The sequence below is a fragment of the Eutrema salsugineum genome, unplaced genomic scaffold (genome assembly GCF_000478725.1).
Source record: "Eutrema salsugineum unplaced genomic scaffold, Eutsalg1_0 scaffold_9, whole genome shotgun sequence".
Lineage (NCBI taxonomy): Eukaryota > Viridiplantae > Streptophyta > Magnoliopsida > Brassicales > Brassicaceae > Eutrema > Eutrema salsugineum.
In genome coordinates this window covers 3227112-3355722 of record NW_006256342.1, presented here as the reverse complement: position 1 = coordinate 3355722, position 128611 = coordinate 3227112, and the positions used below count along the sequence as shown (strand labels likewise).

General features: G+C 37.4%; 36 protein-coding genes across 51 annotated transcripts in view; 16 read left to right on the top strand and 20 right to left on the bottom strand.

Annotated features, from left to right (window-relative positions):
- The window catches only part of LOC18008973 (polyadenylate-binding protein 3), a gene marked incomplete at its 5' end in the record, with an annotated part of 3687 nt that extends 3027 nt beyond the window's left edge, over positions 1-660 (bottom strand). The window contains 3 exons of the mRNA XM_024150160.1: positions 57-174; positions 267-334; positions 616-660. Of these exons, the coding sequence (XP_024005928.1) occupies positions 57-174; positions 267-334; positions 616-660 (231 nt within the window). The remainder of the gene's footprint in view (positions 1-56; positions 175-266; positions 335-615) is intronic.
- A 1001-nt stretch (positions 661-1661) lies between these two features.
- LOC18009252 (5'-nucleotidase SurE) lies at positions 1662-4440 on the bottom strand. The gene is made up of 10 exons (XM_006390549.2): positions 3886-4440; positions 3679-3773; positions 3429-3496; positions 3291-3334; positions 3131-3208; positions 2896-3049; positions 2574-2726; positions 2339-2446; positions 2190-2255; positions 1662-2002 (listed from the first exon to the last, which is right to left on the bottom strand). The coding sequence occupies exons 1-10, from the start codon at positions 4185-4187 to the stop codon at positions 1904-1906; spliced, it is 1167 nt and encodes a 388-aa protein (XP_006390611.1). The 5' UTR covers positions 4188-4440; the 3' UTR covers positions 1662-1903.
- A 3347-nt stretch (positions 4441-7787) lies between these two features.
- On the top strand, positions 7788-9827 carry LOC18009140 (toll/interleukin-1 receptor-like protein). 3 transcript variants are annotated; one of them, XM_006390548.2, is made up of 2 exons: positions 7788-8359; positions 8996-9827. In XM_006390548.2, exons 1-2 carry the CDS (start codon positions 7806-7808, stop codon positions 9756-9758), a joined length of 1317 nt encoding a protein of 438 aa, XP_006390610.1. In that variant the 5' UTR covers positions 7788-7805; the 3' UTR covers positions 9759-9827. The 3 variants fall into 3 exon arrangements, with proteins under 3 accessions (XP_006390610.1, XP_024009410.1, XP_024009405.1); XM_024153642.1 differs by having other exon boundaries at positions 9001-9099; XM_024153637.1 differs by lacking the exon at positions 8996-9827 and adding an exon at positions 8665-8989.
- Positions 9828-14700: 4873 nt separating this feature from the next.
- Positions 14701-20722, top strand: LOC18009438 (TMV resistance protein N). The gene is given in 4 exon segments (XM_024152859.1): positions 14701-15290; positions 15468-15651; positions 15653-16319; positions 20341-20722. Coding segments are annotated over 4 exon segments (1323 nt in total). The 5' UTR covers positions 14701-14823; the 3' UTR covers positions 20346-20722.
- Positions 20723-20766: 44 nt separating this feature from the next.
- Positions 20767-25638, top strand: LOC18009053 (protein ROOT HAIR DEFECTIVE 3 homolog 1). The gene is made up of 22 exons (XM_024150159.1): positions 20767-20770; positions 21058-21231; positions 21351-21417; positions 21497-21599; positions 21702-21772; positions 21878-21941; positions 22034-22099; positions 22184-22231; positions 22316-22378; positions 22464-22520; positions 22613-22771; positions 22834-22902; positions 23003-23094; positions 23215-23293; positions 23453-23743; positions 23825-24087; positions 24189-24285; positions 24368-24529; positions 24613-24717; positions 24798-24892; positions 24976-25072; positions 25222-25638. The coding sequence occupies exons 1-22, from the start codon at positions 20767-20769 to the stop codon at positions 25414-25416; spliced, it is 2421 nt and encodes an 806-aa protein (XP_024005927.1). The 3' UTR covers positions 25417-25638.
- Positions 25639-27319: 1681 nt separating this feature from the next.
- LOC18009428 (protein HOTHEAD) lies at positions 27320-30508 on the top strand. The gene is made up of 6 exons (XM_006390545.2): positions 27320-27484; positions 27928-28312; positions 28659-28969; positions 29084-29469; positions 29553-30121; positions 30210-30508. The coding sequence occupies exons 1-6, from the start codon at positions 27388-27390 to the stop codon at positions 30262-30264; spliced, it is 1803 nt and encodes a 600-aa protein (XP_006390607.1). The 5' UTR covers positions 27320-27387; the 3' UTR covers positions 30265-30508.
- A 250-nt stretch (positions 30509-30758) lies between these two features.
- On the bottom strand, positions 30759-31363 carry LOC18009437 (LOB domain-containing protein 7). The gene has a single exon (XM_006390544.2). It carries the CDS (start codon positions 31361-31363, stop codon positions 30794-30796), a length of 570 nt encoding a protein of 189 aa, XP_006390606.1. The 3' UTR covers positions 30759-30793.
- A 510-nt stretch (positions 31364-31873) lies between these two features.
- Positions 31874-37136, bottom strand: LOC18009341 (beta-galactosidase 17). 5 transcript variants are annotated; one of them, XM_024155417.1, is made up of 20 exons: positions 36895-37136; positions 36604-36751; positions 36207-36311; positions 35871-36066; positions 35680-35768; positions 35325-35405; positions 34969-35063; positions 34596-34666; positions 34404-34494; positions 34217-34334; positions 34036-34131; positions 33904-33952; positions 33635-33822; positions 33475-33546; positions 33187-33339; positions 32999-33049; positions 32639-32780; positions 32333-32478; positions 32184-32249; positions 31874-32111 (listed from the first exon to the last, which is right to left on the bottom strand). In XM_024155417.1, the coding sequence occupies exons 3-20, from the start codon at positions 36309-36311 to the stop codon at positions 32004-32006; spliced, it is 1917 nt and encodes a 638-aa protein (XP_024011185.1). In that variant the 5' UTR covers positions 36604-36751; positions 36895-37136; the 3' UTR covers positions 31874-32003. The 5 variants fall into 5 exon arrangements, with proteins under 5 accessions (XP_024011185.1, XP_024011189.1, XP_006390605.1 ...); XM_024155421.1 differs by having other exon boundaries at positions 35871-36079; positions 36604-37136; XM_006390543.2 differs by having other exon boundaries at positions 36604-37136.
- Positions 37137-38540: 1404 nt separating this feature from the next.
- On the top strand, positions 38541-39167 carry LOC18009051 (abscisic acid receptor PYL3). The gene has a single exon (XM_006390542.1). It carries the CDS (start codon positions 38541-38543, stop codon positions 39165-39167), a length of 627 nt encoding a protein of 208 aa, XP_006390604.1.
- An 877-nt stretch (positions 39168-40044) lies between these two features.
- On the bottom strand, positions 40045-41805 carry LOC18009435 (inorganic pyrophosphatase 1). Its single transcript, XM_006390541.2, has 4 exons — positions 41543-41805; positions 41250-41371; positions 40916-41126; positions 40045-40721 (listed from the first exon to the last, which is right to left on the bottom strand). The coding sequence occupies exons 1-4, from the start codon at positions 41726-41728 to the stop codon at positions 40329-40331; spliced, it is 912 nt and encodes a 303-aa protein (XP_006390603.1). The 5' UTR covers positions 41729-41805; the 3' UTR covers positions 40045-40328.
- A 3318-nt stretch (positions 41806-45123) lies between these two features.
- LOC18009430 (anoctamin-like protein At1g73020) lies at positions 45124-49257 on the bottom strand. 2 transcript variants are annotated; one of them, XM_024156632.1, is made up of 16 exons: positions 49148-49240; positions 48729-49059; positions 48308-48377; positions 48099-48214; positions 47842-47968; positions 47650-47750; positions 47471-47562; positions 47273-47377; positions 46900-47169; positions 46670-46802; positions 46468-46581; positions 46278-46345; positions 46079-46209; positions 45906-45988; positions 45724-45831; positions 45124-45624 (listed from the first exon to the last, which is right to left on the bottom strand). In XM_024156632.1, the coding sequence occupies exons 2-16, from the start codon at positions 48900-48902 to the stop codon at positions 45316-45318; spliced, it is 2001 nt and encodes a 666-aa protein (XP_024012400.1). In that variant the 5' UTR covers positions 48903-49059; positions 49148-49240; the 3' UTR covers positions 45124-45315. The 2 variants fall into 2 exon arrangements, with proteins under 2 accessions (XP_024012400.1, XP_006390602.1); XM_006390540.2 differs by having other exon boundaries at positions 48729-49257.
- A 317-nt stretch (positions 49258-49574) lies between these two features.
- Positions 49575-50978, top strand: LOC18009431 (ESCRT-related protein CHMP1B). Its single transcript, XM_006390539.2, has 2 exons — positions 49575-50066; positions 50495-50978. The coding sequence occupies exons 1-2, from the start codon at positions 49742-49744 to the stop codon at positions 50779-50781; spliced, it is 612 nt and encodes a 203-aa protein (XP_006390601.1). The 5' UTR covers positions 49575-49741; the 3' UTR covers positions 50782-50978.
- A 52-nt stretch (positions 50979-51030) lies between these two features.
- On the bottom strand, positions 51031-52361 carry LOC18008969 (jacalin-related lectin 19). Its single transcript, XM_006390538.2, has 2 exons — positions 51549-52361; positions 51031-51462 (listed from the first exon to the last, which is right to left on the bottom strand). The coding sequence occupies exons 1-2, from the start codon at positions 51768-51770 to the stop codon at positions 51154-51156; spliced, it is 531 nt and encodes a 176-aa protein (XP_006390600.1). The 5' UTR covers positions 51771-52361; the 3' UTR covers positions 51031-51153.
- Positions 52362-52539: 178 nt separating this feature from the next.
- On the bottom strand, positions 52540-54096 carry LOC18009429 ((R)-mandelonitrile lyase-like). The gene is made up of 2 exons (XM_024150158.1): positions 52669-54096; positions 52540-52585 (listed from the first exon to the last, which is right to left on the bottom strand). Exons 1-2 carry the CDS (start codon positions 54006-54008, stop codon positions 52540-52542), a joined length of 1386 nt encoding a protein of 461 aa, XP_024005926.1. The 5' UTR covers positions 54009-54096.
- Positions 54097-55013: 917 nt separating this feature from the next.
- LOC18009340 (protein LOW PSII ACCUMULATION 3, chloroplastic) lies at positions 55014-57550 on the top strand. The gene is made up of 12 exons (XM_006390536.2): positions 55014-55323; positions 55418-55448; positions 55561-55653; positions 55738-55800; positions 55911-56022; positions 56132-56217; positions 56353-56411; positions 56500-56602; positions 56699-56759; positions 56974-57056; positions 57144-57224; positions 57314-57550. Exons 1-12 carry the CDS (start codon positions 55079-55081, stop codon positions 57371-57373), a joined length of 1077 nt encoding a protein of 358 aa, XP_006390598.1. The 5' UTR covers positions 55014-55078; the 3' UTR covers positions 57374-57550.
- A 399-nt stretch (positions 57551-57949) lies between these two features.
- Positions 57950-59752, top strand: LOC18009052 (leucine-rich repeat receptor-like protein kinase PEPR1). Its single transcript, XM_024155810.1, is given in 2 exon segments — positions 57950-58379; positions 58381-59752. Coding segments are annotated over 2 exon segments (1794 nt in total). The 5' UTR covers positions 57950-57957.
- Positions 59753-60708: 956 nt separating this feature from the next.
- LOC18009427 (leucine-rich repeat receptor-like protein kinase PEPR1) lies at positions 60709-64547 on the top strand. The gene is made up of 2 exons (XM_006390534.2): positions 60709-63853; positions 63983-64547. Exons 1-2 carry the CDS (start codon positions 60868-60870, stop codon positions 64351-64353), a joined length of 3357 nt encoding a protein of 1118 aa, XP_006390596.1. The 5' UTR covers positions 60709-60867; the 3' UTR covers positions 64354-64547.
- Positions 64548-64560: 13 nt separating this feature from the next.
- Positions 64561-67560, top strand: LOC18009420. The gene is made up of 8 exons (XM_006390533.2): positions 64561-64702; positions 65126-65321; positions 65652-65714; positions 65877-66013; positions 66145-66182; positions 66276-66321; positions 66609-66773; positions 67192-67560. The coding sequence occupies exons 1-8, from the start codon at positions 64585-64587 to the stop codon at positions 67347-67349; spliced, it is 921 nt and encodes a 306-aa protein (XP_006390595.1). The 5' UTR covers positions 64561-64584; the 3' UTR covers positions 67350-67560.
- A 494-nt stretch (positions 67561-68054) lies between these two features.
- On the top strand, positions 68055-71455 carry LOC18009426 (histone-lysine N-methyltransferase, H3 lysine-9 specific SUVH3). 4 transcript variants are annotated; one of them, XM_024154767.1, is made up of 4 exons: positions 68055-68190; positions 68747-68833; positions 68941-71088; positions 71190-71455. In XM_024154767.1, exon 3 carries the CDS (start codon positions 68943-68945, stop codon positions 71076-71078), a length of 2136 nt encoding a protein of 711 aa, XP_024010535.1. In that variant the 5' UTR covers positions 68055-68190; positions 68747-68833; positions 68941-68942; the 3' UTR covers positions 71079-71088; positions 71190-71455. The 4 variants fall into 4 exon arrangements, with proteins under 4 accessions (XP_024010535.1, XP_006390593.1, XP_024010496.1 ...); XM_006390531.2 differs by having other exon boundaries at positions 68935-71088; XM_024154728.1 differs by having other exon boundaries at positions 68932-71088.
- Positions 71367-74132, bottom strand: LOC18009425 (ribulose bisphosphate carboxylase/oxygenase activase, chloroplastic). The gene is made up of 12 exons (XM_024154777.1): positions 73673-74132; positions 73436-73521; positions 73307-73316; positions 73055-73117; positions 72849-72962; positions 72651-72712; positions 72506-72560; positions 72212-72413; positions 72011-72117; positions 71878-71933; positions 71703-71795; positions 71367-71581 (listed from the first exon to the last, which is right to left on the bottom strand). Exons 1-12 carry the CDS (start codon positions 74013-74015, stop codon positions 71474-71476), a joined length of 1299 nt encoding a protein of 432 aa, XP_024010545.1. The 5' UTR covers positions 74016-74132; the 3' UTR covers positions 71367-71473.
- Positions 74133-74454: 322 nt separating this feature from the next.
- LOC18008893 lies at positions 74455-75175 on the bottom strand. Its single transcript, XM_006390530.2, has 2 exons — positions 75017-75175; positions 74455-74889 (listed from the first exon to the last, which is right to left on the bottom strand). The coding sequence occupies exons 1-2, from the start codon at positions 75073-75075 to the stop codon at positions 74619-74621; spliced, it is 330 nt and encodes a 109-aa protein (XP_006390592.1). The 5' UTR covers positions 75076-75175; the 3' UTR covers positions 74455-74618.
- A 467-nt stretch (positions 75176-75642) lies between these two features.
- On the top strand, positions 75643-77614 carry LOC18009049. 2 transcript variants are annotated; one of them, XM_006390529.2, is made up of 5 exons: positions 75643-75706; positions 76024-76124; positions 76211-76868; positions 77014-77168; positions 77273-77614. In XM_006390529.2, exons 2-5 carry the CDS (start codon positions 76032-76034, stop codon positions 77459-77461), a joined length of 1095 nt encoding a protein of 364 aa, XP_006390591.1. In that variant the 5' UTR covers positions 75643-75706; positions 76024-76031; the 3' UTR covers positions 77462-77614. The 2 variants fall into 2 exon arrangements, with proteins under 2 accessions (XP_006390591.1, XP_024012385.1); XM_024156617.1 differs by lacking the exon at positions 75643-75706 and having other exon boundaries at positions 75755-76124.
- Positions 77615-77705: 91 nt separating this feature from the next.
- LOC18009248 (protein trichome birefringence-like 31) lies at positions 77706-79355 on the bottom strand. Its single transcript, XM_006390528.2, has 5 exons — positions 78930-79355; positions 78671-78842; positions 78391-78590; positions 78171-78317; positions 77706-78072 (listed from the first exon to the last, which is right to left on the bottom strand). The coding sequence occupies exons 1-5, from the start codon at positions 79292-79294 to the stop codon at positions 77715-77717; spliced, it is 1242 nt and encodes a 413-aa protein (XP_006390590.1). The 5' UTR covers positions 79295-79355; the 3' UTR covers positions 77706-77714.
- Positions 79356-79653: 298 nt separating this feature from the next.
- Positions 79654-81851, bottom strand: LOC18009423 (transcription factor GTE3, chloroplastic). The gene is made up of 4 exons (XM_006390527.2): positions 80347-81851; positions 80202-80247; positions 80012-80104; positions 79654-79923 (listed from the first exon to the last, which is right to left on the bottom strand). The coding sequence occupies exons 1-4, from the start codon at positions 81616-81618 to the stop codon at positions 79877-79879; spliced, it is 1458 nt and encodes a 485-aa protein (XP_006390589.1). The 5' UTR covers positions 81619-81851; the 3' UTR covers positions 79654-79876.
- A 345-nt stretch (positions 81852-82196) lies between these two features.
- On the top strand, positions 82197-83681 carry LOC18008921. Its single transcript, XM_006390526.1, has one exon. It carries the CDS (start codon positions 82197-82199, stop codon positions 83679-83681), a length of 1485 nt encoding a protein of 494 aa, XP_006390588.1.
- A 1054-nt stretch (positions 83682-84735) lies between these two features.
- Positions 84736-84969, bottom strand: LOC18009135 (CLAVATA3/ESR (CLE)-related protein 1). The gene has a single exon (XM_006390525.1). The coding sequence runs from the start codon at positions 84967-84969 to the stop codon at positions 84736-84738; it is 234 nt and encodes a 77-aa protein (XP_006390587.1).
- Positions 84970-87713: 2744 nt separating this feature from the next.
- Positions 87714-90898, bottom strand: LOC18009338 (uncharacterized protein ycf45). 3 transcript variants are annotated; one of them, XM_006390524.2, is made up of 9 exons: positions 90442-90898; positions 90131-90345; positions 89896-90046; positions 89618-89809; positions 89057-89219; positions 88678-88913; positions 88379-88555; positions 88173-88295; positions 87714-88091 (listed from the first exon to the last, which is right to left on the bottom strand). In XM_006390524.2, exons 1-9 carry the CDS (start codon positions 90862-90864, stop codon positions 87780-87782), a joined length of 1992 nt encoding a protein of 663 aa, XP_006390586.1. In that variant the 5' UTR covers positions 90865-90898; the 3' UTR covers positions 87714-87779. The 3 variants fall into 3 exon arrangements, with proteins under 3 accessions (XP_006390586.1, XP_024007901.1, XP_024007905.1); XM_024152133.1 differs by having other exon boundaries at positions 90438-90883; XM_024152137.1 differs by having other exon boundaries at positions 89896-90064; positions 90156-90345; positions 90438-90883.
- Positions 90899-90987: 89 nt separating this feature from the next.
- On the bottom strand, positions 90988-92314 carry LOC18009246 (anaphase-promoting complex subunit 13). The gene is made up of 4 exons (XM_006390523.2): positions 92257-92314; positions 91676-91768; positions 91526-91579; positions 90988-91196 (listed from the first exon to the last, which is right to left on the bottom strand). The coding sequence occupies exons 2-4, from the start codon at positions 91749-91751 to the stop codon at positions 91135-91137; spliced, it is 192 nt and encodes a 63-aa protein (XP_006390585.1). The 5' UTR covers positions 91752-91768; positions 92257-92314; the 3' UTR covers positions 90988-91134.
- Positions 92315-92376: 62 nt separating this feature from the next.
- On the top strand, positions 92377-95910 carry LOC18009421 (eukaryotic translation initiation factor 2A). Its single transcript, XM_006390521.2, has 14 exons — positions 92377-92488; positions 92798-92845; positions 92928-93282; positions 93388-93574; positions 93745-93979; positions 94050-94118; positions 94233-94334; positions 94449-94489; positions 94620-94753; positions 94975-95038; positions 95115-95211; positions 95318-95421; positions 95535-95557; positions 95638-95910. Exons 2-14 carry the CDS (start codon positions 92815-92817, stop codon positions 95735-95737), a joined length of 1542 nt encoding a protein of 513 aa, XP_006390583.1. The 5' UTR covers positions 92377-92488; positions 92798-92814; the 3' UTR covers positions 95738-95910.
- Positions 95911-96195: 285 nt separating this feature from the next.
- On the top strand, positions 96196-97620 carry LOC18009242 (aquaporin TIP3-1). The gene is made up of 3 exons (XM_006390520.2): positions 96196-96515; positions 96611-96876; positions 97085-97620. The coding sequence occupies exons 1-3, from the start codon at positions 96374-96376 to the stop codon at positions 97472-97474; spliced, it is 798 nt and encodes a 265-aa protein (XP_006390582.1). The 5' UTR covers positions 96196-96373; the 3' UTR covers positions 97475-97620.
- On the bottom strand, positions 97580-101122 carry LOC18009047 (testis-expressed protein 2). The gene is made up of 7 exons (XM_006390519.2): positions 100772-101122; positions 100235-100470; positions 99495-100143; positions 99007-99379; positions 98790-98884; positions 98417-98611; positions 97580-98344 (listed from the first exon to the last, which is right to left on the bottom strand). Exons 1-7 carry the CDS (start codon positions 100973-100975, stop codon positions 97757-97759), a joined length of 2340 nt encoding a protein of 779 aa, XP_006390581.1. The 5' UTR covers positions 100976-101122; the 3' UTR covers positions 97580-97756.
- A 1906-nt stretch (positions 101123-103028) lies between these two features.
- Positions 103029-106125, bottom strand: LOC18009337. Of its 3 annotated transcripts, none has more exons than XM_006390518.2 (6): positions 105493-106125; positions 104564-104748; positions 104179-104413; positions 103995-104080; positions 103772-103863; positions 103029-103674 (listed from the first exon to the last, which is right to left on the bottom strand). In XM_006390518.2, the coding sequence occupies exons 1-6, from the start codon at positions 105586-105588 to the stop codon at positions 103415-103417; spliced, it is 954 nt and encodes a 317-aa protein (XP_006390580.1). In that variant the 5' UTR covers positions 105589-106125; the 3' UTR covers positions 103029-103414. The 3 variants fall into 3 exon arrangements, with proteins under 3 accessions (XP_006390580.1, XP_024007875.1, XP_024007878.1); XM_024152107.1 differs by having other exon boundaries at positions 104564-104745; XM_024152110.1 differs by having other exon boundaries at positions 104564-104742.
- A 12701-nt stretch (positions 106126-118826) lies between these two features.
- LOC18009418 (organic cation/carnitine transporter 1) lies at positions 118827-120970 on the top strand. The gene is made up of 2 exons (XM_006390515.2): positions 118827-119338; positions 119646-120970. Exons 1-2 carry the CDS (start codon positions 118894-118896, stop codon positions 120812-120814), a joined length of 1614 nt encoding a protein of 537 aa, XP_006390577.1. The 5' UTR covers positions 118827-118893; the 3' UTR covers positions 120815-120970.
- A 22-nt stretch (positions 120971-120992) lies between these two features.
- On the bottom strand, positions 120993-122631 carry LOC18009310 (nascent polypeptide-associated complex subunit beta). The gene is made up of 6 exons (XM_006390517.2): positions 122478-122631; positions 121980-122047; positions 121743-121891; positions 121589-121645; positions 121459-121497; positions 120993-121379 (listed from the first exon to the last, which is right to left on the bottom strand). Exons 2-6 carry the CDS (start codon positions 122045-122047, stop codon positions 121189-121191), a joined length of 504 nt encoding a protein of 167 aa, XP_006390579.1. The 5' UTR covers positions 122478-122631; the 3' UTR covers positions 120993-121188.
- Positions 122632-122869: 238 nt separating this feature from the next.
- Positions 122870-125538, bottom strand: LOC18009045. The gene is made up of 4 exons (XM_006390514.2): positions 124985-125538; positions 124638-124862; positions 123616-123993; positions 122870-123529 (listed from the first exon to the last, which is right to left on the bottom strand). The coding sequence occupies exons 1-4, from the start codon at positions 125474-125476 to the stop codon at positions 123065-123067; spliced, it is 1560 nt and encodes a 519-aa protein (XP_006390576.1). The 5' UTR covers positions 125477-125538; the 3' UTR covers positions 122870-123064.
- A 565-nt stretch (positions 125539-126103) lies between these two features.
- On the bottom strand, positions 126104-127632 carry LOC18008965 (GDP-L-fucose synthase 1). The gene is made up of 2 exons (XM_006390512.2): positions 127493-127632; positions 126104-127280 (listed from the first exon to the last, which is right to left on the bottom strand). The coding sequence occupies exons 1-2, from the start codon at positions 127512-127514 to the stop codon at positions 126316-126318; spliced, it is 987 nt and encodes a 328-aa protein (XP_006390574.1). The 5' UTR covers positions 127515-127632; the 3' UTR covers positions 126104-126315.
- Positions 127633-128611: the final 979 nt, after the last annotated feature.

Below are 128611 nucleotides of genomic sequence, written 5' to 3'. Positions count from 1 at the left end.
AAATGATTTCTTAAAAATACTTATTTCATCATCATTACTATAAAACTATCACTCACCTTCTTTGCTTGGCTAGCAGAAGCAAACTCAACAAAGCCAGAGCAATTCTGAATCCGCTCGCGGTTTACAGGAAGTCGAACACGAACAACTTCTCCAACATCTTTGAAGAAATCGATGCTGTAAAAAATGGAAGGATATAAAACATCAGCCATGAAAAGCTTTTGCTCCGAGAACCAAAGTGGAAATTTAAGGTGCCTTTTGCTACTTACAGATCTGATACTTTAGTTTGGGGAGAGAGATGGCGAACAAAGAGCGTCTTTTTTCTTACGGCAGCTACCTGAATTTAGCAGTAAAGTGTGTTAGCACGACTCTTAAAATTTCAAAAAAAAAAAAACAGAGTGGATTCATTCCCCAATTATAAGTCATCTTTCGATTTTTGTGGCAACAGTTGTGATACTAAACCCTATCAGAGCCTAACATAATTTGAAGATAATAAAAAGAGGTACCTAAACAAAATCGGCAAGTCCTCATCTGTTTCATAAACTTGTACAATATATGCAAAATATCTCTAAGTATCTAACAAAAAAGTAGAACATGTAAGTTTCCAAAAAATCATACCTTCAGTGAGCTTATTGAATTAGCCTGATCAGACTTTGTCACCAAAAATCATACCTCGGATTTTTTCCTCAGAATCGGTTCGGTCACCAAATCATCTTCCGGCTTTCGCTTACCCAATAAACTAGCTTTGTCGGACATGGAGAAGACGAAAACAGCTAGCGACGGTTTATTTTGCCGGGAAGAGTTGAGAGCAGCAAACAAACTTGTATAAATAACCCTTAGAGATCCACCTTGTGAAAAAAGAAAAAGTATCTGGACCTTTTTGGGCTGGGCTTTTATTAGTTGGGTACACAAAATAATAGTATCTAGCTACATTGGAGCTTGTGATTACGTACCTTCCAAGGCATCAAAGAGAATTGATCCGGGGAGACAGATCGGACAAGTCGCGAAACAGCACGAGATGAGACAAAAAGGTCAAATCGTGGAGGATTGCTACGAAGTTCATCAGCTTTTTTAGGTCATTAGCATTCAAACAGAGAGACGATCATGCTGGTTTCTGCATATCGAGCTATTAATGTTTTTTTCGACCCTGAAATATTTAGTGGCTTTGTTGTGTGGTAGAGGTCAGCTTAGGGAAAGACTAAGCGTAGTCTTTAGATTCGTTTGGTTAAATGTACAAAGTGTAGATTTTCGATACTATGAAAGTGATTTTATTTCTGTTATCTATACATATACCTGTATTTCGCTACATTGATGTTGTTCAGCAGTCGATAAGGCTAACAGGAAAGTGTTTGGCTGTCATTGGAGGATTGAGATCGATCGAGAAGATAAAATCTGTGACAGTATGCTTGCCGGAGATATTATGTAAACAAAAAATCTGTGCAATGACATGATTCAATATTACACCTTTCTTCATCTTTGAGAGAGAGCAACGTTATAATTGAAATCTCAGTACCTCCCTCCAAGAGACAATCTGACGAGACCCTTTATAACGATGAAACAGGCAAAACTTCAAAGGTGGTCCATATGGACTATGTATTGGCTGAAGCAATCGTACCAGGCAGGACAATCGGGCAAAAAAAATATAATTCTTCTAAATCAAGAGGTATGCAAAACAAAATAATATAATTACCAAGGTAAGCGTTCCCAAATAGCTACTGACAAACAAACAAATGAAACAATCCAACAAAAACAACCCACGAGACTTGTTAGGGGATCGAATAAATAAATTTAAAAAAAAAAAAGGGGTTAAAGGACAACAAGACCACAAGAACAAACAAATGCAGACCAGAATTGTTGGAGAGTTTTTGCCAAATCATGTAACATAATTTACAGTGAAAGACCTTTTTCATTGATCAGCGTTAAGGGCTTTGGAGATCCATTCTGATGCTGCGGCTTGAATTTCCGAATCCTTTTTTGGACATAGAGGCAGCGGAGTCACAGAAACCTGTCATATATAGAAATGGTAGTTTAGAATCCAGATACACTTTCCTTACGAAACATCTGCAAAATTCAAAAATTTAACCAGACAAGCTCTGTATTTATACGGCTGAAGGGTTGATTATTTGATAATGAAAAGAAAAAATAATACTGGACAAAATGATACAGAAAAGAGCATGATCTTGCCGACTTACAAAACCATCTTCTAGAGCCTTGACATCCAAATCTTCATCCGTAAGTTCTTGTTCTTTAGTCACAAACTGCACATAAACATAGTCAGAATCTCAAACAAATGTTACATACTAAATATCCAAAGGGTTTAAGGGCTAAAATTCTTATCTACCTCTAGACGGAAGTATTTCTTAACACGGCTATCAGTTTTACCAGCAACACCAACCGATTCAATCTCAACAATACTCTTCTTCTGTGTGGTAAATCGGCGAGCCGCCCCCTGAGATTGCCAGATATCTTAAGTCTCAGTATCTAATTAACTAAGCTTTGACCTTCTCAACCAACAACTAATATGGAAATAACAAAGTTAAGGGTATAAAACTTTTGAATAGGAGGAGTTCACTCACAGCAGCTGAAGCATCTCTGCCAAGCTGGGCAAGCTGAGCTCCTAGACTTTGTTGGTTGGACATGAAATTCCCAGCACCAGGGTGACGGTTAGCTGAAACAGCTTGCCAACAAGGACTCTGCCTCCACACACTTTGTTTTGTTACCTTGAAACCCTATTCATATGTACACAAAACGTCAACTCCCGTAAATCATTGACCAGGGAGGCTCTGATTTCACAACATTAAAGAATACCATTGCAAAGCATAAATCATGTTCTTACTTCTTAGCATAAAAAATTTGAAACAAAAATTAGCTTCTGAGACGAGTGTTAGAAATATAAACCTTGTTTGATGAGGGTGATGTGGGAATTTCTATGTTGAGAGAGCAGTCTTTAGGGAAAACTCCTTTCTCAATGTCTCTGATTGTTGCGTTTATCAAAGGTAAACAGACACCAACAGCATCCTTGAAGTCACTTTCTTGGCTTTCATCTTTCTTCCTATAATTGATACGAAGTTTTTTATGGCCAACACGACCACATATGAAGCAGCACGCATTCGCATTCTCATGATATACTCACCAGTTCAATGATATTGACAAAGAGGGTACTCCAGAAATCAAGGCTTCCCTGGCTCCAGCAACTGCACCTGAATAGAACCTGGAGGATTCTCACATCAGGAAACACAGAGCAGACGGGAAGACAAGGAATAGCTAGTTTTATACAAGACAAAAGCACTTACATTTGATGCCCACAGCTTGATCCCTGATTGATTCCACTAATTACCTGAAGAACATAAGCAAGGACAGAGATGCATACATTATAACTTGCCAAAATCTCCTACTGTCAAATGATGAGATCACCAAAATTAGGTGCTAACCAATATTGGTTTGGACCAAGCAAAGAGCGCCCCTGATAATCCTAACGAGATGCAGTCCACAGGAGTCCCTGAGACAAAAGTATAATCTCAAAGCCTTTGACCAGAAACGGCACTCATACGATATACATTAAGACACGAAACTGGCGAAAAAGGTCTACACTTTTCAAACAACTTAAAAATCAATGGATCTTGTTTTAACAAAGACTCCAACTTTCACTGTATTAATAATCATTCAATCAAATCCGCGTACCTGAAACTTCAAAGGCTGTGGCACCGTTGATATTAGTGGAACTTGCAGCAATGGTTTCTCCTGGAGTCGTAGAATGAGCAGCCGCTGATTTATCCCTGCACATTCCAAATCACAGGCCTTGTGGGTCACCATAAGTTGGGAAATTTAACAAATCTTTCAAAACATCGCAAGTAGTAGGATTCGTAATCTAAAGGGGGAAAACCACACGTTTGAGGAGCACAGACATAGACATTGTAGAGCCCTTCGCGAACCAAAGCCTCGACGAGAGAGACGAGCCCAGGCGAATCAATCCCATCGCCATTCGTGACTAAAACGATGGGTTTTGAGTCATCGATCTCCTTCTCTGCGGCCGAAACATCGACGGAATCAGAAGTAGACGGAGCCTCCTCCGCCGATCCATCGCTCACAGTTCCTTCCTCGCTCCCTCCTCTTCTTTTCGAAAGCACATCCTGGAGATTCGAGACAAGCGCGGCTGATAAGCCGTTGTTCTTCGCGGAAGTCGAGGTCATATTAGACAAAGAGAGAAGAAGAAGAAGAAACGCAGATGATGTGGGTCTGTGTTGAAGGAATCAAAACCCTAGCGAGAAGGGGAAGACGAAGAAGAAAATTGGACACAGAGAGCGGGTCTTACGGAGTTGTCGTGGAGAGAGAGAGAGGAAAGAGAGATGCTTTAATTGGTAGAGAGAGAAAGCTTGAGAAAGAGATTACTTGTGAACTGTAACAATTGGTTTTCCGCTTAGATAGAGAAGAAGAAGAACAGTGACGCGCAATTTTTCCAACCAAAAATATTTTAATTTAATATTTATTACCATACAGTTGAAATAGTTTTTCTTCTTTTAAAAAAAAAAATTCTTCAAATATTGAGGATATGAAGTATGAACGATACAATTTGGGATAGTTTTTTTCTCTTTGTTTTTTTTTTTTGGATGAAATGGGATTTTTTTCTGAGTAAAGGTATTCCAAAACTTTAATCATGCATAAAGACACTTAAACCTTGAAATTTTAAACATATTATTACATTGTTTTCTTCTTACTAGGGTCAAAAGGATGAAACATGTTAGAAATGGTCCACATCTAATAATTATTCAGTTATCAGATGTCATAAGATGAATTATTACATACATTTAAAGTTACAGGAAACAAGTAATTTGAACCGACAGCATTATAGTACCTTGTTGGATGACTATTAAAACTGTTAATTGTTGCTAGATCATATGCTAGTGAAATATTATTTTTATTTTTGTATAGTTTAGGCTACACTATGTCTTTAATGCTTTGGTGCTGAAGTGGGTACAGACTACAAAAAAATAAAATTTTATAGCTGAAGAAAAACAAATTAGTATTTCTAAATTTGTCTATATGGTAGCTTATTCCTATTCGTTAGTTAGGGTTACAATACATACTACTAATGATTAACGAAAACTGATTATGAATGCCAATGGCAAAATATTGTAGGGTCTCAAAGTCAACAAGCGATTGGAAAATATCAATACGAGGGTGTTGACGTATTTGTTATAATTGTCTTCTTACTAATCATAAAATGTCAAAGGTTAGCTAGCCCCTTAATCTTGATAATTGAAATGGTGTGATCGTCACGTCGTGATGATTATTCGAATTACTATATCAATTTTACATTCATAAATTCAGAGGAAAACATGAATTGTTGTAAAGTATAACGAATTGATACTTTTTTTTTCTTATCCATTGTCCGCTAGCTAATTCAAAAACTTTATACTTTCTCCAAGTTTTGGGCTCTCTTTTTGCCTTTAATCTTTAGATCTTTTAAGTTTTAACAGTTGGCTACGAACATTTAGACAACTTTACAGATATAGAATAATAGAATGAAAATCTGTAATTGCTAAATAATCAGAATTCAAATTAAAGAGTTGAGAATGGGCCGTTTGTTATCATTCATTTGTGGATGAACTCTTGATTCGTTTTCTAATTTATGCATTGCTAAGATTAGTGTTGGGCCTAATTAACTAGTTGACCGAACACATCATCTGATATTACTAAACTTAAGAAGGCCTATACGGACTGCAAAGATTATAGTTTGAACCAATTCTTTTTTTTTTTTTTTGTTAAATAACTTTGAACAAATCTTTTTACAAAATTAAATAAGAAAAATCACATGGACAGTTTAGATTTTTACCGAATTTTCAAACTGAAAAATTCAGATTAATGTTGTTTAGCCTTTGACTCTTTCGTCTCAAATATTGTCAGAGCTCTGACTTTATTTCTTAGTTAGGAAAACAAAATACCACGACGTACAAGAACAAACAAACTTAATTTGAAAAAAAAAAACTTTATTTGACTTTATTGAGTAAAAAACAAAATACCGTAGCAGTACTGCCGACGAATCTATGACTCGGCAAAGTATGGTAGCATACGTTACTTACGAACTCAATGACTGCACAATATCGTATAGAATATGTTAGAAATTTTCAACAAAGATTATATTCGTTCAAAAAGAGCTTATAGATTAATCCCAAGGTAAGATATATATATATATATATCATATATGTATCCAGATCTTCAGTATCTGTGACGTTGCATGTGTTACACAGAAATAAATTATTATTTGGAATATATGATTGAGACATCCTATGGACAACAAACAAAACAATTCCAAGATTTCTGTAAAAAAATAAACTATGTTTCAACTTTAGGATGGCTATTATATTGCTGTTTACACGTAAACATGTCTCTAAAGGTAGAACAATTCTCTGGCGATTAAGTATAACTTGGTTTTAACTTTTTAAGCGTCAATTTCACGGTGTCTAGTAGGACGTACGGTATCGCAAAAACCATGGAACTATAATGGACACTTATTTTATTTTATTTTTGGTTGATTTATGTCTTATTGTAATAGCCCAAATCATATACAATAGTATCTATTGTTTTTAAGTTTCCATGAAATGTTTAAGCATGCATACACCACGGAAATCTAAGCTCATCTTCTTGTTACCTAATTAAAGTAGCTAAAACTCAGAGTGGGCGGCTGGACTAAGTTTATGATAAACATTAAATCTAGATAGGAGATCATAGTTTCAGTATGAAATTTATTAATTTATTAGAAGTTGAATTATTTGAACAAATTAATTCACTTATAACAATATATAAACGATCACCAGATCTCAAATTTCCTCAAACATAAAAATATTTTACCCCATTATTTGGTCATCTATAAACGCCTTAAATTATAAAAAAACTCGAAGTTTTATAAATATCGAGGTGTAACTTTAGTTTCAGATTAGGATGTCTCTATTTAATGAAAAAAACTGTCACTAGATCTTTACATTTGTCAGCAAAATAATAATATAGAAAAATAAATTCAAACAAAATAATATCAAAGATATATCTAACACATTAGTTAATTTAATCATTTTGTCTAAACATAAATTACAATCCGCGCAAAGCACGGTTTCAATCCTAGTTAATTAAACTATTCACATCAAATGTGAACTTAACGAATAAAATGAAAATATTATTTTTAAGTTTATCCCATTTGGATTTTTAATGATAATTTCATTACCGTTATAGTATTTTTCCTTCTTCCTATAAATCAAATTTGTTACTCTTTTTTTTGGTACACTTGCCAAATGCTCTTTAACTGAAAGGTGAAATGTCCCAATAGAGAGAAAAGGAAAAAAATAATCATGAACACGAGTTAGTCGATATTAGTTACCAATATATATATATATATAGATATATATCCAATGATAATGTTATTAAGTTTCCAAGAAAAGTTGTGAAGCAGTATACACCACAGAAAGAAAACTAAACTCAACTCACAGGGCGGCTGCACCAAAATTATGATGAAATTTATTTAAAAGATTGAAACTGACAAGCCGTACGTATTTTTATAATTAAATATATTGATTTCTTACAATTCGAATTATTTAACCCCAAAAAATGATCATACTGAAGAAAATGGAGGTTTTCATAATAAATTCTACACTAGTAAAAAAAAGGAGCATCCGTCTAATGGCTTATAGAATGTTTCTTCGAAATTTAATGGTAATTTCCGTTACCGTTAGCTAACTGTGTCTCCTCCTCCATAAATAACTCCTTTCGGGTACACTACAAATGCTCCCAAACTCAGAAGTCCCATTAAAAAAAAAAAAATGAACACGATCTTAAAAAAATTATCGTGCTTTAAGAGTAAAGTTAAATCGTTGCGACTATTCGAATCCAGGTCATCACTATCTTCTTCGTCTTCTTCCTCTTTCACCCCCAAGAGATTCGACGTCTTTCTAAGCTTCAGAGGCGCAGATACTCGCAAGAACTTCGTCAGTTTCCTCTACAAGGAGTTAGAGGCGAAAGGGATTCGAACTTTCAAAGACGACAAGGAACTTGTGAGAGGCCGTCTGATCTCGCCGGAGCTCCTTCAAGCCATCAAAGAGTCGAGAATCGCCGTCGTGGTGGTCTCTGCGAACTACCCAGGTTCCAACTGGTGTCTCGAGGAGCTCAGGGCGATTCTGAAGCTCGAGGCAAAGGGTTTGCTCACCGTGATGCCGATTTTCTACGAGGTGGAGCCTTCTCACGTGGGGAAACAGATCGGAGAAGTCGCGAAGCAGTTCAAGAAGCACGAGAAGAGACAAAGCAGAGAGAAGGTCAAATCTTGGAGGGCTGCGTTGGCCAGATTGGCTAATCTCTCCGGCGAGTGCTCAAAGAATTGGTAAAAATTCTCCATAACTTTTTGTTTCTATGATTGATAGACTCAGTCGTCTTGTTGATCAAACTGGGTTCGAGAATCTGATGTCGAATCTGTCGAATCGTTTATCAAGTTTCGATCTTTGTCTCTGTTTTCCTCTGTAGCAAAGATGACTCGAAGCTAGCAAAATCTCCATAGCTGTTTGTTTCTATGATTTATATATGAGTCGATCTTGTTGTTCATTCAATTGGGTTTGAGAATTTCATGTGGAATCTGTTGAATCGTTTATCAAGTTTCGATCTTTGTCTCTGTTTTTTTTTCCTCTGTAGCGAAGATGACTCGAAGCTAGTAAAATCTCTATAAGTGTTTGCTTCTATGATTTATGAATCAATCTTCTTGTTCATTCAATTGGGTTTGAGAATTTCATGTGGAATCTGTTGAATCGTTTATCAAGTTTCGATCTTTGTCTCTGTTTTTTTTTTTCCTCTGTAGCGAAGATGACTCGAAGCTAGTAAAATCTCTATAACTGTTTGCTTCTATGATTTATGAGTCAATCTTGTTGTTCATTCAATTGGGTTTGAGAATTTCATGTGGAATCTGTTGAATCGTTTCTCAAGTTTCGATCTTTGTCTCTGTATTTTGGTTATTTTTCCTCTGTAGCGAAGATGACGCGAAGCTGGTCGACGACTTTACAGAGAAAATATCAAACATGTTGTTCTCAGCAACACCAGTCAATGGTAAGAACCTAATTGGTATCGAAGGGCACATGAAGGAACTGTATCCAAGACTGGATCTAACTTCAAACGAACATGTTCGAGTAATCGGGATCTGGGGAAGAGGAAGCGGAGGCAGATCAGCACTCGCTCGACACGTTTACGAAAACATCTCGCATCACTTCGAAGCCCATTGCTTTCTCGAAGACGTGAGAAGGGTTTCACTACATTGCCGCAAATCTCATCTGCAAGAAGAGCTTATTTCCAAGATGAAAGGAGAAGGCTTGAACACAAAGAGCTCTCACAGGTGTCTTAACGCGATCAAAGCAAGGCTCAGGAACAAGAAGATTCTGCTTGTGGCCAACGATGTGGACAAGATCGAACAGTTAGACGCACTTGCAGAGGAGTTTAGCTGGTTTGGTCCAGGGAGCAGAATCATCATAACCACACAAGACAGGCAATTGCTTATTTCCTCGGTAGTGAAGGATGTCTACGAAGTCGAGCTCTTGAGATGCTACGAAGTTCGTCAGCTCTGTAGGTCAGAAGCATTCAAACAGAAAGACGATCCTGTTGGTTTCGAGCAGCCTACATATCGAGCCATGAATCTTCCTGGTATTAATGTTTTCGTGACCCTCAAATATTTGGTGGCTTTGTTGTGTGGTAGAGGTCAGCTCAGGGAAAGGCTAAGTGAAGTCTTTCGATTCGTTTGATTACAAAGCAAAGCCTTAATAGATACAAAGTGCAGTAGATTTAAGTCAAATAACTTGATTTTTTTATTTTTTTGAATAAATTGTTTAGATTTCATTCAGGAAGATTAACTTGATGTGTTTGTTTGTTCCTTTTAGTCTTAATAATGTTAGGCCCTTTTTTGGATCTGGATTCACCAGTTGTATACTTGTATGTAACTTTGATCTTCCTGATAAGCAATAAAGAATACACCATTTTTTTAAAAAATTGCCTGTTTTGGTTTGTTGATGTTTCGACATATATATGTCCAGCAAATTAATACAGGTGACATTATAGTTCCTAACATTTCAAAGTTCGATCTTTTTTTTGTCAACTTCAAAGTTCGAATCTAAAGGTCTAAAACAGAGAAGAAAAGCATTTTTGCTTTGACACGATGATCCACTGCGACTAAAACTGGTCAACCATTTAAAAGCTGATCTGAGATATATAGTGACAAATTTCTCGGTTTCTCCCAGAAGTCATAATGGAGAATTCTCTTCTCACTCTCTCATCCGCTTGTCTGGTTTGTGCTCTTTGTGTGTGTGTGTGTCGTTATCAACTTGAGAAGATATTAATCTCAGAGTATATGTAAAATTACTTGGTGGAAATTTTGGAAAAAAGCTGAATAAACCCGATACAAACCGAATCGAAAAAAATAAACTGAACAACCTAATGGGCAGATAAATTGTAACTTCAGTCCAAATTCGATAATATTTCTTCGAAACGAATTTCCAAACCAAAACCGATAGAATATCTAGTCCCATTTGCTACATCTACTCGTAATATAAACCGTTTATCTCAACCCGAATTGAAGAGGTGTGGTATTAGTTATACTTATCCGTCACAGTACCATCAACATGCTCATTTTCAATCATTTGATTATTTATCTCATGGATCTTCTTGGAAAAGAAAAGGAATTAGACATCATTACAAAATAAATATCTGCATGTAATCTATTTGTCTATCACGTCAAATCTCTTATGCATTATCTCTCTTTTTTGGAAAAAATATTATTAAATAATTTATTTTGTTACTTCTCTACACCTTCGTTTCTCTACACTACTTTCTTCATTTTATTCAAAACTGTTAATTTATTATTTGGAAAAACTATTATCTCAACAAGCTAATTCCTGTTGCTTTTGTCTTATTTGCGCACAAAATGAATGTAAAGTCGTACCACGCGCTGCTGCGGAAAAAAAAAAGGAAAAAACTATATGCATGTGACATGCAGCATGCCAACATGTCTTGTAATTATGAATATAACTATTTCAGGGTAGATGAAGAAAACAATGTAAAATAATACCCAAACTCAGGGTTGGAGATGCTAAGTCCTAACTAAAAGATAACAATGTTTCATAGGAATACACTACATAACCCTAATTTTTTCATAAATTAGTAAATGACACTGGACTTCTTTTCAAATGAATAAGTTTTTGGGTGGCTACCAACTAACCATCAAATCAGTAAATCATATATCTACTAGACTACTACAACAACTACCCTCCCGAAGTTAAATGTCTTTCTACAAAAATTTGGTTCGAAGGAACATATATTATATAAAGACTCAGTTGAGTCTCACAAACTTGACACATCAGCACTCCTTTGAATGACACATCAATTTATTTATTTATTATTTAAAAACTTTAGTGAAACTCTAATTAATTTAAGCTAATCACTTTTACGTTCATTTTTCTGTGCACTGATTTATTTACCATCATGGACCTCATGGCTTTTTGACTCCTATTTTTGATGCTTCCTATTCTTAATGATGCTTCAAACGTTGTCTTAAATATTGGTCACTCATGTTTCAACGCATAAAAAATATTCAGCAATATAGAGGAGAAGACATGGAAAGAAGTAAATATTACCTAAGATTTTCTAATAAATTTCTAATCTACAGCTTTCACGTTGTAACTTATGCAAATTTCTATATAAAAGCTTACTAAAGTGAATGTTGTTCACAAATCCACGGTCTAAGATTTATTTCTTGGTCATGGGCATAGACATCTACATTAATACCATCGTTTGTGTTCATTTAAAGGAAAAGAAGAATTTTGCTTTTAAAAAGAAGATTTTGTATGATGGTTTCGAGAATTCTGTGAAGAGTAAATAGCAAGACAAAGCTATAATAATAATTTCTAAAGTAATAATAATTCGGCGACAAAGCTATAATAATAATTTATAAAAACCTTGTTTTAAGTTAAGCTGGTGTAAGTTATCTATTCTATTTATTTTTGTTTTAGAAAAAAATTTAAGGGAGAAAAATAATACTCTGAAAGACCTATTACATCCATTAGTAAATTTTTTAATATCTATGTTTTTACAAAAAATGATAAAAATCTCGTCTCAATGAATTATAATTAAAAAAATCTTTGTGGAGAAAAGATAAATATAATTTATATCATTTTATGTGCATGAAATGTAGCTTGTTTTATCTCCATCAGATCTTGGAGTTGGAGTATTGGTTCTCCCAAGTACTGCAGTAAAAAGCCACTGGAGCGGCAAAAGCCAAATCCGATGGTGAAAATGGAGTAAGATGTATTTGGTTAGCTTTTACGATAGCTGGTCATGCTTATCTAAAGTTCCAAACTCTACCTGTAATGCAAAAGATAATATATAGTATAAAAAATCACAGATTTTCATGCTATATTCATTTCCTAACTTTTCTAATTTTAGTGGAGATTGTGACGGTTTTGCCAATGAGAATATGAAAATTTTATGGAATAAAGTTATCCATTTATTTTGAGAATATACCTCTTAGGTTCCTAATCATAATATTTAGTATTTGCTGGATTCTCATATCTTTGTTTATGATATTCAAGATAATTTTTCACGTTTAATTGAAGACAACGTTTCTTAGTAGAGAAAATTTCTGATAAGATTTCATAAAACCAAAGAAAAAGTCGAGAAAAAAACTAATTAAAACAAAATCACTTTAACAAAACAAGTTAACAACTAATCTCTCTAAACATATATATGGCCAGTCCAAAAAAACCAAAAATCTAAATTTTTTTTCTAGGTCCAGCTTGATCGTCTTATGACTTTCAGTTAAAGTTTACTTTGAGTTTCTGTTTGCTTGTCCAATTTTACTGCTCTCAACTATTTGAGAGTTTTTAACTTAGTCTGAACAATAAATTTTACAATCCAAATTTTTACAGCTACAATTATAATTAAATGCTAATCACCATACAATAGTGAGTAACACAAAATTGTAGCAGCAAGAGATTGTTTCAAATGTCGTTAGTAATGGTATCCAATTTGAATTTTTGCACTCTCAAATCAAAGAAATAACGATGGCTTTAACTTCCCATAATTATTGTTGTACAGTTTAGATAGGGTTTTTAATGAAATCGTTAGCCGACAAAAAAAAAAAAATTTCCCATAATAAAAACATGAGGCTATAGAGACTAACTTGGGGGTGTTGTCCTGCAAATACTAGTCTTATATATAAAAAAAACCAACTTTCTCCAATTAAGTGACACATCAATGGGGATGACATGTGTCGCTTTTTATAATTTAAAGTTACAATTTTTCAGAAAAAATAATAAATTACTAATTTTTAATATCAAGTTTTAAAACACTCAAAGAAAATGAACAGTTTTTTCATTAATTGATTGATATTGATTGATATTTATTTTATTTTTATATAATTATCATTTATTTAATGATATTGTATTTTAAATTGATTTCTAAAATTATTTTTTTGAAAATTTTTAAAATTATTCATAATAACATACTAACACACATAACAAATAATAATTTTATATATATTTTTATTATATTGCATTTTAAATTGATTTCTAAAATTATTTTCTTTTTTGAATAAATTTTCTAAAATTATTTATAATAACATATTAACACACATAACAAATAATAATTATATTTGTTTTTATATTTATGATATTGTATTTTAAATTAATTTCTAAAATTATTTTTTATATAAAATTTCTAAGATTGTTTATAATAACATACCAATACATAACAACAAATAATGATTATATTTGATTTTATATCAAATTTGATTAGTTAAAAAGAAAAACCTGCACGTTATGTGCGGGTAGTCACCTAGTTTGTATCTAAAAGACGACAAAGAGTTGGAGAGGACTTGCCGGAGCTCGTACATGCCATTGAGGACTCAGAATTTGTTGTCGTTATGATATCTGTGAATTACTCAGAGTCGACTTGCTGCTAAACAAACTTAAACTAAAAACTCTCTTCATATAAAAATGCAGATTTAAAACATTCTCACACGATATTTAGTAAAAAGAATTGTGCAAATAAATATGGAATAGAACTTAGGTCTAAAATTAACATAAAGTTAATTATTTATACAATGTTAGAAATGTCCCGAATCAACCATCGAGTTAAAAAGTCGATTATTTATTTGTCTTCCAACTCCATTGATACTTCTAATAAGCTTACATGTCTACGCCATACCGTCTTGTTCCTTTTTTTTTTTTGGCTCTATGGCTCTTTTTTGGCTGCTCTTCACATCTTGATTGGTTTTTATCACCGGGTTCTACTAGGATCTCCTCCAAACTCACTTTTTTACCCTTATTTTTTCGGATTGGTTTTAAATTACCTAAAAAGTAAAAATGTGAAAAACTATTCTAAATGATTTTTAAGGAGCGTGAAATCATATGAAAATGAGCCATAAATGATGCAAATCCCATGAATCACATAACACTAATTAAATAACATATTGCAAAAAAAAGGTAGTTCAATGTGCATACAACGTAATTTAAAAAATGGAAAATATATACACAGCAGTACACTTCACTTAATTTGTTAAACATAAAGTCCTGCCGTTTCGCAAACTTACAATTTTTACAATTAAATAAGTAATTAATCCATGGATTATCAACTAAATCACATGATGAATAGAGAAAATGCAAGGAAATCAACATTTGTCAAGTAAGAGCGAGTCTCTGTTAAATTCCTCCCGCGGCCGGCGGTGGCCGGCTACACGAACATGGCCTGTTCGCTTATCCATAAATCCCCCCCCCTGAGCCCTGAGCTATATTCTCTTACTCGTAGAGTATCAATCAGATGTCTACTTTTGCAACTACCCTCCACAAGTTCCATGTCTTTCTCAGTTTCAGGGGACTCGACACTCGCCGCAACTTCATCAGTTTTCTCTACAGAGAACTGATTCGAAGGCACATTCGAACCTTCAAAGACGACAAGGAGTTGGAGACTGGCCGGAGGATTTCGTCTGAGCTCATACGCGCCATCGAGGAGTCGAAATTCGCCGTCGTTGTGATCTCTGCGAATTACGCAGCGTCGACTTGGTGCCTCGAAGAACTCGTCAAGATTATGGATTTCGCAAACAAGGGCTCGCTCACCGTGATGCCAATCTTCTACGGCGTGGATCCGTGTCATGTGAGGTGGCAGATCGGAGAAGTCGCCGAACAGTTTAAGAAGCACGAAGCGAGGCAAGATCACGAGAAATTGCTTTCATGGAGGCAAGCTTTGACCAATTTGGCCAGTATCTCCGGCCTTTGTTCGTTGAAATGGTAAAAGTCCGTAACTTGGTGATGGGATGTCTTTGTTTTACTTCAAAGGTCGCATTTTTATTAGTGTAGATTCGATTTCAATCGTTTTTTCTGTGATGGGATGTCTTTGTTTTACTTCAAAGGTCGAATTTTTATTAATGTAGATTCGATTTCAATCGTTTTTTTCTGTGTCTCTAGGGAAGATGACTCGAAGCTGGTCGACAAAATTACTGAGAGAATATCAATGTCGATTGATACAACAACAACTACAAGCAATGGAAGTAACATAGAGGGGATTGATGCACACATGAAAGCCCTTTCACGGTTACTGGATTTGAATTCGAAGAAAAGTGTGAGAGTGATTGGGATATGGACAAGAGGAGGCCAAAGGCAGATCGGCTCTCGCTAAATTCGTTTATCAGAAAATTTGTCAACACTTCGAAAGCCATTGTTTCCTGGAGAACGTGAAAAGGATTAGTCACATGTCGTATCTACAAGAAGAGCTTCGGGTAAAGGTTCAAGGAAAATGCTTGAGTAAATCAAGGCTCAAGAACCAAAAGGTTCTGCTTGTGGCAGACGACGTCAGTGAAATTGAACAGTTGGATGCTCTTGCAGAGGATTTCAACTGTTTTGGTCCGGGAAGTATAGTTATCATCACTACACGAGACAAGCAGCTGCTTAGTTCCTACGGCATAGAGCTTTTGTACGAAGTAGGGTCTCTGAGATTCCAGGAAGTTCGCCAGGAAGTTCGCGAAGCAGGGTCTCTGAGATTCCAGGAAGTTCGCCAGGAAGTTCGCGAAGTAGGGTCTCTGAGATTCCAGGAAGTTCGCCAGGAAGTTCGCGAGAGATTCCAGGAAGTTCGCCAGGAAGTTCGCGAAGTAGGGTCTCTGAGATTCCAGGAAGTTCGCCAGGAAGTTCGCAAAGAAGTTCGTACTATCTTAAGACAATATGCCTTCAAGGATAAAGACATTTCTGCTGCGTGCGAGTCGGTTATGTGTAGGGAAACGAATTTTGCCATGGAATGGTTAGGTTGTCTACGTGTTAGATCTGGTTGAATCAAATGCTGCAATGCCATAAAACGCTAAAGAATGTGCCCATTTGTCATCGCCACATTATTTAATTTCTTTTTGATTTTGTTTTAATACAGAAAATCATAGAAATTCCTTCATTCTCCTTATAAATCTCTAAAATTACAACTTAACCACAATTCTACCCACCCAAACCCAATAACCTATGAATATCCACCCATCCAACTCACTTAAATATTTTTATTTATCCCAAATAATTAAATATTACACCATAATTTCTTAATCTTCATCAACTAAATCGTGTTCTTATTCTCTTTCGTTCGTTGCAGTCTGATAGCTCTCTCCAAAATCTGGTTGAATCTTCTCTCTTCATATTAGGGAGATCAGTCACTCCATATCAACTTCCGTAAACTTTCTTCCTCTCTCAAAACTTTCGTTATCATCACGGTGAGCTTTTTCATGTCCTGAATCCTCTTTTTTTTTCTTTCTTGGAAATATTTAAGTTTGTATAGCTTCGGTTGATGAATCATCTACCTGTTATGAGCTCTTCAGTTTTTTTTTGTTGGTGTTGGGTTTTCATTAAAGTCGAATTCCGACGGAATCATCGACACAACTCTGTTTTTTTTTCAACATTAAAAATCACATTTCGTGGTTTGTGGCGGCTCTTAGAAATTATACGACCCATGATTATGTGCTTTATGACTGCTCTTACTTCAATTCAGCAATTGTGAAATTGGTTTTGTTTGCTTCACTCAATTTGCTTTGATTTTGTGTCGCATGACAACGATAATGGCAAATGATTCGTTTACTTTGTTGGATCATTTGGGATGCGAGAGAGCTCAGTAATTGGACTCTATGGTTAACTTTGTTTGGCCAAATTGTTCTAGCGCAATGGTTTTGTTATAAAGATACTTTATTTCTTCCAACCGTCGGCAATGGAGGGAGCAGTCGCAGGAACGAAGATGGCTCTTGCAGCTTTCGAGTACCTAAACTTTGAGGAACCTCCTCCGGTCTGGGGATCTCGCAGCGTTGATTCTTCGAGAAGCTCAACCAAATCGGCGAGAAACTAACGGGACTACTTCTCACATTCTTCCTTTTTTACTTGAATCCAATTTAGTTTTATTGGATGGTACTCGGGATACTTGCGTTTCACGGGGTTTCATAAATTGGAATCATAAGCGATTTTTGAATGTAGGATTCAGCTTTTACAATGTATAGTTGTGCTTTAGGATGTTTATTGTTGTCGTTTTGCTCTTGCAGTCAAGTTTACATGGCTAAAAGATCAAAACTGGTGAAAATGGTGGCTCTGAAGAAGATCCGCATGGACAATAAAAGAGAAGTGGTATTTGTTTCTTTATCGTTATACCCACCGTGAGTTTTGTCATGCTTATTATGTTACAGCAAGCTTAGAACAGATGAGAGTTTTTGTTTCCAATAGGAATTGACAAATTGTAAGTTCTGTCTCTTAAAAGGTTGGGATATGGATGACTGAGGAAAGCCATGTTGGTGAAGAAGAAAATCTTTTATATTCTGTATCTTATCATTGCTGGTTCAGAAGAAGAAGATTTGGGAATCAGCATTTCGATTCTTAAAGAGCATTTGATGTGGATAACTTATGGTCTTAGTCACTTTGTAAAGTTTAGGAAATGCTAACATTTCTTGATTTATTTGTTTTGACATTGTAATGAAACAAAAGTTTTTTTTTGAAGATTAATAAGGTTTTTACGAAATTTATCTTTATTCATCAATTTTGTTCATATCTTATTTATTCAAATACAAGATTACTAAAACGAAAGAAAAAACTATAATGATATGGTGTAATTATCTCGTTTAGTTTAATGTACAACTAAGCAGTTAATTATAAATAATACTTTAAGTACAATTGACAAAATGGAACATGTACTTTAAGTACAACTGAGTACAACTGACAAAATGGAAGATGTGCGTCATCCATTTTGTACATAGTTGTACTCTAAGAGTCGGGTTGTACAAAATTCTTAATAGTTGTACTTTTGTGAATTTATTATTTTTGCAGTTGTCCCTTGATATAGATTATTACTTTGTAGTTGTCCATATAATTTTTGAATATTAAGTAGCATTTATGATGTTTTCATATTACAAATTGTGCAAAATCATATATTTCGCCTCTTTTGCATCATAAAATGGTTAATATTAACAAAGTCTTCCTTATACTATAAGATATGTTTGATGGAAAAACAAGAATATGTATTAAAAAAATTATAAATATCTGATTTTTCATAACTTGTAATATGAGAACCTCGTAAATGCTATTTAATGCTCAAAAATTATGTGGACAATTACGATATAATAATCTATATCAAGGTACTATTGCAAAAACGTTAAAAATCGCTAGAGTACAACTATTAAGAATTTAGTACAATTGGACTATTAGGGTACAAATATATATAAAACGGCGCACATGTTCCATTTTGTCGGCGCATATTTTGACATTTGCGTCATCCATTTTGTACATAGTTGTACTCTAAGAGTCGGGTTGTACAAAATTCTTAATAGTTGTACTTTTGCAATTTTAGCATTTTTGCAGTTATCCCTTGATATAGATTATTATTTTGTAGTTGTCCATATGATTTTTGAATATTAAGTAGCATTTACAATGTTTTCATATTACAAATTGTGCAAAATCATATATTTTGCCTCTTTTGCATCATAAAGTGGTTAATATTAACAAAGTCTTCCTTATAGTATAAGGTATGTTTGATGGGAAAACAAGAATATGTATTAAGAAAATTATAAATATCTGATTTTTCATAACTTGTAATATGAGAACTTCGTAAATGCTATTTAATGGTCAAAAATTATGTGGACAATTACGATATAATAATCTATATCAAAGTACAACTGCAAAAACGTTAAAAATCGCTAAAGTACAACTATTAAGAATTTAGTACAACTGGAGTCTTAGGGTACAACTATATACAAAATTGACAGCGCATATGTTCCATTTTGTCGGCGCACATGTCAAAATGTGCATAGTTGTACCTTACGAGTCCAGTTGTACAAAATTTTTAATAATTGTACTTTTGCGATTTTAGCATTTTTGCAGTTATCTTTTAGTATAGATTATTATTTTGTAGTAGTCCATATGATTTTTGAATATTAAGTAGCATCTACGATGTTTTGATATTACAAGTTGTGCAAAATCATAAATTTTGCCTCTTTTGCATCATAAAATGATTAACATTAAAAAAATCTTTCTTGCACTATCACGTATGTTTGATAAGAAAACTAGAATATGTATTAAGAAAATTATAAATATCTGATTTATCATAATTTTGTAATATGAGAACCTCCTAAATGCTATTTAATGGTCGAAAATTATGTGGACAATTACAACATAATAATTTAAATTAAAGTACAACTGCAAAAATGCCATTTGTATTAATTGTACTATATCACTTAGTTGTACCATTTGTATCAGTTGTCCTATATCATTTAATTGTACCATTTATACCAATTGTCTTATCATTTCAGATTTGATGGATTCGAGTTCTAATTCTAATTTACCTAAGATTCACTACGATTCAAGAACTACACCGACAAATTAACAATACAACAACCTAATTGTCCCATTAAACTTGGTTATCAATCCAATTTGCATATCAAAATAAGCAATTTTTGCAAATTAAATTTCTAAATTGTGAAAACCCTAAATCTTCAAAAATAATTTACTCAGTTTTGAAGCTTCAATAAAGGCAGATGATAGAGGAGTTAAGAATTAAAAATCGATTGTAGAAGAGGTGGAAGAGACAGAGGTGCAGGTCCACCATATTGAATTTCGTTTTCAAGATGACCAAACCAAATGATAGGGAAGAGAAGAAGATGAGACGGGAACATTTAATAAAATAAATAGAAATTAGAAAATCAGAAAATAATAAATAATTCAGTTCAATTTCATTAAGGTTAAAATCGACATTACACAATTATTTATGGCACTAGATTTATTTATGGCAGGGTAGATTATTTTTTTTAGTTTATGGCATTTTAGCCTTGCGCTCGATCTGGTTAGGTGGAGTGTTAGTATCAATTCATAAAGCTAAATACCTTTTCATGTATGACTAAACTTAGTAAGATGTGGCTTAGAAATAGGAATGTTTTGTCTATTTTTGGAGTGTGTTGGTGGTGTATAGAAGAATTATTATTCTTTATTGGATTAAGTGATATACAAATTCCTTTTCAAGATTGGCTTTTGATGTTTTTCCATGTGCCCAACAGATTTGTAGTGGGGATCTAAAGTTCCAAACTTTCATTCCTTGATTTCACTGTTTTCAAGGAAAAAGAATAAAGAAAAAATAGCTCCAAGTTCGAACCTGAAATGACTTACATGAAAAAATAGAGAAAGGGAAGCTTTTGAAGAGGAAAATCCTCAAGGCGTGAAAGCTCTGATCTTTTGTGTCTGACTGACACTTTCTGTCTGAGAAAGACCAACAATGGGTACTATTTCTATCTCTGAAATTGTCAGATTTATGATTTATTCAATGATTACTTATTCTTGGTTGGTTTTTAGCCTTTTTCGTGTCTAGCAAATGGAAATTTCTTCGTTGTTTTATCAACAAATCATCTTGTAGATCCATGTTCTCTTAAGAGAGAATGTCTTCGCTATCGGTTTCAGAAAGGGCTCTGCATGTGTAGATAATGTTTAAGATCGAGTTGTTGCTCTCGTTCCATCAGAAAGTTGTTTGATTCGACTGTCAAATTGAGGATCCATTGATTTTGACGAGCTACATATTTCATATTGGATGCAGATAAGAGCGAGGGATGTTGTTCTGTACAGCTTATTGACGGAGATGGTATATTCAATGTCTCTGGCATCGATCATTTCATTAAAGAGGTGAAACTTGGAGAGTGTGGCCTCTCTTATGCTGTTGTTTCCATTATGGGTCCTCAAAGCAGCGGTACACATTCTTCTAGCAAGGAGAGAGTTTTGTAGTTTTCAGAATTTTATGGAATAACGTTTAATAGTGATCTGATTGAGAGTTGCTAGTTAATTTAGAGAACATTTGTGGTTTGACAGGGAAGAGCACACTATTGAATCATTTGTTTGGAACAAACTTCATGGAGATGGATGCATTTAAGGGAAGGTTTGATATCATTTGATAGTATTTTGCTTTTGACTTCCGTGTAAAAAAGCTTGTTGCCTGATTAGGAACTTTTCTATAGGTCTCAGACCACGAAAGGTATCTGGCTTGCAAGATGCGCCGGTATAGAGCCTTGCACCCTTGTAATGGACTTGGAAGGCACCGATGGAAGGGAGCGAGGAGAGGTTACTTTTTGTCTCCTTACCATTTTGGTTTACTGTGTGACATTGATTGAATTGCTTTTACATAAGGTTTCATTAAATTGTGTTCTTTTTTTTTTCCACCAGGATGATACTGCATTCGAGAAACAGAGTGCTCTTTTCGCTCTTGCTATCTCAGATATCGTCTTGATCAACATGTAAGATTGTAGTAGAAACTTTCTAGTATATCAACTTGCACAGAGCTTTCAGTTTTGTTGAAAAGAAGTGTTTCATTACCTATGCTCAATGGTTGTGTTTTTTAGGTGGTGTCACGATATCGGCCGTGAACAAGCTGCTAATAAACCTCTCTTGAAAACTGTCTTCCAGGTATTAGTCTGTGATGCTCAGAAAGTTAAAACTATTTATGTATATATATAATTTGTAGTCTTGGTTTAAATTTTCGGAGTTGTCTTTGACAGGTTATGATGCGACTGTTTAGTCCACGTAAAACAACAATGCTGTTTGTAATACGAGACAAAACCCGGGTACACTCTCTTCTTCGTTTTCTTTGTCACTTCTGCAGATTGGTATATACAATGTTTTAATTTTGATATGGTTTTGGTTTGTAGACACCCTTGGAAAATTTAGAGCCTGTCTTAAGAGAAGATATTCAGAAGGTGAAGAGAAGTAACTTTTAGCTAACTCTAAATTGATATTCAAAGAAAGGTAACTTCTCACCAGTTTTTTCTGTGTCGTGGCAGATATGGGATTCTGTTCCAAAACCTGAAGCACACAAGGAAACTCCTCTAAGTGACTTCTTCAATGTATGTAGTGCTATAGCTAGAACTATTAGCAAAAATGGTTGCCACGTTTCAGAAATGTCATGCTGCTTCTCACCTTGATGGTTAGGTTGAAGTTGTCGCTCTTTCCAGTTACGAGGAGAAGGAAGAACAGTTTAAAGAGCAGGTGTGTAAGTGTGAGGCCAAGCTTTTTAGAGATGAGTATTCCAAAAATGGCATGTTTTTTATACACATATTCATTTTTGGTTTGCAACTTAGGTTGCTAGTTTGCGACAACGGTTCATGCATTCTATTGCACCGGGTGGTCTTGCTGGAGACAGAAGAGGAGTGATTCCAGCCTCAGGTTTTGCATTTAGTGCAGATCAAATTTGGAGAGTCATCAAAGAGAACAAGGATCTTGACCTTCCTGCCCACAAGGTAGCTTATAGTGATAGCTTTAGAATTTGTTTATACTCCCTCTGAGCTCATTCGTCTTGAAGGTCATGGTAGCCACAGTGCGATGCGAAGAAATTGCAAATGAGAAGTTTTCGCATTTCATTACAAATGAGGTAATGTTTCTGCAAATCTTTACTTTCAGTCTTGTTCATTGTTTGAAGCGTCTTTGTGAGTCCCATTGTCACTAACTAACCTTTTTGTTTTCTTTTGCAGGACTGGCGCCAACTGGATGAGGAGGTGCAGGCTGGTCCAGTTTCTGGTTTTGGAAAGAGGCTTACTTCCATTATTAAATCTTGCTTATCAGAGTAAGCACATCAATTTTTTAATCAAGCTTCTCACACAGTATAGTTAATGGATTCTATTGTTTCTTAAATCTTCCTTGCGGTTCTGTTTATATTTGATCTTGATGGTTCTTATTTTATTAGATATGATGGGGAAGCTACATTTTTCGATGAAGGTGTCAGATCTTCGAAGAGGCATCAGCTTGAAGAAAAGCTTCTCCAAGTAATAAATATGACAATCTTAGATCTCTTGAGCATGTTGTTAAAGCCATATGCAGATGTGTTAGTTAAGACAAAATGATTTTCTAGAGAATCTTACTTGTCTCTGTCACGCTCGAAGATCGATACTATATGCTTTCCTCACATTTGTTTTACCTTACAGCTTGTGAATCCAGCGTTTCAAGATGTACTGGGACATATAAGATGGGGAATGCTTGAAAAGTTTAAGGCTTCTTTTGATAAAGCTTTAGAGATTGGTGAAGGGTTTTCTTCAGCTTCCAGTGCTTGGTTCAAGTCTTGCATGACCCAGTTCGATGAAGAGTGTGCAGGTGCCATCATTGAACAAGCCAATTGGGACACAACTAAAGTAAGGGACAAGCTAGTCCGTGACATCGAGGCTCACATTTCCTCTGTTCGGACTTCCAAGTTATCTGAGCTTACGAGTCAATACGAGGTAACAGAATAAATACAGAAATCTTGGGAAAATCAAGTGTTTTTTTTTTTTTTTTTTACTGATTTAGCCTCTAATTTGCAGTCAAAGCTTCATGAAGCATTGTCAGAACCGGTGGAAGCTCTGCTGGAAGGAGCGAGTGATGAAACATGGACAACAGTAAAAAAGCTTCATCGGCGTGAAACTGAATCTGCTGTTTCTGGACTCAGTAGTGCATTAGCTGGTTTTGACATGGAAGAAGAAATAAGAGACAAAATGGTGAAGAGCCTACAGGATTATTCAAGAGGTGTCATAGAATCTAAGGCCAAGGAAGAAGCTGGAAGGGTTTTGATGCGTATGAAGGAAAGGTACATAGCCAACCTTCTTTCTGTGCTCAGTGATCTTTCAAAACCAGTTTTAAACAACAACAACAACAACAACAAACTTTAATTCTGATTTTTCCTTTCAGGTTTGCTACAATCTTCAGCCATGATTCTGATTCAATGCCACGTGTTTGGACCGGAAAGGAAGATCTTCGAGCAATTACCAAATCAGCTCGATCTGCTGTACGATACGTTATTCCTCTTTACGTTTTGTTTATAAGACTTGAGAAAGTCTTTAACATCTTTGTATGGTTTCTTGTTTCAGTCCTTGAAGTTGCTCTCAGTAATGGCTGTAATCCGATTGGGCGATGAACCTGATAACATCGAGAAGACACTAACTGTTGCTTTGTTGGATTCAACAAAGAATGAAACTTCTAAAAAGAGCATTACAACGTCTGATCCACTGGCTTCAAGCACTTGGGATGAGGTGTGTATGACTCTGCTTCACTGTGCTTTAATTTCAATTGATTCTTGATCTAACAGCTATGGATGGTCTTGTTACTTTCTTAGGTTCCATCATCAAGAACGCTTATCACACCAGTCCAGTGTAAATCTATATGGAGACAGTTCAAGACAGAAACAGAGTATACAGTTACTCAAGCCATATCTGCACAGGCATGATTACTTGACTCATAATTAAACTCTTTATTTTGCTTATGAATGTTGATCATTTTCAAGTGTTTATACTAATACAGGAGGCGAATAGGCGTGGTGGTAACTGGTTACCTCCTCCATGGGCAATTCTTGCATTGATCGTGCTAGGATTTAACGAGTTCATGGCTCTTCTAAGGTCCATTAAACCTATTATTGCTTGCTTCGTAAGGAATGTTGATATGTAAATTCTGAAAGTCTCTTTCCTTTTCAACGTAACAGAAACCCTCTCTATCTCGGTGTCATATTTGTCGGTTTCCTTCTCGTGAAAGCACTATGGACGCAATTGGATATCCCTGGTGAATTCCGCAATGGTGCAGTAAGTGTTTTTACCAATCTTCTCAAACTCCAATGAAGTAGTAGTAGCTTCTTTTTTATGAATCATGGACTTGATCAAGATTCAAGATTCGAGAATTTCTTGATAAATGATACTTATGATATTACACTACCTATGGATGGTTTCTTCAGCTTCCGGGACTCATATCGATATCCGCAAAGTTTGTTCCCACGGTCATGAACCTTCTCAAGAAACTTGCCGCGGAAGGCCAAGCTCCTCCCGCAGCTAATCCAGAGAACCGTCGTTCGAGCACCAACAACACTTCTTCAAATGCTTCCTCGTCAGAGAATCTACCAGAGCACAAAAGTGCCTCAAAGACGGATTAAGAGGAGCGTAGACAAAGAATCTTCTTTACTCTTAAAAGGTTTGATCTCCAATACTTAGTGTTTTTACTTGTTCACTTTGCGCAAAACGCTGCGTTTTTAGGACCTTTTTGCTTTTGGTTTAGAACTTTTCTTTATACAACACAAGTGAGTGACTTTAAAAGCGTGGTGGCATTATTTGAATCGGTTGATTATTTTTCTCTGATGTCAAAAAACAAATCAATAAATTGCAAGACTATAAATATACATGTACGATTCTCAATAACTAGTTTCGTGAAAGTTCAAAAGCATGGGATAAGATAACAACCCCATGAAAAGAGAGCAGAAATTAATCGTTACATTAACTGCTGAGTAGTAAAGTTTTGTAACCATTTTTAAAAATATTGAATTTATACTCAGAATCCAACTCATGGATTGGTGTGTGTATTTATTATCATCATTTCTTTGCATATCCACCGCCAATAACTCTCTGAAATATACACCTCAAATCACCAGAAGATTAAAAGATGAATATATCTTATCAGAAATGTCCAAAAAAACATTGTGGGCTACTGGGTTATTATGTGTTGTATATTATATGAGATTAACTTTCTCTCCCAAGAAACATTCGTTAGTAAATTCGACAGCAAATTATAAATGTGGTGGGTACATCAAATTACAGTGTATGTAGTAATAGTTGTGACTGGTTTAAAGTCAGAGAGAAAATCTCATGAGATCTATATGACCACCGTCCGTGATGCGAGAGACATTTATAATCAAGAGTCGTACTCTTAATTTGAGATTAAAATCAGGTCTTGATTCTTTTAAATAAATTGGCAACTAATTAATCCAAGGTGATAATTTGTAAGTAACACATGATCACATTCTCAACCAAATAATACGGAAGGTACTGTTTTGGTTAGGTGAAGATAATCAATAAACTCAGTTGCCGAAAACATGACATTTGTTAGTAACTCACAGTTATGATCATATTTACGGTAATAGATCTACTACTTAATAAAACTACTTGCCAAAAACATGGCTCTGTATATTGTTGTTTTTGCTTTTGGTTAGGTGGAGATGATTAATTGATACACTTTGAATCTGTGAAGTCTTGATCCAACGGCTATCAGACCTTCTACTTCAACCGTTTCACATCGCCATTAATGACATAGACAAGCTGTACAACTCTCCTTTTATCTTTAAATTGTCTTCTCTTATGGTATACACTGATACTACACAATTACACATTATACTATTACTAATAAATTATTTCTTACAACTGGTCCCAGAAGTCAAAACAGAATCGTGGGACAAGAAAGAGAGTTATTAAATATTAATCACCACGGTAAAAAGGAGAAAGCAACCCTGTTAAGCCTAATTAGTTGATAAGAACGAAAATGTATTTTGATAATAATGACTATTTTAATAAGCAGTGATGTACAGTACTTATCATAAATCTCAGTTGTACGAAACAATTCTGTAACAATAAGTCAATAAGTCTAATTTGATTTTGTACCAATAAGTCTATTATGAGAAACAAAAGCAAGAAAACAATAAGTTACTGGCTAGTAAATTTTGTATTAGGTGACTATTTACAATTAAATGGGGAAAGTTAAATCAGTAAGATTATGCAATTGTCCTTTTCATTTGCTATTTTCGACAAAAATGGGACACACCCAAGATCATATCATCATTTCATTGTAGACCACCAACATCTATTTATTAACTTGTTTTTTTTTACTATATAATTTTTTTACTGAATGTTGTCTAACTAAAAATTCGATGTATATCTGCACAAGTAATTCGTATAAATAGTTACATATTGTGTAACAATATATAGAGACACATGTAGGTGTAATTAATATAGTGGCTATGTTGGATCCTAAGTGTTATTTATAGGAGAAGAAACACACAAAACAAGACCATTCATGAAAAGCCACATAAGAAGTTGAAGCAGAAGCAAAAGAAAAAATAAACATAAAAAAAGGCTGTATGTTTTGGTTTCTGCAGTCTCCAATGGCTCTCAAGCTCTTTCTCTTTGCTCTTCTTCTCTGTCTCCCATCTTCTCTCTCCTCCACTGCTTCTAAAGGTTACCTCTCTATCTCTCTCATTACAAAGTTTAACGTCTGTTTATCCTCTTAGTGTTGTGTTTGAAGTAAACTGTTTTCTCTCTCTCTGTTAGCTAAATTGTTGATGAATCTATGTAGTTGTGGAGCTCTGTTTTTCAAAATCAGTTTATTCCCGAACTTGTTCACAGACTTAGACCTACATTATACATACCTATATGTACGTATATATATATATAATCACTTTATCATAACTCTGTTTCTTGATTCATCATGACCGAATCTGGAATGATCAGGACACTAACAGTACAGTATTTTTTTTACGCTTCACTGTTCCGTTTGTTGTTAGTTATGTTCTGCTAACGACATAAATGGTGCAATTACTTCTACCAACTATCCATAAATTGTTTTTGTTTATTTTAATAACTAACCGGATTAGAGAATAAAAAAAATTATTTTTTTATAGGTAAAGAGCAGAAGTTTAATCCTTACAGATACACATTTATCGATAAAGCCAGCTCATTCGCATCATCTTCCTCGTCTTCTTTTTCATCCAACGGTCGAGACTCTTCCTACGACTACATAGTCATCGGAGGTGGAACCGCAGGCTGTCCTCTCGCCGCAACGCTATCGCGGAATTTCAGCGTTCTTGTTCTAGAGAGAGGTGGCGTTCCGTTTACAAACGCAAACGTCTCTTTCCTCAGGAATTTCCACATCGGACTTGCTGACACCTCAGCTTCCTCCGCGTCGCAGGCGTTTGTTTCCACTGACGGCGTTTATAACGCTCGTGCTCGTGTTCTCGGCGGCGGTTCCTGTATTAACGCCGGTTTCTACTCCAGAGCCGATGCTGCGTAAGTAATTAATTACAGTACAATTTTTTTTATAAAACAGAAGAAATTAAGATTGTGAAAATTGAAATAGATCTTGTTGTTTATAAAGAAATCATAATTGGTACACCCTCGTGTCGTAATTGGTAAGTGTTACATTTATGAAAACGCACCGATCGAGAATGTTGTGTAATAATGGGCCATGGCCCATGGGGATTACGACCACGTCTTTTATTTAATTATTTTCTAATTAATTTACTAGTACTACTACATTTGTTCTTCAATTAAATCTGCAACATGACGACAAAAAAAAAAAAAAAAAATCTGCAACATAAGTGTTGTAAATTGATGATGATTACGATTGGTTCAGGTTCGTGAAGCGAGCAGGATGGGATCCGAAGCTGGTGAAGGAGTCGTATCCATGGGTGGAGCGAGAAATCGTTCATCAGCCGAAGCTGACGCTATGGCAAAAAGCTCTGAGAGACAGTCTTCTCGAGGTTGGAGTCAGACCTTTCAATGGCTTCACTTACGATCACGTCTCCGGCACCAAAATCGGCGGCACAATCTTCGATAGATTCGGCCGTCGTCACACGGCGGCGGAACTTCTCGCTTACGCTAACCCTCAAAAGCTCAGAGTCTTGATCTACGCCACCGTGCAAAAGATCGTCTTTGACACATCTGGTACTGATAATTTGATTTATGGATTGTGTGCCTTCCATGTGTTCGACGAAATTCCTGTTTGAGGTTTATAGATAATCGAGAAGCTGACTTGTTAGTGTTTTTTGTTGGATGCAGGAGCAAGGCCTAAAGTAACAGGAGTGATATTCAAAGACGAGAAAGGTAATCAACACCAAGCTCTACTCTCGAATCGTAAGGGAAGTGAAGTGATCTTGTCTAGTGGAGCTATTGGGTCACCGCAAATGCTAATGTTAAGTGGAATTGGACCTAAGAGAGAGCTTCAGAGACTCAAGATTCCTTTGGTTCTAGAGAACGAGCATGTTGGCAAAGGAATGGCTGATAATCCGATGAACACGATCTTGGTGCCTTCTAAGCAGCCTATAGAGCAGTCACTTATCCAGACTGTTGGAATCACAAAGATGGGCGTGTATGTTGAAGCCAGCACTGGCTTTGGCCAATCCCCTGAGAGCATTCATACTCGCTATGGGATTATGTCGGACAAGGTAACATAAACTACATGACTTTGATCTTGTTAGTGTCTTTGTATGAGAATGTGGGTTTGACTGGTCTTTGATTATTTCTGCAGAATGAATTGTTTTCCACCATTCCTGCAAAGCAGAGAAGACCAGAAGCAACCCGAGGTCACATCTCAAGAAACAAATACCAACTTCACGAAGCATTCAATGGAAGTTTCATCTTGGAGAAACTAGCTTACCCGATCTCTAGAGGGCATTTGAGCTTGGTCAACACAAATGTAGATGACAACCCTTCAGTCACCTTCAACTACTTCAGCCACCCGGTGGATCTTCAACGCTGTGTTGAAGCCATTCGCTTGGTTTCAAAAGTGGTGACGTCTAAGCGCTTCCTAAACTACACGCAGTGCGATAAGCAAAACGTCCACAAGATGCTTAGCTTAAGCGTCAAGGCAAATATCAATCTAAGACCAAAGCAAGTGAATGATACCAGATCAATGGCTCAGTTCTGCAAAGACACTGTTGTCACAATCTGGCACTATCATGGTGGTTGTCTTGTGGGTAAAGTTGTGAGCCCTGACCGCAAAGTTCTCGGTGTCAACAGGCTCAGAGTTATTGATGGCTCAACATTTGACGAGTCTCCAGGAACCAACCCCCAAGCTACGGTCATGATGATGGGAAGGTAAAATCAAAATAAATACCAACATAATGAATCAGAGTCGCTTTTTGATTTCAGTGTATATAAACAAAAGAATTGTCAATCTTTGCAGATACATGGGAGTCAAGATTCTTCGGGAGAGACTTGGAAACAAGGCAGGTGTTTAGTTTACAGATTCGTAGATTGCAGCATAACTCGTACTAGGTATAAGGTAAACAAATCCATAGCAGAAAAATTCTGTTGTGGAATTGCGATGGATAATATCTCTCTCCATGTTTCTGTGTCTGGTTATTTTGATATTCGATTCATTGAAATATAGGATTGTCTAATGAACTGTGTAATCCTATTTTGGGCAATCGGCAATGTTTGGTTGTGTGAAAAGTTAATTATGATTTCTGTTTAAATAATATCTTGCATTTCTTGCGTGAGACACACAATGGTGACAAATTCTCAAACTAAAGTTAAATTATAATTTACAAACGATCCTTTCGTTAATCTATCCTAATAAACGAAAAAAAACAAACGTGTGAACACAAACAAGTATTGCTTGTACAGTGTAGATATTACGAGGACGATGTATTAATGCTTTGTTACCTTTGAACATTCTGAGAAACTATAGCAAAGTTAGCAAGTAATCATGAAAACCTAAACCTGAGCCTGAACTAAAAAAACACATCAGAAACACCTAAAAGGGACTTAAATGACCTGAGACGGCATGAGTATCTGGCTCAAGAATTGATCCGGATTAGAGATTACTTCCTTCTCAAGCTTTACCTTGCTGGTTTCATAACCATCTGCATTAACGTATTCTTCTCCTTGTTCCAATAGATCTCCATAAGAATAGCAGCCAAAGGAAAGCTCTTGACTTTGACTTTGCATTGGCATTTGCTGTGGGTGAGCTAGAGAACGATACAAAGCGACTTCCTGACGAATTGAGTTAAGCTCAGTCTCATAATACGAGATCCTGCGCCTAAGATCAGACATGATCTTGTAAACCCCACCAACTGGATCTAGGGCACGAGCATTAGCGTGGAGAATAAGGTTTTGCATAGCGATGTCGCGTTCAGATTCTTGGATTCCTTTGAGCATCTTTGTGATGTTGCTTATTCCAAACAGTCTATGAGCGTTTAGAAACTGCTTATAGCGATCTTGTGGGAAATAAGGAGCAAGGAGACAGTTTTTCGTGCATTTTTTTCTTTGGAATTTGCAGGCAGCGCAAGCAGTGGCGGAAGAGGATGAGCCACCGTGGAGTTTGCTTAAGGACATTAGAGTTTTGTGTCTGGCGAGATATGATGGGTAGGGTTTCGAAGGGGCTTCCTTGATTTTCTCCCGAAGAGAAGGATAGAAAGAGATGATCGAGGAGAGAGTTATTCGGGAGAGATGAGTTGTGGATAGAGAAGTTTTCGGAGACAGTTTATGATGAAAGAGAGAATAAATTTTGTTGTTTTTGTTTGTTAAATAGAGTACTAACAATAGCTATTTTCTGATACTTCTGATTTAAAAAAAACGTTTACGTATATTCAGTAATTATCTGTTAGGAGTTTTAATTTGATCATATTTTAGTTTTAGCCTTTTACTGTAGTTGCTTTTATAATTCTTTTTGTGTTTTACTTTTTGGTTGGATTTTTCTGTTTGGTCTAAATAAATAAAAGTGACGTATGTATTACCAAATCTTTGATTAAATATTTATTGATAACATCTAATATTATTATTACAATTTATCTAATTAATTATTTATGCATAAATTAGTTTATTTATACATCGGTTGCATTGTTAGCGATTTGTCTTTGTTCTTCAAGATTGTTAGCGATTTTACAATCTTTATTACAACCAATATTTAACCAATCAAACTTTTGTGATTTTATTAATTTTCAAGTTTTACAGCTCTATTGTTTATTTATTTTGGTCACCTTACATGATTAACTTTAGAATCATTTGAACGGCATGTGAAGTCTTCCCGATCCACTGCTTCCAGCAAAAGGTCGAGATATGGCGACTCCAGCTCGAAAATCACCTGCAATGAGGAATATTTAGAGTCCTTTGATTTCCAAATAAGAAAATGGTTTTATTCAACTTGTAGACATACCACAGAATTTTGGCCAGGCTTAAGGAGAGGCGCAGGGACGTAGAGGTTGCATTGTGGTCCAACAGACTGCAACAAAAATAAGAAACATACGTGTAAGAGAAACTCTAAGATACACTGTACATCGGTTAAGCATTAGGACAGAGCTTTACCGGCCAATATCTTCCGATGTTGAATTTATTGACAAAAGCAACTCCTTTACCCCAACCATTGAATGATAGATATGTATCTTTGATTTCTTCTACACTGTTAATAGAGAACTCGCCAGCAAACAGAGCTGGTTCCTTTTGACTAACATCTACAGGTATCGGTGAAAGAAGCAATTAGTTTCATTCATGTCCTTACTTTCACAAAGAAGAAAAAGCAGTCTTTGGAGATTGTTGTAGAAGACCGGAAATTCCATCACCAACATTCCAAACTTAACCAAGGATATGCTAATAAAAACATAGAGCACTGACCATTAAACTTCTGACTTCTCTTTTTGGTATTTTGTATCTCGAAACTGAGATTTGGCATTTGATTCAAGTTGTGAAAAGGAATTGGTATCATCTTCCATCCATGGAGGATTTGACCATCTAGATAAACGGAAGACAGAATACCCTGAACAGTGTTACAAAATAAACCTTTTAGACGAGCTACCTCGATAATGAATGCATAAGGCTCCCATGAATTCCAATATTTTTAGACATTAAATATCACATTCACTTTGGTATAGATAGTACCTTTGAAGAACTAAAGAGAAAAAAATGTATTAGGTAAAATGATCTTGAAAAGTTTATGAGATACGTGGGAATTACTTTCTGTTAAATGAGACTTACCTTCTCATCAAAGATATATGGCCCGTAATTTACACGACCCATGTTTTCAACCTATAAGAAACAAGAGCAAAGTAATGGCCCAAATAAGAATGTGCATAACAAAATTTATGAATCTACACCACCAACTAGAGGTAAAAAAACAGCTGAGAAATATAAAATCTTATCAGAGGATTCAAGAATTCTCTTACCAGAATAGATAAGCTAGTGTTAGAGGTACATCCAATAGTTGGAATAGTGACAGGGTGGTTGTTCCATCTCTCAGTTGTGCCAATGTATCTCAGTACTCCCACATCAACATCTTGGGAAAGGCATGAAACAAACACTTGAGCTCTGTCATGTACCTGCAACTCATCATATGTTAGAAAATGACCCTTCTGTTGTCTCCCGGATTCTATCTCTACCGTGAATAGAAAAAAGAAATATACATTTACATATTGCCGTTGGATTTCAGATGGAAAAGAAACAAGGGTTTATACCTTGGGTATTCTTAGTATATTCCCACTCTTTTTTGCGACGTATGAAGATTCATATAAAAGAAATCCGAACATCTGGGAGCAAGACAATAAAAAAATCAGTTGATACAAAGTACAATAATATTAAAACCATTTCATGGTGAGTTGAGAAATGCTTACAAACCTGTCCAGAAGATTCCATTGAAATTGGGTTGGCAGAGGTGATCACATCTGCAACATCTGTCATACTAACTAAATCAAACAGAGATGCTGTCATCTGCATCTTGATCGAGCCATATGCTTTCCGTTTTTTATTGGAGGGGATAATGGAGTGTGGTTCAGGATTGTACTTCATAATCACTCTCTGGAGAGCTGCAAGAAATAGCACAAAGTCTAACAAAGAAACTAAGGCAAGACTGCAAAATTGATACAAGCAATCATATAAGATCAAACCTTGGAATTTTGGATTATCTATGTCACCAGACTCTTTAATGGGAGCATCCTGAAATAAGAAAAAGAAACAAAAGCTACTTTGGAATCTAGTAAGGATCTACAATAGCAGGTAATGACCTGACATTGCCGTACATAATCGTAGGATGTCAGATCTGGTTTGTAGTCAGATTCTTCAGAGCCAGTATTTGCTCCACTGTAGAAACCAAAATTTGTTCCTCCGTGCACCATCTAAACATCACATACACAAGCCTCACTATTATCCATTAATCCCTATCTGGTAAACCTTGATAAATGAAGAGTTTTATACACATACATAAAGCACAGCAGAACCATTTCGAGACAGTATTTTTTCAAGAGAAGCTGCCGTAAATTCGGCATCTGTCTTTGCAATCTTCTCACCCCAATGCGTGAGCCAACCAGTATAGAACTCCCTATTAAAAAAACAGCTCAATAGATTTATATGACAAAACTGTACATAGCCGGGAGCACAAGAGACTTACGAGGAAAGTGGAGCTGATCTTCCTGGAGCATTAAACTTCTTTTGCAATTCGAATATTGGCCAAGGGTCATCACCGGTAGTGAAATCAACAGCTATCAGAGAGAAGAACTTGCTTGTCATTGTTATATATCAAAGTAAGAACAAAGACTCAGTTTACTATGAATCGTGGATGCAGAGGAAGCATATACTTCACCTGAGTAAACATCATCTAAGGGCACAGTTCCTTTCTCAAGAGTTTCTCTTGTACCTCCATCTGTTGTGTACCTGAAGATCATTATGGGCAACATGAATTATTGATAATTAAGCAAAGAAACGGCTAGTTCGGTGACTCAGTTTGGAAACTAAATACAATATATTTTCACAGGACAACAGTTTTAAGGTACAGGACAAAACACTAGTAAATAACACCGTCGACAAATGAAAGTAAAAAAATAGAGATACAACTCTTAAGAGATAGTTAAGGAGTTGGGCACATAAAAAAATTCAAAATAGAAAGTAACAGATAACATAGTTCACTGGATTATTATAGATACTGAAGAAATTCTAAGAGAGAAACCAAGTCGTACACAATAATGTCATCCCCCAGGTATCCCCTTGCCATACTAACTAGATTACGAAGATAAGCTTTGTCATTTCCGTATGAGCCATATTCATTTTCAATCTGCAAAAAAAAATAACCTACGTTTAGTACATAAGCATGCAGGGATTCAGACTCGAGCTTCACACGGGTAAGTGTATTAGGACTAAGGAAATTATACACAAAAGAAATCTTTTTAAAAAGATCTTAAAAAAAAAAAAAAAAAACTTGGTCAGACTCTTCATTATTGAAGCCGACAGGTTTAATATTTTGCAATTATCCAGTGATCACTAGAATACCAAATCAAATAAGTGATATAGTGGAACATCTATTTCGATCATGTACCTGAACCATTATAACAGGACCCCCGTTGCTGTAAAGCAGGGGTAATACCTTTGGAAACAAAACATCCCACCATCTTTCAACCTGTAATATGTTTTGCCAGGAATAACTCTAGTTTTAATTATAACGCATAATCAGAAGAAAAAAAAACACTACATCAATTATTGTCCATTTCCGCAAATATAATTGAGAATTCAGCCTAAAGCATCACAGATAATTTGCAAACGAAAACTTACAGAAGCAAATACAAAACTACCAGCGGATGCATGTATCTTTGTTTATTATTGCACACTGCAGGCTGATTAGCAGCAACTGCAATTTCTAATCTACTACTTGCTTCATTTAACTGGTAACTTACCAACTTAAGATATGCAGGATCTGATGTCCTTAATTTGAGAGGTGGTTGCACAGCGAGTAACCATGCAGGAAAACCCCCAAAATCCCATTCTGTGACGGAGACCGGAACATATATCAGAATTTGTTTCACATGATGTGGTAAGAACATTAGAATCAACTCATAAGAATCACAACAGAAAATTCAACACGGACCTCCACAGATATAAGGTCCAGCACGCAGCATAACCAGGAAATCTAGTTTCTGACACAGCTTGATAAAGGACACAACGTCAGAAATACCCTCAAAGACCATCTCCCCAGGCTTTGGTTCGTGCAGATTCCAAGGAACATACATTTGTATAGTATTCAGACCTAAAGCCTTGGCTCTCAGGAGCCTATCTTCCCAGTACTGCATCCATAATCTGGCATTAATCCATCAATCTAGTACATTATAAACATCACAATCACCTACATAAGAGACTGTGTAAGATGCAACATAACGAGATTACTTTCCAAAAATAAACCAGTTATTCGGAGAGAGGACAATACCTCAGGAAGAACCCGGAAGTAGTGCAAATCACCACCAATGATTTGAAAAGGATTCTCATCTTTCCAGAACATGTCATCTCTTATATAAAAAATCCGAGATATCATCTGCAACTTTTAAAAACGAAAGTTGACAACTTGTACATGAAACGAGAACCATATAACATAATTGCTTCGTAATTTTTAGGAATGCATCCACTCCAGCAGTGGGAAGCAACCAAAATTCGATTTTTTGTCTCATTGCTATAAGATCGGATACGAAGCACACAAGAGTTACACAAACTCCTGAAAGTAACCATCCCCACTTCCACATTGATTTCGGTTCCGAATTAAACCAAGCAGAATAGCAAAGCTAAAGAGAAAACATCAAGAAGCAATAAGTGGAAAGAGTCATGCTTACCTTATCGTCCCGAGGAAAGGCAGTAGGAAGAAACTGAGGAGATGACAGTGAAGGAAGAAAACCGAAGACAGGAACAGAGATTCCGACAGCTACAAGAACCAGGAACAACACGCGAGCAAGATGATGTCTTCCCGTTGATGGCCTTCTTCTGCAAACGTAGACTTGGTCTAACATTTTTCCCAAAATGCACTTTCTGCTTCGTTCTCTCGAATTCGTGCCGGATTAAGGCCGGTTTTGACAACTCTTAATCCGGAGAGACGGCCAGACAGATCAAAATTAATTTAAAAGTACCTCTGCTACACAGCAAGGATCCTCACAACAGTTGAAGTATGCCCATCGGTTTCCTAACTTGATGTTCCTAAAAGAGCCAGATTTGAAAAGGACAATCTATCTGGAATTGTAACAGAAGATCGCTGTTTGGTCTTGTCGGTGTAGGGATAAGCATGATCGGAGTATAAACAAAGCCCTAATTTCTCTCATTCGACTATAAGTTTTTCAAATTGGTTTAAGAAGCTATCGTGCCGACCATTCAATTTGCCGGTACACTGAGCCGCGACGGCCGGAAGAGTAAACGGCAATATAAATCAAAATCAAGATGACATGTCAGATACTTTACTCTCACGTGCACATCACGTGCCGATGACAGGATAGATTATAAAAAAGTCAAATAAAAATTTGGAAACAACATGCTAAAAGCGTCTCAAAGTGTGTGGATTTTTATAGATTGGACATGGGCTCAACTCAAGTTACTCGATCAACTCCAATTTTCATTTTTCTTTTTACACTTAGAAAATGAAAGAAGAAACAAAAATTATAAAGTTGTAAATTTTTTCTTTTCAAAAATAGAATTTGAGAAAACGTAGGTTTCCACCGATCGGTCAAATTTTATTTTATGAAAGGGATTAGAGATTAATTTACTCCATAAGATAAACTAATTAATATATACACGCAATTTATTTGTGGCATAAACTTTTTTTTGTGGCATAAACTGATGTTTCATTATCACAATCTATGCAATCAAGCTAGTAGTTTATATTCATATATTGTCGTTGTTTCATCACCATGATTTAAATATGGTAATATGCTTGTTTGAGTCGCTACAAGTATATGCTAGCTAGTGGTTACATTTTTAACAAAATATGTATTCAATAATACAAAATCATTCAACAATACAAAACTTGATTATTAAAGTTGTCAATATCAGGAGAATTTTAGTCTGTTAAATATAATGAGAAACTTGCACAACCCATTAATGGCCATATTAATTTAGGGCAAACACATATTACACAGTAATTTATGCTATTTTTGGAACTTTATACTTATTGTGTTAGGTTTGGAAGATAAACTACTTTTATGCTATTATAGATGTTTCTTTTAGAGAATTATTCCAATTTGCATCGTTGTTTACACATCAACTAGCAATTTAAAAAAAAAAAAAACTAAAGATAATCTCCTGATTCATATTCATAACATTGGGATATAGCCGACTACACATTAGATTTTTGTAAAATAGAAAAGTAGAAATCAGAAACAACACTATATCTACATTGAACCTAATCGGGGCATCCATCTTTCTTCTACGTCTTATCATATTAAATCTAATTAACAAAATTAGAATCCATTAAATGGATCATTTTGTTCTCACCCCAAAAACCTGATGATATGCAGCTCCTGAAGGATCCAGTGAGTCATATAATAATGAGATTTGATGTCACGTTCACACTTCATACACCGATTTTATACAAAGCCAATGCCAAAAGCAATTTAGTGCAACCCAACTCCATTAGTCAAAACACATATATCAACCTCTCACTTTTCCATTATAATATACAGTTATATAATAAAATAACATATTATATATCTATATATATACGTATGTCAAGAGAATCAGTCCTACCTTCATAAATAATTTTCTTCACAAAGCACTCACAAAAACAATGAACCCTAATCTTGCTCCAATCCACGCTTCATCAATACAATCATCATCATCATCAATATCATCAACACCATACGGACTAACAAAGGAAGAATTCTCAACACTAGATCCCATCATCCGTACACACCACACGTTCCCAAGATCGCCAAACACGTGCGCGTCCCTCATAGTACACCGCGTAGACGCACCAGCACGTGCCATATGGAGATTCGTCCGCGACTTCGCAAATCCAAACAAATACAAACACTTCATCAAAAGCTGCACCATCAGAGGTAACGGTAAAGAGATTAGCGTCGGGACGATAAGGGAAGTTAGCGTGGTGTCTGGTCTTCCAGCGTCAACAAGCGTTGAGATACTCGAAGCCCTAGACGAAGAGAAACGAATCTTGAGTTTTCGTGTTCTTGGAGGAGAACACCGGTTAAGAAATTACCGGTCGGTTACATCGGTTAACGAGTTCGTCGTCTTGGACAAGGATAAGGTCAAGAGAGTGTACAGTGTGGTGTTGGAGTCGTACATTGTTGATATACCAAAAGGTAACACGGAGGAAGATACGAGGATGTTTGTGGATACTGTCGTTAAATCAAATCTACAAAATCTCGCCGCCGTTTCCACGGCTTCTCCGACCTGAATGTTTTTTTTTTTTGTGTTGAAAATGTCTTGTGTGTATATGCTTGATAGTGGGCCATAAATGGACTGGTCAATTGTTCAGTTGTGTGTATTGTGAGGTGTGTATATATAAAAACATGGGCCGAAGTGGGCTGAGTAATCCACTTAACGAAAGCCCCAAAAAGTTCCGACCCAACAGCTATTTTACTATTTTGTTTTCGGTGGATGTCCTCCAACTATATATTATGGCAATGAAGTGATTACTAATTTTTTTTCAAAATTTTCCTTTTTCATTTAAGTCTCACTAACCGAAAATACTTTGTTAAATGGAAAATTTCGTGCTTGGGTTTCTCTTAATCGTGAAATTTGGAAGTCAGTTAAGTTAGACGGATGTTTTGTTGATATTTTTTTTTACAATATAAGTTCAGATTTGATACAAAGTACTTCTGATGAATATTAAAAGAATATAATAAACTCACTTCGGCTATGGGAAATATAAAAGAATCGATGTAAAAATTATGTAAAAAGTAGAAAAAGTTTGATAGGGCCCAGAAATTTGGTAGCATCTGCTTTGGCATTTGTCAGAAAATGTTTTGAACCAAGAGAAGGAATATACACTTATCGTAATGGCAACAGCATGACGAATATTCGTGTCAAATGATTCTAAATTTCGAAGTACGATTCTCTATTTAGAAATTTGGGACCGCATGGCTCACGTAGAATCTATTAAAATATTTAAATTTTGGAATATAGGGGAAAATTAATTGTTATGATAAATTTATCCCGACTAGTGTGTAACTTTATTTTCAAAGGTAAGACGACAAAAGTGAACACGTGATGAATGACAGATTTCCGTATAATCAAATCGTAGTTTTGCGTTACCAATGAAAATCATCTCGAGACAGTAACTTATGTTATTCATTATAACATTAATTAATATGCGGTAATAAAAATCGAAAATTATATATCAACCAACTAGTCAAGAGAGTACTATTGTTAAAACAAAAATCACACACACACGCACACACAATCTTACTGCAATTCCATCGTCACATCATAATTAGGATAAATTCCAGTCTTTCTGGAATACGACGAATTAATTAAGCAGAAGAAGAAGAGGAAGAAGAAGAAGAGACCAACGGTTTATCTTCTCCTTCCTGTCCACTACTGCATATTAAAACATCTAGCTAGACTGAGAAACTTGAAGAGCACGAGGCAATATTGGATCATGATGAACATTAATCCCAACAGAGATCGTCTGCATCTTGCAATTACTCTCCGCACTAGTACTCAACATGTTCTTCTCCTTCTCTTCCTCCAATCTAATCTCCTCGATGATTCCCATTAATACCTTCTCCAAGGATTCACCATCGGTCCATTCTCTAATCGCTCCTTTAATCAGCATAGGATTCTGACTAATCAGATCCCAAACCGGGAAATTCTTACGTGGCATCACGTAATCTCCAGCTTTTAGTTTTAAACTCGGACAGTAATCACCAGCTCCATCTCCTAAATAGATCATCTTCTTCTTCCCTTCTTTAGCTAGAGATTCTTGAATTCTCTCAATGATTAAACCCTAAAGATAATCATTAAAATATGGTTTAATATTTAGACATGACCAAAATGGGACCCATAGAGATGACATGTTTTGACTGATTTGGTCAAATACATGACCAAAACACTGTTTTTTTTATGATTTTATGTCACAGTATTCTTTTTTGGATTAATCATAACCAATTAGGAGAAAGAATATACTAAAAATAGATTTACCTTGCACATGTTAGGAGGGCAAGTGGAATGAGAGCAACCATGAGAGGATTTAGTGAAATCGTGGTAAGGAGAAATTCTCAATGTGTCTTCATGTTCATCGACAAATCCAGGGTTCGAGTTGATCTCAGAGAAGAATTCAGTAATCCCGAGATGCTCAACGATGGTCTCGATGAAGAACATGTTCGCGTCGCTCACTATCCTAAGCTCACACCTGTCAAACCGAAACCGTACATGTCGGATCAGAAACGGTGGGTTTTTGTCTAACATTAGACATAATTTTAATAATATTATTAGTAGCTGACAAAATTGATTGTTAAAAATGAAAGAAAATTACCCTAAATCATGTGCAGCTTTGATGGCAGGGACGACACGTGGATGGATTGGGATTGTTCTTAGAACTTGTTTGATCTCCTCAATGGTTTTGCCTTGATCATGAAGCTCCTTCATCATACGATCCTGTTATGTAAGAAAACAAATATTCGAATTAATTCAAGATGATATATGAACAAAGTTGCAAGATAATCTCGTAATTTCAGGGTAACAAGTTTTCTTGGTTTTGTTATTAAAATATCGAAATAAAAAAAAAAGGAAAATGAGAAACAGAGGAGAGAGAATGTAAGAACAAACCATGAGTGTGTTCCAAGGCATCGTGGGGAGAAGTTGATTGAACAAATCAGTGAAGCCAAGTTCATCGATTACCCAATTGTCGCTATCAACGTCGACGATGGTCTTGTCGAAGTCGAAGACAACGACAATGTTGTTGTTGTTGTTACTATTGGTATTGTTGTTACTATTGGTATTGTTGTAAGCCATGACTCAGAATTTTTTTTCAGAGAAAATCTGAAGAAATTAGTGTTTTAGATTGATGGGTTTCTTGAGTTCGTTGGTTTGTGGATGGTGGAGAAGAGAAATGCGGTTTGGTATTTATACAAAAAAAGAAATGGGGATGAGAGGATTTTATCTGAGATGCCAATGGAATATTACCTCAAGGTGAAAAAAAATAAGAAGAAGAAGAATGAAAAAATTGAATTAGAATCTCTTTTGATTGCGTTTTGAACCGTTGGATTTGATTGTATGGTGATCCAACGGTGATGAGAGCAATGGCTTGATTTTATTGGGGTTTTGATTTGCCTTTTTAGAAGTTTCCTGGTGGAATTTCATAAAGATGAGGGAGAGGTAACGCGGGAATCAGAGAAGAATATTCGGAAACCTAAATATATCCTTCAAATGAACTTTAAGGAAACAAATCAAGAAGATGATGTTACAAAAAATTAAATAAATAAAGAGAAATAAATAATTTAAAAAGATAAATTTTCTTAACAGGGATTTTAGAAGGTAAAATTTTGTAACGCATAGAGTCGTGTTAAAAGCCACAATTAAGTTTAATTCTATTATTTACCTTAATGATTTTGAGATTGATTTTTAATGTAGAGTGTTTTTTGAGATTCTTTTAGATTATAACAGTAAACATAGTTTATCGAGTTTATATACATTAACCCAAGTTAAAAAAAAAAATACACCCTGAAATTGTGGTATTTTATCATTTTTTCCTTATTTTTAATTAAAGAATACATAGGAAGTGGATAGGAAGGCACTTGCAAAGGATTAAGAACCAGAGAGGGAATCGTGAGGGACAAAGATTAACCAGAAAAAAGGATATCCTAATTAGAAAGCAGCCTCCCTCGGTGGCTACAGCTTTCATGGTATTCATATTTTGATTTCTTCGTTATCAACAATCATTTTTCTATTTAATTATACTTTACGAAAAACCGACGAGCAAATTTTACCAAAAAGAGTCAGACGGGACACCTCCTAAGACTTGAATATTAGTTATATAGTTTTAGGAGCAAATTTTTTGACTCATCTCCAATACACACACATTGATTATGAATAAAAAGGATCTGAAATGTATTTGAATACTTATTAAGCATCTGCATTTCGGAAATACTCATACATTTTTTCTTTCTTTTTATGCGTTTTCGGAAGTAAAGAAAAAATAACTGCAAAGGTTTGATAAAAGCCCGTTGGAAATCTAATCGTACATCATTAAAAAAAGGTTGTATATAAAACAAAAGTAGTGCATGTCAATTATCAACAAATGTTGTAGAATAAAATAATAATAAAAAAAATAAATACCTAAAGTTGGATCCGTGACACTACAGCAATGGCAAACGCAGAAGCTGCCACCAAATAAGATCTCCTAGAAACACGTTGCCTTGTGCTTTGTGATTTACAAGACGCGTCGGCGTTTCCAACTTAATTCAAACACAACAACATTCGCATCTACTATGAGTATACAAAGTAAACCAACACAAATAACCATACTTTATTTTATTTATTTAGGTAAATAATTTAGTGCAGTGGTAAAAGTTCCCTAAATGAAGAGTCCAGATAGTTGACGTTGTGACCAAACAATCCTTTGTATTTTGGTCATAGTAGTTTTATTTTTGTTAACCTCATAGGCTCATACTTCCTTGAACAATATGTTACTACTTTTTTTCTCCCAAATCTATTATCACATGAATAAAATCGTATCACCTTTGATGGTATTTTTTTTTTTCAAAATCTACATGTGTCACAGTGTCAGTGTCACCCATCCCAATTATTTACAAGACGTATTTTCGAAAGGAAAAAAACATGGTTATTTACCTAATTTGTTAAAACTTAAAAGTAATAACCTAATGGTGTCTTAGCATAAAAAATACAAAGAATAAGTATATTTTACCCTGTCTGCCTTTGATATTCGGGAAGTAGTGCCTTGCGATTTCAAGGTTCCTTTTACATGAGATCAGTATGTCCACATGCATACACACTTATTCCATAACCTAACAAGTAACGACACTAGCGTTATAAACCCTTGTTACAAAAAAACAACACTAACGTTATTCGAGAATCAGCATCACCATATAAACTTGTGAAATTCCTTGTGTCCTTTGACTAATAACTAATAAGAACTATAGAAAAAGATGAAGATATAAAGTTTGATAGATATTCTCATTTTAGTGCGATTTTTTTTTTGGTTAAAGTAAGTGCGATTCTCATGTGCGATCCGTATGAATAAGCGTTACTGGCTGATTTGTGAATTTTAATCTTCAACGAAATTTTACTTAAAAGAACGAGAAAATGATTGTCTTGATTAATTAAATAATGGTGATCCAAATAATTGAAAAGTTGATTTGATTATTATTTTTAAACAAGTTTTATGAGTTTTCTCAAAACGCTTGCAATCATTTTCGATCATTTGTAGATGCTTTCAATAGAAAATAACTCAGTTTTTTATAGACCTTAAAAAATTAGTCTCGGTTTTAATCTGGTATTCTCCAATTATATATATAAAAAAAAACGTGTCTTCAATCGTCTTGTCCAAACATTTTAAAAAGTGTTCATAAGATTCGTCATTTTTCTGTTTGTGACATGTCATGCGTGTCCCATGAAAACCGGAATCCCACTTTAAATTCCCAAGAATTGTACAGTCCAATAATCTAGGTCTGTAATAATAATTAATATAATATAGTAATATACTCCTAGTTACATTTACGTACACGACATTTGAGGTGTGTGCTGTGGTGAGCTTAGATTAACTTCTTTTGTTTGAGAAAGAACTTAAAGAGTAGTAATTTAGTGGATACGAGCTCCTTCACAATTTTTTGAAATCCTTTATAAAGATAAAATTTGCGGTATTTAGTATTTCGATGGTAATGTCTAAAAAGAAAGCGTACAATGTACATATATAAATATTTTTTTTATTACATATCATACATTTTAATATAAAACATAGATACATGTCTAATTTATAGCGTCATAAATAGAACCGAGTTGGAACTACAATAAAACATCATTAGAAATAAAAGTACAAAAAAACATCTGATCATTTGGTCATCTGATTAGGTGAAAAAATATCTGTAACCTTACCATTTTTAAAAAGAAATTTCCACTAATTCAAAAGGGGAAGCTGACAACAGCAAAAACATCTTTAAATGAAAAGAAAATATCATATCTTTGACTCAAAAAGAGAAAATTATTGCTCTAATAATTTCATCTTTATGAGACTTCATCATAAATGAGAAAATTTCCTAATTACTCATGCAACTAATGGCATTCATGGAGTACAAATAATGTTAGTACATAAAAGACATGGTTCCTAAAAGAGATGTTCAAAGTTATAGAAACTACAGGAAGAACATTTGAAACATCTCTTCTTTTTTTCTCTATAACATATATTAAAAATGGTTTCTTCATAGTTCAACATGTTACAGGCAAAATAGGAGATAGACATGTCTATGCAAGTCTTCAAGATATCACACATTATGTATAAAAATGACGCAACAAAAGATCAAACAGTCACACGCACACACAAGAAAACCTTTGGCGTTCTTCATTCTTGGATTCTGTTTTTCTGGTCAAAATTGCTTCGACTCTTGTTGTTGTTCTCGTTCAGGTTTTGTCATGGAGGCAAATTCACCAGAAATGCTTCTCAAGAGCTGTTTACAGTACATGTCTTGTGCTTGGGTCACATTCTTCACACGATTAGCTCTAACCCAAGCAGGCTCTTCAGGGACTAGACGAGAGAGTCCAAATTTCAGAAGCAAGAGTATATGTTCCATGATGAGAATCGCAGCGAGTCCCGGTTCAATCTTCCATTTGCCTTCTTGATCGTATAAGCATACCAAGAGCACCGAGTTTGTACATATGGACGTTACTACTAGAAACTGAAACACACAAGAAAGAAATCATTCAGTGCAGCGAGATTAAAACCGCAGTATACGATCAAAATATGTAAATATTGTATTTCATGCTATCCAAGTCACCTGCCATATGTTTAACCACGCCCCAATTGTTGCTGCAGCACGAGGAAGAGGTCTTCGCAGCGTGACCAGTAGCTTTAAAGCATTTGTTCTTATTTCCATTATATTGCTCTGTATACGACAAATATTCATAAAACAAAGTTCCAAAAAGCTAAAGATGAAACTGACAAAATGTTAACTGTTACCACTGCGGCAAGGGCAAATGCAAGGGGGAAGGCACACGCAAACATCATGATCATTCCAAACTGCAAGGCCAGCTCGAGGGAATCTGAAAAAGCAAACATAAATTAGCTGAGACATATGCAAGCTACTTTCAAACATAAATTAACCAAGATCATTGACTTCATAAATTAAGTACCATCAAAAAGTCCATCTTCAAGTTCTACACCAATGCTTGCTGAATATGCAGGCTTGAAATATTCCTTCTCAACTCTTGAGGCGATTTGTATCTTCCCTGTAGATGGTCCACCTTCATTTTTCTTCTTCTTCCTGGAAAAAGAAAAGCAATTTTGATATTGCTCAGTTCTGGCACGGCTTGCATGAAATAAAGGGCGTACCTAGCTCTAAATTTTCTGTAGCTGTACTTAAGGTAAGGCAAAGAACCATCCATCAAGGTCCAGAAAACCTGCAGAAAGTCGAGTTTCAAACATATGTTGGTATCAACATATTCGAAGTATATAACCAAAAAAGGAAAAAAGAATACATTCTCAAAGTAGAGTATCCAATGAAGCGGCATCTTGTTTTTACCTGTGATATTATTAACCGTTGGAGCAATACTTGACGAAGTGTCATGAAGTTGCGGTGTAACAGAACGTGGTAGAAGATCCCAATGTATGTCTGCATAAAATAGAGCCCAAAAACCTGCAATGTCGAAGTTTTCCATAACAATGTTTAGAAACGAGGAACAATGAGTACTCGAAAAGGACTCTGTAAAAAATGTTGTCCTGACTTTGTAAATTAAGCTGTTAGCTCGATATTCCACACTCTCGTTGATTTCTCGGTTTATCAGCTTGACAGATACTTTGCCTCCCAACCTCGTGAGGTACTGAATGATTAGAAGGTAGATAGCTGTCAATATAAACCTGTAACCATCATAGAGAAATTATCATGGTTCTAACAAAATTGCTAACACATGGGACTGGAAAAGGTTGTAAAGGAAAATAATGAGTAAGCTCTCACTTGATTATATCGGATGAGATCATCTCGTAGATATGAGCATACGCCAGCTCAAATGGAAGTTGGAGGCAGATAATGCTAAGGATAATGAAAACATCATTCCTAAACCTCTTGCGATAAGCAAACCATTCATATCTTTGATATGCTTCCTTCTCTGTGGAAATCTTATTTCCGAGATTCTTTATAAGTTCCTTTGGAAACGGAAGGGAACTCCATTCCATTCCAAGAAATCTATATCCTTGACTGGGGCCAACTAAATAATTTATCTGCCATCTAAGAAAACAAAATCAGTTGGTAAAGAATCAACGCAAATGAGTAAACACAAAATAAATCTGAATTGTTGCATAACTGAGCATCAGTGTTTGGGGAAGCCTACCTAGCTAACAAGGCTGCATTTTTACGTTTCCAGAACTGAAGAAACAAGGTAGCCCAGAGTATTGTGCTGATAAAGAAACTTGGGAGAACAAGAAACTGCAAGGCTCTGACCAAAAAAAATTGCAAAAACTGAATGATGGATGCACCGGGATATCTATTAATGTTTACTTTAAGAGCTTGTATATTATTAAATACTTACCCGAAATCAACCATCTGCACCATAAACCCAAGAAAGGCTGGAAATATTAACCATTGCGTATACATTCCCAAGAACGAAAAGTAGACTCCAATCTGTGATTTTTCTGAGGTATTGAGTTCCATACCAAAAGATTTTTGCTACAGCATGTATATCAAGTTTAGATTTATCTATGTGTCTACCTTTGCGCCAAAGTAAGAGTAGATCTGATCAATTGGTTGGTTTGTGAAGTTCCACCAATTTAATGCCCAAGTTTGGAGAAGTTCCTTCCTCTTTAATTCATCTACAAACACATGTTTTGTGTGAGAATTATAAACCACTGTAGAGTCTAGACTGCCTGTAACACAAAAGATATACTAATAAAAATAGCTTACCATGAAGAGGAAACATTTGTTTAATGATGCCCTCTGATTCTAATGTACGAACTAATGATTCTCCTGCCGCCCAACAAAGCTCTCTGCCGTCAAATTTCAGTGTAACGTCGCATCCATCACAGTTTACCTGTATTTCAAGAGTTCATATGATGAGTCATGAAACAAGAACACTATAAAATGACACATTCAAGTAATAGAAAACATGTAATCAGGGGAGAATTATAACAATAAAGACGAGTTGGAGAGACGGTACTTACGATTCCATAAAGAAGATGTTGATAGCACCGAAACCGTTCAAACCAGCTGAATAGCGTTCCATCAGGTTGCCGGATGAAAGCCTCAGATCCTTGCATCTCAAAGGGCAGATCAATTCCTGAAATGAGAGAGATAACCATCAAAACATTCAAACCTGTGAAGATCTGCAATGCTGCTACCTAAGCTAAAAATACAATGAAACAATATCTACCAAGACGAGTAGGCTTTCGTATATGAAGTTCTGCTGCTGCATTCCCCAAGGTCTCCAAAGGAGCTGCTACCTGAAGAAATACTTGAATTGTAGTTATCTCAAACGTTACTCTCCTGGTAGCAAAACAGCCTACAAAGTATTCTACTGAATTACAGCAAAATAGGTCACTAATCTGGTGAATCCTAGATACCATTAGACATAATTAGCAAGTTTATAAAAAAAAAATTGTTTTTCTCTTCGAAATTCGCTCTTCAGGGTACACTCACTAACTTCCAGACCAACACTATTGAATGAAAAAGGAAGAATTGAGGAACTACCCAGGGAAAAAAATCAATCTAGAGACTTCACAGTTGAGAAAACCCTATGTGAGTGATCTGATTTTACTGGTAAATTTGAAAAATGGCAAAAAAAAAAGACCGACCTTGAGAAACTCATCTGCGAGACCAACGACTCTATCAACAACCATCCCTCTCTTCTTTAGTTCAGTCACCAAAACCTCAACACAGTTTCCTTCTTCTTCTTCTTCCCGAACCCTCTTAGGAACCACCATTGCAACTTCGTGAACGATTCGCTCCTCCCCATTGCTCCCATTCATTGCCAAAACCGAATCACACAATAAAGATAACTCCTTTTTTAGGATCTGACTCCAACGCCCAAATGGGTATTCGCCAAAGTTACACCTTTTTTTGCACTTTTTTTCTTTTCTTTTCCTCTGGAACTACTTTTTCCCTGTAAATTTAATTTTCCGGTTTCTGGGCCATAAAAGGGGATCAGGGTTTAAGTCGGAAACACAGCAAAATCAAGGATACGAAATTTTTATGAAAGTATCGAATGTTTTACACATCTCTCGTTTTTCCTCGCGATTTCCTTGGGGTTTGGCTCGGCTACTTGAATCTTGCGTCAATTCAAAAAACGTTTCTGGAAAAAGGAAGAGAAAAAGTTGGGTTTGAAATTAGATTGAATTTTGAAAAGACATGCAAAATTTCCTAAAGAAGCTCGTTATGAGTTGGCACGCAGACGATGAGTGATCCATCGTGGCAAGAGTGACACATCGGACGGTGCTGAGTCATTATTGACACGTGTGCCTCTTTTTCTTTTTTTTTTGCTCGTGTGACTGCCGTTTATCATGTAGATAATGGATACAATATTAACCGGGAACGACCGACAGTTATAAACAGCGGTTCAGATTGAACCGGTCAAGTCCGATTTGAATTAGGAAATACCGAAGTTGACTTCAACTTTATCTTTACTTAATTAGCTTCCGTCCTTCTTTCTCCTCCTTCTGTCTCTCTTCTTCTCTACCAAAGAAAAAGTAAAATTAACGCGTCGAGAATTTTTCCCAAATTTGTAAAAACCCTAATTCTCTGATTCGGGGATCTTCTACCGATAGATCGTTAATTGAATACCAGAGGATCTGTAGAGGAATCGATCAACATGGGTAACACAGATAAGCTGATGAATCAGATATTTGACCTGAAATTTACGTCCAAGTCTCTGCAAAGGCAGTCAAGGAAGTGCGAGAAGGAGGAGAAGGCAGAGAAACTCAAGGTTAAGAAGGCGATCGAGAAGGGGAACATGGATGGTGCTCGGATCTACGCCGAGAACGCCATTCGTAAGCGTAGCGAGCAGATGAACTACCTCCGTCTCGCTTCTCGTCTCGATGCTGTTGTTGCTCGCCTCGACACGCAGGCCAAGATGACCACCATCACCAAATCAATGACCAACATCGTCAAATCCCTTGAATCTTCACTTGCCACAGGTATTTCATCAACATTCACTGCCGCTGAATTATCCAAAGTTTTTGTCTTCCATCAGTTTATGCTGTTCATAGGTTTAGTATATTGCATAGACGATACGTTTTTCTCATGATGGTTGTAGTAATACTGTTCTACCGATGATTAATATGGGTTTGGTTTTATGAAATTGACGCTGAATTAGACATCACCACCATGGTTAGTGGCGTATTAGTTCACAGAAGGCAATTTAAACTTGAAGGATGCTTCTGAATAGATACGAAGATTTTGTTCTTATGGAAACTCATAAAGGGTTCATCTTTTTGTCCCGTCTGTGATAAATCGTTGTGCTTCTTCTTATATGCAACTCTGTGATATAGAACGCCAGTATAATTTGATTCATTACGTTTTATACAAGTTGAGGTTCGTATCTGTTTTCTGTTTCTCTTAACAGGCAATCTACAGAAGATGTCAGAGACAATGGACTCATTCGAGAAGCAGTTTGTGAACATGGAGGTCCAAGCTGAGTTCATGGAGAACGCTATGGCGGGTTCAACTTCATTGTCCACTCCAGAAGGCGAAGTCAACAGCCTGATGCAGCAGGTAGCAGATGACTATGGTCTTGAAGTCTCTGTGGGACTACCTCAGCCTGCTGGTCATGCCATCCCAACTAAGACAGAGGAGAAAGTCGATGAGGACGATTTGTCCAGGAGGCTTGCAGAGCTCAAGGCCAGAGGATAAATGAGCTAACCAACGACCGTGCTTGGACTATCGACCACTTTGCACAAGATCGTTATCGAAATATTGCTGCTATTATCCGTAAACACGGTCCTATTTGTGTATATTGCTCACTTTGGAACATGCTTTGTTTATAACATCATATAAAAACCTTCGTGTGTTTAGCTTTCTACCATTTAAATGATATGCTTTCCCTTTGAGCTTGTGTGCATTAACAAGTTTCTTTTTGAGTCTAAAACCAAAAAAAAGGTTCTTTTTGAGTCACTTTTGGTTTCATTGACTAAGTATCATACATCTAACAAGGAACATCCTTATTAGTAGAGTCTAACATTACAGTTTAATGCAGAAATGTTATATTCTATGCAAAAGACTTTCTCATGCTACAATTCTTGTGAGCCACTGAATCTTCTTTCGAAGCTTGTGAATCATCTTTGTTGATTTAGGGCGTGATAGATGGAAGCCGATGGAGTCAAGGTACCAGCCGCTCCTACCGTTGATGCCAACAATGCGCCCTCCATTGACTGAGAAAGTGAAGGGTGTTCCTTGTTCAACTCCATAAGGTCCATACACTTGTTTATTGCTCTTGAAGGTAATTGATCTGATCACAGGAGAGCCACTGTGAACCACTGGCCAGTAGTAACCACTCACACCAATTAGATACTCATCTGGGTATTGCAGCTTTATCTGCAGAAATTTGGTTCATGTAAGAGAACCCAAACTCTAAGAGATGAAGGTAGAGAAACATAATCCAAAATGAGAAAGGAACATACCTCTGATGTTTTGTTGCCTCCCTGACCTCCATGCTTTTCTGATCTTACAGGTTTCCCATTCTTATCGTAGACCACAGAGATGGAGTCAATGCATTGATCATATACGAGTTTGATCTCGCGGACACCATGATAGATCCCGTCATCCCAATCGGTTCCTCCATTTCCTCCCCAGGGTCCTACGAACACAGTCAGATTCTTATCACCCTGTTGTAGTTGATCCATGTGTCCGTCCTGCTCTTTAATTGACAGCTAAACACGATGCAAGAGAAAGTGCTAGGAAACCCAAGTCTTGCAACAAAGGAAGCTGCTATTAATCTGATACCATCTATGAAGAATCAAACTTCTTCTTTGCTATTCAAACAGGTTGCGGTTTGATACAGAACAAGAGTTGAGTATTTAGCTTTTGCAACAACGCATATAAAAAGAGGGCAAAACGATGAAGAGACAGGACAGCATCATGGGAAGGTATTGGATTCCAAGACAGCACTATATGAGGATAATAGGTCTGCGTGTGGTTGTCTTATCTTCCTTTACAGAAGGAACTAGGAGATTCCAGAAAACTTCAAGGAGAAAAAGATTGACATGGAACAAATTCCAAAAGTGTTCATCATAGTGACAAAAAGAAGAGAAGAAGTATATCGCCACTTGTTCTCACATTACCAAGGTGTAAATTTGCTCTTGTATGTATTTATGCATATATGAACATATCCTTAGCTTTCTGACACAGTAAGTTTTGAAAATTTACTATAATGGCTACTCTGAGAAAGAACAAGCGGTTGATCATTACATCTCAGTCCTGCTGTTTACATGAACATAGACGAAATCCTATTCTCTATCATTACTACTTGACTTATCTAGAGGAGTCCAATGAAAGAATAAAGAAATCAACAGAGTAACTGTAGAAGCACCTGATAGAGAACTACAGGTGAACATACAGCAAAAGAATCAGTAAAAGCTAATCCAGAAAATGCGAAAGAGCCCATCTGCGGAATCATTTGTATCTCATTCTCTCTCTCAGCATCTGCAGCCCCATGTACCTGCAATTATAGTCATATGGAAACGTGTTTTTAGTCTGACCAAAACGCACTGGTCAAGCATCAAAGGTAAAAATTTTGATTACCTTCCCAGCATCATCAAGGTAGCTTGGGGATTAGTCCCAGGAGATATATTGAAGGTTGATCCATCCACGATTCTGAGAGAATCGATACCAATGACTTTGAGGTCAGAGTTCACAACTTTTCCCACAACGCAGCCTCCATGGTAGTGCCAGATTGTGCTCACAGTTCGTCTGCAGAATTCTGCCATCACCAGATCATTTGATTGGTCCACAGGTAATGGAACTCCAACGAACCTGAACCTACGGCTCCCAAACCATTCCCTGAACATGAAGTCCTGCATAGCTCGGCTCCTGAGAATTTCTCCAATCTTCCTAGTCCCATTAACACATCTCTCTAGATCCTGTGGATCACTAAAGTAGTTGAACCTGACAATTGGGTTTATCCTCACATCCGTTGAGGCCAACCTTAGTGAACCAGTAGACACTGGACCTAGGATCTTTTCCATAATAGTTGTCACAGGGACGTACAAAGGAGAAGCTGGAGCTCTGATGAAAACAGAATGTATAGGCGACGCAAAAGGAATCACATTGGAAGCAGCCTCCAGAAAAGCCCCTTCCTCAGTAATTCCCACGACTTGTATCAGTGAGCTCTCCATTGGAACCGGAGGAACAATGGAGATACCGTTCCTCGGGTTATCATACACAAAGTCTCCCACATGAGGCTGGTCAAGAGCCACTGGGATTCCCCAAGTGGAAAGATAACTCCTTGTACCAATTCCACTAAGAAGCAGCAACTGTGGGCTACCGAGTGAACCAGCAGATAGAATCACCTCTCCTCTGTCTCGGATCAGCGCGTGATGGTATCGTCCCAGCTGATCACGGTAAACCACTCCAATTGCAGAGACATTGGAACCCGAGTCACTTGGAGATGAAGCCAGCAAAACTCTCTCCACAGTTGCGTACACTGCAACTCTAATGTTGGAACTTCTTGAATATCTGAGAAGATCTGCAGAGCTATGCCTCCTCCCAGCACGATCGAACGTAGAACCTCCGATCTTAGTCCCCACTTTATGCTCCAAAGTGAAGCCATTAAACGGATGGACACCAACCTCAAGCAACGCGTCCCTAATCGCAGATTGCCAAGTCCTGAGCTGAGGTCTAAACACAATAGCTCTCTCCACCCACTCATACGACTGATTCACAGTAGTCAGATCCCAATTGAGACCCGAATTCTCAAAGAACTGTTTATCAGCTCGGCTGTAGAATCCGGCATTGATTGCGCTGCTTCCTCCAAGAACACGGCCTCTGGCGTTAGGGACTCCTTCCTCAGAGATGAAGGACTGAGCCGGCGAGTCGAAGTTGTTGACGTCGGTAAGAGTGGTTAAGAAACCGTCGTGTGACATCACGTGAGGTCTATTGTACGGAACGCCGCCGCGTTCGAGCAGAAGAACCCGGAAAGATTGCGACAGTGTGGCGGCTAGTGGGCATCCCGCCGTTCCTCCTCCGACGATTATGTAATCGTAGTAATCCTCCGACGCAAAATCAGTTGCGTTCGTCACGAATCGCATGAAATTGGGCGCTGCAAACGAGATTCTAACAGTGAGAACAGCGACGTAACAATGTAATCTCTAAAAGAAATTAGGGATTGAGCGCAATTTGGGTCTTTTTCGGAATGGTTATGGCTTTCTTGCAAATACTCATAAGCGAATCAGGGAAGAATCGAAAGTATCAGCTAATTTCCTCGATTTACTACAGATTCCAGTGTCTAATTACATGTATTTTCAATATAATCAACGAAAACCTCAACAATGGTGGCTAAAGATTTCAAAGTTCAAGCATAACCAGAGATTCTCCTGAATTTTCTTGGGAAACTTACGTCGATTAGCGCGTGGCCTTGCATTAGACTGAGAAACTGCTCCAAGAAGAAGAAGCACCACGAAAACCGTGTACAGAAGATAACAATCCATCCGTTTACTCATTTTCGCTCTTCGTCCGAAGATCTTCTCCGAGCAGAAAGAAAATTAAATTTTCCCGGGAAAGAGAGAATTTTCTCAGTTAAAAGGAGAAACGGAGTGGAAGAAGTTATAAAAAAAAAAGACTCGACGCTTGTTATCTGTTATGGAGTGTTCCTCAGCTCTCGAACTCATCAGTGTATATACGATATAAAAACACTCATAGCCATCGATGACAATTAGATCAAGTAGATATCGACGGCTCTCAAGAGAAGCAATCATGAACCCAACCGCAGCGGATAATAACAGAATTTCACGGCCGTTAGCAACAGTTTCAAGCTTTCAAAACGTCGACGTTATGCCGGTTCGATGAGCTCTAATCAATATCCGGTTCAATCCGGTTATAAAAGATAACAAGATTTAACCACGTGTCATGAAGCTGTGCGGATTAGACTGTAGCGTTTAGCTAGTGTTATCACTGACATTTTAACCGTCAAAACACAGAGAGAGATAGAGCAAAAATGGCGATGGCGATGGCGATGTTACCTGCGCTCTTCTCTTCTCCCTCGATTCTGGCCAGCAGAATCAGATGCGGAGCCACCGCAAACAGTGGCGGGGCACTCTCATCTGCTTCTCCTGACTCCGACCCTAGGAGAGGTGTCTCCGTTTATAAGCCCAAGTCCTACGAGGTTTTGGTCTCTGACGCTGCCAATTCTCTTGCGTTCGCTCTTCAGGAATCCAAATCTCGTTTGGAAATCGATTTCCCGTAATTATTTCTTCTTCTTTCATCTGAATTGTACAAATTTGTGTTATCGGCTCCTCGTGATAATGGTGCCTTTTGCTCTTCTGTTCTTCTGTAGGCCTTTGCCCAGTAGCATTTCGTCATACAAGGTTTTTTTTTTTTCATGTCATCGTTGAGATTTTTCGTGTTCTGAATTTTTGATGTTGTGGCTTCGTTTTAGCTTATCTGTGGTATTGTATTGGACTTGCAAACGTTGTCTAGGGCTCTTCGGACGATTTTATTGATGCCAACATACAATTGGCCTTGTCTGTTGTCCGGAAACTTCAGGAGAAAATAGAGACCAGAGCTTGCATTGTAATCTATCTCCCTCATTAGTTTATTTATTAGCCATCCTTCTTATATGTTTCTTCTGACCTGTGTACATCGAACATGCTTCAGGTTTTTCCTGACAAGCCCGAAAAGCGCAGAGCTTCGCAACTCTTCAAAGCGGCGTTTGATTCGGTACTAATGGAACTTCCCGTTTGCTGCATTTTGCATATGTTAGGATTTAACATCTGAGAATTGAACACTTGATGGTTAACAACGATTTGATTTCTTGTGTTTCTCATCAGATTGATGGCATAAGTATCGGTTCTCTAGATGATATACCTGGTACTTCTGTCACCAATTTCTTCAGGTCCATAAGGAGTACCCTGGACTTTGATTTTGAAGATGAAAACGAAGGTTTAACTAAAACTTCGATTCTTTCATCTAAATTTCCTTTCCCAAGGATTTTTGCTTTTCTAAACAGATGGATTATTGCATTTATCATGAAGATTATATGTTCCTACAGGTAGTTGGGAACCCAAGGAGCCACCGACCCTTTATATGTTTATCAATTGCAGCACTCGAGAACTCTCTGTTATAGAGAAGTTTGTGGTATTGCAATCCTTTTATCCTTTCTTATCTTAACATGGAACTTGGTTTACATACGTCACTGACTATAGTCATTTTGGACTTTTTCTTTGTAGCTTGTTAATTATAGCAAACTGTATTGTTTGGGTATACTTGCAGGAAAGCTTTGCCAGTTCAACCCCAGCTCTTCTCTTTAATCTTGAGCTAGATACCTTACGGTATTGCTTCTATCGAGACCTCAATTTCATGATTTACTTAATCTCTCTCGGCTTCCTCACTTCTGGTAACAGCTGATTTTTAGTGCAGTGCTGACCTAGGGCTACTTGGCTTTCCCCCTAAAGATCTGCACTACCGGTTTCTTTCTCAATTTATTCCCGTCTTCTATATCCGAATCAGAGAGTATTCTAAGGTAATTGCCAATTATGATGATAATATCTTGCGGATCTCTCTTGACTGCTAGCATAAATGAAGCAGCATAATAGCTGTTTGTGTTTTCTTGGCTAAGACAGTGGCAGTGGCACCATATGTGTTGAACTACAACGGAGCACTTTTTCGACAATATCCTGGTAAGTGCTTAAATGTTCTTTCCCGGGACTAAAAGTATACAGTGGCACCATGTGTATTGAACCTGTCCGTCTTGTGACATCTTTGAACTATGAACACGATGTGATGCTTGTCTCAGTCTCTCTATCAGATATGCAGAACCATTCTCAATACCAGTTACCTGAACTAAGGGAACACTGTCTCTTTCCATGTCTAATACATAAAAAACTAATGCAGGGCCATGGCAGGTGATGCTTAAGCAATCTGATGGTTCATTTGCGTGTGTTGCAGAAAGCGCAACTCGTTTCACCCTGGGTGAAGTATGTGCAGTAATCATTTGTGTTTAGTCGTTTTAACCTAACCTCTGAAAAGAAGTAACGAGCTCTGATCGATGTTGATGCAAACAGACCAAGGAAGAGCTGTTGCAGGTTCTAGGACTACAAGAAGAGAAAGGAAGCTCACTCGAGTTCCTGCGCAGGGGCTACAAGGTTCTTGCACATTGGTCTAGATTCTGTTTGTCTGTTTCTTTTATGTTCACAGCGTAGCTTAAAGTGGTCTGAAACTGATGATGTTGCAGGCCGCAACTTGGTGGGAAGAGGATGTGGAACTTGAGTTATCATCTAATTGGCGTAGCTGAATGATGACCAAGTCATGGATTCACAGTTTTTAGTAAGTTCGATAAGTCTCTCAAGATTTAAGGTATTTACACTTGTATATGTGCAACATTGGTAGAGAGAGTTTGAGAGATGTAAATGAGAACGGTAAACGATAGTTTGAAAATGTTTTTATATAATATTCAGTCTAAATTATGATACGGTCTGCCCCACCCGCTTGTTTAATTCTTCAACACTATCGTAAACCATAAATAGTCAGAGGAAATTACAAAAATAAACTATTTTAGGAATACTTCTCTCCTTAATTAGAGATATACGATGATTATCTCTTTCCCAACTAATCAGTTTCTCTTGATAACTATCTATTCTTTGACGATGAACGTTGATTGCTCTTCTTCATCGAAAGGTATCCAAAACCCAAACCTAACATTTATTTGTTTCTTCTAATAATGGCGCCAATCTGATGGGTTAACCTTTAGCGAATACCCTTCAATCAAGTTGTATCCTTTTTCCCTCTTTCTCTCTCCTTTTTACGTCATTTTTGGTGAGTGCTTCATAATTATTAGAGCTTGATACTGGGCATGTTTCTTGGTCTTTTAAGTCTCAGATGAAGAATCTTGGGTTGTTCGAAACTCTCCTGTTTTCCTGTCTTTTTGTTTCGGCTAGGTTAGTTACGGTTTCGTGTCTAAACTCAGATGGGTTAACTTTACTCTCACTTAGGAAGCATTTGGGAAAAGTGCCACCAGAATTAAGTTCAACATGGAAGATAAACGCATCTGAAGCTACCCCGTGTAACTGGTTTGGTATCAGCTGTGATGATTCCAAGAAGGTTACGTCTGTCAACTTCACCGGCTCAGGGGTTTCAGGTCAATTGGGTCCTGAAATTGGGCAGCTCAAAAGCTTAGAAATTTTGGATATGAGTTCAAACAATCTCTCTGGGATTATACCTTCCACTTTAGGAAGCTGTAGCTCACTCGTGTATATTGATTTGTCTGAAAATGGATTCTCTGGTAAGATCCCAGATACTCTCTACCTTGAAGAGCTTGGCCGATCTGTATCTTTACAGCAACTTCCTCTCCGGCGAATTACCTAAATCCTTGTTTCGAATTCCAGCCTTGAATTATCTGCACGTTGAGCATAACAACCTGACCGGTTTAATTCCTCAAAATGTTGGTGAGGCTAAAGAGCTTCTGGATCTGCGTTTGTTTGACAATCAGTTTTCTGGTACAATCCCTGAGTCAATTGGAAACTGCAGTAAGCTGGAGATTCTGTATCTGCACAGGAACATATTGGTTGGTTCATTGCCTGAAAGTCTCAATCTTCTGGAGAATCTCACTGACCTGTTTGTTGCTAACAACAGCCTCAGAGGAACAGTTCGGTTTGGTTCAACCAAATGCAGGAATTTGGTGACTTTAGATTTGTCATACAATCAATTCCAAGGCGGTGTCCCTCCTGAATTGGGCAATTGCAGTAGCCTCGACGCTTTAGTCATTGTGAAAAGCAACTTGTCAGGTAAAATCCCTTCATCATTGGGTATGTTAAAGAATCTTACAATTCTTAACCTTTCCGAGAATCGTCTCTCTGAAAGTATTCCCCCGGAAATCGGAGACTGCACCAACTTAAACACATTGAAGCTGAACAATAACCAGCTCGGAGGTGGGATACCGAGCACGTTAGGTAAGCTAAAGAAGCTAGAAAGCCTGGAGCTTTTTGAAAACCAGTTTTCTGGTGAGATACCTATTGAGGTATGGAAAATTCAGAGTCCTACGCAGTTGCTAGTTTATCAAAACAAATTCACAGGAAAACTACCTTTGGAAATAACCGAGCTCAAGAATCTAAAGATCGTTACGCTCTTCAACAACAGCTTTAGGGGAGTAATACCACCTGGTTTGGGTCTGAACAGCAACTTAGAGATTGTTGATTTCATTAGTAACAATTTTACGGGAGAGATACCACCAAATCTCTGCCATGGAAAGAAACTGACAGTGTTTAACTTAGGATCAAATCGACTTCACGGTAAAATACCGACATCTGTTGGTCAGTGCAAGACTCTAAGCAGATTCATACTTAGAGAAAACAACCTTTCAGGTCTTCTTCCTGAGTTTTCACACAATCCTGATCTTTCGTTTCTCGATCTCAATAGCAACAGCTTCGAAGGACCGATCCCTCGTAGCCTCGGAAGCTGTAGGAATCTCACGACAATCAATCTGTCTCGAAACAAACTCAGTGGACAGATACCTCAAGAACTTGGGAATCTACAAAAGCTTAGTCACTTGAATCTTGGGATTAACTTATTAAACGGTTCGGTTCCTTCAAAGTTTAGTAATTGGAAAGAGTTGACCACTTTGGTTCTCTCCGGAAACCGGTTTTCAGGAGTCGTTCCGCCGGACCGCCGTTCTTAGAGTTAAAGAAAACAACCATTTCTCGGAACTATTAAACTAGGCGAAAATCAGACTTAAGTTTTCCATTACATAAACATAATGAAAAAGTATAATGTACTGATTGTAACATCAATATATTTAACATCTTGACAAAAATAATCAAAATATTTTAGCGTTTAAAATTCACAAGATGAAATGTGTTTTTTGTTAAATCGTTGTAAATCTTGTATTCAATATATAAGCAGCTATATAGTAGAATTATGTATATACAAATATAATGCATATATAGTTGATAACACAACATACATAATTCAATTTACTTGTAAGATGATTAAGTCATTGCTTTCATAGTTTTCCTCTACCTTATTCCACGGTGTTACCAGTCAAATTGTTGTGCTCTAGTTAAGTAAGGTTTAGCTGCTTTTTTTGGATGGCAGTTTAGTTGTTCTTATCAATTAACAAATCGAATCTTATAATCTTATACACGTAATATATCATATTTAAGTCTTGATAATGACACGATTCGCACGACGATATCGTTTGCAAACAATTATTTAATTGGGATAATGGACTTAAACCTGCCCTAGCTCCTCCACTACGTCACCATCCACCAACGAAGCTGCAAATGGACAAAAGAATTAAATTGATTAATGAAATGTTTGTGTGAATACGTTTCTCTCTTTTTGTTAACGTTTTCTTACTAATAATTAAATTAATCTGTTGAAGTGGCATAGCCTTCTTACTTTCTTTGGCTGATGTAAAACGACATCGCTGAAAAATATCCAAATTGATTCACGTTTCTCAAAGAGAATAAAAGAATAAGAGAAGACTGCTTTCTAGAACACGTGTGTCTGAAAAGGGAAAATAAGAAGAGTGAATAAGAAACGGCGTGCCAAAGAAAACGCGTTGAAAGTTTGGTTCACAATCGCTGATTAATACCGATTACCGACCAAACTTATCGTCATAGAAAAACGGAAAGAATCAGATCAACTATCACTTGTCACCCATCAATCAAGTTCTGTGTCTTTTTATAAACTCCTTTTCCTCTCTCATGCGAGCTTCACTTTACTGAGACGAGAGCTTCAAATTTCAATCTTGATTGAGACTTTTTCATGTTTCTTGATTCTTAATCCCAGATGAAGAATCTCGGGTTGTTCGAAATTCTTTTGCTTTTCTGGCTCTTTGTCTCCACCCATATAGTTTCTGTTTCATGTCTAAACTCAGATGGCTTAACTCTACTCTCGCTCCTGAAGCATTTGGACAAAGTACCAAAAGAAGTAACTTCGACATGGAAGATAAACGCATCTGAAGCCACTCCATGTAAATGGTTCGGTATCACTTGTGACGAATCTAATAATGTTGCGTCTCTCAACTTCACTCGCTCTAGGGTTTCAGGCCAATTGGGTCCTGAAATCGGGGAGCTCAAAAGCTTGCAGATTTTGGATCTGAGTACCAACAATTTCTCGGGAACTATACCTTCCAGTTTAGGAAACTGCACTGAACTCGTTTATCTGGATTTGTCTGAAAACGAGTTTTCTGGTAAGATTCCAGACACACTCGGTAACTTGAAGAGCTTGATGGATCTCTATCTTTACATAAACTACCTCACTGGTGAGTTACCTGAATCCTTGTTTCGAATTCCGGGGTTGCAGACTTTACATGTTGAGTATAACAACCTAACCGGTCCGATTCCTCAAAGTATTGGTGAGTCTAAGGAAATGTTGGACCTTCGTATGTTTGAGAATCAGTTTTCTGGTAACATCCCTGAGTCGATTGGGAACTGCAGTAAGCTGGAGATTCTATATCTGCACAAGAACAAGTTATCTGGTTCGTTGCCTGAAACTTTCAACATGATGGAGAATCTCATTGACCTGTTTCTTGGTAACAACAGCCTAAGTGGGCCAATTCGTCTCGGTTCAACAAATTGCAAGAAGTTGTCGACTATAGATCTGTCCTACAATCAATTCGAAGGTGGTGTTCCTCCTGAATTGGGGAACTGTAGTAACCTTGACGTTCTAGTCATTGTGAGTGGTAACTTATCAGGTACGATCCCTTCATCGTTAGGTATGTTGAAGAAGCTTAAGATTATTAATCTCTCCGAGAATCGTCTCTCTGGGAGTATCCCTGCAGAGCTTGGGAACTGTAGTAGCTTGAGCTTGTTGAAGCTCAACAATAACCAGCTTGGAGGCGTGATACCAAGTACATTGGGAAAGCTCAAGAAGCTAGAAAGTCTTGAGCTTTTTGAGAACCGGTTTTCTGGCGAGATTCCTGTTGAGATATGGAAGATACATAGTCTTGCGCAGTTGCTAGTTTACCAAAACAATCTCACAGGGGAGCTACCTGTGGAAATGACCGAGCTGAAGCGTTTAAAGATCGTTACGCTCTTCAACAACAGCTTTTATGGAGAGATACCATCAGGTTTAGGTGTGAACAGCAGCCTAGAAGAAGTGGATTTTATTGGTAATAAACTTACAGGAGAGATACCGCCGAATCTATGCCATGGAAAGAAGTTGACAGTGCTCAATTTGGGTTCTAATCGGCTTCATGGTAAGATACCGACTTCTATTGGTCACTGTAAGACCATCAAGAGATTCATCCTCAGAGAAAACAACCTCTCAGGTCTTCTTCCTGAGTTTTCTCAGGATCATAGCCTTTCATTTCTCGATTTCAACAGCAACAACTTCCAAGGACAAATCCCGCGTAGCCTCGGAAGCTCTAGGAATCTCTCGAGCATCAACTTGTCTCGAAACAAGCTCACGGGGCATATACCTCCAGAACTTGGGAAACTACAGAATCTTGGATACCTGAATCTTTCACATAATCTTCTTGAAGGCTCTCTACCATCTCAGCTGTCTAACTGCGTGAGCATAGAGCGTTTTGATGTTGGTTTCAACTCGTTAAACGATTCGATTCCTTCAAACTTTAGTGCCTGGAAAGGCTTGGCCACTTTAGTTCTCAGTGAAAACCGGTTTTCAGGAGGCATTCCCTTGTTCTTGCCTGAGCTTGTAAAGCTCTCAGATCTGCAGATTGCTCGGAATGCTTTTGGTGGTGAGATTCCTTCGTCGCTTGGTTCGTTGCAGAATCTGATCTATGGTTTGGACCTGAGTGGAAACGGATTAACAGGCGAGATTCCAGCCAAGTTAGGAGATCTTGACAGACTAACACGACTCAACATATCCAACAACAAGCTTACAGGCTCTTTATCAGTTCTTGAAGATCTTAAATCATTGCTTCACGCTGATGTCTCCAACAATCAGTTCAATGGTCCAATACCGGGAAGCTTAAAGGATCAGTTGATCTCTGATCCGTCGTCGTTTTCAGGAAATCCCAACCTCTGCATTCCACATTCCTTCCCTGTTATCAACAATAGCCGCAGCGACTTCACTTACTGCGACGATCAATCAAGAAACGGAAAAAGTGGCCTAAGCACCTGGAAAATCGCGCTTATAGCGGTCTTATCCTCTTTACTCGTCTTGGTTTTGGTTCTTGGTCTTGTTTTCATTTGCCTGCGTCGTCGAAGAGGAGCTCCACAGAAAGAAGCCTATGTCTTCACCGAGGAAGGCCCATCTTTGTTGCTGAACAAAGTTCTTGCAGCAACAGACAATCTAAACGAAAAATACATCATCGGAAGAGGAGCTCACGGGATTGTTTACAGAGCATCTATGGGCTCAGGCGATGTCTACGCCGTGAAGAGACTCGTCTTCGCGTCTCACATCCGAGCAAACCAGAGTATGATGAGGGAGATAGACACAATAGGGAAAGTCAGGCACAGGAACTTGATTAAGTTAGAAGGGTTTTGGCTGAGGAAAGAAGACGGCTTGATGCTGTATAGATACATGCCAAAAGGAAGCCTTTACGACGTTCTTCACGGTGTTAGCTCGAAAGATAATGAGCTAGACTGGTCTGCAAGGTACAACGTCGCGCTTGGTGTCGCTCACGGACTTGCCTATCTACACTATGACTGTCATCCTCCGATTGTTCACCGTGACATTAAACCGGAAAACGTACTCATGGACTCGGATTTGGAGCCTCACATTGGAGATTTCGGTTTAGCTCGCCTTCTCGATGGCTCAACGGTCTCAACTGCCACTGTTACTGGCACCACCGGTTACATCGCACCAGGTAATCTATTATCTCATTATACATAATCATAAATCCGGTTTAGAGTCTAACCGAGTTAGTTACCGGTTAATGATACTGTTACTAAACTCTGTTTTTTCTGCTATCTAATTTTACGATGAAACTGTGCAGAAAACGCTTTCAAAACCGTGAGGGGAAGAGAATCTGATGTTTATAGTTACGGAGTTGTGTTGCTTGAGCTAGTTACGAGGAAGAGAGCAGTGGACAAATCGTTCCCGGACAGTATGGATATAGTAAGCTGGGTGAGATCTGTCTTGAGCAGCAGCAGCAACAACAATGTTGATGACATGATAACGACTATCGTCGATCCGATTCTCGTGGACGAGCTTCTGGATTCGAATCTTAGGGAACAGGTGATTCAGGTGACGGAACTGGCACTGAGTTGCACGGAGAAAGATCCGGCGAGGAGACCGACGATGAGAGATGTGGTCAAAGTGTTGTGCGATGCGAAAGGTCTTGTAAGAGATGATTCAGTTCGCTAGTACAGAGCACAAGGAAGTGCGGCGGGATGTTATTACTTATGTAGTGTGTGTGTGTGTGTTTTGTTTCAAGTTTTTAACTAGAAGTAATGTAACTCAGCCCATAATGTAAATATGGGCCTAACTAAGGCCCAACTATGATGGCCCTCTATTTGAAATTCCGCAAGTCGACTCGTATATGATAAAATCAATTTTAAGTAAATTGTTCGATAATTTTTTTTTTTCTTGCCGGAGATGAAGATAGGGGCGGTTCAGCAGAGTTGGCTTGTACGGACACCGGTGCTTCCTCCGGCGGTTCGTTGCTCTATCCGCCGGAATGTAAAGCCGCAGCTCGGGTTTCCTCGCTCGAAGAGTGAGCAAAGTTCTTCTCTTTCACTTAAAGTGTTTTTTTTTTTTTTCCTTGGAAAGCATTCTGTACACACTTCTAGTAACTTGGTCGATATCAAATTGAGGTGACTGTGGTAATGAGTTTCGGTAACATGAAGTTCAATGAAATGGGTTTCGTCATTGAGAAATACAAGGATTAAAAAAGAATGATAAACAGAAGTAGAATAGATAAACCAGAAGATCAAGTTCTTTACATTGTTTCTTCATATTAAATTCAAGAATTCTGTTTCTTGTTTTGATGAATCAGAAAATGGCTGCCGACCCATTGATTGGTTTTGCTTAACTTCTTCGTAGTTTCCTTGTGTATTTCATGTTGCTGGGCCTTGTTTTGGCTTCTAAAGAGAAAAGAAAAGAGATTTATTTAATCAAAATTATTTGGAGATTTCAGGGTTGTCTCGTGGTGTGGTTCTGGCGGTTCATGGAGGGAGAGGGTATGAGTCTCCATGGGATGAAAAACCCTATGAAACTCTTTCCACTGGTAAAAGAGTTTACGTTGATGAATCTGATGTTGTAACGTTTCTTGATCCCCCCAAGGAGTTGATTCCATTGGACCCTACTTCATATAACCCAGCTGCTTATCTCTGGTTAGTCTGCTTTTGGTTGATTGAGTTGCAGCACTGATTCAGTCTTAAGCATTAGGCTAGCACATTTATAGTAGTCATAACACCAGTGATAGCTATACTATCCATATATTTTCTTGGTGACTAAATTTAGCATTGTCTCGGATTAGCTCTCCAATTGGTGTGCTATTTAGTTACCTGTTGATGATTGATGTTGTATATCTCAAAGCAAGAAGATAAAGTGACACCATCAACTAGAGTTATACACCTCTAATCATGCATTCACCTGTTAGATTTCATCTGGCATCTCATGAGACAATAAGATAACTATTAAATAGAGTTCAGACTGTACAGGAAAAAGATTGAAGATATCCCCGAAGAGAGGCGCCACCGTCTGCTGCATTTGTTAGAGCCAAGGTCATTCTTGCTGAACTCTTATCGATATTTAGCTTTCTGAGTCATGTGGTTGTCATACGTCTCTTGGAGGATTCATATGCCAATTCTTCTGATGACACTGGACATGGAATGAGCACTTAGTGCATGTTTTTGGCATGGTTTTCATGAGAGTTATGTATGCAGGCTTATATCAAGAGCGTGGGAAATAGCAAGCGCTCGTTATGAAGATCCAAAGTTAGCTAAGATGACTGCATCCAAGTTGTTCTCTTCTGGAGATGCGGGGATTTCACTTGAATACTTCAACTGCCGAACAAGTCAGGGTAATCCATTTTAGGTCCGATTTCCTTCAAATAAAAACGAATTTTTACGTCAACTATGATCTATGTATGGTTTTGTATGTTGATGTTTTTGTTCTTGACAGCTTCTAAGATATTCTTCTCTTATTGTTTAGGTCCACTGATCATATCTTGGATCAATTCATTTAGGATGGTAAGTCGGACTGAAATCACTTCCATGCGTATTTCATTCAGCAGCATCTATCCTTCGTTACTTTCTTGACATAGTTTATATGTTCCTTGGTAGGCTGTGTTTTGCTCCAACAATGGCCAAATCTATGGGCGTGTATGTGGTGAGTCCTGATCCAATTAATGTTTTCCTCAAAATAAACACGTGCTCATTTTCCCATTTGCAGTTGCTGGGAGTTTAATTCCAACATTTAAGGCATATCTAATTTGATGTGGAACAATATGCTGATGTAGAACTCTATCTAACAATGGACATATCTAGCATAAGCTTATCTTGTGTGCATCTTTAAAAGCCTTTTCGCAATTGGCGACTGAACATGAGTGACTGTCATGTTAATACTTCTTCTGCAATATATATTTAACAGATATCTCTAGAAATGCAATCATGCAGGTGGACCGATAGTTTCAACCCTTGCGGATTCTTTCAGTCCTCTATACTTTGAGGTCAGAGAAGCTATGGAAGTTATGGCCACAGAAGAACCGTGCGACATAGCATGCAATTTTGGTGATGGGCTTCTTGCTATTGAAGATTACCCGAAAGGCTTCCCTCCACCAGGTAAGATTCAGTGCTTAGATTAGCCATTTCCACTTTCCTCGCAGCTACACACTACATTAGTCTTCACTTACATTACGCTACACAGAAACTTAAATCCAATGATTCACACACCTTAAGTTAGTTAAGCAAATAGTTCCCCATGAGCGGCATTACGATATATAGCTATGACCATATTGACAACTTTGAGCATTTGATTAGGAATCCCTATATAATAAACCCAGCATTGTCTATCGAAAGATTCGTCAGCTTGGAAATGACAATCCATCCATTTCCTCCAACTCTGAGCATCTTTTAGTAAACAAGACGAGAAATGTAATCATAGATGACTCTCTTACTCACATCTCAGGTTTGAGAATAGCATAGACAAGAATGTCTCTAAACTCAGAGCTTCATCTTATTCTTTCACTTGATGTTGCAGCAAAGCATCCATACCCATTCAACGACAGCGTTGTCATATACATACGACACATAGGTCCTGGTGTATGCGTAGGACAAGCATGGCAAGAAGGGAAAGAACTGCAACAAGTTCCTCAGAGATTATGCTCCGACATTCTAATGGTCAAACAATACAACTGAATCAGGCTTTAGTTAAATTAGATTGCAAGCTTTTCAGATTAGCTTGAAGAGCTTTTTGTTAACTTGTATTCGAAGTTTTTAACTACTAGTTTTAAAACCTTCGGATTAGTGTATTAAGATGAACAAGCAAGGTTGTTTGAAAGTGCTAAACCTATTTTCCATTTTACATTATGCCTGATTTGGCAAATATATGTTGTTAGGTTCTGATATTCTTTTAAGACAAGAAACAAAACAAAAACAAAAAAAGAAAAGAAAAAAAAAAGGATAAAGAGAGTATATCCTTCGTTACTACATGACTATTCAATCTTCTTACATCAAATACAAATTCGAGTAGTGGATCCGAATTTGGAGCAAAATTAATAGATATGTTCTTAATATATATGTTGTGAAAATTAAAATAGTATCTTTTGAATTATTTTTCGATTCTGGTGCATCTGTCATTGGTGGAACAAAAATGGCAACAGTAACAGCACGAAAAACAAAAGAAAGGAAAATGTAAGGATAGGTTGTACCGTTGTAAAAAAATATTTTACTTTCACTTTTTTCAAGCCCATCTGAATTTTATTTGGACGGTAGCGATGACGCACACGCGAATCTAACGGACCGAGTTCTCTGTAAGACCAACGTCTTTTGCTAATTTCATCTGAGCGTGCAATAGTGTCAAAATCTAAAATGCTTTAAGGCGTCTGTTCACGTTGCCACTTGCTTTTTTTCACTCTTTCTCGTCAGAATTCGTCGTCTCTGTTCTTGCATCCTCCTCAGTTTTCTCTCTCTCTCTCTCTCATTCTTTTTTTTTTTTTTAAGTCGGAGCCCTAATTTCTAATTCTCTCGTCTTGGCCAGGTTGGTGACGACAATCTGATTTCTTCTTGTTTTTCTTTCCTCTTTGAAATCTGGAATATGCATAAATGAATGTTTCACTGTAGATATAGTTTTGATTTAGCCGGTGAATCTGAAATAGTATTTTCTAATGCTCGATTAAGGGTTCGTCTAGTTGCGGCATCCTGCTTTAGATTTTCGAATCTTGAGTAAAAAGTAGGGATCTTGATGTAAAAAAGAAAGGAAGATCCTTTTCATTTTTATCTTGATTTCCCTAGGCAAGAAAGATCTAGTGGTGTTTATAAAAGCTGTTTGGCTTTGTACATTTTGAGAGAAAATGAGTATGAGCAACAGAAACAAGCTGCTATGCATTTTTTTTTTTTTTTTTTGACATCAGCTGCTATGCATTTAGGTTTTATGGAATGGCTCTTTTATGTAGCAAAGTTTGCATTTTGTGGTTCACAATAGCAAAGTTTGTATTTTGGGTATGGATGTTCAAATAGTTTAATTAAAGCTCATGAATGGAAAAGACTGCTTTTGCATTTTTCTTATAATATTCTTTCTACTTTAAATACCGCAGAGAACAACCCACAAGGTCACTAGGCAAGGTGTGTCCGAGGGGGCTATGCAGTTGTGATATTTATTTTATTTGACAGCTTTGGAATAGGTTTGTGGGAGAAAACGCAGTAGTCTCAGATCTTTCACGCTAATCTAAACTTGTTTAATGCTGATCTTAATCTAAGTGTTGGTACTTTTTCTGGCCAGGAGTTTTAGCAATGGAAGGAGTTCCAGGGGTCAATACTGTTCCAAATCCAAACCATTATGACAAGTCAATAGTGCTAGATGTAAAACCGCTGCGAAGTTTGAGACCTATTTTTCCAAATGGTAATCAAGGTCCACCATTTGTTGGAGGTCCACCTTTTGGCTCTTCTTCTTCTGAGTATTCTCCTTTCTTTCCGTTTGGAGGACAACAGCCAACGCAAGATACTCCAGATCTCAATCAAACCCAGCACACGCCTCCTCCATCATTTGTTCCACCTCTTCAATCATATAGAACACCTACTGCATCAAATGGCCCCAGCAGCTCCAGTGGAACTAAAAGAGGAGTTGGTCGTCCTAAGAAAACTAGTGGTGTCAATACACCTCCTCCATCATTTGTTCCACCTCTTCGATCATATGGAACACCTACTGTATCAAATGACCCCAGCAGCTCCAGTGGAACTAAAAGAAAAGTTGGTCGTCCTAAGGGAAGTACTGGTGCGAAGAAAAAACAGGAGAAGTCTGTGCCCAAAGAGCCTAATTTGGATGTTCAGGTAGTGAAAAGATTCAGTGCAGATTTTGACAGCGGGATCAGTGTAGCAGAGCGAGAAGATGGAAATGAGGAGTTAGTAAGCAGCGTGTTGATGCGTTTTGATGCAGTTAGGAGGCGGCTCAGCCAAGTAGAGTATGCAAAGGCCGCGACTTCGAAAGCAGCAGGTACTTTGATGAGCAATGGGGTGCGGACAAACATGAAGAAGAGAGTTGGGACAGTTCCTGGAATTGAGGTTGGGGATATCTTCTTTTCTCGGATAGAGATGTGTTTAGTGGGTCTTCACATGCAGACTATGGCTGGCATTGACTATATAACAAGTAAGGTCGGGGCAGATGAAGAGCCTTTAGCTACTAGCATTGTTTCATCTGGACGTTATGATGGTGAAGCCCAGGATCCTGAGTCTTTAATTTATAGTGGACAAGGCGGCAATGCAGACAAGAACGGACAAGCATCTGATCAGAAACTTGAAAGGGGTAATCTGGCATTAGAGAAAAGCTTGAGGAAGGGCAATGGAGTAAGAGTCATACGAGGGGAAGAGGATCCAGCTAGTAAAACAGGAAAGATCTATATTTATGATGGACTCTATTCTATCTCAGAGTCATGGGTGGAGAAAGGGAAATCCGGTTGCAACACATTTAAATATAAATTGGTGAGACTACCTGGTCAGCCACCTGCTTTTGGCGCCTGGAAATCTGTTAAGAAGTGGGAGCAAGGTTTGACTACAAGAACAGGCCTTATCCTTCCAGATCTCACTTCAGGAGCTGAAAGTAAACCTGTTTCGCTTGTGAATGACGTTGATGAGGAGAAGGGACCTGCTTACTTTACCTACATCTCCTCTCTAAAATACTCGGAAACGTTTAAACTAACTCAGACCACAATTGGTTGTTCTTGTCATGGCTCATGTGCACCGGGAGATCTTAACTGCTCTTGCGTCCGAAGAAATGGCGGTGATCTCCCTTACCTTAATGGGACTATGCTTGTTTCTCGGAGGCCAATGATATATGAATGTGGCCCAACTTGTCCATGTCATGCCAATTGCAAAAACAAGGTGATTCAGACAGGACTGAAAGCTCGCCTGGAAGTGTTTAAGACAGCCAATCGTGGTTGGGGTTTACGTTCGTGGGATCCCATCCGAGCTGGTTCTTTCATATGTGAATATGCTGGTGAGGTCAAAGACAAAGGGAAGTTTAGAGCGGACCAAGAAGACGATGAGTTTGTCTTCGACACATCGCGTGTTTATAACACATTTAAGTGGAATTATGAGCCTGCATTAGTAGATGAAGACCCTTCAGATGAAGTCCCCGAGGAGTTTAATCTCCCATCACCACTCTTGATCAGTGCCAAGAATTTCGGAAATGTAGCTCGGTTCATGAACCACAGTTGCTCTCCCAACGTTCTGTGGCAGCCAGTTATTTGTGAAGGAAACGGTGAATCGGTTGTCCACATTGCTTTCTTTGCCATTCGTCACATTTCTCCATTGGCAGAATTGACATATGACTATGGGGTCTCCCCTACATCCGAGGCTAGCATTGGGAGCTTTATACATGGAAAGAGGAAATGTCTCTGTGGATCTGTGAAATGTCGTGGTTCATTCGGATAATCTGAGACCTGTAAGTACTTGATTTCCACTTGTCTAAAAGCATTTTTGTCGTTGTACTTAGAGATATAATATAATTACACAATCCGTCTGAAACCATTTCTGTTGTCACAGGGAAGAAGATCTCAACGTGTGTAGCAAAGTAGAAAGGGGTGGCTTTTGTTGTGCCCTTAGTTCTTCTTCTTAAATAGTTGCTGTTTTTGAAAACTGTGTATGCATTTGCATGTTCTGTGGCGATGCATACACATCTAACGTGTTTTGTATTGGCTTTAGGTTCCATGCGCTCATGAATTGGTAAAAATAAACTCTATAGAGCGATTCAGTTATGTTTTAAAGCTTTTTGTAACCAGTCGACTTTAATAATGAGAAGAAATAAAAAAATCGATGTTTGTTTGGTATTAATCGTCTATGTTCTTCATGTACTCCTTGGAAAGCTTTGTTTCGTTGATGAGTTTTTGTTCCTTAATGAGTGAGTATCCTGATTCCAGCAATGCTTCCACCGTTTGCTGTTCATACCATTATCACCATCATGAAACAAACCCTTCATATGATCCCAATTGGAACAGAAGCTTGAAAATTTTGTAAGAGTAAGAGAGTGATCACTGTGAAGCCTGAAATGGCATTTACCTCAGGGGGAATAAATTGAGGAACCTCTTCGGTCTTTTTACACCTGAGAAGAGTTTTCCCTAGAGTCTCTATTCCTCCAGCATCATCTACCCACTGTTACAACAAAGAGATTAGCCATTTCAATACAGAGATCCTCTCTGTAACAATTAGTTGTTCATGGCTGAAGTTAAGTTACCTTGAGGATAGATCTATCGTATGTACGTGACCTCAGAGCTCCATAGAAGTCAAGTGCTGCAATAAATAATGAAGGAGTAAGGAAGCTTCACACTGCACCTTCGTATTCATCATCGAGATAGTAGATATATTACCTTGATTTGGAAACTTATCAACAATGCTAACAACATCTTTCCGCGATATCCCATCTTTCTCATACATTCTACTAACAATGTTAACTATATCTTCACGAGTTGGCTGCCTGTTTTTAAACAACACACTCCAAGCTTTTTGTCAGAATCAGGAAAGATCCCATATTTGCAGGAAAATGAACTGTAATCTGTGTGTGTTATTACCAGTAGAACTTCTCCATTCTTCCTTCACGGATCAGTGGAGCATAGAGCCTGGAGAAATCGTTCCCTGTGACAATGAGAGGAACTCTGTTTACAATGTCAGCTTCTCTCCAGTCTTGTCCCACACTTACCCTTGTAGGATTATCCGCAAGATTCATCAGAGTACCGACAACTATCTGGTTGTTCACAGTCATTTGTGTTTCCCCTAAACAGAGAGCAATAAACTCAATTAAGAAGATCATCTCTGCGGAATAAAAGCAACATAGCTTAAAGCTATCTGGAATTAAGACTTTTTACCAAATCTACCAAGGCCAGCATCAATATCATTGATCATGAGAACACTCATCTTCCCCTGCATTACAGGTCATCATCACAGTTCAAGCCAAACCCATATAGATAAATAGGTGTAGCAAGACTGAGAATGGTAAGAAAAGCTTCTAACTTGATTCTGAATGACTTGTGAGGCTGTTCGATAGCGGTCACGTATGAGTTTTCCCGGTTCCCCTGATACGGAATACTAGAAAGATGAGAACTTTCGATACCACGATTGTCACTGAAAGCAACCAGATTCTAGGACATGGTTTACTACATAGACCTTAGACCTGACGATATAGGAGTAAACAAAGTTGGAGAAAATTACCAGCTCTATCGGATTCCAACTCTCCTGCAGACATTATAACCGGTTCAACTCCCATGGTTTTGAAAATAAGTTCGGTCTGAAACGTTTTGCCCTGTCCTTTACCGCCCCAGATACCTAGAGAGATGGAAAATAACGGCAATGTTCAAGTGACGGTAGCGAGATTTCAATCACGGGATCAAAACGGAGAAGCATGAGGCATTCAGTACCTAAGATCAATGGGATTTTTATATTTAGAGAACTAGCAAGGTAGTTCTTCACAATGTGGACTGCTGCAGGAGGCAATCGAAAATCGACATGTTAAGGTAAACTGAAAGGAAGAAAGAAACATCACAAATGAAATCAAGATATCAAAAGTTCCAGACTTTTAAGCACTCAAATATGAACCCTATAATCCAACTTCTAGTTACCGATGTGTATATTCATTAATCTTCACCAAGGGATAGTTCAAGAAAACATACCAACTTTATCCTGTCAAAGAAAAGAAAAAAGAAGAATTAACATAGTAAGCAACTTGGTAGCAAACATTTCTGAAATTCATCAAACCCATTGGCTCATTGGCTACACTGATGCAGATAGACAACATTTACCATGAACGTTGGGGCAATGTAATAATCTCCTTGAAGATGTTCGAAGGACCTCGTCGCCTTCTGACGATAATCAAACACAATATCAGCTGCAAATCATCAGATATACAACTTCTGTTAACACTCCTTATCAGAGACAGCACCAACATCAAGCCATAATATTTGAGTTATTTGGACATAACCGAAATTCCAAAAAAAAAGTGGGCTTTTTTTTTCCAGAAATAAGAAACGAGACTTAACAATCTTTTCCAAGGAAATCTCCGATGAATACGTCATCGATCATGCCGGCTCGTGCTCCGACGGCTATGTTAACGTTATCTGACTCCGCTCCAAGCCTATAGAGATAGTCCTTCCCTTCCGAATCTTTTACTTCCCACGACGATTGCTCCGACAACTTCCTCGGCTTCGCGCCACCGTCGTTAGCTCCTTTGCTGCCGTCATCTGCGGCCGAGATAGACGAGGGCTTGGAGCAAGCGATGGAAAAGGGTTTTCTAAGTGAGGTTAAAGTGCTGTTGAATGTGGAAGAGGATGAAGACTGTTGTGGAGGAAACTTGAAACGCAAAGATATGTTCGCAATCGCCATTAAAACTCTCAAATCACAACACAATTAAAACTTCTTCCGTTACAAAACAAAAGTTGAATTTTTCTAAAACTTTAACATTTTAAAAATATTTTATTTTCTCACCAAGATAGGATTTTGAAGAAGAAGAGCCATTTGTTCAAAAAGGAAAAAAAAAATGCCATTCTTGTTTCTTGTCTGATAGTAGCTAAATCTGTGGTTCTTGAAGACAAAGACTAGTTTCGGTCCCACGTTCAATCTTCTCTTTGTTACTACTTGCAGACTTCCAATTAGTCATGATGAGATTAATTTTTTTCATTGGGATTGAGTAAAAGCTTAACACGTAACAAAGCGTTATTTAGTTAGGCCATTGAAAGGTAATTAGCAAACAAATCGATGAAAACATCAGTTACTTTGCTACATGCATGAATTGGTACTTAACTCATTTCATTTATCTACCATCACCATCATTATTCATCATCATCATCGATTATATTACCATACATATTACAACTTAATTACACACATATGTATCAGAAGACACAGAAAATTAAAGTTTTTTGCCCCCTTACAACAATAATTAGACGAACACAGAGAGAACGAACAATAGAGCTTCTTTTGCCATCATCAAGAGAACCAATTAACGAGCTCGTCCACGTGGCTGCCAGCTGGAGGAGGTGGCACATCTTGCATCACTTTCTCTTGCCCCTTTGGATAGTATATTCCCGTGCCTTCATGTGGGACCCAACTATTCGCTGACGACGACGTCTCTCCGGCGACGGAGAAACCTCTCATCGTCTTCATCTCCTCTCCGGCGCCTCCAGAGTCTGTCTTCGCCGTCTCCCTCACTATGTCGTGCGAAGCACTCTTCTTGTGGATCGATTTCCTAAGCATCGGCCTATACATATATATGTTTGTAAAAATTGCATGTGTAAATATAACAAAATAATCATAACTCTACGATCTTGCATGCATAAAATATTATCTGCATCAGCATTATCAATATGGCATGCAAATAGACTTACTTGACGAACATGGTGTTCATCGTTTGTGCACCACGAGACGAGAATGTGGAAGTCGCCATGTCTATCTCTATGATCTCTTACACTGTGTATATATGAGTAATCAGATACAGTTATATTTTTATACAATATGAGATGGTTGCATTTATATGCACACATCATCTAATGGGAATGGAATTTAACCAAAAAAAAATATAAATATTTTGGAGTGGGACTATATAAAGTGGGATATATAATCTGTAGTCACATTTCCCAATGTAGATTATCGCCAGAGCCATGCCTCTCATTGGTCATCTCCTCCACGTGGGATGATCCACGTCTTCTAATTTTGGATTTTTCCTCTAGAAGCATTGTACACATACGTATGCGTACACATATATAGTTTTGTTCACTTGCGGCGTGCGTGATTCATGACCCGTTTTGAGCACTCAAGTTATATTGGGCTTGAAATTAAAAGCCCATTTAAAATACTCAACAGAATCCACATGTATTGACTTTACTAAAGTAAGCCCATGCATGTATGACCGAAATATTGATATCCACTTGAATTAGGAAAACAAATAAATCTTAAACCCACCCTTAAAAAAAGTCATATATATAGCTATTATTTATTGTTGTGTGATGATTCTATTCAGATTTTTCTCCTTCGTTCGTCCTATGATATTTTGTAGTCTCCTCCTTAACTTTTCTCTGGTAATTCTTTTCTCTCTTTTCTCCGTTCTCTCGTCGATGCTTTACTTTGAATTCTGAAAGTCTCGTTTTTTTTTTTTTTTATGTAATTCGATTCGTGTATGAGTTTCTCTCTTTTTTAGCGATCTTCGTGCTTTGGTCACCGATTCGAGAGAGTAGTCTTTTCTTTTTCTGAAATTTTCATCTTTTCCGAGACAATAGCTAATTTTCTAAAGTCAGGGTTTTTGAGCTGTTTCTAAGTTTTTTTTGCTGTTTCTAAGTTGGGACTTAACTGAGATGATGTTGTGGCCTAATCAAAGTGTTTGTGCAAAATTGTGTAGAGTTAACCATGGGTCCAGAATCCAAAGGAAGATCATGGTTTGGTAAAATCTACAACAAGCTTGAAACGATACTTGTGGAGGTGGACACTTTTACTTCACAGGTACTCCTCTCTAGAATTTCATTGCTGATTATTATATAATGTTATAGAGTTGAGAGATTGAGTGATGGTTTATTATATTTGGCCAGAACACACATTGTCTGAAATCAAGTGATCCTTCAGGATGGGAATCTGTAAGATGTGAACCAGAGGAAGTCGCGGAGGAGGACAAATCTTCTGTAACTTCTGATCTGCAGAAGCAACATGAACGCGTTGCTCTACCGAGTTGCAAAAGCCCTTTTGATCCACCTTCACATCAGAACTTTGATATTTCAGGATATGTTCGCGTTGAGGAACGAGTTGAAGAGGATATTTTGAAGGAGACTTTATCAGCCTCCTCGTTGCCTGATGGAGATATAGTACTCTCTGGAGCTCCATTGCCAAAAGAGTGCTGTGATGGTAATCTAACATCTCTTGGTGATGATGAAGAACCAATAACTACCGATCTTGAAGAGTCTCAGATCACTAAAAACACTTTAACTCCTCAGCATAATTCTGCTGGAGACCGTTTGGTTTATCCGGGCGAGGAAAGTATAGAAGAAGAAGTTAGAGTGGAATCGTGGACAGATTCCAAAGAACCTCAATCTACTCAAAGTTCTGTGGAAAGTTTTGTGAGTGTAGTAGAATATGATGATGATGATGACGCCTTTCTAGCTGCGCTTGGTTCAGATCTAAGTCTTATCGCCACAAGAATTCCGGATGTACCTGTTCAATATACTGTGGCAAGCATGAGATCCTCTGATGAGGGTTGGTGCTTCACTTACTCTTTTCTCTAGCTATTTACTTCTACTCTTTCCTGCTTGTGCTTGAAGTAGACCCTTTAATTTGCCTCGTAACGTGTTTTTTCTTTCTTTCCTTTAACATGTGAAACACTTTTTTGTTATTTCTCTAGGTAATCTAGATGATTTGTTTAATGGAAAATCTGATATTGCTTCACTGGATACCGATGCATTCTACGACGTGGCATTGCGAGAAGACCCTTCATCTGTTGACGACAGTGCACTCTATGCACTGCGTGTTAGGACCAAGAAACTCAGATCATTCAAGGTTCCTTGCTTCCTCCCTCTTTCTCTTACATATGTCTGTTGTGATAAATTCAGATCATTCAAGGTTCCAATTGCATAACTTTACGTTTTTTCTATCATCAACAGAGAAAGATCGTTGATGCTTTAACTACGAAAAGAAGAAGAGAGAAGGAGTATGAGCAGCTTGCAATTTGGTTCGGAGATGCAGATATGGGTTCTGATCTGGTCAAGGAAGACTCTGAACATAAGGAAGCCATAGACTCCAAAAGCTCACATGTACTTGAACCAGAAGATTCCCGGTGGGAGCTATTGTGACATTAATGCTCTCGGTCATATAGTTAAAATCCGGCCTGTGTATTATCCTGAGTGAGACTTTTATTGCTTTATTAAAGACATAGCAAACGAGCTGGTCTGCTCTGAGATGCAAAGGTTTTTTGACAACGAATTAATACCAAAAAAATTATCCTATCTTTGCTTGCTTTCTTATCTGCTCAAAAAGAAAACCTGTCTAAAAACCATTGATGGTAAAACTTCATATTCTTGAGCTATGACAGTCCCAGGGAAAGGATCAGAAGGAATTCCGATGACTGCGTAGCAAATATGCGTAGAGAATCTCATTCCACGTATCAGGAATACCTGGCAAACACCAGTGGATGCAGTCTCCATAGTTTTTCGGATCAGCTCTCTGTTCCTTAGTCAAGAGCTTCCCTCTCCGTTCTCCATACACACTCGTATGTCCATCTTTCCTATATTCTGACAGTTGCGTAATGTTTAGGAACGTGACATGTTCTCCAACTTTGCTTAGAATATCTCCAACTATCTTCATGATTTCTTGATTTGACCCTGTGCCCCAGTATGACCGTTGGTCTATTGGGTATAACTCATTATAACAGGTTCCATCGCTCCCTGGATTCCACTCCCAGCTCCTGCCAAAGATTACACGCCAAAATCACTAACTGAAAACTATCTATTATCTGTCTAGCTTTTTGAAGTCTTTTATGTTTTGTTTTCTGATGGGACATACCAGAGATGTGTTGGAGACATACTCGTGAAGAAAACTCTTTGCTTAACGGGATTGATCTTCGTCACTAACCACTTGGCCCATGTTTCTAACGCCATTCTATAAGCAGTCGTCACATTATACTCTTTGACTTCCCTGGCATCTCCAAACCTGCATAGACAAATTTTTGTTATCAAAGAGAATGCAAGCAACTTCGATTTTGGTTATCTGTTATATAGCTTACGTTGCATTGATCTTAGGTTGATGCATCCACCATACATAGCTCTCAAAGACTAGAACATCGACACCTTCCCAACTCTTGCTATGTTTTTCAATGGCGTCGAGGTTAACCAACCTTTTGTGTACTGTATGATTAGTTGCATGATCCGAAACTGATTCCACGATGAAAGGTGCCCAGTAATACTCGATCGATACATTGTATTCCTGATCAAATTGCATACACATTTTTATATAAGAAACCATCTTTGCCTCTTTTTACTAGGTATATGTGTGTTTTGACGTACCTCAGCTTTGAAGATCTTCATAGGAGGAATCCTATGAAAAGACTTCTTGTTGTCAGGTATTACTGATTGCACCATACAGACCATTGACTCGAACGTGCTTCTCTGCACTGAGTCTCCTATGAACATCACTCTTTTGTCTCTCAACACGTCCAACAGTTTCAGAGCATCGAACCTGAAACATCACAAGAGATTATCTTAAGTCACTAGTCAAGTTTGGATCTGAGAGCATGATCAACACGTGCTTTTTTTCCTTTCTTACCTGGGCAAGTCGCATGAGTTCGGTTTCCATCTCCAATTCTGATAATAAGAATCAGGTCGTCCGTTTCGTTGACATGTTGTTTGTTTGACCAAATACGGACAACTCTTCTCTGTATAAAGAGGGTAAGAGACATTGTCCCAAACCCATTGTCCTTCAAAGACATTGCAGCTCTCATCAAGCTGATCCTCTTTGGTAACAAACACTGAGTCTTTCTGTCTGAAACCATAGAGTTGTAATATCCGACTCTCGTTGCTCTTGAGTTCATCAAGGATCCATCTTGTGGATCCTAAAACTAGAAGACTAACAAGCACAAGTTGGAAGATGGACTTAACAATCCGGGAATCTGCAGAAGTTTGTATCGACATTTGAAACAGAGTCGACAGAAGAATCAGCTCGTTTAGAACTTCTTCTTCTTCTGGCTGTTGAGCTCATGAATCTATGCTGTTTCTGAAAGAATCGAATATCTTCAGATACAAGCATCAACAAATGACTTTGTTCGATGTAACCACCAGTTGGTGAAATTTCTACATTAGGTAGCATGTCTTTTTTTTTTTTTTTGTTAATTGGTCTAAAGTAGCGATATGATAAGGTATTCGTCTATAAAAGACTATAAAAGACCAATTATTCGTCTACAAAGTATTCTTCGATCTGGCCCAGCAAGACTGGTCACTGGAGAAAATCCAGTAATGGCGTAGTTATGAACAACATATAACACAAAAAACAATTAAGAAGAAACAAGCCTGTTCGATTGATGACAAGCCCGAACCAAAACACTTAACATGTTCACTTTTCTGTACAGTTAACAAGAACTCTAATACAGAAACAATCTGATGGGGGAGCAGCTGGAAAAAAAAAGGCAACCTAGCTTTGCTATTGAAAGAGATGCACTAATTTTGAAATCGACAACACGATGGTTCCACCTATGCTAAATAGTTTCACAATCTTGGTTAATTACCAATATCAGATCCATGCCCTGAGCTGTCACTGTCAGAATCTGCATAAGGAAAGAGGAATGTGAGTAAACTGGTTTGGAAATGTGATACTAATAAGAAAGAAGAAGGTAGACAAGTTTGAACATCTACCACTAGAACACGAGCCTGAACCACTACTAGAACTGTTAGAACTACTTGATCCACCAGCATTTACTTCTTGTCGAACAGGAGATGCCACATGACCTAAAATGGGAAAACAAGATTAAAGAAGAGTTATTGCAGTGGGGCGAAAAGACTAATATAGTAGAAGTTGATACAATCTTATAAACTAAAATCTCACCTAATTCTGTAGCTTTTGGCGATCCAGGGCCAGTTACTAGAGTGTTCTGTGAACACAAAAGAAGCAACATGATGTTATTAGAGCCTATACCAGTGAATACGGAAAAAGCAAGAGAAGTGAATAACAATTAGTGATTTCCTCTCACCGGTTCATGGACACTATTGTGAACCGATTCCGCATCTCTTTCTGAGTCCATTCCCTGATCCTCTTTTCTCTTGTTCGAGCTATCTTTATACTCGGTCACGAATCTGTAAAGCTCCCAAAGCGTTTCGAGATCAAGACTATCAATATCTAACTCAATCTCATCGTCTTGTTGAGCGAGTTCCGGATTCCTCTTCTTTATAATCTGAACAACTGCCTCTAGCTTGTCGAAAGGTAAATCCTGAAGGTCTTCACTAAGTCTCCGCTTCTCGTCAAACGTTAAGTCCCTATTTCCAGATGCCTCTTTGTCGTCAGGCTTCTCAGGGGAAACAGTTAGAAGTGCAGGTTCCACTGGGTTTGTCATAGATTCTGCTCTCTCCAAAGTTCTATTTTCAACTACTGTAGGAGGAGGAGGAGGAGGAGGAGGAGACGGGGAAGGTGTAGGAGCTCGTAATGGTAATGGCTCTACATAATGAGTGTTTGTTGATACAGGAGGACGGAAATCGATATCTCTGGCGGCTGGCTGTTGCCTTCTATTGAGAAGCTCATACTGTGTTTCAAGTGGAGGCCATTTCTCTTCAAACAAGTTCAACAGAAACTCAGCCATACGATGCACATCATGCCCCACAGGATTATACAACATTGCATTGTTAAAAGTAAGTCTCACGTCGTCAGCAAAATCCAAGGGTGACTTATACCAACTCTGACTCAGCCTAGTCTTCACTGTACCCAAATCCATAGGCTTCTTAACAATAGTGTGATAATCATGTAAACCAAGCCTAGTTGCATCCACCGGCGTATTGAAAACCCATCCAAACTTATGCTTCATCAATTTCGTAAGCAAATTGTTGCAGTTCTTCAAAACCTGAACAGTACCTTTATCAGCAGCTCCGTGTCCGCTCTTCTTACCACCGTTTGCTGTTTTGAGCTTCTTGTTGGGCACTGGCGTCACCGCAAGCCCAAGCCCAAAATCTCCGGCGATGTTGTGACCTCGTGGTTCGAACCGCTTGATCAAGCTCCTAACTTCGTCAAGCTCAGCCATTAGTTTCCGCTTCAAGTTCCTGACTTCAAGCTTCGAAATTGAGCTCAGACTTATCTTCATCATCTGATGATTTTCCTCAGACCCAATCGAGTTCGAAGGAGACACGAGCGGAATCGGCTTCTCCTGTCTCGCCGCCATCGTGGGCTTCGATCGTTTTTGGCTTTTGTTGCCACTGTCGCTCCATTTATGCTTCGCCTTCGATACTCCATCACCGGCTATAGCACCAGACGCCATTCCCTCGTTGACAATTTCTCTGAACGGGAAATTTAGGGGTTTTCTGCGTTTTTTCACGGATAGTGCCAATATTGGGGATTCGAAACAAGGAATCGAAGATCGGTGAGATAGACAGAAAGGGGTTAGGATCCGTGGTTCATGAACATTGGCTCGGATTGCAACAACGAAACCCTAGGAAGCAATTGTGAGTCGCAGCGTCGCGAGGATAGGCGTAGATACACGCGCTTTTGGCACACGCGCCTAAAGAATCCGAGAAATTAGGGGAATAACAACACATGTGTAAAGTGTGACTGGGTAATAACGCCTACGTGTCCCGAACTAAATACCAAACCGGAACTAACCAGGACGAAAAATTCACATGGGCGTCCACGGTTTAGTCACAAACCCCAGTTAATGCAAAGAGATTTTGACTTTAATTGAATGTGGAAAACATATAAAATTAGCTAAGCCATGTGCAATTCCATTGAGAATCGAACTGTTAAAAAGAAATTTGAGAAAGATCCGAATTTCAAGCAAAGAATCATCTTGAATAGTTGCAATAAAAGTTCACAAAAATCGAATAAACGAAAACAAAAGAAATGGCCTTCAAGAATCATTCTTCAAGAATAGTTCCATCTTCTTCTTCTTCTGTTTCAACTTCACTTCCATTCAGATTCACAACAATCATTACATTAGCACTCATATTCTGTTCTTCTTACTACATCTTCTTCTCACAGTTCGACTACTCTCCGGTGACTTCTTCGCTGGAAAATCCCCCGTTCGTCGGAGATCTTCGAGACCTAACATTCCCTTGGAACAAACTTTCTCTCGGACCAATCTCCGAGAAGCTAAAACTCGCCGTCTTCTGCAAGTCATGGCCCGTTGGTTCGATTCCGGGAGGAATGGAGCGTCACGCATACACTCTCTACACATCTCTCGCCTCAAGAGGCCACGAAGTTCACGTCTTCACGGTTTCTTCCGACAAAAGTAACCATGAAAACATACAAGAGTATTACAACAAAGGAGATCTACACATCTACTTTGCTCCAAACAAAAACGGCGTGCTTAACCAAACACAGGCTTTCGAGATCTTCCAAAGAATCAACGGTGTAGATGATCATCCCTTTGACTATGTTCACACTGAGAGTGTTTCTCTGCCTCATTGGCGAATCAAAATGGTGCCTAAAGGTGACGTGGCTGTGACGTGGCATGGAATCTGGTACGAGATAATACATTCCAAGCTTTTTCAAGAGCTTTATTACTCGAATGAGCATCCTAGCTCTGATCTTGAACAAATGATGCCTAGACTCGTCAACGAAATCAGATTCTTCTCGAGCTATAAACACCACATTTGCATAAGCAACAGTGCGCGTGAGGTTCTTGTTAACATCTATCAGCTTCCTAAGAGAAACGTTCACGTTATAGTCAACGGCGTTGACCAGAACAAGTTTGTGTATTCCCCTGAATCTGGAGCTAGATTCAGGGCCAAACACGGTGTTCCTGATGGTAATGGGACAGTTATTGTGATGGGTGTCTCTGGACGTTTGGTGAGAGACAAAGGACATCCACTTCTCTACGAAGCGTTTGCTTTGATCGCTAAAACGCACCCGCAAGTGTATCTACTTGTGGCTGGATCTGGTCCTTGGGGGAGAAGATACGCGGAATTAGGTGAAAACGTTAGGGTTTTAGGATCTTTAGAGCCAGAAGAGCTCTCTGGATTCTATAACGCATTAGATGTGTTTGTGAATCCAACGTTGAGACCACAAGGGCTTGACTTGACGATCATTGAGGCAATGCATTGTGGGAAACCGGTGGTGGCGCCTAATTATCCGAGCATTGTTGGGACAGTGGTTGTGGATGAGCGTTTTGGGTACACGTTTTCTCCGAACGTGAGATCTCTTGTTGAGACGTTGGATTCTGTTGTAAGAGATGGGTCTAGCGTTTTGGAGATAAAAGGAAAAGCTTGTAAGGGATACGCTCTTTCGATGTTTACAGCGACACAAATGGCTTCGGCTTATGAGAGATTCTTTATGTGTATGAAGAATGATAGGTATTGTAAGTACCCTCTTCCTATAGATAATTGATTTTTTTTTTCATAGACTTTGTAAGTTGATTTGAATCGTTTATTTTGTAACAATTTACTTGATCTCTTGCAACACACAGTTACTTGATGATATCTTCATTTACACACATACACACAACTTGTAATTTTTGGTGGATCTAGTATAATTTTTTTGTTTTTTTTTTGTTTGTTTTAATCTAGTAAAGAAATTCGTTAGTGAGAAGATTGAGAAGACTCCTTCCCAATTAACAGAAATATTTCATAAGCAAAGAAGTTAGTTTTGTCCATCTATTTGAAACAATTTATGAAATACTATTATGATAAAGAGTAGAAAACAAAACATTAATAAGTTCACATTGGATATAATGTGTGCATACTCCATTTCTCATCTTTTTGATCAATATACAGAAATATTTCACAATTCTTCTTCTTCTCTCTATATCACAACTCTTCTTCACTCTAGATCGTAATTTAAAACATGGGTTCTTTAGAGAGCATTTAAAGGTTTCGGTAATTGTAGGAGGAGAAATTTAGAGACGCGCGTTGACTTCCAACTTAAAATAAGTTTAATTTCCTTAAAACCAGATCTGTTTTCCCCTGTAATTTTTTTTTATTTAACTTCAATCACTATCTCTCTTTTATATACGCTTTATCGGTGGACGACGATGAAGAGAAAGAGTCCATAAATAACATATACTTTCCAAGAATAATTTTATATCGTATATCTACACGAGCCATTAGAGGATAGATTAAACTTAACTTTGTCTCCCTTATCTTACTATTTCTTTCCCCTTTCTTGTTGTATATACTTTATATGCAAACTTCCTCTCTAGTCTCTACTAGACTATACTATATATCTAACAGAATGTATAAGGTACGTAAAGCATGCACAATTCATAAATGTGTAACGAACCGATACATCAATTTATTATTGGTTACGCTTACACCGAATGAACAAACAACGCTAATCAAATACAAAACGGATCGATATGTTTTCTTCTAAACCGGTTCTCGATCAAGAAAAGAAAAAATATAAATCCCTCAAATTTAAATCTACGAGAGGAGCACTCAGCCACTCAGTGATGACGAGGATCGGGACCTCCAGGACTAAGTCTCATGGACTCATTAAAGCCTCTTTCCATTAGCTTTTCCATGTGAGCTTTCAACACTTTCTCTGCTTCTCTCATCATACGCCCTCGTCTGATTCCGTCTGCGTTTGCAAACCGCTGCTGCAGCGGCCGCGTTGCTGATGACCGCGACAATGAAACGCAGATCAGGAACAAACACAGCCAGAAATTCAACTTAGCCATCGGTTATTTGCTAATAAATGATTCGAATATGAGTGTTAGAATGGTATGCTGTAGCCTGTATGGTGTGTGCGCTTTTATGTTTTATCACATGCTTGAGACATTTATATAGAGAATGTCATTGGGATCATGAATTGCACACTGATATGATAATTTTGTTTTTTTTTTGCTATATATTATAAAATAAATAAGGCGGTCGTAAAATCCAATTTAGAATCGACGAGTTTCCAACTTCTGCAGAGTGCTCGTTCGAGAGCATAATTAAGCACTTCCAAATACATATAGATATATTCTTTTTTTGTCAACATATATTGATATAAAATTTATTAAAGTAAGCTATTGATATTAATAATAAATTTTATATCATTATATGTTGACAAAAATATATAATGATAACAATTAACAAAACTTTTTTGAATAATGGGAATGATTTGTAGTGACATTGCAAATTTATTTATAGTATAAACCCAAAAAAGTAAAATTTTAAGGAAAAAAGTGAAAATCCGTAGATGACATGTGTTAAAGTGCATTTGAATGATAAACCATCTAAACCAGTTCATAATATAAAAAGGTAAACATTGGGGGACAAATGTGAATGGGCTCAATTTTTTAAAATTGTCGTACCGAAGAGTCAATGAAAGCCACGTGGCAGATTTTTGCCGCCTTTTTTTTGTTGGCCTTTCGATTAGTTGACCAAATGAGTTAACTAACATAAATCCGAAGTAAAAGATGTGAGTAAATGTCTTTAGATTGAATTTTGATTCTATGACTGAAAATAACAGACTTTATAAAATAACAAAAAAAAAAAAAGATATTATTACCAGTGGCGGAGTCAGAATTTTTTTTAACCAAAATCTAGGAAAGCATTAAACATGAAATTAATGGGTCAATCAAAAAATTTCCAACCAATTTTTTTAAAGATAATATGCATTAGTAAGTTTAAGTTGTATTTTTTGTAATTTGATCTGGGTCAATTGACCACCCACAACTCCATGTAGCTCTGTCACTGGTTATTACTAACAAGCAAAAGCAACTCTGAATCTCTCTATAATCCGTGCATGTATTGGTTATAGATGATTGTATACGAACTTAGAGAATATTCATGAGTGAGGTCCAAATCAGTAATGGTTCTTCCTTAGTTGTTCTTTTTGTAAATTAATGAGAGTAGGACAAAGCTATTCTATTATTTACTTTGCTTAATAACAAGTTGAAGACTCTTCTATGATTAAAAGAATTCGTTAAATGATTTTGGATTTTGTGGATACAAGCGGTGCACTTAATTTTATAGAGTAAGCGAAGCACCAATTAGAAGCTGAAAGAAAAAGGTGAATGAAACACTAACTTCAACTATGTTAGCTGACAACACCTAATCTCTTGAGATCACGAAGGATTTATAGAAGAAGAAAATATGTCAGATTGGATACGAGAATCTTAAATCGTATAGTTGAGAAACGATTTATATAGATGTTAGATTTGATACTCAAGATCTTCTTGTACTCACATTACAAAACTACAAAATGGTTATGGAACTACGATGAACAGATAAAACGATGGTAGTCTTACGGTTGTTTTTTTAGGGTCAATATATATATGTTTTACTTGGTTATTATAGAATATGTAAGATTCCAATGAAATGAGTGGAACTAAAAAACTTTTTTTTTCTATATACGTTCGTGGAACATTTTAATTAGAATTCTACATTTTTTCTTCAATAACGACACCACTATGTTACATGTTTTGATATTATTTTAATTATAAATTGTTTGAAACAATTTGAAACACTTTACCAGTTGGATCGGATGGATACCACGCTTTTTTTTTAATAATAAAAATCCACTTTACCACATTACTCAAAGTCTTTTCTTTCTTCCTATACGTATATTATATTTACCAAAATACTTATAAGCAGCTTTACATATGAGTTATGGTTGATAAACTCATAACAAACACATAAATACAAAAGTAACGTGGAGCTAAGAAAATAACCAATAACACATATAAATATAAAAATCTGCGTGTAATACAGCTGCTCAACTAGTAAATCAATTAAAGAAACGAAATTTTAATCAGGCTTAATAAAAGTAAAGTAGAGTCGGTCCTCTCAGATGATTAAAGGTTATTAAGGTTTAACTAACTACCTCCCACAGTGGTCCTTACTCCGCTGGTCGGCACCTTCTTGCATAAGCTAACGCACTTTATAACTCAACTTATTCTATCCAACTTTTTCTCCCATTCAACTCCCATATTTGTATATGTATATATATATATATATATATATAAATTATGATATTTTTATACTTTGTCTTCTGTATATCAATTATATTTTCAGTTAAATAACAACCATGGGATTAAACTGAGTCACGACCGCTGCATTGGGGATAAACTAAAGAATTTTGTAATGACGGTTAGATATGTATAGAGGCACTCACAAGTCACACAACACTTTATTACCACTTTTTTCTTTTCTTTTACTTTATTTTCAAAAAAGAATTGTTACAATCAATGTGCTAATCTATAATAAAGTCAAACTTTTTTGAAGAAAATAATCTTCTTACAGTCAGACTATTTATACAAGACGAGTATCAAGAAGACGGAAAGAAAAAAAAAAATAGTTGGACTCACGTTGCGATTAGTGACAACTCGTTGTGTTATACCAAGTTTATTCAAAGGTAGTAAACGTTAAGTTTAAGACTCTCGACTCTACTAAGTACTAACGTTTCGAGATTAGTATAAGAAACAGTTATCAATTTTTTTAAGAAATATTTTTGTCATTCACAAAAGAGTATCTACAAGAATGTTATGAACAGATAAAACTAGTCAGGCAGTAGAGGTAACCTGTCGATGCCATAGGGTGAACCATTAAATTCGCCGGAGGCAAAACCAAACTCGTCAAGCTCTCCTACGTTCTCTTCTTCGGCCTCTCCTTCTTCTTCATCTTCATCGTCGTCCGTGCCATAAGGGAGGATCCGTAGATACACCTCAGCTCCTCTCCATTGTCTTTCTGATCGTAAATTGTACTTCTTGACTAGCTTTCCTTGAAGAGACACGATCTTTGTTGGCCTTGGGAGTAGATCGACTGGTTCCTTTTCTGGTATCACTATCCGCTCTATCGCTAATCTCGCTTCCTGCATATAAACGAATCGGTTCGAAACAATGTTGAATTGTGGTTACTATCAAAACAAATTTTTACTCGCTCTTTAGGTTACCTCTAAAGCGTCCATTTTTTCAGATAGTTTTGGACGATCTTCTGATCCAAACTCTCCGAGTCCATCTTCGTAATCGGTTAGTAGCGCCCGTATTGCCTTGGCTACTTGAATACCTGAAATAGTCTGCAAGAAGGAGAGTTTTTTTTTGGGTAAAGAAGCTGGCATTTGATAACTTGAAGAACAAGAGAGTCTTAGTTTTTTTTTACCTTTGTTACATAAACAGGTATACCGTGAGATGTGGCTAATGATTTAATCCGAGGATTCTTCCTGATCTTGGATTGCAATGCAAGTAACGCTTCTGCTTCGCTAATGTTGTCGGTTATCTCAACTGCAGTTTCCATCTCCAGTTGTTTGATTGCCTGAAGGACAGTTGATTCTGAAATCTGTGTGAGGGAAATTGACGAATCAGTGTATGGTATATGGAAATAATAAACCAAGAAATCATAAGACCATTGGTAACATCAAAATGAATAGGAGAATCTGCAAATTTCATTCTAATCTTTACCCCATAGACATATAGATACATCGGTGTCTCCTGCTCTGAAGATTCTACTTCACTAATCTCCTTAGTTGGAAGGACTTCAGAGATAGCTTCCTCCTTGTTGAGCTGTTTAACATCTAACCTTTCCTCTTCATGTTTCTTATCCAAAGTCATCACGTCGATGAGAGTTTCCTTCTTCTCCACAATCACTTCCACTCCATGAGATTTTATTTTACGGATTTCAACGTTTGGTAAGCGACCTTTTAACCAACAGACGAGACAAAAGAAGAAGATAAACTGAAACCAGAATCTTAAAGTTGTTGTATACAGAATACTTTATGCAGTTATTGTATATGTTTTTTGATTCTATTGATAGTTCCAACTCAATAAGACAAGAGTCTACCTGCGAGGATAGCATCAACAGTTGCTTCAAGACTACGATGAACACGAACTTCAGTCTTTGAAACTATCTCTGCACCACAGCTAAATGTTGGAGGACCTTTTCTTTCAAGGACAGTCTTCGGGCCACCTCTTCTGGTCGCTTCCTCATCTCCAAGAGTTACACTCTGCCAAAGATGTCCATTAGTATGTCTGAAATAGTAACCTCCTAAAGAATACATTTTTACAATGCTGTACAACTATTCAACAGAAAAAGAACTGATTCCCAGTAATTGACCATTTGAGCTAATACAACATGATATCATTCTATTCAAATCTTCTGTGCAGTTCCTGTGCCCCATCTCTTGGTTAGCAGACATATCGAGCTGCAAGAGATCCACGAGAACAGGAAATATCATCTCCTTACTAATTTCTGGATAACACGTGCAGTGTCAGATTGGCATAAGTTTAGGCGGAAATGACCATTGGTAAGAGAATCTCATAAAAATGTCAAATAGAATCTCCCTACGAATATCTATGAATTCAGTCTCGCGGTTTGATGCTACGTAAACACATCATGTCTAACCTGTACACCTCCAACGAGGAGGTCTAATGAAGGGTTCTTAATCAAATTCTCTATGGTTGCTCCATGAGCCGTGGCAACTAACTGGATTCCACGCTCTGCTATAGTGCTTGCAGCAATGGCTTCAAGTTTAGTTCCAATCTCATCAATCACAATCACTTGGGGCATGTGGTTTTCTACTGCTTCTATCAGTACCTGAAGGTAAAGCAAATTGAGAAATACATAATAAAACAACATCTCTTGTGTACTTATTTAAACAAAGGTTGAAGCTATCTAATAACCTTGTGTTGTATGTCAGAGTTAGGGACTTGCATCCGCCTAGCATTACCAATGCCTGGATGAGGTATATCACCATCACCACCTATCTCATTGGAAGTGTCAACAATCATAACTCTCTTCTCATAGTCATTCCCAAGCATTCGTGCTACCTCCCTGAATTAGCAATGGTGGCTACATATCAAACGAGAATTGTTCATTGGCCAAGGCTGATCTATTGTAGAAGAAGCGAACACAAACCTAATCATTGTAGTTTTTCCCACACCTGGTGGACCAATAAGCAACAAAGAGTTCCCATCTTGAACGAGATCACGCAGCAAATTGGCGCTTCCTCTAACAGATCGACCAACACGGCAAGTTAAGCCAATAATTTCCCCCTTTCGATTCCTTATGGCACTAATCCGGTGCAACGTCCGGCTGATTCCTGCTCGATTGTCATTAGTGAACTCTCCGACCTGAGAAGTTCACGGTGTTATCAAGCTGCTAAATATATATTGATGGAAGAATTCAGCGGAGAAGAACAAAAGAAGAAAAGAAAAACACTCACCAACCTGAGAGACAGCGAATTCCAGATCCTTAACCCTAACGGCGTCTTCGGAGATAACAAAATCGCCAGAAGGGAATCGCGCCAGAGGCTTACGACCTAAATCCAAAACTACCTCTATGAGTTCACTAATATTAGGGTGCTCCTCCAGTGTCCGTCGTATCTCCTCCGGTACAAGCGCCAATAGACGGCCTAATTCGTCATCGAAGTTGTCCTCGTCTTCCAATTCCGGAACTGCGACTGGAGACGAAGAGGCCGAAATAGCAACTACTCCAGGTGAAGAAGACGAAGAGGAAGAGGACGAGGACCAATTAGAAACGAGTTGGTGAGCAAACAGTAGGGACGGTCGACATCTGAGCTTGAGGATTCCTCGTTCATGGCTCAAGAGCGTTAATGGAGGAACATGATTACTCAGTGATAAGCTCAGCATATTCCTCGCCTGAATCGTCTTTTTTTTTTTTTCTGGTTCCAGAAATTTAAATATGAATGTCTGCCAACCACGTGGACGAATCATCATAGGACACGTCAGCAAAGAGGTCACATTTCGGACTTCATGATCAACAATAGGCAAATTTATTCCATCCAACAAAAAGAAAAGCAAGAGAGTTTTAATTATAGATAGAAGTGAAGCAATGATTGTCTTCATACAAAGCTACAAGGCTAGAAGTTTTATAAAAGCTTCAACTCTACTTGGAGGCTTTTACTGTGTATCCAGTGCAAGGTCACGCCAAGTTTCTCCATCTGCTTGCTGAGTTTCCTGATCTGAAACAATGGCGATGCAAGAGATCATTTAGTCACAGGAAAATAATTTCTTTGGAACTGGAAGAGCGAGTATTTTAGAAGCTCAAACTCAAACTTTCTCTGAAACAAAGCTCTCAGTGTGTCACACAAAACATATATGTGTCTGCATTGATTCCTCATGAAATTTCTTCGAGATCTCAACATGTGTGTTTAATATCATGCATCACATATATGCATCACCATTATGAATTCAAGCTAGCACTTTTAAGAGACGGCTATGTTCCAAAGACTTGGAGCTATCGAATCAAAAAGCCATGTAATAAAGCAAGCAAACAAACAAATGAACATACTGGTTTCTTCAGTATCATCAGTCCTAACAGCAAGCACTGGAGGCAATGGGAGATCTGCAAACAATAAACACAACGAATGATCTGATGAAATGGGATTTTGGGGAAATACAGGGGTTCTTGAAGTGTGATATGGAAGGTAGAAATGGTTACCATCATCAGGCAGAGTGTCCCTCATCCACTCCTCGTCCACAATGTCTATAAGCATACCAAGACTTACTTCTGCCATTTGAATCCCTCAGGTTACTATGAAAACCATTCAAAATCAAATGATAAGTAACAACAAAGACATATATTATAACGGGGAAGAAAATTGGATTGTTGAAGTACACAGTAACTTGTTGGTTCTGCGAGAGAACTTAAGACATTTCCTAAGAAAGGATCCAATTCAATTGCTTCCGTTGTTCAATAGCCAAAAAATTGAACAGAATTGGGACTTTTTGATATCCCATTGTTATTTTTTGAAGATGTAACTGTATCTAATTGAGAGAATATTGTTCATAACATTTGCATGAATTTTTGAAACAATCTACAGATAGTTTCGTCGGAGATAGAAAAAGATTAGGGTTCTATCGATGAAATTCGTCTAGCAGGTGGTGAGAAATCTAGGAAAGAGAACCCGGTATGAAATTATAACCAAAATTCAAAGCTAATCTTTGAAGAAACACATGATTCTCTATAGAAAAAGACCTTACTTGAACTGAATTAGTCAAAAAAGTTGCAAGAGGATTCACCTGGATGAGACGATGGAACGAGAAAATCCAGAGAAAAGCAGCAGAGCACACTGTTATTGAATTTTGAGTTTTTATTATTTTTTTATATACTTTTAGTAATATGAGTTACCTTCTAGTTTAGCCAGAGGTTTCTAAAGCCTTTCGCTTTAGGGTATCTCATTACACGGTTCAGAGCTAAGCCGGCCACAACAGCGACCGACTTCTCTGCCCGCCGATTGCCGTATCGTTTCAGGTGCCTTCTTCTTCTTCCTCTTCAATTTCAGATTTTCAACTGGAGATGTAGTTTGATCAAAAGTTGGGTACTTTTAATGATGCCAAAATGAATTTTCTTCGATCCAGTAAAGTAATTTAGTGATTTTCGTTTCCTCTGACGCGATTCATGTGTACCTAGTCTGCAAACAGAGTTTAAATTAAATTGATGACGAGGGTTTCAGTAGGAATTTAAGAGCTTTTTGTTGACTTCAGTTTGTAAATTGATATAATCGTCTAACCAGTGTACTAATTCTGAGATTTTTTTCTATTTCATTGATGCATTGATCAGGTGTCTCAAGTAAAGCAATGAGTTCTTCACCGTCGTTGGAGATTCTAGGTAGATATCTCTGAAACTCCATTTTTGTATATTCTGGTGTTATGTTATATTTCTCTTTCTCTAAAGTCACCTTTTTTTGCAGTTAGAGAAGCTGAAGGTTTCTCTGTGTGGAATGGCCCTCCATTCAGCAATGGTCAACCCAGTCTCAAGCTTGAACGAGTTTCATGCTCCAACACGAAGTTCAGCTTAGATGGATCGAAGTTTATGGCAATGAAACCAGATGGAATCATCAGTATCTATGATTCCACTAGCTTGAGAGAAGTGAGGTCATTCACAATAGCAAATGTTACGGCTGCTGAGCTATCTCCGTGCGGGACTTATCTGCAGACCTTTCAGAAACCCTCTACTCCGCAGGAGAAGAACGTCTCTCTTTGGAATACTGAGACAGGAGATCTAGCACACGGTCATTACCAAAAATCCATTACTAAAACTACATGGTAAGCTGGTCTTAGTGCTTAGTTATGTTGTGCGTGGAAATAGATAGTCTTTGTGCTTATTACACTGCTTTTATGATACGGAATATTTCTGTGGTTGCTGTGTAGGCCATCAATTCGCTTCTGTCCTGATGAATCTTCCGCGTGCCGTTTAGCTACAAATGATGTCCAATTCTTTGACCCGAAAGATTTCTCAAAAGGAATAACATCTCGGATCAGAGTTCCTGGCGTAGCGGCATTTGAGCTTTCTAAAACCCCAGCTTCCCATGTTGCTGTGTTTGTTCCAGAAGTAAAGGTGCTTTTTCATTGCTTGGGCTATCATAGTCTGTGTTACTTAATAGTAAAACACACAACTTTTCCATGATCTGTTAATTTTGTTTTCATTTTATAAGCTGCCACCGTCATTTGTGTAATTGTTTCTTCTATGGATAAGCTATTCTGACATCTTGATACCTACATGTATAGGGGAGTCCAGGCAGTGTCCAGATATTTGAATGTGGGAAAGATTCACAGAGTCAGCCACTTGCTCGACGTAGCTTCTTCCGATGTTCCTCTGTGCAGTTTAGTTGGAATCATGGTTCCACTGGACTCTTAGTGGTTGTACAATCAGATGTTGACAAGACCAACCAAAGTTATTATGGGGAAACAAAGCTACACTACCTTACAGTAGATGGCACACACGAAGGCCTAGTTCCATTACGTACGTCCTAAGCTTTTATGTATTCGCTCTTGTGATTTTTGAAAGTACTGACTCTTTGGTGCTTTGACAGGTAAAGAAGGACCAGTTCATGATGTTCAGTGGTCCTTCTCGGGTTCAGAGTTTGCCGTTGTATATGGCTGTATCCTTTTTCAACTCTGTTATGACGACTTATCTGTATGAGTTTATTCGCATCTATATGTTGCTTCTGGTAATTGTTTCTTTAAATTTTGTTTTTCCTTAAGTGTGACTTCAGTTATGCCTGCTTGTGTGACAATCTTTGACAAGAAGTGCAAACCCTTGATGGAACTTGGCGAAGGTCCTTATAACACTCTTCGCTGGAACCCTAAAGGGAGACGTATGATTCTCTAGTCCATCCCTGTTCTCTTTTGTCTTCTCGTTTTTGTTTCTTTCTTAAATAGAAGCTTTGAGTTCATACATGCATTTTTAACTTTGACTTGATGTTCCACAGTTTTATGTGTGGCTGGATTCGGTAACTTACCTGGTGATATGGTAAATGACAATCCACCTTGTGTTCTTCGCAATTTTCGTTTTCCGGTTAACAATTAGTCAGCATTTACATTATACTATCGAAATGATCATCTCTAAATGGTTACTCCGTTGAAATAATTATGAATCACAGGCGTTTTGGGATATTGCCAACAAGAAGCAGCTAGGAAGTAACAAAGCCGAGTGGTCTGTAACAAGTGAATGGTCTCCAGATGGGCTTTATTTCCTGACTGCCTCAACAGCACCAAGACGTCAAATAGACAACGGGTATGTTAAAACTTCTTGCCACATTGTTATGATTCTGTTTGGTATCTGATTCTGTTTTAGTTATGATTCACCAAGCTGCTAAAGCGGTGAAATGAGGCAGCAACAAGCCACTACCTTGGATCCTTTTATCCTACTTTTTTTCTTTTGTAGCTAAATAGAATTGCGATTTCTCATCAATTTTGGACTGTTTGTAATATATGTCGTCTTTCTTTTGACTGAAGGCTTAAAATATTCAACTACGACGGAAAACGTTATTTCAAGAAGAATTTTGAGAGGCTGTACCAGGTTTGTCTCTTTAACAGCTTTGAAAAGGATAATTACAAATTGTCTTACTGATGTGCCATGTTTGTTTTACGGACAGGCTGAATGGAAACCAGAGTCTCCAGACAGGTTCGGTGAGATCAGTGAACTTATCAAGTCAGTTGAATCATTGAAACTCGAAGCGGGCAAATCGCAAGGTCTGGCTGAATCTCATGTTACAACACTTGAAACCTGTGTCTGATAGTGACAAAGCCTTGTAAACTTATCGTGTTCATAATAAACTCTTCTACTTATCCATCTTAGGACAAGGATCAACTCAGAAGAAAGCTGTTGCTCCTACCACTATACAAAAACCCGCTGCATATCGACCTCCGCATGCTAAGCACGCAGCTGCCATTCAAGCCGAGGTACTCTTAATAACTTCTATGATATCACACTGATACTAAACATCGATGTGCTCTGGTCTTCGACTTGGTTCTATGAGAACGTCTCTGATAGTTTCATGATTTGTTAATTGCAGTTGCTCGGAGGAAACCCAGAAGGGTAAGTCTCTATCTTGCAATACGTACATACTTCTTGATAATATCATTCTTGCGTTGATGGATGATCTGATGTTAATACAGAGAGATGAGCAAGGCCGCTCTTAGAAACAAGAAGAAGAGGGAGAAGAAGAAAGCGGCCGCGGCCGAGGCTGCTGCAGCTTCTGGGGCTAACAACGCCTGATTGTATTAAGTCACAATCCCAGATGCTATCAAATTGAATGGAGATTACAGTTTTGAGATTATCAGATTGGTAATAAAGATTCTATAGAAGTGGCAGAAACCGTTATGTAAACCGCTATTTTTTTGTTCAAAAGGTTTTTGATATCAATACATATAGCCAACGGTCATGTTTTTCATATAGTGTGATAGTAAAACTCCGATTAATCTGCGTTAAACCACATAATCTTGTCTGTTTTCCCAACTCTAGAAAATTCCTTCTTGTTTACATACATGGCACACATGCATGCATAGACAACACAACACATACACGCACATAAACACGTACGCGACGACATGTAATTTATATATCTCGAACCTTTTAAGGTTGGTCCAAAAACTTACCAAGAAGAGATAAGGAGACAGAGGGAATTAATGATAAAAACGAACACGAATTCTTAAGAAAACGAAGATTGAAGTCACGGTTAAGTAAAATGCATGCAAATTAAAGCTACGTGTCCATCTCAAGACACTCAAGTCTCACATCTGTCCCTCTTTACTTCGACTTCGCTTATTTTTGGCTTCTTTTAAAACTCTCTCTGTCTTCCCACTTCTATCTTTCTTCTCAAGCATCCATTTCAATTCGGAGTGTTTGATTATAATGGCAACATCAGCTCGTAGAGCGTACGGTTTCGGTAGAGCCGACGAGGCTACACACCCTGACTCCATTAGAGCAACTCTAGCTGAGTTCCTCTCCACTTTTGTCTTCGTCTTCGCAGCTGAAGGCTCTATCCTCTCTCTCGGTTCGCACACGCACCGTTCTGGTTCTATCTTGAATATGTGATGATGTATATGACTTGTGAGTTGCGTTTACATTTTTCTTCTGTGTGTTTCTTAGATAAGTTGTATTGGGATCACGCGGCTCATGCGGGAACAAACACACCAGGAGGACTGGTACTAGTCGCGTTAGCTCATGCGTTTGCTCTGTTCGCTGCTGTTTCAGCAGCCATCAATGTCTCTGGTGGACACGTTAATCCGGCAGTCACTTTTGGTGCTCTTATAGGAGGCAGACTCTCTGCGATCCGTGCCATCTACTACTGGATAGCTCAGCTTCTAGGAGCCATCCTCGCTTGTCTCTTGTTGAGGCTCTCAACAAACGGCTTGGTAACACTAATCAACATCATAAATATATAGATGCGAGCTAGTGTTTTGGATTGGGATCTTTTAGGTATCTTACATCTGAAATAAGAAGGGAACTAGCTAGAATTATATATAAGAGACATGAGTCTCAACAAGCCATTGACAACTAGTTTTGATTGAATGGAAGTCTATTTCAGTGAATAACGACTTACAAGAGTTTGTGTTCATGCAGAGACCAGTGGGTTTCCGTCTAGCATCAGGTGTTGGAGCGGTTAACGGACTCGTGTTAGAGATCATTTTAACATTTGGCTTAGTCTACGTTGTCTACTCGACTTTGATTGATCCAAAACGTGGAAGCCTTGGGATTATAGCGCCGCTTGCGATCGGACTCATAGTTGGAGCAAACACGTTAGTGGGTGGACCGTTCTCTGGTGCATCCATGAATCCAGCTAGAGCCTTTGGCCCAGCATTGGTTGGATGGAGATGGCATGACCATTGGATCTATTGGGTTGGACCATTCATCGGTGGTGCTCTAGCCGCCCTTATATATGAGTATATGGTCATACCTAGTGAGCCTCCTACGCACCACACCCACCAGCCATTGGCTCCTGAAGATTACTAGATGGGTCTTTCTTCATGTCACTGGTTCTGATCTTGTTCTGTCTCAATCTCTTTGTTTGTATGAAATCACTTTGCATAAAATCACTTTTTTCGATGCAACTCTTTGTTTGTAATAACAATAATAAATAATAAAGAAATATTTCGTAATGAGTTCTTTTGATATTTTTACCAAACATATGAACACAGGTAACAATCTCCTAATCTGATTCTCCATATCAGCTTTTTTGTGTCTGAAACCTGGAAAAAAAAGAAACTAAATTTTCTTGATCTATACCCTTGAGTGTCAAGGTCCTCTCATCTTTTCAACAATCTGTCTACTTCTTTCCTCCACGTGACGCTTCTTCTCTTCAAACTTCTCTCCAACTTTCTTCCTAAAATCAAACATCCTCTCTTTTGTTCCCATTTTCTTTCCCTTCGAATTCGAATCATCCTCTTCACTTGAAACAATCGACCTGGACGATGATGACTGAACACTATCCGGAATAATCTCCCCACGATTGCCTCCTCGTGCTATCGTCTCCTGCTTTTCGCTGCTTTCCAGCAGCGGAGTCTTGAGTTCTTCCAAGGATTGCTCACTCTCTACTATAAAAGCTTCGGAATTAGCTGCTGATGGTGCAGCCACAGGTTCATTCTCAATTCTTGGCTTCTCGGGAACGTTGGCAAGTTTCTGCAATTGTTCAGAATTCGGGGGCTTGTCAACTTTAGATTTCGCTTCTGCGGCTTCGAAGCTGTCGTGATCACTAGTCAAGTCTTGATTCAGCCAAATGAATGGAGCGACTTTGCGTTGGACCCAATCATCCTTTTCAGCTATCATCCAAGGAATGGTTACGCTTTCGCAGTTCGGGAGCACCATGACCTCTCGTATCCCCGTCTGCAGAGAATGAGTCTGTGTCTTATATCTAGTTCAAATTCACTAACAAACAAAAGCAGGGCAAGTGTTTACCTTAAACCGGTTGATCAAGAACGTAGCAACCTGGCTGTTTGAGATTTTGTGTTCACCAACAGATGAGACAAGGGCGAATTCAATATCGGGATTGCTTGTGAAGCCAAACCATAGTTGATCAGATGGAGGCGGCTTCATGTGTACACGCAGTGTCCCTCGAAGCGAAGTAACTCCTATTGACAAACTAATTGAAACCTGCAGTTTACAAACAGAGACAATTCAAGATACAACAAGAGCTATGAAAAAGGAGCACCCTTTCAGAGCTATTAATCACACCAGATCCGAAATAGTGAAGCTTAAACACTGGAGACCAAAGAACGCGTCAAGCAACGAAAACTGTCTTGTAGACATAACAGAAGAACGAAGAATTAACCTGGGAAACTTGCTCAACGATGTTCTTCAGAATAGACTTCCACTTGGATCCATTGTTCGAACCTGATTTTGTGCTTTTTGATCCCTTAGATTCATCTGCGTCAAATAAAAAAATGTAGTTTATCATCCTTGCCTCCTTGGTATAAATGCTTCTACGCAGCATGCAAGATCACATAATTAGATGAATACACAAACCATCAGCAGAATACCGTACTGACCAGCTTTATCGCTTCCTCCAGTTTTCACATCTTGTGCATCAACAGTTCCTCCTGGCTGGGGGTCAGTTAATTGCTTTTCAAAATCCGCAAGACCTTCAAGTAGATCTGGAGGAACATCCCCAGCAGAATTTGGCTGCAATTTTCCTTCAGCTATGCCTTTCTGCAGATCTTCCTCTCTGGCATCAACCCGAGTTTCAACTTCAAGTCCCGCACCGCCACTGTATTCAATATCTAATTCGAACGCCCACACACCATTCATCTGCAATGGAAGAATCCTTATACCATGTATATAAGGTGGGAGATTTCCAATGTTTACATCACAGCAGATTAAATCGCCTATGTAGCTGGGAAGTCTCATGTTGGACACCACCCGCTGTTCAACCAAAAAAAAAGGTTAGATTTATTATTAAAAAAAAAAGGGGTTAGATTAAAGCATAAACGCAACCAAATCCTGATTCAGTGAAAGCTTTCATATTCATAGAACAGACCTGGATTCGTTCCTGCACTTGATTCTTTATCCCTGTGTTCTGTTTGACATCAAAAAACAGCCTAGAAATTAGTAAGTTCCACGCCAATGTTCCTTCATCAGCAAAAAACTTGTCTTCTGAGTCTACATCCGAAACATGACTGCCATGGCTCCAAGTACGTGAGAAAACTTGCACATCGGTTTCCTCAGGGATGTTATCTCTCATCATTCTTGCTGGTGTGCTCCTTCCAGAGCTACCGGTAGACTGTGAATCTTGGTAAGGACGGGTTGAAGTCTTCTTGTCTTCACGGTTCGAAGGGGCCGTATTCACTTTAGTTGAATACTTTTTTGAAAACTTCTTCCAGAGTGAACGAACTTTTGATGAGGGACCATCCGTTTTAAGCCCCTTGTCCAATGACTCAAAACTAAACTCAGCTGATGGTTTCATAAACGAAGGATATGCAACATTAAGGGAAGACATGTAGTTTCGAAAATCGTCTTTCAATTTGGTGAGCCAGATAGACCTTTCCTGATCCATGCAAGCAGCAAGACGAAGTGCTTTACACCATGACTCCTTCTCCCAAGAAGTCTCGAGATAGATGTAAAACACCCGGTTTCCCTTGTACAACTCTGAAGTTTTGCTCTCTACTTGGATAGGAAATCTTTTAGCCCTAAGAAAAGATTAAAACAAATGGGTAAGAAGAAACTCAACGACAATTTTCGAAAACGGATTAGTGAAATTAACCTTAAAAGATCAAGTACCATTTCCTTGTCGGGAGTTCAGACCCTGAAACAGCATCAACCGAGCAACCTTTCAAAGTAATAATAGTCTGAGTGTTATTTGTCTCTGATAAGATCAGCTTATGGTCTTTGATGCGAGCAAATTTCCTAACTGGATGTACATCCAAGAGGTCTTTCTTCTTTTTTTGCTCTTTTGGTAGCTTTTCCTTCATCCATTCCTTTAAACTTTCATCCAACTCCAAAACCCAAATCACTCCCTAAGATATAGATCAAATGAATGATATCAAAAAGCTTTGATCACAGAGATCTAGAAATGAAGAAACTGATCAGGATTACCACCAAAGCAAAGACACATTTCTTCAGTGGAAGCTCGATTAAACAACGAAATCAAAAATTAGGGATTCTCTACTTCAACGTAAGATACTCAATCCTCGAAACTAGACAACAATTGACGGGTTTCGTAGAGGTTTCCAATGCAGGAAACACAATGTTCACTAAGGAACTAGCGAGAAAGCAGAAAACCTTTAAACAAAACCCAGGAGGCATAAGATCGATCACCTGTTTGTTGAGACTGAGAGCACTGGACTGGGGAGGATCAAACTCCGTGAGTGCTGGATCAGAACCCGTACTCGATTCCTGGCGATTTCTCTTCCGATTCAATCGATTCAGAAGATACAAAAACCCCGCTAATTCCGCCGTCACGATGGTAAGAATCCCCAGCAAAAATCCGGTAACGAAGACGAAAATCGCAAAGGAAACCATCTCCGGGAAGCCAACAAGTTTATCGATTTCCAGTTATCGGAGAAGATTTCTTGCCAAGGAATCAAGAAGAGAAGAAGACGCGTAACGGTGTGTAGTTCATGGTCACTTGAGAAACGAGGAGAGAAAGGAAAAGTGAACCAATCGGATAATTGATAGATACTCGCAATTCCAGCCAAATATTTTGATTTTTTTTAATTAAAAAAACACCACTATTAAATGAGTATATCCTGCTTAGAAAGGAAAAGAAAAGAAAAGAAAAATTAAAATCCTGTTTGAGAAAATTTTGACCCAACTGGAAAAAAATCATATTTCAAATATATATATTTAGGTGAAGTAGAGAATTTTTTGTTTACTGATTTCAGTTTTAGGTTTTTTTTTGGGTCAGAGTTTCAGTTTTATTTATTTTACAAAAAATTAGTATTGATTTTCAGATTTATTTTATGTTTTTTTGTCGTCAGAATTAGTTTATGTTATTTATTTTAATTGGGCAATAGTTTAGTTTTTGCTACCTATAATATATGAAAATCTACATAGAGGGTGTTATTCAATCATGAATTTGAAATGAATTTTCTATGTTTTATAATCTTCTAGATTTAAAAATTGATATCAGTTTGATGGATTCATTTGTTTAGATTCTAAAATCTCTGCAATATACACTGGATTTTGATTCTAATAATTTACTCATAAAACTCTATTAGAATTGATTTGAAATGACTTAATGTACAAAAATTTAAAAATTATTTAGTTTTGAATAACACTGGATTTTAATGAAAGATTTGAAATCTTTATTGAATAACACCAAACTTTAAAACCTTTTAAATATGATTTACAAAAGAACCAATAACACTTGATTTTAAAACATTATTTAGAATCATTAGTTGAATAATAGTGGATTGTGGTTGGATTTAAATTCTATTAAAAACCATGATTGAATAACACCCCCATAAACTCATTTGAAATCTTTTAACATAAAAATTTCACATTTGTTTTACATGAAAATTCTAAATAAAAAGGTAAAGAGAATAAAATGGAAAAAGCATGTCACTTTGAAGGAGATTGCGTCATGGAAATCATTTTATGCAATCCGTCTGAATATTTTGACAAGTGATTCGATGTTTTTAAAAGTTTTAAACACTCTCTCATTCAAGCTTCCTCCTCTATATGAATGAGAGAGATGAATTTAACACTGTCACTAAAGGAACACATGTATCATGCATACAAATCCACCCTAAACCTGAAAAAAGTTCTGTATCTTTCTAAGATTCGTCACATAAACATCTAATTTTCATCTCATTAACTGACTGAGACAGAGTATTTACGCATGCTACCGAACTAACTATACTACTGATATACATAATCAAAAACATAAGGGTTTGAAATGTATTTTTAAATAGATGGCTACAGATACGACACCAATCAAAACTAAAGTCATCAACAAAATAACATAACCACTTTGTTGGTACCAAAAACATATTTCTATAATTTATATATTATTTACCACTAAGAAATGCTCTACATCCATAGGGACAAATCCATATCATGAGAATCCTTTTTAAAAAATAACAGTCATACAAATTTATATCATTATACAAGAAATCAGAGGCTATCTCAAATTTTGTTTAAGAGTAAACACTTTTTTACCGGTTTTTCAACAATAATATATCACCGACTATTTATGGCCAGTCTATTAGCAGACTTAAACCAAACAACTTCTCTTATAATATTGGACTCTCTAGGTAACTTTGTTGAACTAGAAAGTTTGACTGTTTCGGTCTGATCTATGTCTTTGAAGTTCCAATTTGACTCAAGTCTTCATTCGTTGAAGAATAAGTCAGAATATATCAATTCTTGAATCAAGTTCAATTAGCTGATGAGAGCACGTAGAAAAAAAGTATCCAAATAATGTAACTACACATGGGAAAGAACAAAAAAATCATCATCGCACATTGAACACTAATTAAAAAATCTAGAAAACAAACAAAAGCACATATCAAATCTACCAAAAAGTGTATTCTTCTTCCTCTCTTACCGACATACAAGAAAGACAGATTTTTTATATATTTGGAAAGAAAAGTACATAACAGAGTCCTCTGTTCACAGCTCCATTAAGAAAAGGGAAAAAACAGACAGAAACAAAGAAAATAGAGAAGTACAAGAGTAAGGAACTTCATTTACATGGTCTCACTCAAGAAAAAACTTTCTTGTTTTCTCATCACCTTAACACCAAAACAAAAAGAAAAGAAAAAAAAAAAACTTATGTTTTCTTCTTAGTAACTTCCATGGCTTGCAAAAGGAGAGAAAACTCCAGGATGGCAGTTGCTACCTAAAACAACACAACGAGCCAGAAAGAGGAGGGAGCTTGAAACAACAAAGAACAAGTTCAGGGTTAAGAGTTTTTCAAGGTTTGGAGACAGGGCAAGTAAGAGGACCCGATTGATCTTAGAAGCTCGGGTTTACGAAGTAGTTAAAGTCATGGTGATCAACATTTAGCTGTTTCAGCCATGAATCCGCAGCGCTCAGAAGATAAACCAACCGATCCTGGTCAAATCCTGTCTTTCCCCAAAGATCTCCTTGCATTTTGTAAGTAGCTACACCAAATGGAGGCAATGGGATTCTCTTGTTTATAATGGGTTCCTCCTCACAACACAATGTTCCTGCTCTGCATTTGTTGTTGCTATGATCTCCTTCCACCACATTATCTGCAGCTTTCAAACACCGTTAAAAACAAAACACAAATGGTGCTTGCTTCTACCTCACTGAGATATGGTTTCTAGGAAAACTACTGATCATACATACCTTGAAAAGACGAAGATAAAGTATGATAAGTTAGGAAGCATGTAGTCAAATCTTTCTCGTTCTTGCAGGCTGGGATGTGATAAATCGGGTACCTAATTCATCAAGTCATTACACTTGTCAATGCAAATGTTGACGACGCAAAACATAAACTAAATGCATACACAAAAGATATATCTTAACCAAAACATGAAGAGTTTGTATTAACAAACGACTAATGACTTACCACGCAACAGCCATCCAACTAGCAGGAGACAAGTCGACACTTCTTAAGGTCATGAGTCCCGGAAATTTCTCCGCCAATTCGTTTATCTGGAGAAGAATCAAGTACAGTATCTTTGCTTCAAAACTAAAGCTCATAAGAAGAGAGGAGAGTGCATTTACTAAGATATGAAGGAAGAGTAGGTAACCTTGTCGGTTAATGGAACCCGCTTGTAGGGAGGATCTCTTTCGATGTACTTAAAGTCAAGGAAACCAAGTTTATCTCGCAGAAGTAGAGTACCATCCGCATCAAACACCGAATCTTCAGAGACAGCATCCCATGTTTTGCTAGAATCATTGCTCATTGACCTTGACAACAACTTCTCGCTCTCACTATCGCTCCAACAATCGCTACTCTCAGATTCAGCCGCCTCATTCTGGTTCCTGAAACACCAAAAGCAGTCAGCACAGAAACAAGAAACCCTGCGCATCAGACATTTAGAGACCTCTGCCCTAAACACATCCATTGTCAAACAAACCACAAAGACAACAGATGGTTAATGAATGTTTTAGAATCAAAATTGGATAAGTAACCTGGAAATCACAGCGTGTTTGTTAGTGTGGATTTGGATGGCAGATAGATAGGGGACATAATATTGCATAACGGTTTCTCCATTGTTTAAATCAACCTGTGATCCAAAGCCATACGCGCTCAGCTCATCGTAACAGTCCCAGAGATCACCAAGCCTGAAAAACTCCATCTCCTCCTTTCCCTGCTGCTGCCACAAATAGTTAAGATCACTCACACAGCTCCGCAAACAGCACTTAGAATCCAATGTTTTAGCAGCTTATATAATGTCATTTAACTCCTAATTACCCCCAAAAGTAACTGTTGTTAAGCTGTTCAGATCGTTTCAAGCAGCTCTGCAACAACATGATCTTAAGTTTTAAGACCAAACATGGTCTTTGTGCAAAACTATAGATTAACATGTATTGAGCAAATAAAGCTCTTAATCCATAATCGCAGACATAAACCATGATTACTGAGCAAATATACAGCCCTCTAATGATACAGACAGATCCAGATGATTCAACCTAACCTCAGTACTTAGCAATTGGATTATTGAATATAATAATATTTATATTCAGTACAAGCAATTCTGTCGCACGTTTCCACGTGGTAATATATAATCCATGAAATGATGTGACCATTAAAAAGATAGATTTCTCAGATTAATTTTTCCGTGATGGTCCATGGACCATGCAATTATTGTCCTTATTGCCAATTTCATCTGAAAACACACCAAATCATTAAAATATTGCAAGTTCTAGGTTGTCTGATACATCACCCTTGATTAAAAATTAAAGACCTTTTTGCAAAATAATCTGTTGGTTAGAGACGAGATTTGAGGAGAAAACAATTCAAATAGCTTTTTAAAAAAAAAACGATTATCTGAGAATTAAGACCATAATTATCCCCAAATCCAGGATTTCAAAGAGAAGAAGAAGAGGAAAAAAAGTACCTGAGGAAGAGAGAATGAAGGAGGTTTAGGAGTGACTCCTAAGAGAAATCTCTCTAGATTCGAACGGCCTTTTGTTGAAGAACACCACCACCACATTCTCTTCTTCTTCTTCTTCTTCTTCTTCTTTCTGATTTCAGATCTTTATCCGTATACTCGAGTCTACGAAATTGAACACAAAGTTTGGAAATTTAATAATTTCTGGTCTTCTCTCATTAATAGCAACACTTAATCCCAATATGGTAGCTTTCTAATTCCCAACATAACTCTCTTTCCTTTTAATCCCTTCTGTGAATCCCAACACCAGATTCTTCCCCAAAAACTTCTTTTAAGTACCCTCTTAAAAAAAAACACCCCACCAAAGAATGGAACAGAGTCTGGGTATTTCAAAAACAAAAAAATCCAAACTTTCGATTAAGCCTTTAAAGAAAATGAGGAATCAGAAACTGGGTTTTTTCTGGAAATTTGGTCAAAATTTACTCTTTTAAATTTCGTGAAATCGTCAGCTGAAAATGGGGGATATATAAACTGAAGTAGAAAGATGAATAGAGCTTTCTGAGTAGGATTGCTTTGTATTAATGGAAGAAGAAAACGAAGAGGACGAAACGCTTCTCACTTTCTCTCTCTTTCACTCACTCTGATCCTTTTTATTTAGTATGTAATTAATTTCCCCCTTATTATTTCTAAAAACCCAACCCCCCCAGTGTGTATGAAACTGAAGACTTTTGTTGATCTTCTTTTCTTTTTTTGTTTCTTCTAACGATTAAAATAATAAATTAAATATCTAGCTAGAATTAAAAAGAAGATTGCGATATTTATTATACAAATAATTAATCTTTATATATTACTATACCAAAAGTTTACAAAATGTAGACATGATTACGTCGTTACAACACCAAAATCCCAGTCACGTTGCAAAAGAGAAAAAAAGTATATTTTTCGTTTTATTTGTCTATATTGAAATATGCTCATAACCTTCTGCATCTATATGTTTCTTTTCGAAGATAATTAACTAAAAATGGATTAAATGTAACTTTGGAGATCACGAGGACGTTAGACATAACAACTAAATTTACTATTTTTATTAGAATTAAAGCCATAAATAAGATTTTTATGTTTTCTCGTAAGTTTTATTCTTGACGTAAAATATCAGTGTTTTTTTATGAATCAATGTTCTTGTTAAGAAACTGTAAAGACACAAATCTAAAAACGGAAAGAGATTATAATATGCTGTTTGGTCTCTGCTCTTTTTCAACAAATGTTAATGATTAATTGAGGTAGAGAGTTTAAAGAGAGTTATAGCCTTATAGGTGGTTAATAGCTATAGGTAACTCTTTACAGTTTACACTGAAAGAAATTAGAGTTTCTGAAGCTCCTAGTCAATAAAATCAATACTGGTAAAAAATCACTTAAGTATTACTCAAACGTACCAAAAACAAATATCCAAAAAATCTGAAAATTCCATTCCATTAGCTAACCCTCGTGGTTGATAAGTAATAATAACTCGACCACCGATTTTTTTTTTGTTTGTATGTTAACGATAGCAGGATGAATTATTAAAACACAAATTATATTTTTTGAACATGTGGAATATCATAACTTTCCAACGACTAAGCTCTAATTGTTGCCCAAAAAAAAGCTCTAATTTATACGAGAACATCTAGCGCTCCATGTCATTGAACATGAAATATGTGTATCATATAGGACGCAACACTTCTCGACACAGTACAAAATGTTGTCATTGTTATCATGATTTATCATGCAAGATTGTTTGGATAATGTATTGTAGGATTGTTCGCATCAATGTGGCTTTTGCAGAAAATCGACAAATGGCTGACCCAGCTAGCTATATATCTAAATTCTGGACATGTATACTCTTACTCCCATACTACAAATTAAAAAAATATATATATAGTATATGATGAGATAGAGCAAATTAAACGACTTGAAAAGTCTATTTCTTCAAGATCATGTGACACTGATCCTCGTCTTTTCTAAAGTGCATGTTTATTTACATTCATGAGGTGGACAATCTTCAACTATTTTAAGAAGCAACAGCAGAATAACAATATCGAAAAATATGCACAAATATCTACGATAGCTAATAGGTGAGAAGCTAAATGGAGATTTGTAATTATAAAAATCGACCTCAAAAAAAAAAAACCGCCTCTTCCTAGATCTACATGAAAATTCTCACAACCAAAATTCCACCATTGAACCACTACGTTGTTGTTCACAAATAATTTATACAATAAAAAATCTAACTTTAGTAATAAATACTTTGCATCGAATTTTAAAACCCAAAACTTCCTTTATCGAATATCTCCGAATAGTCAAAAACCCAGTTTTATTTTTAGCAGTCAAAACATAACAATAGTTAAATTTTTTAGAATTTTTGTACTATATTAGATCTCTTAAAAATCTATTGCTTTTTTTTCTAACTGTGTTCTATCTACAAATTTGATTAATTTTATTTTTGAAAAAGTTAGCTATTTTATCAAGAAGTACACTAATTGTATGAAAATCAATATTATTTGAAACGTAAAATTATACCTTAAAAAATATATTTGCAAAATGGAAAGACTAATAATACATTGTTATATACGTTTTTTTTTCAGACATCATATAGAGTGTTTATCAGTTTGTTTTTATACCTATGTACTTCCGAGAATTAGCTATTATTTGACTAAAATTAAGAAAAACAACAACTATATATGACTGTGAACCAATATTGTTATTATTATTAAACCAAAAAAATATAGAGGAAAAGAGAAGAATCTGAACACTCAACACTCAAGTGTGTGCTGTCGGAGCACTGGACTTCTTGTTTGACGCGTGTTTGCCAAAACTGCGTCAGTCTCTCGCGTTTTGCATCTTTTTTTTGTGTTGTTTTTTGTTCAGATTTATTCTTGTCTTTAAAATTTGAGTTTGGCATTATCCATAGTGTAGTTAGCAAATACTAGACTCTTGTTAAGTGTGTGGTATACATTTACGTAATGGTGGTCATGAAAGTAATCGCAGATAAATAAATTAATTAAAAATAGAGCACTACGTATATAGATGTATAGCATCTAATCAAAATATTAAGGATAATGATCAAGTTGAATTCTAAAAGCGCTTAGCATTTTCTCTTCTTTTTTTTGTTTGTGAAAAGGTTTTTTCCTATCAAGGATTTGAATTAAAAGTAATGTTTCTGAAAAGAGTTTACACGTGTGGAAAGTGGACTGTTTCTTCGTTTTTTGGCTCAGGAAAGTGGTTAGTTTAGATAAAGTCACGTGCCATATAATTTGTCGTTTCCTCATCACACTACTCCGACTCGCGACGTCGCCAACGCTATGAAGTTTATTGTCCTCTAATTTATAATTTATAATGGTTGTTGTACTGTAGTGAAATTGTGATAGAGACTGATAGATAGTTATGTGTTGGACCGTGTGATGCGACGAATATGGTTTTATCTTACGGATGTGACTACCGCTAGTCAATAATCTCACTTGGGCTAAGCTCAATTCTTTAGGCCCATTTTGTTCTTTTTTCTTTTCTTTTTGGTGGGGCATGTACATATTTCTTTGTTTATATTAAAACCTTGCAAGAACATGGGCAAGAAGAACAAAGAAGAAGGGCGATACATAATCAACAAAAGGACTTGACTTCAAAGCTGTAAAACCCATTATGAGATGAGTATATATATTTTTTGCTAAAACCTTTTACTATATGCTAAACGACAAACAACAGAACAAATTGGGACATCATTTTAATCAATGATATTCAAGTCTTAGACTCACATTTATTTTGTATTCCTTCGAATGAACTCGCCCTTTTATAACAAATAATAGAGTTTATGAGCAAAGAAAGTTTGTTATGAAAGATATTTTCTGTATTTTATCAAAACTCAATGTACAATTACGTCTAGCCTAAACCAACTAAACCAGAAAAATTAAATACAACTAATCTAACCGATATTTACAATGTTGATACCCCCCTCAAGATGTGGATTCAAAGATATTTTGAAGACCCATCTTGGATATGTTTTCCCGAAATGGAGAAGGGTATAAGGTCTTTGTCAAGACATCAGCAAGTTGATTCCCTGTCTTGACGTACATAGTCTTGATTATCCCGAGATCAATTGCTTCGCGAACCTTGTGACAATCAAACTCGACGTGTTTGGTTCTTTCGTGAAAAACCGAATTGCTCGCAATGTGTAGAGCCGAGGTGTTGTCACAATACAAGTAAGCTGGAGGTGAAAAAGGCACACGCAAAGCTTTAAGAAGTTGACTAAGCCAAATCAATTCTTTAGTCGCCATACACATCGCCCTGTACTCTGCCTCCGGAGTGCTCAAAGACACAATGGTCTGTTTCTTAGACTTCCAAGAGATTAAAGAATCTCCAATGAACATTGCATAACCCGTTACTGATCGTCTCGTATCCGGGCAGGCTCCCCAATCAGAATCAGAGAAACCACGCAAATCAAAGTTAACTTCATTCCCGTAAAACAACCCTTGACCAATCGAACCTTTAAGGTATCTCAAAACCTTATGAGCTGCTTGAAGATGAGTATTCCTCGGAGCTGAAGAATATTGAGCAAGCTTCGACACAGCAAATGTAATATCTGGTCTAGTGATTGTAAGATACTGAAATTTACCAATCAGTCTGCGATATTGTTTGATATCAGTAAGCACTTCACCATCATCTTTTGATAACTTCTGGTTGGGCTCCATGGGAATTGAAGATGGCTTACAGTCCGAGAATCCAGTAGACTCCAACAAATCCAAAATGTACTTCCGTTGGTTTAAAGCGATACCTGCATCCGATCTAGCAATCTCAATGCCAAGGAAGAATTTAGGAGGACCTAGATCTCGGAGCTGAAATGCAGAAGCTAACTGATGTTTCAAGACAATAACAGCATCATCATTGGTACTGGCAATCAATATGTCATCGACATATACCAATACCACCAAGAACGAATCATTGGCTTCTTTCACAAACAAAGTGTGATCACCATGACATTTCTCAAATCCTAGATTTCCCAAGGTTGTAGAGAACTTAATGAACCATTGTCGTGATGCTTGCTTCAATCCATAGATGGATTTATGCAACCGACAAACTGAATTTGGTGAGACTTCAACACCTTGAATCTCAGAATATCCAGGGGGCAACTTCATATATATTTCTTCATCCAGGTCTCCATTCAAGAAAGCATTGGAGACATCAAGCTGATGCATAGACCATCTTAATTTGGAAGCCAAAGCAAGAATAAGCTTCACAGTAGTCATCTTTGCAACTGGTGAAAAAGTATCAATGAAGTCTATTCCTTCCTGTTGAGTATACCCCTTTGCAACTAAGCGGGCTTTATATCTCTCGATGCTGCCATCTGCGTTGTATTTTATAGTGAATACCCACTTACAGCCTACAGATGTTTTCTCTGAAGGCAAATCACAGACACTCCAGGTACCTGTTCGAACAAAAGCACCAATCTCCAATTTACAAGCATCATTCCATACCTTGTCCTTCCGAGCTTCAGAATATTTTTGTGGTAATGGTGTTTTAGTGATGATGTTAATGAAAGCACGGAAAGGCTCAGATAGATATGAGTAAGAAATATAGTTTGATAGAGGATATGGGCTAGTTGTAGTAGGAGTATTAGTATAACAATGAAAGTCCTGCAAATGGGAAGGCAGTTTTCTCTGCCGATGTGATTTAGATTCGGAAGGAACAAAAATCACAGAGGATGACTCATCTGTATGATGATGAGCATCAGATGATGGTTGCACAAGAGGCAAATGAACATCAGTGTTTGGAGCAGGGGAATGAAGATGAGGAAAGAAGTCCTTTACAACTTCCGAGATGTTAGAAGTTGCAAAAGGGAAAGTATCCTCATAAAAAATGACATGTCTAGAAATAGAAACTGAGTATGTCTCTAGATCTAATAGCTTGTATCCTTTATATCCTGAAGGGTATCCTAGAAAGATGCATGCACGAGCTCTAGGATCAAATTTGGTTCGAGACTTAGGGGATGTAGAACTGTAACATAGACAACCAAAAGTCCTAAGAGAATGATAATCTGGAGTTTTAGACATCAAATTTTCATAAGGAGACTTGTTATCTAAGACAGGAGTGGGAAGTCTATTAATCAAAAATGCAGCCGTTAATACACAATCACCCCAATATTCAATCGGAACCCCAGACTGGAACATAAGAGCCCTAGCTACATTCAACAGGTGTTGATGCTTTCTCTCAACCACAGAATTTTGTTCAGGACTTTCAGGACAAGAATGATATGCAGTGATGCCTTTCGATGCATATAGTTCAGTAAATTTCAGTTCATGCGCATTATCAGAACGAACAGAACAAACTTTGGTATTAAACTGAGTCTCTACCATTTGTATGAAACCAGGAAAGACATGTGAAACATCTGACTTTTGTTTAAGCATATATATCCAAGTTGCACGACTAAAGTCATCAACTATTGTCAAAAAATATCTAAAACCATCAACCGTGGGTACAGAAAAAGGACCCCATGTATCTATGTGAATCAATTCAAACGGTTTTGTACGAAAATGATTCAGAGATTGAAATGGAAGATGTTTCTGTTTTGATAAATGACAAACATGACAAGGATCAGATGTATCATTATGTTTTCGTTTAGGTAAATGCAATACATCAGTAAGAGAATATATCTTGGTCATAGAAGGATGACCTAATCGTTTATGCCATATGATAGGACTGACTTTAGAAACAGAACAGATAGTGGTACCTGGAATAGTAGAACTAGATAAACAAACAATCGATTTATCTAAATTCAGAACATATAAGTTGGCAACTTGACTACCTCGACCAATCATCAACTCCTGAGTAAGAGCCTGAATAAAACATGCATTTGATGTAAAGCACACTTTAGAATTCAATGTTTTAGTTAAGACACTAACACTCAAGAGGTTAAAGCGAAAATCAGGAATATGCAACACATTAAAGAGAGAGAGAGCATCTGTAAGTTGAATGTAACCAGTTCCCTCTATCCTAACTGTGACACCATTGGGCAATGTGACATAAGTTCTATCCAATTTCTTGTACTCCTTATATAAACTCCTATCATGCGTAACATGGTGACTAGCTCCCGAGTCCACTACCCAAGCTCTAAGGGACAACTCAGTTTCATGAGATATGGAAGATGTCAACATGTCATAATAGGTATAGTTGTAGAGTGAAAGAAATGTACCAGATATCTGTGAGATATTTGGAACGGAGTTTGAAGTTGAAGCCACAGCTTTATCAGGGCACGACGTGATGCTTGCAGATTGTAGCTTAGTGCTTAAGTACGATATCATTTGTTGAAGTTGATCATTCGACATGTTCTCTTTCCCTTCGTCGAAAGCCATTTCAACATGGTTTTGAACTTGGTTTGAGGTTGCCAAATTCGTGCTGCCAACAGAAGAGTTCTTCTTATTCTTGGGATGACCAGGTGGAAATCCATGCAGCTTGTAACACTTATCAACAGTATGTCCAAGACGAGAGCAGTGGGAGCATTTTGGCTTCTGAATATTCCCTTGTGCCATTAAGATGTTCGACTCTTCTGGAATAGTTGCTTGAGTCTGAAATGCAGAATGGTTGGGAATAGATTTTTCAGTGAAGCCGACTACCCTTTGACTTTCATCCTGATCCAACATGTTATATATTTCTGTGAGACTTGGTCGCGGTTTCATGTTAAGAATCTGTCCCCTTATGTTGTTGAAATTGTCATTTAACCCCATCAGGAACTGAATAACACGACTGGTTTCAGCTTCCTCTAAAAGTTCTTTGACCTGATCGCAATCACACTTCTTCACAATACGGTTCCTTGTGTTAGAGAGCTGCTCCCACAATGTTTTTTTCTTAGTGTAGTAAGCAGAAAGGTCAAGAGAACCTTGTTTGAGTGTCATTACAGCTTGTTCCAACTGATATTTCCGAGGCAGATTGTTAACTTTGAATCTGACAAACAAATCATCCCACATCTCCATCGCATCAGGATAGTATAATATACTATCATATATCTCCTTGCTCACAACATTCAGAATCCAAGATTTTACTAAACTGTTGCATCTAGACCAGATCTTAAAGCAATTATCATTCTCAGAAGGTCTTGGTAAGGATCCATCTACAAAACTCAGCTTATTTTTCGCATCGAGACTAATCCTCATTGCAATCGACCAACTGTTGTAATTAGTGCCATCTAGGTTATGAGCAACAATAGCCAAACCTGGATGATCCGAGGAATGGAGGTAGAATGGACTGTGTATACTATCGAAGGATTCACCAAGCTTCGGCATCGGTTCTATCCCTCCAGATTTCCCAGATCTCACGATATGCTGTGATTTCGTCATCATGACCTCAGGTTCTTCAACCATATCTGAATCGCGATGAGCGTTTACAGCAGATCCATCATCTTCAGGTGTTAAGCTCCGGTTTCTCAATTTTCTCCCATTCTTCGCCATTTTCTCCGAAATTGATTGTGCGGAATATCAATCAACGATGAAGAAGAAGATTAATCGGTTCAGAAATGGAAGATTTGAAAGAAAACGACGTGAAATCAACAAGATTTGAAGAAGACGAAGAAGAAAAGCTCTGATACCATAATAGAGTTCATGAGCAAAGAAAGTTTGTTATGAAAGATATTTTCTGTATTTTATCAAAACTCAATGTACAAGTATATATATACGTCTAGCCTAAACCAACTAAACTGGAAAAATTAAATACAACTAATCTAACCGGTATTTACAATGTTGATAACAAATAAAAAAACTTTAAATTGCTTCTTTGTTTCATTTAGTTTATTCAGCAATATGAACAACCATTTCAGTTGTATATAAGTGAAGCAGAGAGCACGAGACGCATAGAGAGCTCTCTATTTCGTATGTGCCCAATTCGCTAACCATTTCTGAATTTGTAGCAAAGGGCTCCCTCTCCAGCTGAATTTGTATGAGAAGACGACAAGTTAACAAATCGCTTGACTCGAACAAGAAGAAGGTTTCCCGAGAAACAGAGTTTAGTCGAGCTTTGGGCCTTAAACACTTAAAAGCCCATTTAAACCTTTTTTTTAAGAACAATCGGAAAACCGGGTGCTCTCATTTACAAAACCGGTTTGAGATCAATGCCACAATTTCGATTTGGTTCACCGCTTTACCGAAATAAATTTCCTAGTGTATACCGTTATAGATTTGGCTAGGACTGGGCGCGGAGCGGATATCCTGGATTTTGAAGATATCTGTGATCCGCTCCGCTCCGTCCGGATAATCATGTTTCTGATCCATATCCGCTCCGTAACTATCCGAATATCCGTTTTCTGGATATCCGCTAAAAATTTGAATATTTGCCGGATATCCGATCCGCCCCATAAAAATATTTAAATAATAATATATTTAAAATAAAATTTTAAAAAATCAAAATTTAGCTAAAAATGACAATATTTTCTTTAAAAATATATTTTTTACTTAACTTATTAAGTTTTAATATTTATAATAATCAAATTTATAAAAAAAACTCATAAAAATTACATTTATATATAATAATTATATATTTTATATGAATTATTATCTATCTATATATACATATATATTTATATCGGAGCGGAGCGGATATCCGTCTTAATTTATTTTAGTATTTGTGATTTGTTCCGTTTTTAACGGATATTGAATTTTAGTATTTGCTTTGCTCTATAAAATTACGGATATCCGGATTTTTCGGATCGAATCGAGACAGATAACGGATCAAAGCAAATATAACGGATATTTTGCCCAGCCCTAGTTTTGGCTAAGCACGTAAATGCTTAGATGACTCGTGATCCTTTTATCACCCAATCTTATACCTGTAAATGGAATTATCTTCTTTAACCTGTATATGGAATCGAAGGCGTACAATCTAATCTAATTTTGCGGTTAGACATTGTTTAGTGAATATGCCAGTTATGAATAAAGCTCTTATGTCAAATCAAATTCCATGACGATATTAATTAAAGTTTCATTCTTTTTTTGATGAATGTTAAAATGTATTCAAACCCAGAAAATGACGCTTTCTATATCCAGATTCCTTTTGTCAAATTCTTCTTCTTTTTACTCGTTTTACTATTCCAAGATCGTTTTTCTTTACTCTTTTCACTAAAAAACTTTTATTAAAGTTTTAGACACAGTTTTATGTGTAGAATTCGGATCCAATAGGATTTTTGGTAGACTGGCATATATTAGGGCTCTATATGGAAATTAAATCTGCAGCAAAATCAGCTGAATGTAACGGATCAAATGGCATTGACACCTTTAGCTTTGGGATACAGTTGTCAAACGTTTTAATGTTTTCTACTTATGAGATTTATAGTTTTTTGTTTGTTTTATAACTTTGTAGGTTGTAATATTATAAGCTAGAGATTGTAAACCAATGGTGTTTATTTTATAGGTATAAGCTTGCCTAACTTTAATGGAGCATTTGCAGTGTTCCCACAACTCGTCATCCACTAATAATTGATCAAATACCTATTCGTAATTTTTTATTAATGTAAGAAATAATTGAAAAGAAAACAAATGAAAATGGGTTAAGTATCCATTGGATGCTCATTTGGTAATTGGTATTAGTAGTATATCGCATTTATGTCGTGTCATTACTAGTTATTCCACTAGTGATAGTGCCTTTGATCTTCCTTAATCTGGCTGATGAAAAACCGGACCAAACTCTTTTCTTTCTTATGTGAATTTGCAAGACAGTTAATGTGATGGAGTTCGTTATAACTTATAATTTAGGTTAGATGTTTTGTTATGTATATATATATTGACATTGTTCGGTCGGACTTACTCTATAATTCTAACCGCATTAAAACCTCAATGAAACTCTAGCTAAACGTTTTTACTTCTGATAATTTTATTTTTGATATAATTAGATAGAAACATCCATCATACAATCTAAATGGTCTCTCAGGAATTTGTTGTATATTTTTTTAACAATTTGCAGCCGTAGAAGTTAAAACTGTATTTTCATTATAGAAGCATATAAAACCGATTTCGCCCTATACCATATCAATCACATGGAATCTAAGTAGAATATGCCATTTAGTTTACACTTTGATTCTCAGCTGTCCACGATATATGAACGAATATCAAATTCATACGTAATTTATCACCACAGATACGAAAAAACACACCTGAAAAAGAGCTTTAGATAACGAATATTCGTCCAAAAATATATATCTTAATAACTAAAAGTTTGAGGATGATTACACTATCTTAGACGATAACACTAAACGTAATCACAAGTGTTTTAACATTTTCACCCTCATGATTAAATTACAATATTTCAAGAACAGAAAATATTACAATAGTAGGATTGAAATTCTAGAAAATATAAGTCTCAGCTAACACCATTAACACAAATAATTAATATTCACGTAAGGCAGATTCATGAACAATATATGTTGTTTTCCAGGTGGAGCCAAATAATTAGTTCAAGATTAGAATTGGAGGTTTCAACTTTCATGTGGGGAAAAAAAACATTATGTATATAGCGATCAGATTGAGCCAGGTTCTGATTATGATGATCCTTGTAATCATCACTCAAATCGTCTGAAAAGTGAAAAGGATGGAGGAAGAAATATATTCAACCTTTCTATATAATAGGGAAGATGGAATTTAGCAGAAAATGTGCAACAAAGCGAAAATTTTCTTGACAGAAAAGTAATATGTATATGACCTATATTAAAATCATGAACACGCCAACCTATCTTTCTAAAGGGATAATCCAAATTAAAAGAGAGGGTGAATGACTTTAATACCATATCACTAAAGTCGGATATATCACGGAAAATGATATTCAGGAATTTTGTGTTGTGTTGATAGATAGCTTGCAAAAAGCTTATCAGATTATGGACCTAGCTAGGTTTAGTAGAGAACAAGAAATACGTAACTCACATTCTAGAAAATAGGAAAGGGCTAATTAAGAAAGCACGATACAGATATGCATATCAAAAATCTACAGAAATATACAAAGAAATCTTAGTTCAACTAGACCCCTCACCCCCACGTAATGTCCTAATCCTACTATTTAATCCACTTTCTTCATGGGCTCTCGAGATGATCGCACCTCTTTAATAAACTAATATTTAATGATGCTATTATGCTACACACCTTTTTAATAATTGGATAGTCTAAATAAAAAAAAACTTGAGTAACTCCAGTCTCCTATAAATGTACGAACCCAATAAAATTGAGCGCTAAAAGTTTCCATTTCAAAAGAAAAATCCTAAAATAATTTTAGGGTTTCTATTTTTGAAATTTTTTTTGTAGACTTCCATTTTTCAGTTTTTTAATCAAATCTCTTTAAATTTCAAACTTGTTTTCTGAATTCGTTCACATTAATTTTAATTAATTTATTTCTATATAACGTATCTATTAAATATATAAAAACGAATCAGTTGGAAAAGTTTTTCTATTCACATTTATGGAGAATTTTGATGATTGGCTTAAATTTCTCTTTAGACAATTTACTTTTGTAAAGAGATCCAGTGTACATAAATCGCGGAACCACATATTTATATCGTTAAGAGTAAAGAGTGTGTAATCCATATGCCATACCGATACGTAACACTCAACTACTTACGGATGAATACGTTTCTTACAAAGAGTTTCTTCCAAAATTCAAACTCATTATTTTCATGTATTATTCGGCCAAAGCCCACAACAGAACCGAACTTTTTGAAAGCACGATCAAACAACTGTTTGATGAGTTTTGGAAACCCACATGCATTGTTGACACATCAAAGAGTTAATTTTGTAGTTTCTGCCATGTGTTCTCCTTATGCATCATAAATTATTTGTTTTTTTTCTTTTCTCGTCATGCATCATGTTTATTCTAACCGTAACTTTTGTCGTTTGTTATATTTGTTTTCAAAACTTTTTTATATTAGTGGGAACTAAAGAGTTTCGTCTGTTGCAAAAAGAAGAATGAGTTACATTTGTAGATAAAAAAAGATGGAAGAAAAAATACACACAAAAACAAAAAGAAAAAGAAACAAAAATATGGAGTATCTATATAAGTAGCTTTTTTAAAAACAGTTAATTAAACTCTGAAGTTATAAATGATGAGATCTTAATGAATTTACTAAACAGATTATATAGACACACAGTAAAAGTATTTTTTTTGGGTTAAAGACACAATAAAAGAAAACTTAAACTGAATTAGTATATTAGAAAATTTAATGACTCATTACCCACAATCGCGTTTGATTAGATTGTTTATTCGAGAGTGATAAATTGGATACAAAACACTTCCCCGACCATGTGTGTATATATACGGTCGCTTACTTAAGACATATATCAAACGCACAAAACAAAACTTAAAACAAGATTACTGCATCCCACCTGAAACAACAGAGAAAAATAAGAAAACACAAAAAAAATGGAACCTTCAGATCAAGAATCTCCAAAGCTCATGGAGGCATCATCAAACATATCATCAGCAGCGGAGAAAGGAGAAGCAACAAGGCAACAACAACAATCAAACAATAACAATAGGTGTGCACTCACAGTTGACGAGGTGATCGAGGAACACATAGGAGCACTTGGTTTTTCTCAGATATTGCATGCTCTTTTGGTCTCTATCGCTTGGACCTTCGATGCTCAGACCACTCTTGTATCGATTTTCTCCGACGCTCAGCCCGCTGCGAGGCTCGTAGCAACAGGGGCCATCGTGGAAGGCTCATCGCTGTGTGGTTTTTCGACTCAAGAATGGGAATGGGTCGGAGGAAAAAGCGACACTATTGTTGCTGAGTGGAATCTCATTTGTCAACATAAGTTTCTTGTTGCTCTTCCTTCCACTCTTTTCTTCATCGGATCTCTCTTCGGTACACATCTTGATATTACTTTTTACATGTTAATTCAGTTTCTAAAGTTCAGTATTTTACGGTTTGGAGAATGTTCATCGAAACAGAACCATCTTTTTTTTTTTTGTTTGGTCCGGGTTCTACTCAGTTTTGGAAAATAATTAGTGGTACCAATCAGTAATTAACCAAAATATATATATATATATATATAAAAAAAGCAGTTTGATTTCAATCTCAGTTCGGTTGTCTTAAAATCTTATTATAATCCGTTTGAAGCTCTTCACATCATTCTCATGTTCTTTTTTTTTTTTTTTTTTGTAATTCACAGGTTCGGGAGTTTATGGATATCTAGCTGACTCATGGTTTGGTCGAAAAAAGACACTATTCCTCTCTTGCCTGTTAACGTTTGTCACGGCTTTGGCCATCTCCTTTTCACCAAACGTGTGGGTTTACGCGTTCTTGCGTTTCGCAAACGGGTTTTTCAGATCAGGAATCGGGTCTTGCTGCATCGTACTAGCGACGGAGGTCGTAGGTAAAAAATGGCGAGGCCAAGTAGGGCAATACGGATTCTTCTTCTTCACGTTAGGTTTTCTATCTCTGCCACTAATGGCTTACTTGGAGAGAAATTCTTGGAGAAACCTTTACCGAATCATATCGTTTCTTCCTCTTGGATACGCACTTTTGCTCTTGCCCTTTGCCTATGAGTCCCCTCGATGGCTTCTTGTCAAAGGACGTAACAAAGAAGCCATGGTGGTCTTGAAGAAACTAGCAAGGCTCAACGGGAAACAACTTCCAGCTGATCTCAGCCTCGTGGATCCAATCCCGACGAGAGATGATCAAACTTCGTCACCGGAGAGTTTTTGGAAAACGAAATGGGCAGTGAAAAGAGTCTTAATGGTTATGATGGCTGGATTTGGCAGTGGCTTTGTTTACTACGGAATTCAACTAAACGCAGAGAATCTCAATTTCAATCTTTACCTAACCGTTGCGGTTAACGCACTGATGGAGTTTCCTGCGGTTTTCATCGGAAGTTTCCTCCTCGGTGTCATGAACAGACGTCCACTGTTCTCCAACTCATCATACCTCGCCGGAATCTCGTGCTTGCTCTGCGCGGTTCTCTCTCTCCACCGAGTGACACGTGCCATATCCGTTGCGAAATGGCTGCAGCTAGCGGTTGAGGCGTTTGGATTCATGGCGTCCTCGACGGCTTACGATGTGTTATATGTGTATTGCGTCGAGCTGTTCCCTACCAATGTTAGGAACTTTGCGGTTTCGCTTCTGCGTCAAGCGTTTATGCTAGGAGCGTCTGCAGCACCGTTGTTAGTTGCGTTGGGGAGGGATAACGCAATGATGTCGTTTCTTGTGTTTGGCGTTGCGTCTGTGCTGAGCGGCGTGGTGAGTCTCTGGCTAAGAGAAACGCGAAACGCTCCGCTTTATGAAACACTAACGCAGCAGGGAAAAGCGGAAGAGATGGGAAACGCAACTGAACACTCTTGATTGCATTCACTAACCGTGTTTGTAGTTGTTGGTAAGGAAAATTTGTCCAATAAATGGAAAAAATGTAAACATTCTTGATTTTTCCACTGTTTATGTTTATTTTGAAACAAAAATAATCTAAAACCAAGATTTGTTTCAAGAGAGACAAGAACATTAATAACTCATTTGAACAGATGGGTAAAACAAAAAGCGATCTAACCTTGATAAAAAGGAAAACTGCTGTTCGGACCAAAAAGCATCAAGTGATAATTAAAAAACAAGTCTTTCTGTTCGCAAGCATTAGAAGTGAAAACAAGAATCTGACAGTGCTCAAAAAAGGTCGAGCGACAAACATTTATGCGATGACCTCTTACTTCTTTTTTTTTTTGGTTTTTCTAAGCAGCAGCAGCTTTGGGCTGAGCAGCCTCTTCAGCGACAGGAGTCTCGAAAGTCTCTCCTACTACGAGATCTGGGACATCCTCATCATCATCCTCCTCTTGGATAGTTGCTGGGACATCACCTGCACCTGGAGTCTGTTTCTGGAATTGCTCTGCTAGCTTCTTCAGGTTGTCCAAGTTATCTGGTCCTGACATCATCAAAGCCAAAAGAGATGTTAATTTTAGGGATTATTGGATCAATAAGGGTAACAAGTAAATGGTGCATACCAAGTTGGCTGATAATCTGAGGAAGTATGTCTTGCAATTCTGCAGGAAAATTCACATTTCAGATTGAAATACGCATAAACCGATAACAAGAGTATTGAATCATCTATGGTGTAGATACAACAACACTTACTTTTCGTCTGTGGAGTACCGCTCACAACCCATGTGTTAGCAGCAATCGAAGCTTGAACTGTAACAGCAAAACACAATGATCATTAATAACAACGAAGTTTTGCTAAATCACCGAAATTCAGAAGATTTATAGAGCCACAAGTTTGAAAATTTACCCTTGGGGTTAATGAACTGAATCACGACATCATCCTTAAAGATGTTAACTTCTTCAATGGCGGGGATTGAATTCACTCCAACTCTCTTAAGAGTGCTCTGGAGCCTCTTGTCATCGGTTGTGGTAGTCTTGTGAACAGCCTTCTTCTTTCTGCAATGAGATCAAAAAAAAGTTTAAAAGAACATAACATGGCTAATGCTAATACTGCAAAATAGAGAAGAACAAAGACTTTGTTTACCTTCTTACTGTCCCCTTTCCGCCCGTGCGGACAGTGTTAGCCATCTTCATCAACTTTTCCCTATTCATCTGTATTTCAAAATCACACAAACCTAAAACCATTAAGCCCAGAATGTATCTACCAAGTTTGAAGGAATGCATAAATCTACTACTCTTCACTGAATCAATTAGGTGTATGCAAATAACTAATCCTATTCTAAGCTACGATTAGAACACCGAGCACCACCAAGAAGAACAAAGCTTAACCTAAATTTCGATCTTTTCAATCGATTAGGCCTCCCTTCCTCGAATAAACAGACAGTAGTATTAACATTTAGGCAAGTTTTTGAAAAGAGGAAAATAATCAGTGAAAAATACACTATCTCGAATCCACGAAGAAACCATATAAATCGAATGAAATAGGTCTTAACCACTTCAGCCAAATAAAAACAGAAACTATGGAAACAACCGATATTCTCGAAATGAAATGGAGGAAGAACGATAGTTGAAGTGGCTTTACCTTGATATTCGATTTCTAGGGTTCTTCCTTCGTCGAAGGGTATAAGAAGATAAGAAAAGAGATAGAGAGAGAGGAGAGAGATCCAAGCGGCGGAAGAGGTTTTGCCCTTTAAGTAAATGCGATGCCTCCTGTAACACGAATACAATTATTACATAATCACCATCTAACGGTCAATATCACACGTTCCTATTAAAACTCTCGCTCTCTACCGTTCGATATTACTTTAATCACCGATATTTTATTTCGGACCATGGGCCTATATCTTTGGCCCATTTCAGATTCTCTGTAAAATGCTTACGTTCTTGGCAACACTCACTGAACATTTAACACATTCAGTTTTGCTATGTAATCAAGAAGCAAAATTTTACGTAATCAAGAAGCAAAAGTTTAACAATGAAGTTTGATTTTTATGTAATTTTGTAGTTCATCAAAAAGAAATCTAAGAAGAAGAATAAATGTATTGTCCCAAAACTTCTGCAAAATCGAGGGATTTTCAATGCAGGACATCTCTAAAGTAACAGACACACTTTAGTTCCTTTTTGCTATCGCATTTTATCAAGACATTGTCTTTCTTTAATCGTCGTCCATCAAGCTTGGAACTCGAGGAAGAGCTTAAGCTTCTGCAGTAACATCTCGTTTGTTCCATAAGGCGGTTTCTTGCTTCCGATCCAATCTCTACCAAGAATCCCGGTTTTGTCACTGTTGAGCATCTCATCGCGGAATGTAGACAGAATCTGGTATATCGATATCCTCAAAACATCTGTAGCTGCATACGCATAGGAGTAGAGTGCCCCACTTCTCCTTTTGATCGGTTTAACATCTTTTCTGACCATACTCGAGGTAGCCCATTTGATACTAGCAGGTCCCATCAGTTGTTGAGGCGATTGCAGATTAGTCTTCTTTCCCATAAACGTTTCAACAGCTAACAAAAGAGATAGAAGCGTTGAGACAACATCGGCGTTCCCACCAGAGAGTTGTGCTACTCCAAGCCTGTCTTCCTTGTGAGAGATTGAAGTCAGGGATGCAGTTGTTTGAGCACACCATGCATATAGCTGGAAATAGCAATCAGTTCTTGGTTTAAGCTACCAGAAGAAATCATCACTGAGAAAAGAGCAGAAAATTCTAAACTGCGCTTTACCTGGAAAGACTTGAGTGATTCACCAAATTTAGGATCGATATATGACTCGGGTGGCTGCTGGAGTGGTGTCTGATAGCCTTTTTCAGTGAAGGTGTGGTCTAGCCCAGAAGATAACTTGGAGGCAAGCTCTTCTAAAGGCCTCAAGCATAGAGTGATTACTCTTTTGTAAGTCTCGCTGGACTCCTCGAAGAAGGCAGCACGACGCCATGTGTCGACATTATTCTGAGACACCATGTAGAGATCAAGGTATGCAAGAGATTGCTCGAGGGAACCCGGAGTACTCCCTTCTAATGCAGCAAGAAGGGGCTCGCTTGGATTCGTTTCTGCTGCAGCAGATCCTTTTGGAGGAGCAAACGCAAACCGTTTTGTATGCAGAACCTGGAAAAGAAAATGACAATCGTATCAAGCCTCTTTTATGTGTAAAAAAACCTGGAAAACTAGGTAAAGCTTATGGTTCCCTTGATACAGTGAGAAGTAACACACAGACAAAAGCTCACAGATGATCCTCCAAAATGTCTAGTCAGGAATAATTAAGCTATCAAGGAAAAGTAATCAATTCAATGAATGATTTCCTTGTCTCCCTCACCAATGTTCAAAGAGGAAAAGGCACGCATCTATGCTTATCGAAACAAATATCCATAACTTTTCTTACACACATCTAGAGACACAAAAGAACAGGCAGCAAGTGTTTGGCCTCGACATGGGCTTCCAAAACAGAAATTTTTTAGCAAAGAAATCGCGAAGAATATCAATTCAACATTTGTCGGCATCGCAAACACATCTAACATGCGGTTCCTTTTTAGATATTACTCAGTTGAGATTTGCATCACTCGAGTAATAGTGAGTTCCAAACTCTTCTGCAATCTGACATGTTACCTCGACTAAGTTCACTTAAAAGTTACACGGTTCTTGACATACTACTATACACTACGCCCCCAATCTGAATGGTTATATCACCAACAAATTACATCTTTCGATATAACAAAAGGAATACGCAGATCAACAAAGCCAATTCAGCTAACCTGATGTATGTGGTGAGTCACTTCCCAAGAGAGAATCAGACAGAAACTGCCGGCATAAGATATGACCTGCTCACCCAAGAATCTCGATACGGACACAAGCCCACCCGACCAGTCTAGCAGAAACAGTAGCATTATCGTTGACAGAACATACAGCACACCTGATAGCTTCAGAGCTTGTGTTAAAGCTGAGGGGAGACCAATCTTGAAGCTGAAGAAGGGTGGACGCTGATTGAAACCACAAGCAAGAATCAGCGAATATATAGATAGAAACTGATGAAATATATCAACGAATCAAGAAGCAGAAAAAAAAACAAAAACGTATCCGCAATAAGTCCGTATTATTAAACCTGAATGATGGGAAACTCCAACACCCATCGCTGCTTGAGGACGAAAAGCACGGCGTAAAGCAATCCAGTCACAAATCCTCTAAACCCTATTCTTCCACTCGCTCCAAAAGAGTCACTGGACAAACAAAACACAGCCGCCGAACAGAATCCAGCGAGGGAAGTGGCGGAGACGAAAAGCGCGACGCGCAAGGATATGCGAGCGCGGCGGCGGAACTCCGGATCCGAGAGGTGACGGAGAAGACCGATAGCGAACTGGAGAGGGGAGAGAGGAGAATCTGGAGTCGGAGAAGAGAGGAGAGCGAGTGAGACGGAGAAGAGAAGCTGTGAGGCTTGGAAGACGAGGAAAGTGAACAAAAAGGAGATGATTGAAGTGGTGGAGAAGAGGAAAAGGTTGAAGAAGATGAAGATAGCCGATGAAGGTATTGATTGCCAGATAAGAAAGGCTGCGAAACGGTGGCTCACTACCGTCTCCGGCAACAGAGGAGAAGGCATGTCGCCGGCGAAAATTTACCCCTTTCTATTTAGATTATTAATTTTTTTTTTTTTTAAATGAGTTTCGTGTCCGAACAAGAGGCAGTGAAGTGAGTGACCGACGCGAACGTTTTTAGGGGTTAAGGCTCTTTTCTTATGTCTGCGTTGAATCGCGGAGCGTTTTGTTCACGCTATAGCTATTGAGAGCCCATTGGGCTGAGATTCATTATCAGTAATCTCTCTATAGTAACCAAACTACTAAGATATTTTGAGCTGTTCTAGGGCTTTGATTGATTGGTAATTTTGCGGAAATTACGGAATAGTGGAAAAAATCTTGCAGAATAAATTAATCTACTTATAAATCGCTTTTCTGCAGAATGATTTTTCATTTATATTTTTGTTAAACGAAAACGCAGTCTGTGTTTTTTTGTGTATTTTCTCTTTTTACAGATTTTTGTTGATTGGCAAAAAACTTGCGGAATCGTGTTTTAACACAATTCCGCCAGTTACCAATCAGAGCCATAATGTTTTCGATCATTTTGTGAGTAGATTCTTGGGTTAAAACATTACATCTCACAAAGATTCCGCCGGTTACATCTCACATTACTTATGAGTCCGCTGGTATCTATTCGGATCATTTATCTGTCATTTTTTGTTATTACATCTCACAAAATTTGATATTGTATACCTTTATAAAAGAAAATTGAATAATACAAGAAATGTTGCATCAACATGTTCATCTCGGACAATGTAGTTCCTCAGGGCTCTCTCAGGGACAAGAAAACAACACAAGGCAGACAAAAGCAATTCTTAAATCTCAAAGATAGATAAATCACATTGTTATGTATGAGAGAAGCATATTACTTATTGGCAGCACAAACATTCTCCAAGTACCAATCATAAGTTTGGCGAAGGCCATCTCTGAGTGAAACCTTGGGTGTCCAACCCAAAGATGCGAGCTTTGAGCTATCCATCAGTTTTCTCGGCGTCCCATCTGGCTTAGTGCAATCCCATCCAAGCTTACCTTCAAAACCCACGACCTCTTTCACCAACTCAGCCAACTCTTTGATCGTCACTTCTTGACCACTTCCTATGTTAACATGCTCCAAACCGCTGTATCGATCCATCAAGAAAACACAAGCATCAGCCAAATCATCAACGTGCAAGAACTCCCTCAACGGACTTCCTGTTCCCCACACCACAACTTCCTCTGCTCCATACACTTTAGCCTCATGGAACCTCCTCATGAGAGCAGGAAGCACGTGCGAATTCTCCGGGTGGAAATTGTCGTTAGGACCGTATAGATTAGTGGGCATTCCAGAGATCGCATCCCATCCATGCTGGATCCGATAAGCCTGACAAGTCTTAATCCCAGCGATCTTAGCAATAGCGTACCACTCGTTAGTTGGTTCAAGAGGTGCGGTTAGCAAAGCGGACTCAGGGATTGGCTGAGGAGCAAACTTGGGGTAAATGCAGGAGGATCCAAGGAAGAGGAGCTTCTTCACACCGTGCTCATAAGCAGAGTGAATCACATTGGTCTGGATCTGGAGATTGACACCGATGAAATCAGCAGGATAAGTGTTGTTGGCGTGAATCCCACCGACTTTTGCTGCAGCTAGGATCACGTAAACTGGCTTCTCTTTAGCAAAGAAGGATTCAACATCGGCTTGACGAGTGAGATCAAGCTCGGCGTGTGTTCGAAGGACGAGATTGGTGAAACCCAATTGCTGGAGCTTGCGGACTATGGCAGATCCAACCAAGCCGCGATGACCAGCGACGAAGATTTTGGCTGATTTGTCAGACATGGACGAACCTGACGACATCTCTGCATATAAATTAAAAACGCTGCGAATTAAAAGACTAGGGTTTTGGGGGGTTTTTTCTCTAATCACTATCCAAGAGAGATCCAGAATCGGCCATACATTTTTAGTTCCAGAACATTCCGTCGCAGATTCCATACAAAATGTCGACATAGGGAAGATTCAATTCAGATTAATTGAGAAAGCGATACAAAACAAAAAACAAAAAGGGACTTACCAGAGCCGATCGCTTCCGCCATTTTCCGAGTCTTTGTAGTTCAAAGCTCCAAGAGACCACAAAAAAGGGTAGAAGAATCTGAGAGATGGCGAGAGACGAATTTGGTCAGCAAGTTATTCCTTAAATCGTAGGAAATTGAATTCCCGGATATCTCAAACTGTTGACTTTTTACCAAGGTAACGTAATTTCTATTTTGTATGAGGCTCGAGTGATCCAAAATTCTAAATCATGTAAGCCCATAACAAGCCCATCTATATGAATAGCCAAACCGAAAATACTTATCCAGAGCCTATTTTAAGTTATCACCTACTATAATTCAATAATAGAAAATTCGTGCATTTTTTCCTCTGAATTTATAAAACTACGGTTGATGATTTTAATTTACGTTTGTGTTTTTCATTATTTTATATGTTATTTCTTAGTTTAATAGTTGTTTTTATATATTTGCATTGTGTTAACGTACAATGTTTGTGTTTAGTTATTCATCATATTTGTATTTTCATAGTTTGTTATTTTCATATTTCGTTCTCTTTCCTCATCTTTAACGTTTTTGTTTTTGTATTTTTCAAAATTTCGTTTTCTGTTCTTCTTTCCTTTGTTCTTTGTCTTTTTTATTTTTCATTTTGTTTTCATCATCTTGGACTTCAACTTCTTCTTCTTTTTCTGATTTTTTTCTTATCTTTTATTTTACTTAGTTAGTAAATGTATTTTTCTTTTTATATTTCATCTTCATATGCATCTTTTTCTCTATATTTGATTTTTTATCTTATTTTTTATTCCTTTTCATCATTTTTAACTGTTTTAGTTCATCGTCATTTTCTCTAACATTTTTTTCTAGTTTACAATTTTATTCAATTATTAATATTTAATTATCATTTTTTATTTATATTTAAATTCTTTGTATTTAATTCAATTTGTATTAAATATACTAATGATAAATATAAATATACATACATATAAATATATATTTTAAATAATTTAATGTTAAAATTTAGAAATTTGCTAATGTAAATACTTTAGATGGAGAGAAAACTCTCCTATTATATAATAAATTATCTTATATACTACGTTTTATTCGTAGCAATCGTTGAGCACAACAATTCAATTATAAGGGTCAAC

Bases quoted from the DNA above. Each gene is read 5' to 3' on its own strand.
- LOC18009421 (XM_006390521.2), top strand. From the start codon at position 92,815: ATGAGTTCTTCACCGTCGTTGGAGATTCTAG. The intron at 94,119-94,232 runs GTATCCTTTTTC...GTGTGACTTCAG, and splicing joins GTTTGCCGTTGTATATGGCT to TTATGCCTGCTTGTGTGACA. The intron at 95,212-95,317 runs GTCTGGCTGAAT...TATCCATCTTAG, and splicing joins CGAAGCGGGCAAATCGCAAG to GACAAGGATCAACTCAGAAG.
- LOC18009337 (XM_006390518.2), bottom strand. From the start codon at position 105,588: ATGTGGTGGTGGTGTTCTTCAACAAAAGGCCGTTCGAATCTAGAGAGA. The intron at 103,864-103,994 runs GTAAGTCATTAG...TTGATGAATTAG, and splicing joins AGTTGGATGGCTGTTGCGTG to GTACCCGATTTATCACATCC. The intron at 103,675-103,771 runs GTATGTATGATC...TGAAAGCTGCAG, and splicing joins TTTATCTTCGTCTTTTCAAG to ATAATGTGGTGGAAGGAGAT.
- LOC18009045 (XM_006390514.2), bottom strand. From the start codon at position 125,476: ATGCCTTCTCCTCTGTTGCCGGAGACGGTAGTGAGCCACCGTTTCGCA. The intron at 124,863-124,984 runs GTTTAATAATAC...GGTTTCAATCAG, and splicing joins TGGAGTTTCCCATCATTCAG to CGTCCACCCTTCTTCAGCTT. The intron at 123,530-123,615 runs GTAAAGCGCAGT...TGCTATTTCCAG, and splicing joins AATCACTCAAGTCTTTCCAG to CTATATGCATGGTGTGCTCA.
- LOC18009425 (XM_024154777.1), bottom strand. From the start codon at position 74,015: ATGGCGATTGCGAACATATCTTTGCGTTTCAAGTTTCCTCCACAACAG. The intron at 72,118-72,211 runs GTAATAACACAC...GTTTAAAAACAG, and splicing joins AGAATGGAGAAGTTCTACTG to GCAGCCAACTCGTGAAGATA. The intron at 71,796-71,877 runs GTAACTTAACTT...TTGTTGTAACAG, and splicing joins ACGATAGATCTATCCTCAAG to TGGGTAGATGATGCTGGAGG.
- LOC18009338 (XM_006390524.2), bottom strand. From the start codon at position 90,864: ATGCTGAGCTTATCACTGAGTAATCATGTTCCTCCATTAACGCTCTTG. The intron at 89,220-89,617 runs GTTAGACATGAT...CATCTTTGGCAG, and splicing joins TCCTCGTTGGAGGTGTACAG to AGTGTAACTCTTGGAGATGA. The intron at 88,914-89,056 runs GTAGACTCTTGT...GTTGGTTAAAAG, and splicing joins TGTTGATGCTATCCTCGCAG to GTCGCTTACCAAACGTTGAA.
- LOC18009246 (XM_006390523.2), bottom strand. From the start codon at position 91,751: ATGGCAGAAGTAAGTCTTGGTATGCTTATAGACATTGTGGACGAGGAG. The intron at 91,580-91,675 runs GTAACCATTTCT...TATTGTTTGCAG, and splicing joins GGACACTCTGCCTGATGATG to ATCTCCCATTGCCTCCAGTG. The intron at 91,197-91,525 runs GTATGTTCATTT...CCATTGTTTCAG, and splicing joins TGATGATACTGAAGAAACCA to ATCAGGAAACTCAGCAAGCA.
- LOC18009427 (XM_006390534.2), top strand. From the start codon at position 60,868: ATGAAGAATCTCGGGTTGTTCGAAATTCTTTTGCTTTTCTGGCTCTTT. The intron at 63,854-63,982 runs GTAATCTATTAT...GAAACTGTGCAG, and splicing joins CACCGGTTACATCGCACCAG to AAAACGCTTTCAAAACCGTG.
- LOC18008921 (XM_006390526.1), top strand. From the start codon at position 82,197: ATGGCCTTCAAGAATCATTCTTCAAGAATAGTTCCATCTTCTTCTTCT.
- LOC18009049 (XM_006390529.2), top strand. From the start codon at position 76,032: ATGGGTCCAGAATCCAAAGGAAGATCATGGTTTGGTAAAATCTACAAC. The intron at 76,869-77,013 runs GTTGGTGCTTCA...TTATTTCTCTAG, and splicing joins CATGAGATCCTCTGATGAGG to GTAATCTAGATGATTTGTTT. The intron at 77,169-77,272 runs GTTCCTTGCTTC...TATCATCAACAG, and splicing joins AGAAACTCAGATCATTCAAG to AGAAAGATCGTTGATGCTTT.
- LOC18009429 (XM_024150158.1), bottom strand. From the start codon at position 54,008: ATGTCACACGACGGTTTCTTAACCACTCTTACCGACGTCAACAACTTC. The intron at 52,586-52,668 runs GTAATCAAAATT...CTATAATTGCAG, and splicing joins ACCTTGATGATGCTGGGAAG to GTACATGGGGCTGCAGATGC.
- LOC18009428 (XM_006390545.2), top strand. From the start codon at position 27,388: ATGTTTTGGTTTCTGCAGTCTCCAATGGCTCTCAAGCTCTTTCTCTTT. The intron at 28,313-28,658 runs GTAAGTAATTAA...CGATTGGTTCAG, and splicing joins TACTCCAGAGCCGATGCTGC to GTTCGTGAAGCGAGCAGGAT. The intron at 30,122-30,209 runs GTAAAATCAAAA...CAATCTTTGCAG, and splicing joins ACGGTCATGATGATGGGAAG to ATACATGGGAGTCAAGATTC.
- LOC18009423 (XM_006390527.2), bottom strand. From the start codon at position 81,618: ATGGCGTCTGGTGCTATAGCCGGTGATGGAGTATCGAAGGCGAAGCAT. The intron at 80,248-80,346 runs GTGAGAGGAAAT...TTGTGTTCACAG, and splicing joins ACAATAGTGTCCATGAACCG to AACACTCTAGTAACTGGCCC. The intron at 79,924-80,011 runs GTAGATGTTCAA...TTCCTTATGCAG, and splicing joins TTCAGGCTCGTGTTCTAGTG to ATTCTGACAGTGACAGCTCA.
- LOC18009053 (XM_024150159.1), top strand. The intron at 22,521-22,612 runs GTGTGTAAGTGT...TTTGCAACTTAG, and splicing joins AAGAACAGTTTAAAGAGCAG to GTTGCTAGTTTGCGACAACG. The intron at 24,286-24,367 runs GTACGATACGTT...TTCTTGTTTCAG, and splicing joins CCAAATCAGCTCGATCTGCT to TCCTTGAAGTTGCTCTCAGT.
- LOC18009426 (XM_024154767.1), top strand. From the start codon at position 68,943: ATGGAAGGAGTTCCAGGGGTCAATACTGTTCCAAATCCAAACCATTAT.
- LOC18009140 (XM_006390548.2), top strand. From the start codon at position 7,806: ATGAACACGATCTTAAAAAAATTATCGTGCTTTAAGAGTAAAGTTAAA. The intron at 8,360-8,995 runs GTAAAAATTCTC...TTTCCTCTGTAG, and splicing joins GGCGAGTGCTCAAAGAATTG to CGAAGATGACGCGAAGCTGG.
- LOC18009437 (XM_006390544.2), bottom strand. From the start codon at position 31,363: ATGTCCTTAAGCAAACTCCACGGTGGCTCATCCTCTTCCGCCACTGCT.
- LOC18009430 (XM_006390540.2), bottom strand. From the start codon at position 48,902: ATGAATGGGAGCAATGGGGAGGAGCGAATCGTTCACGAAGTTGCAATG. The intron at 48,215-48,307 runs GTAGATATTGTT...CTCTCATTTCAG, and splicing joins ACGAAAGCCTACTCGTCTTG to GAATTGATCTGCCCTTTGAG. The intron at 47,969-48,098 runs GTAAGTACCGTC...CTTGAAATACAG, and splicing joins AACATCTTCTTTATGGAATC to GTAAACTGTGATGGATGCGA.
- LOC18009135 (XM_006390525.1), bottom strand. From the start codon at position 84,969: ATGGCTAAGTTGAATTTCTGGCTGTGTTTGTTCCTGATCTGCGTTTCA.
- LOC18009431 (XM_006390539.2), top strand. From the start codon at position 49,742: ATGGGTAACACAGATAAGCTGATGAATCAGATATTTGACCTGAAATTT. The intron at 50,067-50,494 runs GTATTTCATCAA...TTCTCTTAACAG, and splicing joins TGAATCTTCACTTGCCACAG to GCAATCTACAGAAGATGTCA.
- LOC18009341 (XM_006390543.2), bottom strand. From the start codon at position 36,777: ATGTTAGACCAAGTCTACGTTTGCAGAAGAAGGCCATCAACGGGAAGA. The intron at 36,312-36,603 runs GTAAGCATGACT...TAAAAGTTGCAG, and splicing joins CCTTTCCTCGGGACGATAAG to ATGATATCTCGGATTTTTTA. The intron at 33,953-34,035 runs GTACGGCAATGT...TTCTTATTTCAG, and splicing joins ATCTGACATCCTACGATTAT to GATGCTCCCATTAAAGAGTC.
- LOC18008893 (XM_006390530.2), bottom strand. From the start codon at position 75,075: ATGGCGACTTCCACATTCTCGTCTCGTGGTGCACAAACGATGAACACC. The intron at 74,890-75,016 runs GTAAGTCTATTT...ATATATGTATAG, and splicing joins ATGAACACCATGTTCGTCAA to GCCGATGCTTAGGAAATCGA.
- LOC18009340 (XM_006390536.2), top strand. From the start codon at position 55,079: ATGGCGATGGCGATGGCGATGTTACCTGCGCTCTTCTCTTCTCCCTCG. The intron at 55,324-55,417 runs GTAATTATTTCT...GTTCTTCTGTAG, and splicing joins CGTTTGGAAATCGATTTCCC to GCCTTTGCCCAGTAGCATTT. The intron at 55,654-55,737 runs GTAATCTATCTC...AACATGCTTCAG, and splicing joins TAGAGACCAGAGCTTGCATT to GTTTTTCCTGACAAGCCCGA.
- LOC18009248 (XM_006390528.2), bottom strand. From the start codon at position 79,294: ATGTCGATACAAACTTCTGCAGATTCCCGGATTGTTAAGTCCATCTTC. The intron at 78,318-78,390 runs GTAAGCTATATA...TTGTCTATGCAG, and splicing joins CAACCTAAGATCAATGCAAC to GTTTGGAGATGCCAGGGAAG. The intron at 78,073-78,170 runs GTATGTCCCATC...AATCTTTGGCAG, and splicing joins ATGTCTCCAACACATCTCTG to GAGCTGGGAGTGGAATCCAG.
- LOC18008965 (XM_006390512.2), bottom strand. From the start codon at position 127,514: ATGGCGGAAGCGATCGGCTCTG. The intron at 127,281-127,492 runs GTAAGTCCCTTT...ATTTATATGCAG, and splicing joins GGCGGAAGCGATCGGCTCTG to AGATGTCGTCAGGTTCGTCC.
- LOC18009310 (XM_006390517.2), bottom strand. From the start codon at position 122,047: ATGAATAGGGAAAAGTTGATGAAGATGGCTAACACTGTCCGCACGGGC. The intron at 121,892-121,979 runs GTAAACAAAGTC...ATCTCATTGCAG, and splicing joins GGAAAGGGGACAGTAAGAAG to AAAGAAGAAGGCTGTTCACA. The intron at 121,498-121,588 runs GTAAGTGTTGTT...ATTTTCCTGCAG, and splicing joins CGGTACTCCACAGACGAAAA to AATTGCAAGACATACTTCCT.
- LOC18009051 (XM_006390542.1), top strand. From the start codon at position 38,541: ATGAACCCTAATCTTGCTCCAATCCACGCTTCATCAATACAATCATCA.
- LOC18009418 (XM_006390515.2), top strand. From the start codon at position 118,894: ATGGAACCTTCAGATCAAGAATCTCCAAAGCTCATGGAGGCATCATCA. The intron at 119,339-119,645 runs GTACACATCTTG...TGTAATTCACAG, and splicing joins CTTCATCGGATCTCTCTTCG to GTTCGGGAGTTTATGGATAT.
- LOC18009242 (XM_006390520.2), top strand. From the start codon at position 96,374: ATGGCAACATCAGCTCGTAGAGCGTACGGTTTCGGTAGAGCCGACGAG. The intron at 96,516-96,610 runs GTTCGCACACGC...TGTGTTTCTTAG, and splicing joins AGGCTCTATCCTCTCTCTCG to ATAAGTTGTATTGGGATCAC. The intron at 96,877-97,084 runs GTAACACTAATC...GTGTTCATGCAG, and splicing joins GGCTCTCAACAAACGGCTTG to AGACCAGTGGGTTTCCGTCT.
- LOC18009435 (XM_006390541.2), bottom strand. From the start codon at position 41,728: ATGGCTTACAACAATACCAATAGTAACAACAATACCAATAGTAACAAC. The intron at 41,127-41,249 runs GTAATTTTCTTT...TCGGTTTGACAG, and splicing joins AAAGCTGCACATGATTTAGG to GTGTGAGCTTAGGATAGTGA. The intron at 40,722-40,915 runs GTAAATCTATTT...GATTATCTTTAG, and splicing joins GCCCTCCTAACATGTGCAAG to GGTTTAATCATTGAGAGAAT.
- LOC18009420 (XM_006390533.2), top strand. From the start codon at position 64,585: ATGAAGATAGGGGCGGTTCAGCAGAGTTGGCTTGTACGGACACCGGTG. The intron at 66,014-66,144 runs GTAATCCATTTT...CTTATTGTTTAG, and splicing joins CAACTGCCGAACAAGTCAGG to GTCCACTGATCATATCTTGG. The intron at 66,322-66,608 runs GTGAGTCCTGAT...GCAATCATGCAG, and splicing joins AATCTATGGGCGTGTATGTG to GTGGACCGATAGTTTCAACC.
- LOC18009047 (XM_006390519.2), bottom strand. From the start codon at position 100,975: ATGGTTTCCTTTGCGATTTTCGTCTTCGTTACCGGATTTTTGCTGGGG. The intron at 100,144-100,234 runs GTACTTGATCTT...ATCTTTTCTTAG, and splicing joins GAACTCCCGACAAGGAAATG to GGCTAAAAGATTTCCTATCC. The intron at 98,612-98,789 runs GTTAATTCTTCG...TGTAAACTGCAG, and splicing joins TCGTTGAGCAAGTTTCCCAG to GTTTCAATTAGTTTGTCAAT.
- LOC18009252 (XM_006390549.2), bottom strand. From the start codon at position 4,187: ATGACCTCGACTTCCGCGAAGAACAACGGCTTATCAGCCGCGCTTGTC. The intron at 2,727-2,895 runs GTTTATATTTCT...ACATATGAATAG, and splicing joins CATCACCCTCATCAAACAAG to GGTTTCAAGGTAACAAAACA. The intron at 2,447-2,573 runs GTGAGTGAACTC...TGGCAATCTCAG, and splicing joins GCAGAGATGCTTCAGCTGCT to GGGGCGGCTCGCCGATTTAC.
- LOC18008969 (XM_006390538.2), bottom strand. From the start codon at position 51,770: ATGGATCAACTACAACAGGGTGATAAGAATCTGACTGTGTTCGTAGGA. The intron at 51,463-51,548 runs GTATGTTCCTTT...AAATTTCTGCAG, and splicing joins GAGGCAACAAAACATCAGAG to ATAAAGCTGCAATACCCAGA.